Source organism: Mustela nivalis (genome assembly GCF_964662115.1).
Source record: "Mustela nivalis genome assembly, chromosome: 5".
Taxonomy (NCBI): Eukaryota; Metazoa; Chordata; class Mammalia; order Carnivora; family Mustelidae; genus Mustela; species Mustela nivalis.
Genome location: NC_139024.1, coordinates 72,451,742 through 72,582,437, shown reverse-complemented (window position 1 = coordinate 72,582,437; position 130,696 = coordinate 72,451,742). Strand labels below are relative to the sequence as shown.

Below are 130,696 nucleotides of genomic sequence, written 5' to 3'. Positions count from 1 at the left end.
CGAGACAGTTATCTCAAAGCTTCTTGATCTTGGGACTATATGTTATTTGGACACACAAGCCATATGCAATGGGAACTCATTTCCTTTAGTAAAACTCAGAAGTCAATATGATGAAACATGGGTTCTTTTTCCTTTCTCTACTGCAGCCATCATTTGTATTTTTTTTATTATTTTTTAAATATTTTATTTATTTTATTTGACAGACAGAGATTACAAGTAGGCAGAGAGGCAGGCAGAGAGATAGAGAGAGAGGAGGAAGCAGGCTCCCTGCTGAGCAGAGAGCCCGATGCGGGACTTGATCCGAGGACCCTGAGATCATGACCTGAGCCGAAGGCAGCGGCTTAACCCACTGAGCCACCCAGGCACCCCCATCCTTTGTATTTTAGAAGTGCTTCCTGTGAAATTTTTAAAAATTGAATTTCAGGAAAGAAAATATCATACCCAGAAAAAAAACCATACGTGTAGGGAAATGCGTCTGTGCCATCTGCCTTTAAATTAATCACCAACTCTTTTTGTCTAGATGAATGTAGCAACTTGTATTTTAAAAGGCAACAAGACACAAACAGAAAATGTAATTGACCCCTACTTTGAAAATTAATTAAGTGAAATATTATCTTTTATGACCTTTCAGAAGCCCGAAGTTTATGGTCTTTTGTTCATCAGCCTCCAAGATTTAACTCAAATTATGTGGTTGCTGAACTGGAGCTGTTCACCACTCTCATGCCACTGCCTTCTCTCCCTTCCTGTTGCCTGGTTTATAATGGCTTCTGATTCCTTGTTCTGTGATATATTTCTCAGCAAGACCACTCTCTTTTTTTACTCTACCCTGTACAATCTCTGCTCATCCTGTTCTCCTACACAGAAAAATCTCCCATCTTTTCACTGTCAGTTGAAATGCTACACTGTCTGACTAATGCCAAGTTGCACATTGAAATTTTACCTAAATATGTATACGGAAATTTACCACTCTACCTTGTGTATATCACATAACTTTACCTTTAGAATTCTATTCAGGCTGTTGATTTTGTTTACTTTTTGTCTTCATTGTTTTGAACTTATTTATTAATTGCTTTATCAAATTTCATAATATCTAACATATTATGGATAGAATAGGTTCTTAATAAATACTTCTTGCCAAGAAATAAATCATCGTAGTTCATTCTAAAATACATTTTGCAATGATGAAAGAGTTGAACCATTATCAATATAAAAACTTATAAATGGGATAATAAGGACAACAAAAACATACTTTTCTCTCTTGGCTATTGGAAGCCTTTAAGGATTTTTTTCAACAAAGACTAAATTAAAGAGAGTAATGTATACTCTTTGGGTTTAATTTTCCCAAGGACTATATTTATTGGTAGAAATATAGGTGGTGAAAGGAAAGCCCCTTGCTACCTATAGTATTTAATCCATGTGTGTAGGAGAAACACAACACAGCACACCTCCCCTGAGAAGCATGTTGACCATATTGGTATCTGCAAACTCATCAGAGACAGCCTCTGTCCCAGTCAACTTTCTATCCCCAGCGCTGAAGATGGCTTCTGTACAACAAAATATTTAACTTTGATTGAAGTAGAATGATTTTGCACTTGGTGATGAGGCAACAACTCTTTCTCCTACCTGGCATTTTAATTTTAGTTTTTTAAAAGACCTTATTTAAATTCCAATCAGTTAACATGCAGTGTAATATTAGCTTCAAGTGTACAATATGATGACTCAATACTTTGATACATTACCCAATGCTCATCACCAAAAATGCACTCCTTAATCCCCATCACCTATTTAAACCACTCCCTGCATTTTCCCTCTGGTAATCATCAGTTTGTTCTCTGTAGTTAAGAATCTGCTTCTTAGTTTGCCTCTCTCTCTTTTTTTCCCCTTTGCTCATTTGTTTCACTTCTTAAATTCCACATACAAGTAAAATCATATGGTATTTTTCTTTCTCTGACTTATTTCACTTAACATTTGCTCTCTAGGTCCATCCATTTTGTTGCAAATGGCAAGATTTCACTCTTTTTATGCTGAGTAATATTTGAATACTCCTGAGTGTGTGTGTGTGTTTGTGTGTGTGTGTGTTTGCGTGCACACACACGTGCGTATATATCACCTTCTTTATCCATTCCTCAATCAATGAACATTTGGGCTGCTTCTATAATTTGGCTATTGTAGATAATGCTGCTATAAACTATAAACATAGGAGTGCATATATCTTTTTCAAATTAGTGTTTCCATATTCTTTGGGTAAATACCCAGGAGTGGAAATACTGGATCATATGGTAATTACATTTTTAATTTTTTGAGGAACCTCCATACTGTTTTACACAAGGCTGCACCAGTTTGTATTTTCACCAACAGTTCACAAGGGACCCTTTCCCTCCACCTCCTCTTCAACACTTTTTCCTCTGTTTTTGATTTTAACCATTGTTATAGGTGTGAGGTGTTGTTTCATTGTAGTTTTGAATTGCATTACCCTGATGATGAGTGATGTTGCATATTTTTTCATGTGTCTCTTGGCTATCGAGATGTCTTCTCTGGAAAAATGTCTGTTCATGTCTTCTACCCAATTTTGGATTAGATTATTTGTTTTTGTTTTTGGTTTTTTTTTTTTTTTTTTTTTGGCATTGAGTTCTATGTTCTTGATGTATTTTGGGTATTAACCCTTTATTAGATAGGTCATTTGCAAATATCTTCTTCCATTCCATAGGTTGTCTGTTTGTTTTCTTGATTGTTTCCTTCTCTGTGCAGAAGGTTTTTATTTTGTTATAGTCCTGATAGTTTATTTTTTATTTTCTTTTCCTTTCCTCAGGAAACATTTCCAGAAATAAGTTGCTGATATGGCTGATGTCAAAGAAGTTACTGCTTGTGTTTTCTTCTAAGATTTTGATGGTTTCAGGTTTCACATTTAGATCTTTAATACAGTTTGAATTTATTTTTGTATATGGTGTGAGAAAGTCATCCAGTTTCATTCTTCTGCATGTCACTGTCCAGTTTTCCCAACACCACTTCTTTTTTTTTTTTTTTTAAGATTTTATTTATTTATTTGACAGAGAGAAATCACAAGTAGTCGGAGAGGCAGGCAGAGAGAGAGGGAAGCAGGCTCCCTGCCGAGCAGAGAGCCCGATGCGGGACTCGATCCCAGGACCCTGAGATCATGACCTGAGCCGAAGGCAGCGGCTTAACCCACTGAGCCACCCAGGCGCCCCCCCAACACCACTTCTTGAAGAGACTGTCTTTTTTCACATATGTGGAATTTAAGAAACTTTTAAATATAGAGAACACCAGATGGGAGAAGGGAGGAATGGAATGGGTGAAATAGGTGAAGGGGATGAAGGGTACACTTATTGTGATGAGCACTGAGTCATGTATAGAGTTGTTGAATCACTATATTATATACCTGAAACTAATATATCACTATATGCTAATATACTGGAATTAAACCCACAGACCTAAGCGTGTGTTTCTTTCTCTCCCCCCCCCCTTTGCTCATTTGTTTTGTTTCTTAAATTCCATATGTGAATGAAATCATATGGCATTTTTCTTTCTCTGAGTGACTTATTTCACTTAAGGATTTCAGAGGGTTGCAGGGGTGTCCTTGGGAAAGGCTTGTGTGGAGGGGAGGGACTCTTAGGTAGAGCAGAAGGTAACAGGTTTCTCAAGGGACTCTGTGTGGGGCTTGTCTGGGATGTGGGTTGTGGTCTGGCTATAGAAGAATATGATTTTTAGTTGTAGTCTCTTTTCTGAGAATGTGGGGCACTGTGACCTAGAAAAACAGAGTTAGGGCAAGTACAGATACTTGTGAGTTTGGTATATAAGCTTGGCTGGGGAGGGGACTTTGAACAGAACTCTTTTATAACCCTTATCCTTAGCTCAGATGTTTACATATGTTGTATCTTGGAAGGAAAGAGGAATTTATGCATAGGTAAGGCAGGATCTATTCACTCCACAGCTGTTTTAATACAGATCCAAATCACTCGCCAGTCAATAACCTTGCTCTTGCCTTTCAGCCAAACCCATGATGTGAGATTACTGATTCTAATGCTTTGCAAACTGTGTTTGCTACACTAGATGCCTTCCTTTTTTTTTTTACAGACAGAGATCACAAGTAGGCAGAGAAGCAGGCAGAGAGAGAGGAGGAAGCAGGCTCTTTGCTGAGCAGAGAGCCCAGAACCCTGGGATCATGACCTGAGCCGAAGGCAGAGGCTTTAACCCACTGAGCCACCTGTGCGCCCCACTAGATGCCTTCCAACAGAAAACTGTTTCTCCCCTGACAACAGAACCTCCCCTGAAGAGGTTCAGATGGAGAAGTTTCTCCCCTCTTTCTCACATGGAGGAAAGGACCAGAAGGAATAATTTGTTGGGTCAACTTTTTGTAGTTCCTTCCAAGTTACATTATTTGTTATTTTTTGTTAGTCTATATTTTCTTCATTTTTCATGTTTAAAACACAGCTCCTGAGGAAAGCTGTCATCTTATGCTCACAATATGGGTTCAGAATGAATTTAGCCTTATAAAACAAAGGAATTGACTTAGGTTTAAGGTTTAGTAGAAGAAAAGTGTTAAGACAGGATAAATGGAAACCCTATAATAAATAAAGAGAAAATAGTAGTTATGTGGTAGTAATACAAAATGAACTTAGCCAAAATTGCCAAATGTAATATGGTAAGGATGACAAGATGTCTATCTCATCAACTGCTTTACTCAGTAATATTGGCACAATCCACTTGTGCTAAAAGCCTGGGATTCATTAGTGTGCAAACTAATAATGTTCCATTTCTTCATAAAGCTTACAGTCTAGTGGGGCACCTGATAGTGAAACAATTAAGATATTTTTTGTGGTAGGTGCTGTGATGGAATAGTACACAAGGACTGGTTGAAGCCTTTCACTGAGAAACAGAGAATGCTAATTCTACCATGCAATCTCCAAGGAATGTGCTTTTCTTTCACTTCAAGTTATCTCAACTGTAACATCATTCACAGAATTCTTTTAGTTCAGAGCAGTAGGAACCAGTTGAGAGTAGCATAAGCAACCCAGGGAATATGTCAGAAGACAATGAACATATCTCAGAAAATCAAAGTAAAAATCAGAATACAAGAAAGGAGGGAAGGAGGCAGACCCCTTGATCCAGTAGTAGGAGACCATTAACATTTTTTGTCTAGATCTTCCCTGCCATTTTAAGCATTCAGCTGAACTAACTCCCAGGATCCTCTCCCCTTTTCTGATTGATCAGTTGTTCTGGGCCAGTCCCAGCCTAGCAATAACCAATATGTGGCTGGACCAGCCCTGTGTTTCTTATTACCGTTGCAAGATCCCCTTCAACAATGACTATCAGGAAAATTTGGAAGAACAAAATTTTACTACTGATAAATCCTGGGAGGGACATGACATACCTGGGCCACATAGTGATATTTTTGGGAGAGAGAGAAAGAGGGGTCGGGGAGGAGAGGGGATGCATGGGCTGGGTTCTGGTTTTACAACCAGCAAGAGTGGGAGACTAGGGTTTCACTGTCTCAGTCTTCACTGGTGAAAATAAAAGTTAAGGGTGGAGAATTTAAAGCATGAGAAAAGAAAAAAACAAGTGGCCTAGATGGATAGTTATTTTTTTTTTTTAAATTTTATTTATTTATTTGACAGAGAGAGATCACAAGTAGGCAGAGAGGCAGGCGGGGGGGGGGGGTGTAGCAGGCTCCTTGCTGAGCAGAGAGCCCCATGTGGGGCTCCATCACAGGACCCTGTGGTCAAGACCTGAGCCGAAGTCAAAGGGCCCAACCCACTGAGCCACCCAGGTGCCCCAGATGGAGTTATTGAAGTCAATCAAGATCTGTAAAATGAAGGAAGTTCATAGAGGGGCAGGGTGTGTGTGATTCATTTTCTAGTTGTGTAGCTGAAGACACATGTATTTGAGATAGCCATCTTTGAAATGGATGCTTCTTTGAAGGGAATGTTTCAGCAATCAAAGCTTAAATCAGGCACTTGTGTTAAAAAAAAAAGAAAGAAACCCCACAACTATCAGGGTTTATACTAGAGTTCACCCTGTGCTACCACAATATCAGAGTTTAGGATGAGGACACTAACTGCCTGAGTGGCTGATATACTAAAAGTCAGGGGCAGGGCTCTGTTGTAACCCAGACTTTGCACATCTAAAAAGGATCAGAGTAGCAAATCCTATAATAACTCTATAGACAATAGCCTGGAATTGAGTGCATAGTCACTGTCTCCCATCCAAGTACTAACCAGGCCCCACCCTGCTTAGCTTCCAAGATCAGACGAGATTGGGCACATTCAGGTGGTATGGCTGTAGACTCATTGTCCAAATTTAAAGGTCCAGACATAAAAAGGGATCAGTGATCTCAGAGGCCTTGGGAATCTGTTAAAGGATTTGTGTAATATTGTGAAATATTTCAACACCTTGAGCCAAAGGTGTAGTGTGCAGTAAGTTTGAACAGGTCCTGAGTTGGTAGGTTATTCATCTAAGGAACAACTAAGGGAGCCAACCTCTTAGTCCTGAGGTCAGTTCAGTTAAAGGGTTGTGTCTCATTTTAGGAGGTGACAATGCAGGTGACTTTCTTAAGTTATTAGGCCAATATTGTGCAAGGATTTGCACCAGACATTTAATAAGAGGCACCAGGTATTTAGTAAGAGTTTCTATGGAAACAAACAAACAAAAAACAGAGGTTAGTAATTGGAGCACATGATAATCCCAGTTTCTTACTTTGTAAAGGCAGCCTGTTAAGATTTCTAGATGTTGGGGCACCTGGGTGGCTCGTGGATTAAATCTTCTGCCTTCGGCTCAGATCATGGTCTCAGGGTCCTGGGATCAAGCCCCGCATCGGGCTCTCTGCTCAGTGGGGAGCTTGCTTCCTCCTCTCTCCCTGCCTGCCTCTCTGACTACTTGTGATCTCTATCAAATAAATAAATAAAATCTTAAAAAAAAAAAGATTTCTAGATTTTGGGCTCAAAGCACCTTCAGATGCGGTGAGGACTGATAGACTTTCTTGGCTTAGAGTTTGAATGTCTCTGGTGATCTTTCTGAGTGACCCACACAGCAACTGTGTGTGAAGCCTGTCCATATATGAGCTGTTTTGGTGATTTCTCTGAGGTTTATATAAAATTGTCCCACTGTAGCTTGCATGATTTCAGGAAAAGGAAAGTTGTAGTTCTCAATGATTCTAAGTCAGAAGGTGGGGGAAAGGAATGGAAATGTTAGTTTGGAGAGTTATAGTCGGATATTGGATGATATGAGAAGAATTCAACATTCAGTTTAGTTTATAAGTAAAAAGTAAAACCTCAAAGACAATTAAGAGAATTAGAATCTTTTTTTAAAAAGAGATTTTATTTAAAAAAAAGATTTTATTTATTTATTTGACAGAGAGAGACACAGCAAGAGAGGGAACACAAGCAGAGGAAGTGGGAGAGGGAGAAGCAGGCTCCTGCTGAGCAGGGAGCTTGATGTGCGGGGCTTGATCCCAGAACCCTGAGACCCTGACCTGAGATGAAGGCAGACTGGGATATGACTCAATGCGAAGGCAGATGCTTAATGACTGAGCCACCCAGGCGCCCCAAGAGGATTAGAATCTTATATTCACAACGTGTACTATAGTTTCCATTGAAACACACATATATATTTTTCTCTCTGTAGTCATCCCTACTTCTATCTATCAAAGAAACCACACCAAGGACTGGCCATCAGATTTCACCTGCAATACCTAAAGATTTGGGTAAATTCTCTCTTTTTGAGATCTTCAAAATATCCTGAGTTTCCTGGGCCATAAGGAAATGACCTGCCTTGCACATCTGGTAAGGCTGCCAGGAATCCTGTAAGTAAGGTGTCAGACTGGCTTTTCCAAGGGGATTTACTGGCTCCATGAAGTCAATCTTAGATCTTTAAAATTGTCTGGTCATATCTGAGTATATGCACATGTTTCAAACAAAAAATAATAAAAATTAAAATCACCCTTATTAGTTCATTCATTGTCATGTAATTAACTGGTGTTGATCTTGATCTTTTGTCAGTAGTTTTAGAAGTCATCAATTTCTCCATTTGTGTCCTACAAATTCATACCCAGTTTAGTGGTGTGATCTGAAAATTATATGAAACCTCTACTCATTAGAGTTCTTTTCATGAATCTCCCTGAAGACAAGCACTTTTCCCAAAGCATCAGAGTAAGACAATAACTGTGAATGGCAAATGTCTTAAACACGTCTATGGTTAAAGATCTTGTGCAATTCATTATAATGCAATTGACAAGGAAATTCAGGTATTTCGTTGACCCGCACATTTTAAAATAATAATGGAATTATGAGTGATAACATTACATAGCAGATTTTTAGAAATTTCATATAACTTCCAAAAGACTTTTATTAATAACATATCCATACAAGGATATCCATAAAGAAGGTTTCCCATTATTTTTAAAATAGATTTTATTTATTTATTTGAGAGGGAAAAAGGGAGCATGAGCGGTGGGGAGGGACAAAAGGAGAGGGAGAAGCAAACTCCCCGCTGAGCAGGGAGCCTACATGGGGCTCCATCCCAGGACCCTGAGATCATGACCTGAGCCAAAGGCAGACACTTAACTGACTGAGCCACCCAGGTGTCCCTTCATCAAGTTCTCCATTATTTTTAATGTAACAATGCTTCCTATGTAATTTAAGATATTAAGGAAGCCTAATTGCTTTGATATCTCTTTTTTAAATTAAAGATTTTATTTATTTATTTGACAGAGAGAGAGATCACAAGTAGGCAGAAAGGCAGGCAGAGGGAGAGGGGGGAAGCAGACTCCCTGCTGAGCAGAGACCAGATGTGGGGCTCCCTTACAGGACCCTGTGACCATGACCTGAGCCGAAGGCAGAGGCTTAACCCACTGAGCCACCCAGGTGCCCCTAATGTCTCTCTTTTTATAAGGAGAGAGAACAAATCTTTTGAGATGTTTTAGGAACTCTCTGCAAATTCCCAAAGGTAGTTCCAGTTAGGGTAGTTTAATTGATTTTATTTAGAATTTGAACTATTGATAAGTTTGTAAAAAAAAAAAAATCAAAAGGTTTTAAAACACTTGATTGAAAAGAATCACAGTTCACTGGAAAACAATACTTAGTAATCTGTTCAACCAAAGTGGTAATTTAAGACTTTGCAGGCAAACACAGAAAGTTACATAGTTTTTAAAATAACAAAAACCTTTTAGCTCTTAATAGAGAAGACTCAGTTTTCGCAAGTAACCCAGATAAAGACAGTGGTGCACAAACTTAACTGAGCAGAACTCAAAGGATGTAAATCACCAAAGAGGTTTGGTAAGTAGATGTATCATAAAACATAATTGTTGAAAATTTCACTTTGTAAGGGCCTATTCAGCCAGAGTGGCCCCACCTCAGTTGAACAGCCATTTTGTTGTTTATACAGTAAAACTTAAATTGACCCTGCCCCCCGCCCCCCTCAGGGGAACTTATTTAAAAGCAAGTCCAGGAAACCAGTCCCAGGTAAAAAAGCCCAAATACAAGGGTGGGTCAGGTCAGGTGGAAATAATAGCCTGAATGCAGGGATGAGTGAGGTCAGGTGGAGACATCTAATCAGTAGAGCACGCATACTGTCTCCCTAGCTACCAAGGAGTTTCGGCCCTGCCTTTTGGGTGCCCAATTCTCACCAAGGTGATAGGCTGGTTCAAAGTCTACTATAGGGTAAATTGTAATTCAATTGGTCACTTATGTGTGACCTAGCATGACTGTGCAGCTTTCTCTGTGTGTTACAATCTCATTCACCACCTGTGTGTGACACAACCTCATGGCCTTTGCTCTATAAAAGTTAGTCTGTGAGGCAGGGAGGGGTCGTGCTCTCTGTAAGAGGCGTGGCCCCAGCCAGTTGGTTTGATTCTCAATGCTTGGTGCAAAATAAAGCTTTACTTGACCTTCGCTTTGTATCAGTCTTGCTCCTTTAATCACGGACCCATTATTGGGAGACCCAACACTGGGGACCCAACAACTTGAAAACATTTATCACACTTACATTTATTTACTTGTTCCTAAGATCCTATCTAGATTACTTATAAAAATTTTTATGAGGCATTAACATAGCTAGCCAGAATTTTATAACAGGTATCAATGAGTTTATTTGACTAAAAAACCCAGATAGAATAAAAGTTCTGTCTACATTATATTTAATGATGATCTCTGAAGACATGCTTACTTTAATTAAACAAACAAACTTAAACTAGCTTTTATTTACCAAAGATTATCTCAGATCTCATGAACATGAAACACATTTAGGTTAGTTTCTATTATATTTATGAGAGTTTAGAAATATTTAATTTGATAAGTACTTATTTTTATTTAAGCCAGTTAAATAGAGCTTTTTCATAAATTAGTTTTGGCAATACCATCCAGAGGTAGAGAAGGGGTGGGGGAGGCACATATAGATAACACCTCTCCAGACATACATAAACACACAGACAGACACCGAGACTCTATACCTTTCCCTCCAAATTGTAGCCAGGAATCAGGTATAACGATATAAAACTCACCGGTTTATAAATAACGGTTGAATTGAAATTTTGTCTTTGGCAGATAGAACAAATTAAGGTTACCTGCTCCAATGGCTAGAGCTTTTAAGAAATATCTGTGGAGAAGACTCTAGTATCTGTCCTTGACAACTAATCTTAGGGAAAAAAAAAAGATTTTATTTATTTATCTGAGAAAGAGAGAGTGAGAGAGGGGGAGGACAGAGGGAGAGGGAGAAACAGGGGGGTAGGGCCTCTTGTTGGTTTCGTCAGTCCTCATAAAATGTAATGGTGCTGCCTTGTAATTAAGAGAAAGAGCTTGTGAAAATAATTTTCTAGACTCAGGGTCAGATGAAACCTCTTTGGAGTTGGAAATGAAGACTGTGTCCCTTGGATCACTGTGGTTGTGGGAATGTGCCATTGGACTGTGCCAGTTTTGTGCCACAAGAAGTGGGTCTCATCTTAATGTCTTCCATGCACTGTGAGCCTTAACAGTGACTATGATGGGGGGATGGGCACAGTGCCAGGCATTAAATATCCAAGAGAGGAAAGGGTGGGGGGCCCTGGTACAGAAATATTGCCCTAGGGTCCTTTGCCTTTCCATTTCCAGGAGATCATCAAAAACCCTGTCAGCTTTTCCTTTGGTGGCTGGGACACTTCTTGAGGCCTGTTGTTGAGCTCTACCCCTTTCAGAGAAAAGTGGAGGGGACTGCAGAGCTCTGGTATGTTGGAGGAAATGAGCATATAGCCTGGGTGGATCTTTGAGAAGGCTATGGATTTTAGGGTCTTTAGTGATACTGGCCAGTAGACACATTTTGGCAGCCATGTGCAACATTTCAGAGCCCATTCCCAACCAATCACATGAAACCCCACAAAGACCAATAAGCTCCTCACCTACTTCCTACTGCGTAACATCTTTAAGAAAAGTTTAAATTTCATAGATTCTGATCTTACTTTCTACTTCTTGATTCTCCCCTGTTGCCTTATTCCTACTTATGGTTATCAGGAAATTTTGACTGAGGCTACTTTGTAGACAGCCACTTTCTTTTCCAGGGTGTCCCAGTTAACCTCTAGAACTGGGGTCTGATCTGCAAGCAGGATATCCACATGGTCTTTGGGGAAAGCCCCGAGGCCTCCAGAGTACAATATTAGAGTTCTGACACATTGTCATGCCATGGCAATACCCAGGAACTCCCAGGAAGCTTCTATAGGGTTTTGCTTTATTAAGGAGGTAGTATACCTCTATGTCATTCTTTTTTTTCTTTTTTAAGAAGATTTTATTTATTCACTCGACAGACAGAGATCACAAGCAGCAGAGAGGCAGCCAGAGAGAGAGGGAGAAGCAGGCTCCCCGCATGGCAGAGAGCCCAATGTGGGGCTCCATCCCAAGACCCTGAGATCATGACCTGAGCCAAAGGCAGAGGCTTAACCCACTGAGCCACCCAGTCGCCCCCCTCCATGTCATTTTTAGGAGGCAGTAGCACCAGATGTTCAGAACATTTATATTTGTCCACTAAGTTTTTCTTAGCAACACTGTGCCAGAGATTAGACCCACAATTTTCCATTGGATCAGGGGACAAAGAGTGTGTTGAATGAAGTGGTGACCCAGGGACCATAAATGTGTGTTTTATTTTTCCTCTGGTGTGCCAGTGGTTTCCAGTTGCAAGATTATTTTCACTCTTCTGGGTTAGGACTCATATTCTCAGTACAACCCACTGACTCAGTAGTCACAGATGAAGGTCTCCCATCCTCTTTAAAGATTTTTATTTATTTATTTATTTATTTGACAGAGAGAGATAGCGATCACAAGTAGGCAGAGAGATGGGCAGAGGAAAAGGGGAAGCAAGCTCCCCACCAAGCAGAGAGCCCGATGTGGGGCTCGATCCCAGGACCCTGAGATCATTATGTGAGCCAAAGGCAGAGGCTTAACCCACTGAGCCACCCAGGTGCCCCTCTCCCATCCTCTTTAAAGGGGGGAATCCTTTTCTCTTGCCTTTAGCCCAGAGCCTTTTCTTGGGGGGTGACAATAGACTAGCAGTCCAACCTACCCTTCTTAACTGTCCTTGGCCTTGAGGCTTGGAAGACTCTCATGACATGAGTCATCAATTAAAGCTTTTATAATTAGTGGTCTACATTCTTATGAGACTGTGAGGCCTTGATCACACCACTCTGGGGGAAATTGTTGGGTTATTATGGGCATCAACCCTTTGGCAGACAAGACACAGTAGAGGCACCTTGCCAAAGTACATAGCAGCATGAAAAGCTCCCAGCAAGAAGAGATCCTTTCCCAGACGATAATAACCATTGAGTTAAGCAAGCTGCAGGTAAAGGACATTCCCCCTTTTTAATTGCAATGGTAGGAATACAGTCCTCCTGATGGTGCCAATTGTTTGGTTCCAGGCTCAGCCTAATAATGAACTCTGTTCTGGCTGGATCAGCCCTGTTCTCATCATAACTGCAAAACCCTTTCAGCAATAACCACCAGAAAACTTTGAAAAAGGGTTTAGGACTTGCGAGTCCTGCGAAGTGCATGAAACACCCCAAATTACACAGGGACAGAGAGGGAGAGAGGATGTATGGGATGGGCCTGGGATTCTGGTTTTACTGTTGTTGGGGTGAAGGCCTAGAGTTTCACAAGCTCACTCTTTATTTGGTGAATTTAAAACATAAGAGTGGGAATTTAAAGCATGGGAAGTGGAAAAAAAAACAAGTGGCCCTAATGGTTAGTTATTGAAATCAACAAAGATCTCTAAAATAAAGGAGGTTCAGGGTGGGTAGGTGGCCTGACTCATTGTCTAGATGTATGGTTAACAAAGTGTTTATTTGAGATAGCCATTTTTGTTGTGGATACATCTTTGACGTGGATGCCTCCGCTAACAAAGCTTAAACTAGGCAATTGCATTACAAGAAGAAAAGAAAAATATCCAACTGTCAAGATTTACACTACCCCAGTTTGGCTCTAGAATACATCCTTGGATCAAATAGATTTGGCTATGGTGACAATGATATTTCTACAGATACAGACATTATGAGTCCTGCCTTCCTAAGGTAGAAGCCAGAAAACTTGCACCCACAAATTTCTTTGCAACTACAATACGAGCATAAGAACTAAGATTGACCAGTTAGATTTATGCCTTATATGTATATATATATTAGTAGCAGAAACTTTAGAAACTTCTACAACACCAGTTATTCCTTGTTGAAAGAGATGTCAGATCTGACTGTGGTGTTAGATCTATACTGAATCATTTTTTAGGTCTCCAAAGGCTCTCCATTCCCTTCATTCCCTTCAGATTAATACAGTGTCATTACATGATCATAATCTAGGGGTTTCTAATCTGTATAGTGTGGCATTGCATCAGTTCTGTTACCTAATAGAAAGGAGTTATTAGCTTGCATATAATACATTTTATTTTATTTTAAAGATTTTATTTACTTATTTGAGAAAGAGAGAGCAAACATGAGCCAGGGGTGGGGCAGAGGGAGAGGGAGAGAAGCAGACTCCTTGTTGAACGCGCAGCCCAGTGTGGGGCTCTGTGCAGGGCTCCATCCCAGGACCCTGAGACCATGACCTGAGCTGAAGTCAGCTGCTTAACTGACTAAGCCATCCAGGTGCCCCCTGGAAGGCTCACATTTTAAGCAACATCTCAAGATACAACATTCAAAAGCAAGCAACATTTTCAACTTTTTTACCCTTGTTAAATTAAATATAAATAATTATCTTGGCTTGTTAGTATTCCCTATTCCATGGGTACAAGTCGGCTATGATTGGGAGAAAACTGTGAAGTGATCATGTTTCCATACATGCTTTATATCACATGTAGATATATTTTTTTAAGATTTTTATTTATTTATTTGAGAGAGAGAGTCAGTGAGAGAGAACATGAGCGAGGAGAAGGTCAGAGGGAGAAGCAGACTTCCCATGCAACTGGGAGCCCGATATGGGACTCGATCCTGGGACTCCAGGATCCTGACCTGAGCCGAAGGCAGTCGTCCAACCAACTGAGCCACCCAGGCGCCCCTCACGTGTAGATATTTTTGAATTTATAGATTTTTTTTTTTTTAGATTTTATTTATTAATTTGACAGAGAGAGATCACAAGTAGACGGAGAGGCAGCCAGAGAGAGAGAGAGAGGGAAGCAGGCTCCCTGCTGTGCAGAGAGCCCGATGCGGGACTCGATCCCAGGACCCTGAGATCATGACCTGAGCCGAAGGCAGCGGCTTAACCCACAGAGCCACCCAGGCGCCCCGAATTTATAGATTTTTATATTCTATGCCCATTCAATGGATGGTACAGTTTAAAGTTTACTGAACAGTGAGTTAGAGCTCCCCCTGTTGTTGAGAAAGTTATCAGAGCATTCCGGAATTAATGGTGACGTACCACTGTCCCAAGGTCTCGCTTCCTACCTTGAGGTGATTGATGAATTAGCAGAGCAGCAGGCCTGTCTTGTTCTCTGAATTGCAACAACAACAGTGGTTAACGAACAAAAGGAAACAGAAAGAACAGTGGTAACAGCAGGAAGAGTAGTAATAGTCTCTCTTCCTAGTGCTATCTCTCCATTCTGTTGGAATGTTCACGACTACTCTTTCCTGGAGAGCTGAGTGTATCTGCTTAGATAAACAACGTATGTTTCATATTCCGTCTTCTCCAGGTCAAAGGTAAATAGAGGACAAATTTGTACAAAGGACATACTGTACGGGAGGCTGGATGAATAGCTTGTGAAACACATTCTCACTTAATAAGGTAATTAAGTCTTAAGAAATTTGTTTTTTCCGAGCACTTGGCCAGAAACCAGAATAACAACAATTTTTCAGGAAAAGTCTCTGGTAATTTTCCCAGTTAGAGGGATTCTAACTGTCTCCCATCCTCCTTATTGTACAGCTACTCATCAGGACTGTGCAAGTCTGAGTATGAGGTTCAGTACCGTTTGTGAACTGGTACAGAGGCAGTTCTCAACAGAATGGTGACCTAATGTTCCCTAAGTCAACTTCTTGGCACCCTGCTCCAAAACTGTTTCTTGTGTGAAATACTTCGGAACTCAGTGAAATAACGGGTAAAGCCTAACAACAGTTATTATTCTACTGGAGGTTGAAATTAAAAGGGATAGAGAGATTTCTTTTAACAAAATCTAAGGCTACTAAGAAGAAAGGAGGAGTAGGTGGGGAACTAATCTTTATTGATGCCTTGTCTGTGGTGCACTGTCCTAGGAGCTTGGCAGTTTATTACATTAAATCTTCAAAAAGATATTGCCCATAAAAATTATTTTCATATTTCAAAGAGGATGAGACAGTTTCCTAGAAGGAAATACTGAAATAATCCCTCCCATTCCTAGAAAGGAGCAAACATAGAATTCAAAGCCAGAGACACCTGATTTTAAAAATCATGCTCTTTTTACCATGTGGTTTTCTTCAGTTTTGTAGGTTATTATTTTTTTTTAAGATTTATTTATTTGACAGAGAAAAATTACAAGTACACTGAGAGGCAGGCAGAGAGAGAGAGAGAAGGAAGCAGGTTCCCTGCTGAGCAGAGAGCCCGATGCGGAACTCGATCCCAGAACCCTGAGATCATGACCTGAGCCGAAGGCAGCGGCTTAACCCACTGAGCCACCCAGGCGCCCTTGTACGTTCTTTTTTATTTTATTTTATTTTATTATTTTTAAGTAAGCTCTAAACCCAATGTGGGGCTTGAACTCATAGCCCCCAAGATCAAGAGTCACATGCTTTACTGACTGAGCCATCTGGGAGCCCTGTTTTGGGTTTCTTTTATAAACTTAAAAGTTCACTTAAAATTAATTCTCAGGGTTTGTAAATTACCAACTAACTAGGAATTTCCCATATGAAGCAGAGGAAAATGAAAAAGCAATATTTCTAAGAGCTGCATTCTAATGTCTGACATCCCTGGCATTCATTCTTGAAAATGGAGAGAAAACTTGAACTTACCAGTCTTTAAGATGTTGGAGAAAGACATATACAATAGTATACAATTTACAACATATTTCTAACTTATTAGGAACAACATAGTCTTGTTGTATACAATATACAACATATTCCTAACTTATTTAATATTTCCATTATATACAAATGTCCTAGCGACACCTCTCTTTTTTTTTTATTTTTAAAGATTTTATTTATTTATTTGACAGACAGAGATCACAAGTAGGCAGAGAGGCAGGCAGATAGAGAGAGAGGGGAAGCAGGCTCCCTGCTGAGCAGAAAGCCTGATGCGGGGCTAGATCCTAGAACCCTGGGATCACCACCTGAGCTGAAGGCAGAGGCTTTAACGCACTGAGCCACTCAGGCGCCCCCCCTAGTGACCTCTCTTAGAATTTAATTCAACACATCAGACAGATTTTGATATTCTGTTCTTCGCTGGAACTAGTAAGATAAATTGCTTGAAATGCCTTTTATGAAAAGAGGACAGACACAAGTCAGAAATTGTCTTTGAATGAAAAATTACACTTTACAGGGCCAAGAAATCTCTGGACACTATACTGTGACTGAGTAAGGAGTACAAGGCACTAACTATAGTGTGGTGTGGAAAGTATCACACATTTTTACAATTCTGTAGCTATTTCCATGACCAAGAATGTGATGTCTTGGAGCCATCACGCCACCAGGAACCCCTCATCCATACACTAATTGGCAGGACAAATGTGTATTGCATCACAGTGACCACATGCCAGCAAATTTTAGGTGCAAACTTCCTAGCAGGAGGGAAAGGACAGTGCAACCCCTCTCACAGATGACTGGTTCATCACCCTGTCTCCCGAAGCTCATCATTACCTACAAAGGGTCCATCTCTGATAAAGCCTGGGATGTGTGTAATGCCAATCATATTCCCTGTCGATGTGCAACGTTCTGTCAGAGAGCTATTTTGCCCATGTGACATCAAACAGATAGGTGTTCATTCATTTTCCCATTCATTTATTACATAAAGTTTTCTTTTCTCATTTGGATGCTTGATATCCTTTAAATATGATCCAGAACTTAGTCAGAAATGAAAAATGCTCCTTTCTCATACAGCTCAAATTACCAGCATGATATTACCACCACCTGGCTCTACATAATGGGACTATCAGTCATCCTGCTGCTTCCCTCACACAAGGAAGATGACAAACTTCTACCCTTTTTCTCTGGAGGAAGGTCTAATCCACAATGTTCTTCTATTTTTACATCTACAAAAACCAAGTCTAGGAGACAGAGGAGCTATTTAGGATATTTTAGATCTGTTGGCCATGTTGGCTCGAGGACATCTGAGAGGCCTAGCCTCCAGCACGCAAGCCGGGCTCACTGCTTGTTTCTGACACAGCTGTCTGCTTAAGTCAGGTGGCCCACTAAGCGTGTGGCCTCTTTCAGCTCAACCAACACAAAATTCGCCTTGAGTCATTATGTCGCTATCAATCTCAGAGACTTTTACCCATAGTACAGACTAGTAATTTTTAGCCGGCAACTCACCAACTAACATATGTTGTCAGCAAAACCTGATATGACTGTCATTAATATTAGAATTACAGAGTTTTAGAGCTAGAAAGAAACTTCTGGATCATTGGCGTTCCTCTCCCTATTTTAGATAGGAGGAGAAAGAGACCCGACTACGTGTTGGTGGAGATACAAGGTTCTCCCATGAAATAAGATGAAGTTGTAAGATTTTATATGGAATAAGGCCATGAAATTCTTTGGTACATGACTCTGAGTGGTAGGCAAGGAATGATGAAAGACGGAGACAGGTTTTCCGCACTATAAAAATGTATGCGAAGAATTGTCATTGGTCAAAAAACAGCTTACAGTGAGTTGCTGAGCAAGAGGTGTGGCGTCTTTGTAAGGAAGGCCTTTCCTGCCAGGACCTGGCTGCCAGCTTCCCTTGGTAAACCAACACTCTCAGGCCTTCTTCCTGCAATTGATTTGAGTCACTCCTAAGTCCCGATCTAAAAACTCTTCTTCTAGACTCCAGGGAACTTCTATTCAAAACCAAGAACCACCCCCACTCCACACACACACATTGATATTCTGTAAATCTGAAATGGGCAAAGATTCCTAGCTCTTATTTCCTCAAATTCTTACCTCCTCCCCACTCCCCCAAAGTGGTTAGCTTTTAAATTTCATTCTACTGTTATTCAGTCATTCGTTTGTTTGTGTGTCTTCTTCCATTCATGCATCCCACACTTATTAAATACGTGCCTTATATAGTGCGCATTCCACATTCTGGATGAGATATAAAGATGTTTAAGTTATGTTTTCTGTTCTGAAGGATTTCACAGGCATGTAAAAAGATAAATTATGAAACCAGAATACCACAACAATGGCAGAATTGCTGTGGGAGCATAAAATAGGGTGTTACCTACTATTCGTGGGAACATCTGAGACAGAACTTGAAATAGGAGAGAAGTTGTCATTGGTCAGAGGGAAAGAAGGAAGATCCTTGAAAGTAATAGCATGAGCAAAAGCAAAGTTATACAAGGAACCTATGATGTTTGGGAATTGGTGAGCAGTTTCATGTGGGCAGAATAAAGAGTAAATGTGATGTGATATTACCAGAAGTTGTTGGACTGGATGGATGCTGGAAAAAAGAAGCACCAAGGTTTCTAGCTTAGGAAACAGGATAGATAGCGCATATAGTAGAATATCTTTGCCAAGTTCAAAATATGGCACAGATTTCAGTTTGAGACACTTGAGAATGTGTAAAGCCAAGTCATTTGTAAAACAATTATTATTCTGCCTGCTCAGTAGTTTTAAAAAACTGTTTTTCACCAATATAGATGGTCTTGTTTTGTTCTCAGTAATCAGGAGATAAAGGAATACATAAATATAGGGGCGATACTAACTTAAAAAGAGAAGACTTTATTTCCTGTTATTGATAATAATCCTGAAAAACTGGACCACCTTTTTACTGCACTTTATTTATTCATTTATTTTTAAAGATTTTATTTATTTATTTAAGAGAGAGCAAGCATGAGAGAGAGAGAGAGAGAGAGAGAACATGAGAGGAGAGAGGTCAGTGGGAGAAGCAGACTCTCTGCCGAGCAGGGAGCCGGATGAGGGACTCGATCCCTCGACTCCAGGATCATGACCCGAGCCAAAGGCAGTCGCTTAACCAACTGAGCCACCCAGGTGCCCCTGCACTTAATTCATTAACACTAGAGTTTTTGTTAGAAGTGTGGCCTACCTTTCTAGTATTGTCCATTTTTTAATTAATTGAAACAGTTACACACCTAACTTACAATACTAGTTTTTAAAATAATTGAAATTAGAATGGAAGCAGATGTATAAGACCTGAAGAAAGTAGGAAAATTGGGCGCCTGGGTGGCTCAGTGGGTTAAGCCACTGACTTCGGCTCAGGTCATGATCTCAGGGTCCTGGGATCGAGTCCTACATCGGGCTCTCTGCTCAGCGGGGAGCCTGCTTCCTCCTCTCTCTCTGCCTGCTTGTGATCTCTCTCTGTCAAATAAATAAATAAAATCTTAAAAAAAAAAAAAGAAAGTAGGAAAATACATATCACAAATAAATTAGATCACAAGGGCAGAAATACAGCCAATGTATTTTTTAAAAGGTAACTGATTTACATCACAAGTGATTTGGCCTTCTCCGTCGTCTTCTTCTTTTTCTCCTTCTCTTCCTTCTCCTTCTTCCTCTTCCTCTTCCTCTTCTTCTCCTTCTTCTTCTACTCTGAAAGTAAGTGAGGTGGTCTTCTGCTAATTTGGTTCAAATGTCTATTCTTCTATGACTGTATCTATAGATTATCTACATAATCTATAAAAAAAGTGTTGTGAATTATTGTAATAGAATAAGATAATATATTTCTTATATGTTTTCTTTTTTAACTTTTTATCTTAAAATATTTTCAGATTTGGGGTGCCTGGATGACTCAGTCATTTGTACATCTGACTCTTGATTTTAGCCTGGGTTGTGATCGCAGGTGGTGGGATTGAGCCCTGCATCAGGCTGCACGCTCAGCAAAGAGTCTGCTTCTCTCTTTCGCCTTCTCCTTTTGCCCCACACACTCTCTCTCTCTAAAACAAATGGATGGATCTTTAAAAAATAATAAAATGAAATAAAGTGTTTTCAAATTCATACAGAAGTTATAAGAGAAAAAAATTTAAATAATGTATGTCAACACAGTATAGTTAACAAATTCAGTAAATTTTGCTTTGATACAATAGTTTTTATCAAATCCACAATCTGTATTACAATTTTGACAATTTTCTCCTAAAGTTCAGAGTATTTTTTTTTCCTTTGGTAAAAGACTAGAGTAGGATCACACATTTCAGGAAGTTGTCTTCTCTCGGGAAGAGTTCTCCCGCTAATGACATTGATATTTTGAAGAATACAGGCAAGTTATTTCACAAAAAATTCCTGAATTTTTAATTGTCTGGTATTTCCTCATAGTTAAATTTAGGTAATGCCTTCCTGTCTAGAATGCTACAGAAGTGATGTGACTCTTTCAGGGTGTTGTATCTGGAGGCACATGATGCCTATCTACTACTCCTTACTGATGTTTTTTGACCGCTGGTCAGTGGGTTGTCTGGTTTCTCCACTGTCCAATTACTAATTTCCCACTTGAAACTCATAAACAATATGTGGAGAGACACTGTGAAACCATGCAAACACTGATGATGATGATCTTTATCAAATCATCCCCTCCCCCCACCTTCATATCTATCCATTGATTGTATACACTCAAACCAGTGTATACTACAATAGAGGCAAAATGATGATTTTTACAACTCCAGTATTCTTTTCAAGGTTACTAGTTCTTGTCTGACTCTAAGGAATAGTCCTTTAATCTCCTCTATCTATCCCCATCCAGACCATCAATTCCTGTTTTATTTGCTATTACTGTCCTTATTTACTTAGATAATTAAAACATCTCAGACTGCCAAGGTGGAAGTTTAATTTCTGGCATAGCAATGGCTTCCAGGCACACCTTGTACATTCCTTGCCCCAACCCTGGAATCAGTTATCTCCCTTTTATTAGTTTTATGGAGCCATTTAAGAGTTTATGTTTTAACATTTAATATAAACTCAAAGATTTATTCTGGCATTCTGGATATATTCCCTATTTTTGCTTGCTATTCTAATGGATAAAAATATAAAAATACTCTCTTTTTAACAAATGTGTGGCTCATTTTAAAAAATCTAATAACACTTCCATGGATTTCAAAAAAATCAACACAATGGGGTGCCTCAGTGGCTCAGTCAGTTGACTGTCTGCCTTCAGCTCAGGTCATGATCTCAGGGTCCTTGGATTGAGCCCCACATCAGGCTCTCTGCTCAGTGGGAAGCCTGCTTCTCCCTCTCCCCCTGCCACTAGTCCCCAACCACCCCCAACTTGTGCTTGCTCTCTCTCTCTCTCAAGTAAATAAAATCTTAAAAAAAAAGAAACACTAGGAAATTTGTAACAGAACTTGTAATCAGATAATACAATGCCAGGTGAGAATATTTTCTTTGGCCTGTAGGGCATGTTCATAAGGACAGAGGTGCTAATTAAACAATTAAGTATTGCTCAAATGAAGGGAATTACTGTAAAATCTGTACTTGTCCAATCAGTGTCTACTATCACTCAGGACACCTGTCACTTTTGGCTATAGCTCTTGGCACTCTGCTGCAACCTGTCAACAGTACAGATTTCCTTTCATCACATATATTTTTTAAATATTTTGTTTATTTATTTGACAGACAGAGATCACAAGTAGGCAGAGAAGCAGGCACAGAGAGGAGGAAGCAGGCTCCCTGATGAGCAGAGAGCCTGATGCTATGCAGGGCTCAATCCCAGGACCCTGGGATCATGATCCCAGCCGAAGGCAGAGGCTTTAACCCACCAAGCCACACAGGTGCCCCGACATGTTATTTTCTTAATATGACCTTTTTATCATATGATTCAACAATGACTTTTTGTTTCTCAAAATGAAATACTATAGGGGCACCTGGGTGGCTCAGTGGGTTAAAGCCTCTGCTTTTGGCTCGGGTTGTGATCCCAGGGTCCTGGGATCGAGCCCCGCATCGGGCTCTCTGCTCGGTGAGAGGCCTGCTTCTTCCTCTCTCTCTCTCTCTCTCTCTGCGCCTGCCTCTCTGCCTACTTGTGATCTCTGTTTTTCCAATAAATAAATAAATAAACAAATCTTTAAAAATAAAAAGTTAAAAAACATAAAAAATGAAATACTATATATTCACTGATCAAGAATATCTTGTTTATACATTAATAAAAGAAAGAACAAGAATCGTATGATACTCTTGATAGATGCTGAAAAAGCATTTGACAAAGTACAGCATCCTTTCTTGATCAAAACTCTTCACAGTGTAGGGATAGAGAATACATACCCCAACATCATAAAAGCCATCTATGAAAAACGCACAGTGACTATCATTCTCAATGGAGATATTCATTGGAGATATTCAAGGGAATATCATTCCCCTAAGGTTAGGAACATGGCAGGGATGTCCACTATCACCACTGCTATTCAACATAGTACTAGAAGTCCTAGCCTCAGCAATCAGACAACAAAAAGAAATAAAAAGCATTTGAATTGACAAAGAAGTCAAACTCTCACACTTTGCAGATGACATAATACTTTACATGGAAAACCCAAAAGACGCCACTCCAAAACTGCTAGAACTCATACGGGAATTCAGTAAAGTGTCAGGATATAAAATCAATGCACAGAAATCAGTTGCATTTCTACACACCAACAATAAGACAGAAAAAAGAGAAATTAAGGAGTTGATCCCATTTACAATTCTACCCAAAACCATAAGATACCTAGGAATAAATCTAACCAAAGAGGCAAAAAATTTGTACTCAGAAAACTATAGAATACTCATGAAAGAAATAGAGGAAGATGCAAAGAAATGGAAAAACATTCTGTGTTCATGGATTGGAAGAACAAATATTGTGAAAATGTCTATGCTACCTAAAGCAATCTATACATTTAATGCAATCCCTATCAAAATACCATCAGCTTTTTTCAAATAAATGGAAGAAATAATCCTAAAATTTGTATGGAACCAGAAAAGACACCAAATAGCCAGAGGAGTGTTGAAAAAGAAAACCAAAGTTGGTGGCATCATAATTCCAGACTTCAAGCTCTACAAAGCTGTAATCATCAAGACAGTATGGTATGGGCACAAAAACAGACACTTAGATCAATGGAACAAAATAGAGCACCCAGAAATGGTCAACTAATCTTCAACAAAGCAGGAAAGAATGTCCAATGGCAAAAGAGAGTCTCGTCAACAAAAGGTGAAGGGAAAATTGGACAGCCACATGCAGAAGAATGAAACTGGACCATTTCCTTTCACCACACACAAAAACAGATTCAAAATGGATGAAAGACCTCAATGTGAGAAAGGAATTGATCAAAATCCTTGAGGAAAACACAGGCAGCATCGTCCTTGGTCTCAGCCACAGCAACTTCTTCTTGGAAACATCACCAAAGTCAAGGGAATCAAGAGCAAAAATGAACTATTGGGACTTCATTAAGATAAAAAGATTCTGCACAGCAAAGGAAACAGTCAACAAAACCAAAAGACAACTGACAGAATGAGAAAAGATATTCACAAATGACCTATCAGATAAAGGACTAGTATCCAAAATCTATAAAGAGCTTACCAAACTCAACACCCAAAGAACAAATAATCCAATCAAGAAATGAGCAGAAGAAATGAACAGACATTTCTGCAAAGAAGACATCCAAATGGCCAACAGACACATGAAAATGTGCTCCACATCACTCGGCATCAGGGAAATACAAATCAAAACCACAATGAGATACCACCTCAAGCCGGTTAAGAATGGCTAAAATTAACAAATCAGGAAATGACAGATGTTGGTGAGGATGCAGAGAAAGGGGAACCCTCCTACACTGTTGGTGGGAAATGCAAGCTGGTATAGCCACTCTAGAAAACAGCATGGAGGTTCCTCAAAAAGTTGAAAATAGAACTATCCTATGACCCAGCAATTGTATTACTGGGTATTTACCCTAAAGATACAAATGTAGTGATCTGAAGGGTTATGTGCACTCCAATGTTTATAGGAGCAATGTCCACAATAGCCAAACTATGTAAAGAGCCTAGATATCCATCAACAGGTGAATGGATAAAGAAGATGTGGCATATATATATAGTGTACTCTCTCTCTCTCTCTCTCTCTCTCTATATATATATATATATATATATATATACACACACATCCACTATGGAATACTGGAATATTATGCAGCCATCAAAACCCCCAAATCTTGCCATTTACAGTAATGTGGATGGAACTAGAAGGTATTAAACTAAGAGAAATAAGTCAATCAGAGACAGAAAATCATCATATGATCCCGCTGATACAAGGAATTTGAGAAACAAGATGGAAAATCATAGAGGAAGGGAGGTAAAAATGAAATAAGGTGAAACCAGAGAGGGAGACAAACCGTAAGAAACTCTTAATATCAGGAAACAAATGGAGAGTTGCTGGAATGGTGGGGAGTGTGGGGGATAGGGTGACTGAGTGATGGGCATTGGGAGGGTATGTGCTATGGTGAGTGCTGTGAATTGCGTAAGACTGTTGAATCACAGACCTTTATCCCTGAAACAAACAATAAGTTATATGCTAATTAAAAAAAAAAGAGAAAACATTTTTGGCTATATTAAAAAAAAAAAAGGATATCTTGTTAAGTTACATTAGAACACAAAGATGCAGTAAGTTTAGGAATGGATTAATGTACCCAGATTCTGAGACAAGCTATTACACAATGAAATGAAATTGCAGTGTGACCAGTTTTCTTTCCTTAGTGCATTTGAAGGTTATAGAGGTCATATTGTAGTACTTTAAGTAGTGTAAATTATTTAGCTTAAGATGCACATCTGAGTAAAATCCTATGATAAACAAAGGAGCAATTTTGAAATGAATGTTGGGTTTTACCCTGAGTACTATTTTTCATTCTAGAAGACTTTTTGTCTTTCTGGACCTGTTTCAGAGAAAGCAAAAGCCAAGAATTATCTTATTTCCTTTGTAGTATTTTTTTTTTAAGATTTTATTTATTTATTTGACAGACAGAGATCACAAGTAGGCAGAGAGGCAGGCAGAGAGAGAGGGGGAAGCAGACTCCCTTCTAAGCGGAAAGCCCAACACGGGGCTCAATCCCAGGACCCTGGGATCATGACTGAGCTGAAGGCAGAGGCTTTAACCCACTGAGCCACCAGGTGCCCCTCCTTTGTAGTGTTTTAATCAGTATTTCTAGAGAAACAAATATGATGTGGTATGTTATGGTGTGATATGCTAAATATTGGATACCCTTCAAAGTCTTTTTCAATCTTTTGATGTCATCAACATCTCTGGGGATAGTTTAGAAGACCCAGGGCTTCTACATCACTAGTTGAGTTATAAATTGAGTGAGACCTCATTGATGGTATATACAGTGGTTTTCAGGGTTACCTTCCAGATTATCCCAACATGTGAGAACATGTTTTGTGGCAATAGAGCATGTCTCAGCATGCTCGTAGGCAGAGAACACAGGATTGGGAGACAATTGGGGCTCTATTTGAGTTTTGACCACTCCAAAGGTGTGTTAATTTAGGACATTTAAAATTCACAAATTTTACCCTCTTGGTGTATTAAGTGGGGGTGGATAATAACCACTTCATAGGATTATTTTGGGGTTTAACTAAGCTAAAATAATTAAAGAGCTTTGAATATTTTGAAGCATAACCTATGCTTCATCTTCTTACTACAATACAATATATTCATTCTGTAAATTAAAACAAATCAAACACACCAACCAACAACATAACCTACAACCAAACAGGTATAAGTTACTCTGAAAACAGAAGAATTGGATTACCTGAAATCTAAGATATTATGGTTTTTACTAAGAGAATAAATAACAAAAGGAGATTAATAGGTTAATTTAGAATTTGCTTACTAATATGTACTATGTTGACTTAAAAATAATTTAGAAGAGTCAAACATGGGGCACCTGGGTGGCTTAGTCGGTTAAGCATCTGACACTTGATTTAGGCTCAGGTCGTGATCTCATGGTTGTGAAATCAAGCCCCCACCTCAGACTCCAAACCTGCTTAAGATTCTCTCCCCCTCTCCCTCTGGCCCTCCCCCACCCTCCCGCCACCTCCATCATGCTTTCTCTCTCTCTAAAAAAAGAGGTGGGGGGTGAAACAAGGAAGAGAGACAACACACATGGTTAAGTTTGGATTTGCTCTACTTCTTTTTGTTCATTTTTCCCCTTAAGCTTAAAAATGTAAATTTACTGACTGACTTTTTCCATTGGATTTTGCTTCATGGCAAATCACACCAAAGGTTAGTGTTTCAAAGCAACAAACATTTATTTGGCTCATGAAATTTTGTTTGGATTTCACTGTTTGGAGTCTAGGCCTTACTCAGGTGTCTGCAGTTAACCCAGGTTAGCCTCAGTGGACATGGCTTGGCTTGTCTCTTGTCTATGGTCTATGTGATCTGTCATCTTTGACCTGACTAGCTATATGTGCTTGTTCTTCTGGGCAAGCTATAATACACAGGTGCTTGTCAAACTTCTGCTGCTCATGTCTCCTTTACTAATGCCAAAATCAAAGGTGAAAAATAGATTATACCCTTTGATGGGAGGATCTGTAAAGTCAAATTGCAGTAACATGGATTTATGGAGAGAAAAAAATTGTGGCCATTTTGAGAATCCATCACATTGATCTACATTTTAATATAAATAATACAAAATTATAAATAAATTGTTAGTTACAAATACTTGTTTTTTTTTTTTAAAAGATTTTATTTATTTGACAGAGAGAGAGAGACAGGGAGAGAGAGAGCAAGCATATGCAGGGGGAGTGGCAGAAGGAGAGGGAGAGGCAGGCTTCCTGCTAATCAGGGAGCCTGATGTGGGGCTCAAGCCTGGGATCATGACCTGAGCTGAAAGCAGATGCTTAACCAACTGAGCCACCCAACTGTCCCTCTAGTGTCTGTTAACGGCAGCTTGCTCTTCCTTTTGGAAACTGTCCCTTCCTCATCTGAAATTCAAAGGGGTAGAGGGTAAGCTATACATGGTTTTCAAACTGTACCAATTACCATCTCTTAAAAATCTAAATCTCAAGTGAAATCACACAAGTACAGAAAGCCCTAAAAAGACCTTCTGAGGGTTTCTCTGGATGACACCTGCCAGAAATAGCCCATTTCCTGTATTTCTTGGAACGTAATTTTTTCAGCATTTCCTTCAAATTTGTGAATTTATATCTTCAAAAATGTTTTGCTTTAAATATACACATATATCTAACATATATGTATAATTGGCTCGATTCTATGTAAATATATAAAATTATATGTAAAGTAGAACATTTATGAAGATAACATTTATATCTTAAGGAAATAAACATACTTATTTAAGTTTGCTAAAATTTTAGTTTTTTTTCACCCACTCTATGCTTAATAATAAATTAATATAATTCATTTCAAAAAGGGATATTACAAGCCCTGAATTGCAAAACCTCATGGAAGGCAGTACATTCTTTCATTCAACAAATATCTACTGAACATCAACCATGGCCAAGCCCTGTTTTATGGGATTAGATATTTCAGTGGACATAACAGACAGGAATCCTTGTCCTCCTAGAGCTAACATTCTGGAAGGAGATTATACCTTTGCAGTGGCTTTAAGAATTCAAGAAGATGTATGTCACTGAGCCCTAAAATGTTCAAGGAAGGCTTCATGGAGGAAGTAATGATAACTATGCCTTCAACTGAGTACGGTTTAGATAAAAAGAAAGAAGACATTAGACTACAGTAAATGTATCCCTGGAATTTGGTCTGCATTTTTATGAATTAAGATGCTAGTGTTCTAGTTGATTTTGGTAACAACAACAACAACAACAACAACAAAATCTGAAATCTGCATTTAAAAAATGCAAATAACCTCAATCTTGATTTAAGTCTTCCAAATGGCTTCCCATTGTTTACAGGATAGGATCCAACATTCTTTTTTTTTCTTCTTAATACTTTATTTACTTATTTGAGAGAGAGAGTGAGAGAGAGCATGAGAGGGTAAAGGTCAGAGGGAGAAGCAGACTCCCTGCAGAGCTGGGAGCATGATGTAGGACTCAATGCAGGGACTTGATCCAGGGATGGCTCCAGGGACTCTGGTATCATGACCTGAGCTGAAGGCAGTGGCTTAACCAACTGAGCCACCAAGCACCCAAGATCCAAATTCTTAGCAGGCTTCTTTAAGATCTGGTTCAAGCCTACCTATATTGCTCCTTCTTTACCCTCTCTTCTCTCTGGTCAATAAACTCTTGGTCAACAGACTCTGGTCTTTGGGTCAATAAACTCTAGACCCACAGACCTACATTTAATTAGTATAGCTGGTTAAGCTTCATCCCAAGCTTTATGATCACTTTGCCTAGAAAGCCCTTTTCTCATCAATTTTGCTTAACTAACACCTACTCATCCTCCATTTCTTAAACAAATGACTTTTTTCATGAAGCTTTTACTGATGCAACAGTTATGCAAGATTCCTTGTTATGTACTCTCAACATTCTATACTTTTCTTTCTGAGGAGTTAATAGACAAATGACACTAGACAGTCTCATGATTGGATTTTCTAAAAAAGGACTTTCCAGGAGAGAGTATAATCTTTTCAATCTCCTTAGAGGCATGGGGCAAGAGAGGATGCTTTCTTAGGGTACCAGTGAAAGCTCTCCTTTCCTTGGTCCCTTCTCATGGGATGACCAGCATGTACCTCACAGCTGAATGCTTGCTGAGTTGCAGGATCTGCTGTCCCATTCTGTGCCTCTAGGGTGTGCAGAAATATTTTTAGAGTAAGGTGGAATAGTGGATATATAGGGAGAAATCAAAAAGAAACTGATTTAAAGAAGTTAATCAAATCTATGGTGGTGAGTGAGATTCCCTGGGAAAAATAAATATGTATAAAAAGAAGAGAACTAAAAGCCCCATCTACACTTAAGGGAAGATTAGAGGAAGAGAAAAAGCATACTGAATGGGAGAAGCCAGAGGTCTAGAAGGAAAATAGGGAAGCTCTGTGTCAAGATGAAGGGCAAAGTCAGTGCTTTAAATGCTCCAAAAATTTGAGTATAATTTTAGAACTTTTCAAATTATTTCCGACAAGGAGATCATTGATGACCCTGGGAAAAGATAATTTTATGAAGTTAATGTGGCTTGGAAGCATGGGGCATTTTGAGCTGGGGATGTTTTAGAGAGAGTATATTTAAAGACTTGTGAGAAAGAGATTATAGAGATAAAAATATGTAAGATACATCAACAAGCAAAGGGAAAATTCTTAAGGGAGTAGGAGGAGAGCATCCAAGGCATAGGAGAAAGAGCCAGTCTTTGAGATAGGAGGAGTCAAGGCTGGCATGGACATGGGGGAAAGATGATCCAGTTCTTGCCAAATGATCTCTTTTTTTTGTTATTGTTGTTGTTGTTAAAAATGAGGTGAGGCAATTGTTGGGAAGAAAGAAGGCTTGGGAAAAGTGGAGTACTGAAATGCTCATAGCGCAATGGAAGAGAGACAAGAAGAAAATCGGAGCAATGCCAGGCACTGAGGTCCAAGTGGACTTAATGATTAACCTATGTGACAATATCCAAACCTGTATAGGCATAGGATTTCCTCTCGTTCGTTCAGCCATCCCAAGAGACCCAAGGAAAGAAACTATAGGATGACTATAAATCTTGATTTTTCCAAGTGAATGGCATGGCTAGGCACAACAACATGACCACTTCTTTCTGCTCCTATGTTTGTCATTTAAATCACAGAAGAAATTCCAAAATTTAGAAAACAGAAGAAAGAGGAAAGAACATACCACATAGCATAAACAAACACACCAGTGAGACTTCGCTATAATTGTCTTTATAATGCATGTTTTTATTTTCTATATATGAAAATGACTATATAATGAGGTGGTATTTTTTCAAATTTAAAATAATCTTTTTGGGGGCATCTGGGTGGCTCAATGGGTTAAGCATCTGACTCTTGGTTTCGGCTCAGGTCATGATCTCAGTGTTGGGAGATTGAGCTCTGGGCTGGGTATGCCAGGTGTGGAGTGGGCTTGAGATTCTCCCTCTTCTTCTCCTTCTACCCCTCCTGTACCCCTCCAACTTGCACAATTTCACTTTTTAAAATTACTAAATTAATTAATTAATAATTAACCTTTTACAATGATAAAAATTATGTATCAGGGGTGTGGAAATTTCAAGTTAGAGGTTCAAAGTACTGGAAATGATTGGCAAGGGGCTCTGAACTCTAATCTTTTTTTTTTTTTTTCATGATGTGCCAAGTGGCCTATATTATCAATTATATACCTCTCTTATGGTCACTTCAATAGTTATCAAATGTCTTTTGCCCAAACATGATCCTGTATGTTTTTAGCAGATTTCCAAATTACTCTGTTAGACCAGAATTTAAAAGCAAAATATTCCTCATATTCGAAACTACTAAGTGATCATGCAAATATCATCTCTTTTAGAAATGTTTAATTAGAAAAATTATTTTTACATTATAAGGTAAAAAAGATGAGTGAAAAAATCAGAAAGTTTGCCATTTTAGTTTTTCATTGTGATCTAGTGAGAAAAAGGCCTATGGGCATTTGTTGATGTTTTTGTTAAATTTTTTTAGAAAATATATTTATTTATTTATTTATTTGTATGTTTGTTTATTTATTTATTTATTTGACAGGGGGAGAGAGAGAGCACAGGTAGGTAGAACGGCAGGCAGAGGGAGAGGGAGAAGCAGGCTCCCCACCAAGGAACTTGATGCGGGGCTCCATCCCAGGATCATGACCCGAGCTGAAGGCAGTCACCTAACTAACTGAGCTACCCAGGCACCCCATTTTTGTTACATTTAACTCAAATTTAGACAAGGTTCTTAAGTCCTTCCTAATGTGATCTTTTTCCTCTCAGTTGTCTCTCTAGCTGCCTAGAGCTACATATTAAATTTAACAGCTCAGGAAGAGGAGTTCTGTACCCCATTCGTTAAAAGACAAATTGTATTATTCCTTTGTCTCCCACTTGTGCAAACAACATTCTCTTATACGCTTGGTCAGCCACTCAGTGCCAACAGGCTTTTTCTTTCTCTGTCTGACACGTCTTAGGCTACTGATTGACCTTCTGGCCTGACTTGGCCTTTTACAAATCCCTGCCTGTTACTCCTGGGTCTTGAATCTCATAATTCTGCTTTCACCATCCCGGTTACCTCTGTGCACTCACCATGAGCTTTTCTTTAAGTACCTCACTACCCACGATGTTAAGGACAATGGGAGGTCCTCCCACTTGTATCACTTTAGATGAAAATAAAATTGTGTCTTGGATACTATCTTGGCATTTAGACTCTCTCCCACAGGGTGGTATGTATATGTGTTCATGGGTTGGACGGGGGAAGGAAGACATTGAGAAAGACATTGCTTTCATTGCTCTTATTATGATTTTACCTTCTGCCCACTCAATTCTCATCTTGCTCTGCTCTGAGGCCGCGTGGAGAAGTGAACATTGACCTTTTTTCCTCCCTCCTTCCTAGTCTGCTAGGAAAAGAGCAGACTCCACACAGATAGCTTAAGCATGTCTCCCTAAAACTCTCCATTTCCAAAAAATTAAAAAAGAAAAGAAAAGAAACTCTCCATTTTTGGCAAGAAGGAAATTAACTTTACCTGTGATCAAACCCCAAGCTCTATTCTATGCCTACATGTCCTGAATGTTCCAAATCCCTAAGTTACTTTCATACTCTAAATAATCCAGATGAAAAGGAGAGAAATTTACTTTTTTTGAAGTTAGATTTACTGAATCGGCTATCTTTATTTGAATTAGCAAGATTATAATTCATATCAGTGCTATGCTTATGGATAGAGAGAACCTACCTGACGGGCTTATTGTCGCTTACAGTTACATTTCAATTTCAGGGTTATGTCTGGGAACTCTGAAGTCCTTGATTTCAGAAGATACTCACTGACTTATATAAAACCTGAAATACAGTTTTGTGGGAGGTGGCTTGGATCCTGTTCCTTTCCTCCTGTAACTTTAGAAAACAATTTTTTCCCAGTATTTCAAGGTTCTGTGAGGAGGGAAGTCCTTCTGGGTATAGTTTTCTGGGGGGTCTGAGATCATGCCATGTTCAGGTGCTACAGACTCCTGCTGCCCAAACAGAGCCAACGCTGGTTCAGAGTCCTCCTCACCACTCATTTACACAGTCTAAGGATCAGGCTCATGGTAATCCTGAAAGGGAAAAATGAGGGCACAGCCAGAAAAAGGTGGACTTTGGCTGACTTATGCCTCCCACCTCTCAGCCAGGTTCTTGACCTCCAGCACTTGCTTCTGACATTTTCTTATGTTTGTTCAAGAAAAAGACTGAAGGAGCAATGATGGAAGTTTCTATCATCTTCCGTGTCTCAGAAATAAAATGAAAAGGGGCGTTATCTCATATTAGCTTTAGATTGCTTAGTACCTGGTTTTATCTAAAATATATGAAAGTCAATGCGAGCTGTATATATTTTTTAAATTTCACTAATGTTTTATTTAATCTAATATGTTACCATATCAGTAAGTAATTAATGCCAAAATTATTAATGGGATATTTTATATTCTTTTTTTGGTAACAAAGCTTCAAATCTTGTGTATATTTTCTGTGCACACCCTTAGTGGTTTTGTCAAAATGAAGGCAAGAAAAGTAAGTGTAATGGAACTTACGATAATTTATTAATTGATGTTTGTCTGTATTTTAACATTCATCACAACAGAACACTAGACACATGTAACCGTAATTGAATTTTGCCAACTTCAGTTTTTTTCATGTTTCCAGTTGTTTACAAAACCATAGTTATAGGGGTGGCTGGGGTGCTCAGTCAGTTAAGCATCTGACTCTTGATTTTGTCTCAGGTCATGATCTTGGGGTTCTGAGACTGAGTATGTACACACACTAATGCTGTCTCTCTCTCTTAGGAAAAAAATTGTAGTTATATGTATATTTTGCAGTTTTATTGTTATGAAGGTATCTGACACGTAGACTATGGGCCTCCATTTGTGCTCTTGGCCCAAGCCCCATAAATATTAGGGGTAGGATTGATTACCTTCTCTCCACCATATGACCAGGTACAGTAAAAACAAGGAGGATGCTTCAGCAGTCATAGACTCCCTCTGTGCTAGCATTTACCACTGTGCTTCTTATTCCTAAATACCTTCCCATGTTTCCTCTATTATTTCCAACCTTTCCCTTTCAGTGGAACAAGTATTTATTGACTAATTAAGTTAGTGTGGTGTTTTGCAATCTGCAAGGTCTTTCACATACATTGTCTGCTTGGTGTATGAAATACTCTGTTAGTAGGTAAAGCAGGTAGCGAAACAGGTTGAGAAAGTTTGAGTGATGTCTCCAAAGTTTAGCAACCACTCACCCAGGGCTTCTCATTTAAGTTCTTGATCTTTCCACTTCATTTTGGATCTTTTGGGAACCAGGAGAAGAGGGAATTCTGGAAGCATTTTAGGCAGAGCCAACAGCATAAGCAAAGAAACAGACAACAGTTGCCCAGTTTGGCTAAAGCTCATTGTCCATGTTCAGGAAAAACAGAAAATATGGGAAAGAAGAGCACTGTGTAGATGAAGCTTTGGATGTCAGGTTTGGGATTTAGTTTTACTTTGATGAATGTGTGCTACAGATTTTTTTAAGTAAGCTCTATGCCCAACTAAGCTCTATGTTGGGCTTGAACTCATGACTCTGAGATCTAGAGTTGCTGAATATGTGCTCTATTTTTTAAAGAAAGTAATTGAAGTAAAGAAGTCTTACTTTTTTTTTTTTAATTAATAAAATACTGTTTGTTTGCTGTTGAGAGCAAGCTGAGTTTTGCTTAAGTAGGAGTGGGAGGAGACAAAAGTAGTGCAACTTGCTTCTGCCAATAACAAGTTCCTGAGGCCCACATCGTCCTTTCATCTCTAGTGTGGGAGGGAAGCACATAATCCTGACCAGCTGGCTCCTCAGTGTGTACAACCAGTCATGAAGGTACCAAAGTTAGAGAGGATGGATGGATCTGTTCCGATTTCACCACCATTTTGTAGCCACATACCTAAGTGAATATGAATCAGCCTCATCTTTGTACAAAGGACAAGACATTTTCCTTTTCAATTCATATGTAATCATTTTATGGACTCCTTATTTCCAATGCAAGGGAGGATTATATGTTTAGACTTTTAATTTTCAACACAGCAGTCAGAGCACTCCCTTTGAAACGTGAAAGATCCTATTATTCTTTTGTTTAAAACACTGTAATAGCTTTCTGTTCTACTTGGAATGAAAGCATAATTCTTTAAAACATTTTGGAGGGCTTTACACAGTCTGGTTCCCCATTACCCTCTTAGTCTATTTTTTCTTTCACTCCCTCTCTCTTCCTTATTCTTCTCCAGCTACTCTGGCCTTTCTGGTGTGCCTCCAACATACTAAACACACTGCTGTCTCAGGACATTTGCACTTGCTATTCTCTCTGCCTAAACAACTCTTCCTCCAGATGCCTACAAGTTCAACTCCTCACCTCCTTATGATCTTCGTTTGAATATCCTCTTCCCAATGGGGATTCCCGAGTCATCCTATTTAAATAGAGTCTGCTTTCTATTGCACTCTTTTCTCTTTCTCTTTCATTTTTCAACATACTTCTTATCACCACCTAGCATCCTATGTCTTTTATTTATAGTTTTGTTTCTTGTCTCTCTTCAGCCACTTCACTGTTAGCACCAAGGGAAGAAATTTGATCAGTTTTGCTATAACACCTATAACAGTGCCTGACACATACATGTCCTCAACAGATATTTGTTGAATGAAAAACTGAGCTCTTTTATTCTATGGTGATTGAGCATAGAATTTCTTTGGATCTTTTAGTTTGTTAAAAAAACTACTCTCTGTGTTCTTCTGATGAATTTCTATAAACCTAGATAAATTCCTTCTTCCTGCTAAGTATCTGAGGTTAGGGTGATAGAGGCTTCATCCTCTCCCCGCTCCACCACCGCCACCAGGACTGACAACGTCAGCAGGGTTTTAGTCTGACTGAACAAAATGACGTATGTTTTCGAGGTCATAGAATGGGCTTGTTAAACCTGAAACTTGGAAAAAAATCTTCTGCTGAGTAGGACGTGGGTACCATCTGTGGTCAGAAATATTATTCTCCAGTCTGTCTAGTTTGTTATTTTTCTCTGATTCTATTTAATATGTAATGTATTTAATTTGTGCTATTACAATATTGTTTTATGCTCACTGACTGCTAACTTTAGAAATGTTTCAAATCATGTATGTTTTTCTTTATAACCAAGTTTTAATACTTAGGGATGAAGGGCCAGGTTTCTATAATGTGTAAAATGGTGGTGTGCACAGAAGTTCAATAAATATAGGTTGACTTGGTATGGTAATGACAATCTTAATTATGAGAGGCAAATAATGCCCTAGAAGTTGTAATCATAATCCATGCATATCAGTTATACCAAGATTTTCAAGATCTGTATCACAAACAAATCGTGTATATTCTTAAAATATCATGATATGTGAAATCAGAGAATGGGAGAAAAGGAATAAATGAAAGGATAACTTTCTATTATATTGTTTCAGTGTTTCTGTTCAATTATTTAAACATTGAGAGCATCTTTAGAATGTTCACTAATTTTATTCATCCTGGTATGTCTCGCTTCCATATATTGTTATAAAATTAATTGGTATAGTATTCAGAAGAACAATTTAATGATTCCTTCAAACCCATAGATTCTGTCCCTGCTTCGTCAATAAGGAACTTTGTAAGAAGGGCAGAGTTCCACTGGAGAAATGGAAGATCACTGTTCAGCTCTGATCTGGAAGCAAAAGACAAAGAAACAATGTTGCCAAACCCTAGATCTGAATCTATTCTTAGGTCTTAAAACTTCATAGACTCCAAACCAGTGTCACTGGTAAGCCATTCACTTCCTCTCTGCCATGCCTCTTAGTTTCTAGGGCATCTCAAGGCTTTTGAGAAATAACACTGTGCCTCAGAAAATGTTCAAAGTCCTTGAAACAAAGGCTATTTATTAGAGATTATTTGACCTCAGTTTTTTATTAAAAAAATGATTCTTAGAATTTCTGGACATTGTAACAAAGAAACAGTTGACATAAATGATATCCTTTAGCTACTATCAAACAGAATGGAAGCATCTGTTAGTGGATTTTGACAGCCCAGTGTTATCTGTAGAGTTTATGCCGAGATTAGTGGTCTGAAAATTGATTCTGTCATATTGTGGTAGTCCTGAGTTCCTAGAGATAGTTAGGAATCAATTAACTAATCATTATTTGTTAGTAATTAATTAATTTAACTAATAATTTTCATTTGGTAGAACTTTAGACTTCTGTAACTTGTTGAAGGCTATTGTCATTTTCCTCAGAGAGATATAAAGTGACTCCCTTATTCTAAAATTTTCATTTTTATTTTACCCATTAATATACCTAATGAAGTATTCACACTTTAGACTTACCATTCCAACCTCATCTGAAGCCTCCCCACCAGGCAAGCTTGTTTACTCACTGTTCACTAAGCTTCAGTGGAGGCCTCTAGAATTCCTATTGCCAGACCTTTGCAACAAACTTGCTTTGCCCTTAACATGACCTATGTGCTTTGGTCCAGTCAAACCCAACGTCTATCATGGATGTTCTCCTGACTGGGCCATGCTCCAGATTTGATCTTGCAGACATTTAATTCCCTGGAATACTCAGAGTCATGAATTTGATGTTAGACCTTATCTTTTATAACAAGTGAAATAATGGGCATGAGCATGTCTCCCTAAATCCCAATTTCTTTTATCTCTTGAATGGTAATAACACCATAGTCACAGAGTCATTGTGAAGTTTAAGCTTTTTAAATGTTAAAAAGTTATGGAAATATTAGGGATATCATAATTTCTGCTCAGTATCATGTATTATTTTTAGTTATCATTTTATGTATAAATATCTTATTTCAGCGTTCCCATCCTAAATCCTCTAGACTGCTGTATAGTTTTTATACTTTGTCTCCTTAATATGCCTGGTCAGGTATCCTTTTTATTCTACATGAACAAAAATATCTGTCAATTGATTGCCTGTATTTGATACAGTGATGAAATGTTTCCATAGCATTTCACATTCGATACCTTATTTATTATATAGTGCTTAATTCATTTTTGTTGTTGTTAACTATAGTGTGTTTGGGATAATTTGAAATAATCACTGTGACAAAGAAGAGTTATATTGTATATATTTAAAAAAAATATGTATCCCTCCTTTTTGTCTCTACTAGAAAACCAATGTTGGATTTGGTGAAATGCCACCTGTATTCCCTGTTTTAATTCACATAAATTAACTTTCAAAGCTAAGATGCTGCCTTGAGTCTCTGTAGAATGACTTGTAAGTCAGGCTCTTGGGGACTGGCTGTGTATCAAAACATGGTGGCTTTAATAAGAGCCTTCACATAGCTAATAAAAGTGGAAAAGCTTGAGGTGGGGTAGAACAAAAAGAAAAGATGCTTTGTTTTAGGGACTTTGTTATTTTTTTTTTTCATCCAGTAATGACAGGATATCTGTGGCTGCTTCATAGATGCAGACAAATGAAGTAGCCAAGGTATAGTTTCATGGGTCTCTAGGGCAAATGTGACAATATGGAGCAGAGCCAGAAAAAAACATTACACAGCCAAATACATTACTTATATAGGCCACTATTTGGTTATTAATACAAAGTTGAACAATCTGTTCATATAACATTATCACAGGTGTTTGTTAAGGCTTTAACGTTGAAGGAAACCTTGAATTTACCAAGTATTCTATCCTCCTCTCTTATCTTTGATAACTGCTACAGGGTTGAATTTAGTTTTGTGTCTCACTGTACTTCCAAGGGGAGAAAGAGGGTTGGGCTTTCCCGAAAAGGAGGGGGGCAAAATAACAGAGATATTCTTTCCTGGACTCCCAGTGATTTTGAATGTTTTAGAGTATTTAATCAGGACAAGAAGAAGGAATTTTAAAGTCACCATAAAGGGGCACCTGGGTAGCTCAGTGGGTTAAGCCACTGCCTTCGGCTCAGGTCATGATCCCAGGGTCCTGGGATCAAGCCCCACATTGGGCTCTCTGCTCCGTGGGGAGCCTGCTTTCTCCTCTCCCTGCCTCTCTGCTTACTTGTGATCTCTGTCTGTCAAATAAATAAATAAAATCTTAAAAAAAAAAAAAAGTCACCAAAAAAAAAAAAAAAAAGTCATAGAACCCTACCATTGCTTGAAGAACAAGGGGAAGATAGAACTATTGGATAAAACATATTGTGCTATTTAGAAAAAGAACTTTTATCAATTCAGCAACATCACAACTTTCAAAATATTCATTCATATTTACTTAGAAATACTATTCCTGTTAATATTTCAAAAGGAAATATGAAAGAATAAAAGCTTTATTCACCAACATATTACCTAACATAAATTAACAGTAATATAACTATTAAAATACTACTATTAAGTGTGATATTTATAATAACATGCAATAATGTTAAGAGAATAAAGATAAAATTATGTTTATATCATATGATTAAAGCTTTAAAAAACAAAGTGGTATATTATGTCATTTATATAATATATTATAGCAAAATACACCAAAATGCTAATGAGGTTATATCTAGGTATAGACCATATCAAGTTAACTCTTCTATTTTCCTGTGTATTATATAAGGACAAAAACAATTTAAAAATCAGAGGCTTAATTATTCCTGTTGAAATTAAGGGAAGTGATTTCTCTCCCTTCCTTTTTCTGAAAGCATTTACTTTAAAATTCTTGCATTGCAAATACTTTCTCTTCTCTTCGAAATAGAATTCCTTCTGAAGTCTGGGTAAGACTTTTGTCAGGAAGTCTCTCTCCAGGATCTGAGAACCATCTCTTTAAAATGCAAATGCAAACATCAGACTTTTCCACTGTGTGAGGACACGGTGAGAATGAACATACCTGTCTATGGACCAGGAAGTGGCTTCTCACCAGACACACAATCTGCCAGGTTCCTTTATCTCGGACTCCCCAGTCTCTACTCTGGAACTGTGAGAAATAAATGTTTGTTGTTTAAACCACATCTCCCTTCCCACCCCAAAAGAAAACGTAAACATCAAAGAAGATAAGTGGGAGGGCAGGAACCTAGCTGTAATAGGCACCTTGTTCCAAGCTGGAAGACTACTTTCTATTCTAAAAACATAAGTTTGATTTTCCTGTGGATAAGTTCAGTTAGCTGGCCATTTCAATTACCAGGTGAATTTAGGGCTAATCATGTGTGACTAATGGTGCTGTCCAGTCCTCTTAGTAAGGACTAGTTATTGTCATCTTGAAAACATCTAAATAATGGGTTGAATCAGCTTAGATATATAAGGGGGCTGAGATTCCTTTCTGTGTCTGCAATCTCTTAGCAGATTATCTGTGATGTGCATTACATTCTGGTTCAAGGCTTATTCCATAATAAAAGTGCTTTCATTCTCCATTGTTGTTTTGGGCTGGGAAAACATTGTGTTTTAATTATATTTCTTCAACAATGCCAAATTTTCTATAATGAGCTTTATTACGCTTGTGGTGGAAAAATATTTTACTTTATAATTTGCTTTTATTTCCCCAAGTGATTACTTTTTTGATCTTTTTATTATTAGTTTATAATTACTTTGTCAGTTTACCCTACTCTAAGCTATAAGTTCCTCTGTGTTCCAAAATCTTTTGACTTGGACACTGTTCCATTTTTTTTCTGAGCTTCAAGTTGTAGAGTTTTAAGCCTGAAAAATACGTATCAGTATTGTCTTACTACAACTAGGAACTCTGTCAGTCTCCCATGGAGATCAACTTAAAACCTTCCTTGCTTTTCAAAGCATCCATTGTCTACTCTTGCCACTCCTTTTCACCATTGTACTGGATGATATCCAAGTCAATTAGCCAAGGAAAGGAAATAAAAGACATCTGGATTAAAAAAGAAGTATAACAATGACTATTTATAGACACAGGCCCCTTCCTCACACCAGGCACAAAAATTAACTAAAAATGAATAATAAACTTAAATGTAAGAGCTAAACAAACAGCATGTTTTGAAGAAATATAGAAGTAAGTCTTTATGACCTTGTATTATTAGGCAATGTTTTTTAGATATGACACCAACCATTAGTGTCCAAAGAAAAAAAAATCTCAATGGATGTCATCAAAATGAAGAACTTTTGTGATTCAAAGGACACCGTTAAAAAAAATACAAAGACAACACCCAGAATAAGAGAAAATATTTGTAAATCCTATATCTGATGAGGAAATTGTATCCAGAATAAAGAATTCTTAAAAGTCAACAATAAAAGATAGCATATTTAAAAATTGGGAGAAGATTTGGACAGTTCCCAATGAATACATACAAATAGCCAATAAGTACATGAAAAGATGCTCAATTTCATTAGTCATTAGGGACATGCAAGTCAAAACCTTAATGAGATATCACTTCACATCCAGGGATGTGAATTCAAAAAGCATTGCTAAATTTAAAAAACCTGACAATACCTAGTGTAGCCAAGCATGTGAAGAAATTTTAGTTCTTGTATATTGCTGGTGGGATGGTAAAATGGTGAAGTCACTTTGGAAAAACATTTGGCAGCTCCTCAAAATTTTAAACATAGACTTACCATATGACCAGAAAATTCCACTTCTAGGTATCTATTCAAGAGAAATGAAGCACATATTTTCATGAAATCTTATATCTGAATGTTCTTAGCAGAGCTATTTATAATAACCCCCAACTAGAAACAACCCAAAAGTAGATCAACTATTAAGTGGGAAAAAAGTATACACGTACAATGAAGTATTATTTAGCAATAAAAAGATGTACTGATACATGTTGCAATGTGAATGAACTTTAAAAGCATTATGCAAAGAAAAAAAAAAAGCAGCCAGTTAAAAAAGCCACATATCCTGTGACTCCATTTCTATGAAATCTCTAGAATAGCCCAGACTCTAAAGACAGAAAGTAAATTAGTAGTTGCCAGGTTGTGTGTGTTTGTGTGTGTTGGGGATGAGGTGGAGACTAACTGCTATCAGTGTAGGATTTTTTTGGGGGATGATGAAAATGTTGTAAAATTAGATAGCGGTCATTATGGTACAACTCTGTTAATAGACTAAAAACCGCTGAATTGTACATTTTTTTTTAAAGATTTTATTTATTTATTTGACAGAGAGAAATCACAAGTAGATGGAGAGGCAGGCAGAGAGAGAGAGAGAGAGGGAAGCAGGCTCCCTGCCGAGCAGAGAGCCCGATGCGGGACTCGATCCCAGGACCCTGAGATCATGACCTGAGCCGAAGGCAGTGGCTTAACCCACTGAGCCACCCAGGCGCCCCTGAATTGTACATTTTAAAGGATGAATTATATGGCATACGAATCACATCTCAATAAAGCTATTATAAAATACAAAAGAAATTGCCCGGGGAAGACTGGTGGTTCTGGCCAAGATGAAATAACCCAACCCTTTTCAGGTCCTTCTTCTTTAAAAACTCTGGACATATCACTATAAACAAATGCCAGAAGTCTCTGAAAGCTGAGATGAAGACAGAGACTTCATCCAGTTACCCTAGGATGTGAGGCACAATACAGGGTTGGAGTCCCTGGATTTTCCTTTTGCCTTCCATAAATTCTAGATGGGGCACTGGAGAAGCCTACAACCTGAGCCACAGATAGGTCCAAACCAAAAGAACTCCAAGTCTATTCACCCTGATCAAAGAACCAAGAAAAAGACAACCTAACAGAACAGAAAAGCTTTTTGACAATACCTACCACTACTTGAAACAAAATACCAATACAATATTCAATACTCTGTCCATCTCACCCATAGCACACATTCCATGGGTTTGGCAGAGATGAGGGAGGAGATAATTCTACCTCCTACTTGATGAATATCAGCCCCAGTGGACTGATATTCCTGCCAGGGCAGTGTTAGTGGGGTTTGGCAGGGAGCCAGTCTCCATTCCCAACCTGGCATTGATAAAATAAAAGAAGAGGAGCAAGCTGGGCTGGTCTTCACTCTGTATTCCCACCCACGCCATTGTCATCAGGACCCAGTGGAAGGGGGGCCTCTGCCCTTGCCTGGCATCAAGGTGGATCAAGGTGGAATGTGTTGGGCTGGGTGGCACTCTGGTTTCCTCCACTCTGGTGCAGCAGGGAAATGTAAATTAGAACCACAGTGAGATATCATTACATGTCTATCAGACTGTCTAAAACAAAAAGCATTAATTACAAACATTGGTGAGGATGGGAAGAAACTGGATTTCTTACACATGACTTTGGGAATATAAAATGGCACAGCCACTCTGGAAAACAGTCTTCCAGATTTTGCAAAACCAAATAAGCACTTCTCCAATGACTCAGCAATTATACTCTTTGGAGGCATTTACCCAGAGAAAGTTTATGTTCACACAAAAACCTGTGTAAGAATGTTCAGAGTGAATTTATATAGTAAAATACTGGAAACCACTCAACTGTCTTTAAGGGGCTGTATGGTTGAGCAAACTCTAGGACATGCAGACACTGGAATTCCACTCTGCAATAAAACTAATGAAATAATAATATATGCAAATAGGTGGGTGGATCTCAAAGACATTACGTTTAGTGAAAGAAAGTTAATTTCACAATGCTACATATTGTATGATTCCATTCACATAACATCCTCAAAATGATAAAACTACAGAGATGGACAGATGAGTGGTTTTCAGCGCTCAGGGACAGGGGGATTATGGGAGATGGAAACAAATACAAAGAGGTTGCACAAAGGAGTTCTTTGGTGATAATAGAAAATATCTGTATCTTGATTATAGTGGCAATTATATTAATTTTTACATGGCAAAATGCATAAAACTATACACACGCACACAAATGTGGGTTTTAAAACAGTCATGTACCAATGTCAATGACTTTATGCTACAGCTTCATAAGATGTCCTCATTGGGGGAACTAGGTAAAAGGTGCATGGAACTCATTCTATTCTCTCAGCCTCCCATGAGACTATTAATATTTCAAAATAAAAAGCATAAAAAAACTGTTTTCTACTGGCCCACAAAATGAAAATTTAAAAATCTGCTTTTTTTGTGTGTGACTATTTTGTTGATTTTGTGTAATCCCAGAAAGCACAAGATTTTCATCCACAATTGTTGATTGAAAAATTTGGTAACTCTATGCTGGGGGAACAAGTTACTGTCAATATTGCAGTTCCAAGAAATTAATCTGGATATGCTGCTAGAAGAATTAAGTGTGCTAAGGTTGTTCACTGCACTGACTGAGGGAGTGGAAAAGCTTAAAATTGAGAGCTCCTCATGCATCTTCAGGGACTTACACAGCCATTTTTTGGAGAAATTGTTTTGCTATTGTAGCAACCTGTGTGTGTGGTTTTTTTTTAGCTTTATGTATTTGTCAGAGAGGGAGAGAGCACAAGCAGAGGGAGCCGCAGACCGAGGGAGAAGAAGGCTCCCTGTTGAGAAGAGCCTGATATGGGACTTGGTGCCAGGACCCTGGGACCATGACCTGAGCCAAAGGCAGGTGCCCCTCTGACTGAGCCACCCAGGCGTCCCAATCTGCATTTGCTTTTTAAGATTTAGGTTATACCACCACACCACCCCAGCCAGGCAAGTCATTGATTCCAAAATAGAGCTTAAGGATTTCTAACAATTATTCTCATTACATATTTCGTTTACAAGTGCTTGATTTCTTCTAGTTCTACTTTCTGCCAATAGCAAGTAAGTATCCCCTAAGTCTGTACTTGTGTGTGTGATTTACCATTTTTTTCCACTGATACATTTAAAGTATAATAATTTTAAATAAATTTAGATTTCCAAAGGAAATATATTAAATGATTTAATACAGGGAGTTTGGATCACAAGCTGGGTATTGGGTAAAATAGGAAAGATAGTTGAAAATTTTAAGTACAACCAGAGTCAGCAGTCAGCCTTACCAGTGAAAATGATGGTAAAAAGGATGGTAATAGGTAGCTGCCATCTAAAAATAGTGGGATACATTTAGAGGCATATTTAAAATATAAGCTATAATATTGTAACACTGCCAGATGTCTAATACTTTAGATCTTCTAATGGATAAAACCCTGAGAGTAATTGCATAAACCATCATTGTTCTTTTGGGTGACATTAAAAATGAACTATTTAAATAACCAGAAAATTTCCAACAAAGGAAACAAAAATATCGGCTGGTATGAAAAGCACAATTAAAAAGACAAAATTAGGGGCACCTGGGTGGCTCAGTGGGTTAAAGCCTCTGCTTTTGGCTCAGGTCATGATCCCAGAGTCTTGGGATCGAGCCCACATCGGGCTCTCTGCTCAGCAGGGAGCCTGCTTCCCCCTCTCTCTCCACCTGCCTCTCTGCCTACTTGTGATCTCTCTATGTCAAATAAATAAATAAAATCTTAAAAAAAAAAAGACAAAATTACTTGATGGTCAATTTAAAGAAAAACAAACAAGCAAACAAACAAACAAAAACCATGGAAAACTCCATGCTAGGGTTATGGTCAAATCTTTTGGGATCTTAAAAAGAGATGAAGAAGTTACCCATACTGAGCGGCACTCAATAGCTCTAACACTTCAGAAGAATATCTTAGAATGTACTAGTTGAATGTACTAGTTGAGAGAGAATGTACTAGTTGAATGCTAACCTTGCTCTTTATCTTAAATTGGAAAGCATAGACACTATTGTGTGTATGTGTGTGCAATTTGATCAGTTATTGACTTTTCCCCACTAATTTTAAAAGAATGCTTTATAGTAAAATACCCAGTAAAAATCATTTTTAAAAATGTGAGTACTCTTTTTAAATTTTTTTAAAAAGATTTTATTTATTTATTTGAGAGAGAGAGAAAGAGAGCACACATGCTCATGCATGCACACCCTGAAGAGACAGAGGGGGAGAGAGAGAGGAACAAGCAGATTCTGGGCTGAGCAGAGAGACCCACGGTGAGAGGTGGGGGGTGAGAGGGCTCCATCTCAAGACCACTGAGATCATGATCTGAGCCAAAATCAAGAGAGGAATGAAGAGAGGGTCACCTAAACTGACTGAGCCACCTAGGTGCCTGGAGAATTCCTTCTAATGAGCGGAAAGACAGATATTGATGGAGACACGCATGGAAAAATCTATGATGCTGATGTTGGTGGGAAAAGTCACCCTTTTGTTGTAAATTTGCAGAAATAATTATTTAGATGCTTATCATTTTAGATAAATTTGTAAAGAAAATGGGAAATGAGTTTGAAAACTTGCTATTTGACATAGCTATGTGCTGATTTAGGCAGAGAAAAATGCGCATCAAACTTTCAATTTAGTGGAAAATTAAAATTTTAAATTTAATTTCTCTTTTTAGTGGAAAATTAAAAACATTATCACAATGGCTAAAACACGGCTTAAAATGATGAATTGTGGTTTTGCCTAATGACAAACAGTAATTCCCAACATTGGCTTATTCAGCAAAAACACTTGAAGGGTGAATTATTTGCAGAAGTGAAATTGTGAAAGCTTTCACTGGGTGTGACAGGACATAGCAGATTTAAAGTGTGAGAGTTGTCATGAGTTGACTTTCTTGACAATGAAATTTTGCAAACTTAATTCAATTATGTGTGATAAAATTTAGCCCATATAATGTAATTTTTTTTTTTCTTCGAAAAAGCCCTGCAGGATGTGAGGGCCATCTGGCTGTGATACCCGTCATCACATTGATCACCAGGGTTGATTCTGCTGATCCGGCGGGCTCACCCTTGTCCCCTTCTTCCCTCACCTCTCCCCACAGGTCCTTCCTGAAGCTGTGTGCTCAGTGGACCTGTCTTCAGTTAAGGGTACAGGAGTAGGTGCACTCTGAACCCCCCAACAAGCTCTCCAGGTCCACTTGTAGGAGAAGGCAGGGTAGTCAAGCTTCTAAGAGTCCACACTCATTCAAATGAGAGGCTATATGTGGCAATCTGCCTTTTCAAAAAAAAAAAAAAAAAAAAAGCCAAAAAGCCCTTCAACTATTTTCCCCTTAAGACAATAAAAAAAGACATCCTCACAATATTTTCTATGACACGAGTCATTTGACTTTTCACCAAAACGATACTTAAACTTTTCACCAGCAAGCATCTCTTACCTTATTATGCTTATAAGGTTTGCCCAACAATGAGAAAATCTATTTTGATTTGTATGCACGTTTTTAAATGGAGTCATGGTCTCAAAATGTGATGACACTATGACAAGAAGAGAAATTACTTTACATGTAAAATCAGATTGCCTCAATTCTATAAAAGAAGTACATTACCAGCTGTGATTTAGTTGGGAAGCAGAAAGGAAAACCTTTTGTTTTTCCTGTAGCAAACAATGAAAGCATTTAAGATTTGCCTTAATTTATTCAACAAATGTTTATTGAGCCTACTATTTGCTGACATCTTTCTAAGTGCTTGGCACAATCAGCGAATAAAGCAGAAAATACCCTTAAGAGCTGAAAAATGTTCATGTTACAACCCTCCAAAATTCAAGAATTGTAGATACCAGCCCAGACCTTGGGATACCTATTTCTTTTCTCTGCTATTAGAGAATTTTCTGACACATGTCAAAAGGACGCTGTTCTAGATGCTCTTTTGCTTCTGTAAGCACCTAGGTAGTTAATTTGAGATTCAGAAGGCTACTTGAGTGCAAGCGGGAAGAGTGAGCTGCTGGAATTGGGGGACCTTGAGGGTTCTGTGTGTGGTATAGATCCATCTGGGGGAATCACCTCTCCAAGGATAGACTAGAATAGGCCATGGCCAGGAACTTCATCTTTTCAGACCTTGGCCTCTTCCACTGGATGGCAGTGAAACAATACAAATATTCTGCTCTCAGGCTACCTTTTCTTGGGCTCCATGCAGCTCATCTCCTTTCCATTCAGACAGAGCTCAGAGTAGCTGATTACATTTTGCCTTTAGTTATAAACACACTGCATTTCTTTGAGACAAAATTCTATTCTCAGATGCAACTTGGAGATTCCCTATGCTCACCCACGTCATGCAGACAATTTTCTGTGATTTTCTAAGTTCTAAAAATGGGCTGACTCTTTGATTATGTGCCTGTTTTATATTAGTATTGGAGAAGAACATCACTTTCCATTTCTGGGATACCTCATTTTGCTCTCATGGTCTATTACATGAAGGTGTGGGTGGCTTATTTTATGAGCTCTCTGGATAAGGTTTTTAGATTCTGCTGATACAGTCACAAGAAAACATAAAACAAAGGGGGAGAGCAAAGGATATCTGTCCACATGTCATCCTCTTTACCTGTCTTTTTGAATTCCTCAAAGCAAGGACTTCTGATGGCCACCCATCAATTCTAGTTCCTCAAAATATTCTAGATGAGAGCCCAAGCAGTACTGACTCCCCATGTATTTCAGCTTTGTGGTGGTTACACTGCTAGCTGCCTGCTAGCAATTGGTGCCTCCTTCCCTTGCTGTCCAAGTCTCCTTAGCTCCCAACTTCAGTAAAGATTTTGTGTGCGGCTGAAGACCTCTCCCTCTGTTCCTAGTCCCAGTGGGAATGTCCCAGCCCACCTTGAGCTGCATCTCTTAACCTCCTTACATGCTGGTCCCCAGAACAAGGCTTCTTGATCTAGTATGTTGCTTTTGACAATTTCCTTCCCTGATCATTTCATTCCTACCCTGGCCCTGGCCTCAGTTTCAGGGTCTTAGCTGTCTTATGAAGAATCTCCTTGAAGATGACCCCTTACCTGAATCCTAAGCATGAGGCACCCTGGAGTCTGATGTCCTGGGAAAACCTAGTGGTTGCTTTTGCTGAACTAAGTCATGAATTCATCTAGCTTTGGCTCCCTGGGCTATGCCCCCACTCGCTTCTTTTTCTAACAAGGTGACATGCTTAGTCTTAGCTCCTCTCTCCTTGCCTGGGATCTCCCAGGAAGAACCTTTATTCCCCATAATTTACCTCCCAAATTTTAGCATATAGCAACTATTGTTCCCTTTTACTCCAACATGTAACTTCTTTTAAAAAATAATGTAAATGATTCTCTGGCATTCATTGTGCATTAACTATTTCACTCTAGAGATCATTAATTTAGAGAATCTGTTAACTGAGTTAATTGTAACACAAAATTTTGTGCAAAGCTTAAAATATATAATTGAGGTTAGACAGTTTAGCATTATTTTGAGGCTGAATGACGTTATATAGAAAGAAAACTCTGCAGATCCCAAACAGCTACATTGAATTTGTTTAATGATTTTTATAAAATTACATAAGTACATAATTTAATTGGAGAATAAAGCCTCAAAAGGAAATTGGCAGATACAATTTATTTTGGAGTAAGATTATAAATTAGAAATAACTGCAAGTTCCAAGGGAAATGTTCTCATTTATTCTTGAGTACATTTAAGCCATATAGTATGAAAATTTTCTGTGATTGTTTTGAAGGGTGAGGAGATCAGGATTCACTTGGTACTACAGATGAGGATTGCTTTGGCTACTTATCAGTTTACCTTCAAGATTTTGGCCCACATACAAAATTTACACAATTTCAGAGCATAGGCACCAAAAGAAAGAAACATATTTTGGTAAAGTGAGCCTTCTTCATGACTTTAATAATCTTTTTGAAACCATATAAAAATGAAGAACTTTGGTTAAGAAGACTGAAAGGCAAAATTAGGAGAAACTCTCAACGAAATCAAAATAAACAACTTGCCATGCATAAAATGTATGTGAAAAAGAACTTCACTCTTTGCTTCCTCTTCCTTTTTTTTGGAAAAGAGTCGGAATGAGGAGTCCATAGAACCACCTATTTATTTCTCAGTATTATCTTGAGAAATATTTATTATCTTGGTTATTTAATTTTTCCATCTGAAATTAGAAATCACAAAGGCTGCCTTGAAGTTTGTTGGAAGAAGTCAACAAGTCAAGGTATGTAAGTGTGCTTTGCAAACCATCAAGTCATAGGTGCACGCAGGCATACAGGGAGGCAAGACACTGGTGTTGGAGCCTACTGTGGTGACCATCCTTATAACCTTGGCCATCATACAGACCTCTGAGTTTCAGGATTGTTTCATATGACTTTTATGATCCTTGCCATTCTAGACTTTATTTCTAGACTTCATCATAGCTTCATATAAGCAGAACTTCTTTTCCAGAATTTGCCAATCATACATGTTGGACTCAAAAGATCATTGCAATATGTGTAAGATTTTTTGACTTTTTTCCCACTGGAATGAAAATTATTTTCTATGATAAGAAAAATTCCTACAGTAAAAAATGTTGACTAGACACTTGCCTGAAAGCTGCCTCCTCCAACTTTGTTTTTTGTTTGTTTTGTTTTAATTTTTAACTTTATGAAGCCCATTTTTTGAGAGAGCATATTCTGGGCTCTATCAAATAATAAGTCATAGTTGTATCTTCTAATAAAGATACTTGCTACTTAAGAAGAAACATGCAGAACTTGAAGCAAAATAACACTATAATAGAAATCTGAGTCTACCTAAAATAATTAAACTAACTTCACATGTAAAGGCAAATTTCAGAGGAGTACGCTTTTTTTCAAACAAAAATTAATCAGATTCAATAAACGGTTTAAATGGGCAGAGTGGCTATCAGGGTATGAGAAGCTATTTGGGGTTACGTGTGGCTAAGTGCAGGAATTCATGCAGGCTTTTAGATTTTATTATGTAGAGATATCTTAGGAGAAGCTAGGCTGAACTGTGGACATATTTGATTTTAGACTTCATAAAATTTTAGCTTTCCTGGAGACTGCTATAGGAAAGGAAGAAAATAAAAATATTCTCAATGTATAGACATGCCACAACATGTGTCTCCACACCTATTTAATTCAGTAACTTCCAATCACTGGAGGAGATTCTAATATCAAGTATCTGTTTGTCAGGAAATGTGCCTAAAAATAATTTTAAAAATCTCTGCAGGGAAACATATTCTCTTTCTTAGGTCCACATATTTTCTCAAGATGACATGGAGTCTGGTTACCTTCTCTCTGTAGAGGTAAATCATGCATGATATAGCTAATCATCTTCATTGTCTATGTAAAAACAAATGAAAGTTAAGGTTAATTTTCAATAATTGAATTATGCAAACATAACTTACATCTTTATATTTGGCTTTGGTGATAAGGCAACATAGAGAACTCGTGCAAGGGTTGTGTGCGAACACACACACACAAGCACACATGCACGCACACACACATGCACAAAAACTCAAGAACTTTATCTGCCTTGTTCTTATTCCTTTCTGAGATCAAATTGCTCACTTGGAATAACATAAGAGTTTCCCACCAAAAAGTCTGCTCAGCAAAGCTTCTATTAATACAAGTGTTTCTAATCAAATATTTCTGAAATGTTTACAAATGTCTTCAATCCAGCATAATGAAGGGTGTTTTTGGGAAGAAAATGCCCATCCAAAGTAGAAAAACTACCAGTTAAAATTCACAATAATAAAAAAATATTTTTGAAGGATAATTTCCATTTACCTGATAGGTTTTTCCATAAAAAATTATAAAATATTTTAAAAGAGAAAACAGAATATTTCAATAATCTTTGCTTTAGTTTCTTCATCTTAGCAATCAAGGAGTTGGACTAGATACTAAGTTTTTTTTTTCTAACTCTAATATTCTATGAGATTTTAGTCAACATAGGAAGATGTTAAAATGTTTCATTCAAATAGTAATAGAAAAGGTGACTTAAAATTGTATGCCTGATAATATAACCCTTTTATTTTACAGGTAATAAAATTAAGTCCCAGGGAGGTAACATGACTACCCAATGGTGCTCATCTGTTTGGGCATCCATCAAAGTCACTGCTTCCAAATCTCTTTAATCATCAAATGTTTGCTTTCTTTTTGTGGTTGTTGTTGTTATTGTTTTATTAATGACTCCAGATCCTCCTCTGAACCCCTGGAAATTCTGCTTTAGTAATTATGGGATGAGATTAGGAAATAGATCCTCAATATTTTGACTTGTAGTTAGAGGTAGGAACCATAGATCCACATCAGATTACCTGGGATACAGTGATGGAGGGAAGCAGGTATGTTGCCCAATTCTTGGGCAGTCTCTCCAATGTAACACAGCAGCAACTTCCTCATGGGTCCATCCTTGCACACCACCACTTCCCTTTCCACCCCACCCTTCTAGATGAAAAGCATATGATGTAAGTGACATCACTTGGTGTCTAGGTTACCTTTCTCTGATAGGGTTCCTATGGAAAAGGTTATTCCTGAAAGAAACAAGAATTAAAAGCATGGCTCTAAACGCCACAGAAATAGAAACAATTTTAAGAGAATATTATGAAAAACTATATTCCAATAAACTGGACAACCTAGAAGAAAGGGGTAAATTCCTAGAAACATATAAGCTACCAAAATTGAAACAGGAAGAACTAGAAAATTTGAACAAACCAATTACCAGCAAAGATATTAAATCAGTGACCAGAAAATTCCCAACAAACAGAAGTCTAGGACCAGATGGTTTCACAGGCAAATTCTACCAAACATTTAAAGAAGAGTTTATACCTATTCTCCTAAAACTATTCCAGAAAAGAGTGGGTCTCTAGCCCTTACTTATCATCTTCTCCAGCTTCATACTCTACTCATTTTATTCATCTCAACTCCTATAAACTCTCCTTTTTGGAAAACATGAATCTGTCTATCATCACACAACAAACAGTCTTGAGCCTTTTAAGGCAGTCTGGGATTTAGAAATCATTTACTTTACCTCAGATCATGATGTATAATGCAATGAATTTCTCTTAATTGTTAAAATATATCATAAGAAGAAGGTCTTTGAATACTCATGTCACTAGGCTTTCTCAACCTTTCTGGTAATAAAGAAAAGCTTAAATAGAATTCATATCTAATACCAAAGTTGGTTTTATAGAGAGACAATGGAAAGCAAAGTTGCTTCTAAGATCTTACATATAAAAATCCAAGCACTTCAACATTCATACTTCCTTCAGTTCTCAATATAGATCTTATGTGTTCACTGGATGCAAATTATGGCCAAAATACACATTTCTGTTCTTATGCTACTCATGGATGCCAAGGTTTAGTTTAAGGCTTTTTTTTTTTAAATGTAGAAACTGTAAGAAATATATTATAATTCAGCTTTCAGTCAAATACCATTCTTAATATTTCTTGTTAATTAAAAAAGCGAATTAGTTTTTGTCTACTAATTTTGTGGAAAAGTTAAAAAAAAAGAAAAAGGAAATGACTTACCTCTAAATATGCCTTCAAATAAAGGAGCTTAACTAAAAGCTATATAATTTAACAGAAAATTAGAATTCAACATAACTGAATTTCTTTTCATATCCTATTTAAGGATTATGTGTTACTGAAGTTGACAAAATAAGATCATTTTTAAGTCCTGTTATTTCTAAGGCTGTCTCATAATATGGCTCTGGGGATCAAGTACTCAGTTAAAGCCATAATAGACTACCGAATGATATACAAAAGATTTTGTGAACATTTTATGTTTGCTTTAGAAGCCTGAACTATTAAACCTGTGACAATTTTATTTATTTAAGAGAGTAACAAGGAAATCAATGGTATTAGTACATCCTTATGTCAGTTAAGAAACTATTTATGAGCTGTATTTAGAAATCTACCAAATGTTATTAATGTGTATAATTCTTATTTTTCAGTGTAGTTGGGGCCCAGAAAGTGGTCAGTTAATATAATTACCTCAAATGCCTTAAATGGATACCTATTAAAAGGTATACAAAATATAAATAGTACTGTATATTTTCAAAAATTTTAAATAAACAGAAAGATACATTGGTATACAGGTTATAATTTCAAAGTCAACACTAGCACATATGTTTTTCTTATCTAAATACATACTAGGATACTTCTCATTGTAACACATGCATCTACAAACACATGGCCATGCACATAACCTTGCTTTCTGCCACTTGCAAGAAAGTTAGAATATACAATATAGTACATTGTTTCAACTTAAAATCATATTGGCAAATTAATGAGGATGGCATTAAAAAATTCTGATCTAAGAAATCGAAATACAGGAAGATAATTATTCCATAGATTAAAAACACTGAAGACTGATGGGAAGTTAAGATTGAAATCATTTGTCCCAGTGATCTTGAAAGACAGAGAAGAGACAGGATTGGCTGTAAACACTCGGAATGCTCTATTTGGCAATTAAAACTTTTGTCATCTAGCAATCCAGGCCAGAGACTCAGACCATTGATGCTGTGGATCTCAAAGAAATGGTATAACTGGGGGCAGTCCTCCGCACGGCAGGGGGCGCTGATGGAGATCTCGAGGCCCATCTGGAAGGGAGACGGCGATTTGCTGGTCTAGCGGGTCGGGAAAATCCTTTTCCACGCGAAGATTTCACTGCCATGGATTCCTAAGAGACAAAGGAAGACCTCCATCTCACTATACAAGCACCAACAATTGATAATATATTAATATATTAATTGCTTAATATATATTATGGATCCCAACTTCAAGGGTGATGGACTAACCTATTTAGAAGGAAGTAACGGCACGGATATCTGAAGAAGGTGATTGTCTACTATTTGTGGTCTTGAATCAAAAGCATCTCACTTTTAATGAGGAATATGGTATTTGATAATCCTGTAGATCTTTTCACATTGCCACATTTTAATACAATTGATCTCTTTTTACGACTAATTATGAGTTCAGGATTCAAAAATTTGCGTTAGATAACTTTGAAGATGGAACTGTACGTGTTTATTAGTGGGACATTAGGATGGTTTAGTGTTCTTAAAAAACAAAAAGATAATATTTTATAAGAGAAACCGTGCTCATTTATGTCGTTATTGGCACTTTCAGAGGTCATAAGCAAAAGGCACACAGATCACCGAACGATTTATCTGATGCTTTTTTTTCCCCACCAAGAACCACTATTACTACTTCTCAAAAGTTTCAAAATTGTCACTAAAATATTTCAAAATATAACTTGTTAATACACAATCATTATCTATATTGGGCATTATTGGATGACTTAAAACCTTTTCTTTCCTGTCCCTTCCTTTTCTTTAATATCTTCTTTCTTTTCTTTCTACTTTAATGGAAGAAAAACATTCTTAGACCTTTGTAATTAAAAAAAAAAAAAAGTTTCCACTACACATTTTATACCAGTATTATTATCGACTTTCCCAACAAAGCCGGTGCTCTTTCATCTGAGATGGGTAGTGAGGATGGCCTCTATTTCTATGACAATAACCTAAAATTTCTTTTTCTGTCTTTGTAATCTTATTTTTTTTTAGATTTGCTCCCACAGGTGGGGGAGGGGATGAAAAACTACACTTAAGAATCTATGGTAGAGGACCCCCACAACCAATGCAAAAATGTAGCTGATGAGTATTTAGCCAGTATCCTATACGTGTTTCCATTTGTCATCTGAAGCTTACAGGCCTCCCAGGTATTTATGGACTCAAGTAAAAAATGGAGAAATACAAAACCAGGGTAATTACTTGTACCTTGTACAAACAGGCAAGGTTTCTGGTAAAATGGATAAAAACTGATATTTTTATGAGGTTGAAAGCCACATAAAAAAAATTTTTTTTACACCAGAAGAAGGCAACCTGCATAGCTTAAAACTATATTGCATACACACTGAATTTTGCAAAAGTATGATTTTTTGAAATATTAGCTAATTATAACAACCTGTCACCATGTAACTTTTTGTAAATTATGCATAAAAAGGGATTGTTGGATAGCTCTTTGTTATAAATATCAATCTCTTCAACTGTCTTCTTTTCCTCCTATAGCTAGGGAAAACTATATCCTTTTGCAAACAGACTGGAACAAAAAAAGAATAACAGTTTATTTAAATACTTTTTTGGGTGGGGACAATTTTCATGTTAGGAATTTACACCAATAAGAATGGCCTTAAAAAGGGCGCCTGGGTGGCTCAGTGGGTTAAGCCGCTGCCTTCGGCTCAGGTCATGATCTCGGGGTCCTGGGATCGAGTCCCGCATCGGGCTCTCTGCTCAGCAGGGAGCCTGCTTCCCTCTCTCACTCTCTGCCTGCCTCTCTGCCTACTTGTGATCTCTGTCAAATAAACAAATAAAATCTTTAAAAAAAAAAAAAAAAAAAAGAATGGCCTTAAAAAATTTTAAGCTATAATATTTTATTTCCATGTACTGCCTTCTGCTCCACACAAAAAAGAGAACTTTATAAAGCATTAGTTTACAATGTGTTAGACCCATAGTCACATCCATGTGACTAATCTCATGAAAAAAAACCTGAATCAAATGTTGGGAATGACTGAACCAATCATAGCCAACAACTGAAAAGTGCAAGAAACTATTTTAAAAACATTTGTAATACTCTTTTAAAAATATAAACACTAAAAGAATAAAATTCTATAAACCAATAAATGCACATTTGGAGTGTTTTTTCAAGAAAGAAACAACAAACATTGAATCTTCTTGAGGCTCTTGGTTCTACTTATTTTTTTTTAATTTTTTCAATTTATTTATTTTCAGCATAACAGTATTCATTATTTTTTCACCACACCCAGTGCTCTACTTATTTTATTTATGTTGTCCCATTTCAAAATTTTAAAGAAGTTATAAGGTACTATTCGCAGTCTTAAAAATCATATTTTAAGAGGTTCGTGTTAACAATTCTAAAATTTATACTTATTCACAAATAAAGGATCAAGAAATTAAGAAGTCATCAAACCATGTGCCTACATTCTATTTATATAAATGGACTATTGACTGAACTCTGAGTCACTGCTGCATGTAGACACAGTCCTCTCAATGCACATTAATTGCTTTCTCACCTCTGTTATCTTTCTCCAGTCTACTCCTTGCTTCACTTGGTGTGCTCCACACATAGTTGGCTTTTGCTGAAGCTCTTGTTCTAACTGAACTATTTCTAAATGCTGACTTAACGTGGGCCCACTGCTGACATCAGCATTACATCTGGTCCAGTTATCCTGGAAGCATTTAGAATTTTGCACTGCAGATCCTGTGGATGTCTCATAGGTTTTCAGCAGCTTTTCCACAACACCGTAATTTGACCTAGGATCAGCTGATCTTGGCCGACCAGACAAATTACTGGGTCTCCAGTCATGCTCTTGGAGCATATTGCGGTAGCTGCTGGGGCTCATGTGTTCCTGCATTTGTTTAACGAGGCCTGTTGTGGATATTGTGGTGGGATTGTCAGGCACATTTTCTCTGGGCGCAGGCACGTGGACACTGGTTTTCAGAATATCAGACACATTGTCATTTTCTGAGATGTTACCTGTATGAGTAATTAAGGTATCACAGGGCTTAAGATCTTCAGATGATTCTGAGTAGCTTTGATTTTGCTGTATTGCCCGACAATTTCTATCTGTTCTAAATACGATTCTGTTAAATTCATCAGTCTTAGCTGCCAGTTTTTCATTCCTAGTTGTCTTCTTAAAGCCACAGCTGAAACTTTTAAGTGGGCCACTGCTCTCTGTCACCAAGGAGCTATAGTCACTGCTTATATGCAGATCGGGATGAGCTTTAGTAGGGTGATCTGGAACCATCTTTTCACACTTTGGCTTACTGGGAGTCAAGCAGGTTTTCTGAAACCACAATGGAGACGGACTATATTTTGCACTGATCCCAGGGTCATACGACCACATGCTAAGTCCAACATTTTCATTACATGAAGGCTTGTTACATATTTTGGCTTTGGGGGCCAAAGAAGAAGACACGATACCATCTTTCAAAGTCTTGCCTTCATTTAGACACAGGATAGGCATCTCATTGTGCCTCAAAAGGAAACCAGAACTGCAGTTCCTTTCATCTTGACCCTCTTGAGCCACCTGGCTGCAGTGATCTAAACTTTCCTTCAAACTTTCATGAGCTTTTTCGGAATAGGAGCTGGGAAAATTTCGAGATGTGCTTCTTGGAGGAGGAAGTGGTGGAATTTCATTTCTTTGCAGATCAGTTCTTTCAAGTTCACATGTCTTCAGAGAATTGCTTTGGAGCACATTGGTACTTAGGTTCTTCCTATTTTTCTGCTTTTCTTTTTCTAAATTGAGGGGAAGAATGCCCTGGCCATCATTGACCATGTGGTCTCTGTGAGGCATATTAATTACATTTGGCATTTCCTGAAGAAACGAATCTGACTTCATCCTAAACAATTATAAAACACGATGTATTAGTGATAATTTTATTTAGGATGAGTTCTCAAAAGAAACCATGGCTTAAGCAATGAATTTCTGCAATAAGAAAAGGACTCCCAACATCCTCAAACAGCATTTTCATATAAATTCTCTAGTCAGAACCTCCAAGTCCTTTTTCTTGAAAGATAAAGCCCACCTCCCAATGTAGCATTCATGGTCTACATGCTCTGACCCAAACTATCTTCCCATTATATTCCCAAACTGTCTCTTACACTCAGACTAGACTGTGGAGTCTTTGGGGTGTCTGCCACTGGTCTTCCCATTTCTACAGGTTCCCTTCTACCATTTTCTCATCTCTGCTCTGCCTACTGAATGCCTAGTCATTATGTCATGTGAGTTCAACTTCCTTCTCTTGGATTTGAAATGACATTCTAAACTAAGCAGAGTGACAGAAATCTGAATACAAGCTCAGTGAAACATGAGTAATACCAAGTAGAAGGTGTCATTTGGGCTTGAAACAAAAGTAAGAAGGGGTGGGGGGTGGGAGGTTGAGGGAACAAGGCTGTGAGTATTAGGGAGGGCATGTATTGCATGGAGCACTGGGTGTGGTGCAAAAACAATGAATACTGTTAACTCTGAAAAGAAATAAACAACAACAACAACAACAAACAAAAAATCTCTGAACAGTCAATTCTGTTGGTTGGGGAAATAATGCCTCAGCAAAAAGTACACTGAAAGAATAGTTCTCGATGTCTAAATGGGACTTTTGGGGTGTGATCCTCAGTGCATGTCGTTCTTATGTGTATAGGAGAGTAAACAAAGTATTTGATGAAGATATGAGCAGAATGTGTTACTTATTACCACTACCCATTGAAATCCAGTTATCTCTTCCATTTGGGAACATGGGCAACTAAATTTCCAGGCTCCCAGTTATAGGGGTGAAACTACGAGACCAGAGAGCATGAATGATGTGGGTCATTTCCAAGCTAGATTATTAAATTGCTGGTGTAAGACCTTCCAGAGTTCTCCACCCCCATTTCTTCTGCTGACTTGATCATGGAAGCCCATGTTAGACTGAGATGTGCTTTCGAGCCTGAGTCTCAGTGAGTAGAACAGAGAAGATTTTCCCAATTTAATTCAAGACAAACATGTAGCTTCCATAAACATTAAACATTTTTGCTTTAAAATTAAAAAAAAAAATTTGGGGGGTGAATAAAAGGGCATATAGGCAAAGTGAGCTACAATAAAAAATAGGTGGTTCTTTAAGGACAAGAGAGTACTTTGGTATAGCAGGATCATAAAGCAGAGTGGGAAGGAGGAAAGAAATATTAGACTAAATTGTAATGTAAATGTAATGAATTAGTATTACATACTAATTCAAATACAATATTTGAACTATCCTTCTGAAGTGTATGGTGTCACAAGAACTTTATACCAGTTGTGGTTTGTAAAAGAAAATTGGCAAGTGAGTCTTTTCTAAGTTCAATCAAAACAAAAAACCTAAATAAAGCAACAAGATAAATCCACAAGTTAAATTGATCATACTGATAAATATAAATCATATTTATATATCTTCAGCTTGTAAAATGTTACAAGATAGAATACAGTAAAGTGCAGATAAATACTCAGTAATGGAGAATGGTAGGCAAAAACAAAATGGCCAGGTAGAGGGCAAAATTATGTATAAAATATGGTTGAATAAAAAAATCTATTGTAAGTCAATACAAAAATTCTTTCTGAGCTTCCTAAGAGCTAAAGAGAACTAAGGGTATTCCTAAGAGCTAAGAGAAACACTGCTGCTGTTTCTAAGAGGAACACACTCCTTCACTAGGAGATGACTGTTGATTCTAGAACAATCCATCTTTACTTACCTTGTAGAGAATTCCAATTTATTTTTTTAATTTGGTGAAAACTTACTTTAATAATTATATAGGTGTTTCTAAAATGAAATAGCACCATTTACTCTCATCGTATGTCTGTGTATGCATACTTACAATAGGTTGTTCTGAATTATGTATGCTTCCATTATATACATGTAAATGTAGAGAAATAAATGACTTAAGTATTAAATACTCCACTAGAACATCATTATATAATTAAAACTCCACATCGTTAATTCTTAAGATATTTTAAATTGGATTAGCGCCACTGTGTACTCGTCCCCCAGCCAACACTCAAAATGAGAAAGAGCTGCACGAGAAGATACTTGTTACAGTATTCGGGAGAGTGTCCCTTAACCAAACACCAAAAGAGTGCAGTATTCCTCACAATCCAATTATGGAGACAATGAGAAGATTTGGTTTAAGAATTAGTAAGCAGAGAAATATTCAATTAAAGTTTTTATCTCCTATCTAAGATAACCCTTTAATAACTCATGGTTAATTCACATGAACCAAGTATAAAGAGGAGGCAGTTTAGATTCATTCACTGAAAATAATATTTGTCTTGATTTTCTGATAGAAAATAATCATAGATATATCAGCCCACCTTCTGTGGTTGGACCGCTTTCGGATTTCCTCTTGAAAGCTGCATAACTCTTCACTAACTTTGGCAAGTTCTTCAAGAGCCTTTATACATACAAGCAACAGCACGTTAGCGCTTTGAAATGTAAATATTTCTTTAGGAACAGTTCTAGGCCAATCACAGTCTTACTTACCAAGTTCAGGGCCCCAGAACACCTCCTGCTCTCTTCCTTCCAAGTCCTCGGACCAGGGCAGGCCTCACAATCTTTTTGGTTCTCTGTGGCCAAAGGTTCCATAAACCCTACTTTGGATTTTTTTGTTGCTTTTTGTTCCTTACACATTTGATTTCCCTCGCAGAGTAAGCTCTGCTCTGTTTTATTTTCTTTTTCCAGACCATCCCTGTGATTTATCCCTGTAAATTCACATCGCCCTGAACTAGGGTCATTTGGAGATTCCAGCACTTGATCTCGAATTGCTTTCTCACCATCATGACTGATGATCTTAGCACGTTCATTCATGTTGATTTTCCTCCGAAGCTTTACTTCATGGCAAAGCTGCAAAGAAAACAAAGATAAAGCTTTTTTCTCCTCCTAATTTACTTGGTCGATATTTTTCATACCAAGCACACTATTTTGAGTTCTCTTTGCCATATTATGATATACTAACTAGTGTTAATGCTCATGCTTCTGAGGAGTGCTTCTAAAATCTGATCAGTCAGGGGTGCTTGGGTGGCTTAGTCATTAAGCATCTGCCTTCAGCTCATGTTTTGATCTGGGGATCTTGGGATTGAGTCCTGCTTCGGGCTCCCTGCTTGGCAGGAAGCCTGCTTCTCTCTGTCCCACTCACCCTGCTTCTGTTCCTTCTCTCACTGTGTCTCTCTCTCTCTCTGTCAAATAAATAAATAAAATCTGGTTTAACTGATACTAAAGTGATGTTTTAAAAATATATGATTCTATTTGCAGCTAACGGCGAAGTGTCTAAGCAGTTGACAGTATCATGTAGTGTTCCAGTTCATTCCACCCCCCAAGTGGACATTGTGCAGATGAAAGATGTTTCCATTAGAAGATATGTTGGTGTTACTAAGGTATTGCTAGGTACCACTGAGATTTTTTTTTTTTAAGAAGAGATTCCCCCCCCCCCCCCCACCAAAAAAAAGCTTTCTCAGGTACCTGGGTGGCTCTCATTCAGCGTCTGCCTTCAACTCAGGTCATGATCCCAGGGTCCTAGGATTAAGCCCCGCATCGGGCTCCCTGCTCTGCGGGAAGCCCGCTTCTCCCTCTCCCACTCCCCCTGCTTGTGTTCCCTCTCTTGCTGTGTCTTTCTGTTAAATAAATAAATAAAATCTTAAAAAAATAAAAAGATTTCTTATCCTGATTAAAACACACGTGACCGGTCCTTTATGATACGAGAACTCTAAGGCTTCCATCATTTATTAGTCTATGTTAAAGTGGACTCCAAATTATCTCTTAATGAGAGTTTAGTTTAACCTGTAGTCACTCACACAACTCACCCCTAAATATAGGAAGTAAGTAGCCTTCCTCTTTAGGCTTGAGCTGTGGGAAAGCTTGGCAAATTTCAAAGGAGTTTTTCGGATAACTATTTAAGCAAATGACTACATTTTATGGCCACAACCTATATCTATTCAAGGAAGACAATACTGCTGTTCAATATTTACTCACATCTCAGAGAGAAGCACTATGCTGAGTTGGTGGCTGAAGTCTATACAGTATATATATTTCCAGAGATTCACATCTATCATTGGATGATCTCAGGACAGCATCAAATTATAGCCATGGAGCAATCATTTTTGTCCTCATAAAATTACTTGCTCTGAGCTCTTGTGGGCATTATGATTTGAGCTGACCTTGAGAGACTGGATACAAAGCAACCCTCAAAACTTTATGTTAAATCTAAGGATGCTTATGGTGACACTGTCTGCTTTTTAAGGAGCTATGGGTAAAAACAAAATTGCCTTATTTTCAAAATCAGGGACAGAAGTATTATGCCTGGGAAACAGGTTTGCCTTTGTCTCCTGAATACTGAGAAACATGCAGCTTCTAATTTTTATGTTACTACAGAGATAGACTTGCTACATGTAATTCACGTAAGATCCTTTCTCCTGCCTTCAACTGATCTTTTTGTTCTGTTTTGTTCTGAAATACTGTAACTTCTGTAAAATTTTACATACCATCTTAAATTCTCTTAGGATTTAAGTGAGGTACGGATAAGCAACAATACATTATTGATAGAAAACAAATTTATTTTGTACAAGAAAATCTGTTTTACTCCATACTCAGCACTTGTTTATAGTTCTCTGATCATTTGAACAAAGGTGACAAGCAGAAAAGACTGCAATGTGATTAAAAAAAAGAAAGAAAGAAAGAAAAAATTCCAGAAACCAAGACCTCTATTTAGGGTTTCTTTCTTTCTTTCTTTTTTTTCTTTTTTAAAGATTTTATTTATTTATTTGACAGACAGAGATCACAAGTAGGCAGAGAGGTGGGCAGAAGGAGAGAGGAGAAAGCAGACTCCCCGAGGAGCAGAGAGCCCGATGCGGGGCTGGATCCTAGGACCCTGGGATCATGACCTGAGCTGAAGGCAGAGGCTTAACCCACTGAGCCACCCAGGCGCCCCTATTTAGGGTTTCTATCTGGATTACTCCAGGTTTCCGAATACATCTGGGTTTTGCAATAGCAGTACAATGATTGTGGATAGTGGCTGAGCAAAGAGCCATTAGCATCTATCTTAACACTCAACACTGGATCCTCCCACTGGAAGATAGCTCTTGGAACCAAATCGCATCTGCACATTTGGGAACCCACAATTCTCTAGTACATGGCTTAATAACTTGTGTCTGACTTAATATGCACAACTTAGTGATATATGTTAAACAAATACAGTCTATTATGCTCACAGAATGTTATAATTATTTTCAAATGTTGATGTTTAATTTTAGTTTAAAAAAATTCTGGATTCTCTGACATGCGAGGATACTTTCTTCCTGTTTTCCTCAAATTTTTCTACCCTCATTTGTAGCCTGTAAGACAGACATATTAAGGGTACATTCTTATGGGCTACAAAGCTGATAGTGGAAAAGAAATATGTATTAGTATGATAAAGGGAGTACAATGCTAGTATTCAGGTATGAAAGAACATTATCTATGGGTATTCTGGGGAAACACATTATGCAAACATACTCCCAGTAGTGGGGCTGTATATTTCTGGCAAGACACAAATAGCACCATGGCTACTATCCAAGATGAAGAAAAAATATTACAGCCTTCTATCTCCTTGATGCAGAAAGAACAGTATTTCTACAAACTATCATCCTATGTTTAAAACACGTTTAATGCCTGCTCATCAAAAAAGCTAATATTTACCATAGATAGAATCTTCAAAGTTGTGAGAATAATTATTTGACAATACAACAGTACAATGTCTCACCAGACAGCAGATTATTTTAGTTCTATTGCTTAAACAATTGGCTAGACTTATCCTGACTCCTTAATTTTTAATTTTTTTTTTTATTTTTTTGCTTAGATGCTTGAATTATCTGGTCTCCCAAACCTTTGGGAGGCAATGACCCATGACTTCAGGTTTCTGTTTGAAGTTTTGGATTCTGATTTGACTTAGACATCTCCTTGTTTTCATCCACACTTAGTCTTTGGATAAAGAGGAGTTAAGAGAATAAGCAAAACATCCTTTCCAAACTATAGAGGTATGAGCAGTGGATTCTCATTTCAATAGAATCACAGACTACATGTCTGCCTTCTCAGCTCTGTTACAGGAAGAGTTGAATAGTTACTTTTTAATTTTTCCTTGTAGTGTGCCGATTTATATTTTATTCACAAGCAATTACACGGCTGTTAATAAGAAAAATATTTATACTGAAAACACATAAAGCACCAGCTTTGATAGCCTGTGAATAAAGGCCAAGGAGTCTGTTAAAAGTATCACTTTGGCAACATGCACAAACCACATGACAACATGGATGGCATTAGAAGAAAGCAAGATAAGTAGAAATAATTTTCAGTTGAAACCAGCTCAAAAATACATCAATGTAAATACTTGAAGGAAATATTCCCGGGCCAACAGGGAGGGATGGTTAATGGGGATAAAATGACTATTTGTGTCAGAGTCATGACATGTTGTTTTTCATAACCCTTTTCTTAACAAATGTGCCAATAAATGTGGCACATTCTGCCAGAATAAATATCATGTCCACCGCCATTTTGATATACGACACTCCTTTTGATTATGCTGAATAATCTAATACGTAATTTCCTTTAGTAGACATGATTCATAAATCATTTCAAAGATCTGTATTTTAAAGCCCAATTGTAATTTTGCTAATATATGGTCCACCAATTGCATTTTTCTTACATTTTCCTCCTGGGCTTTGTGCTTAAAAATTCATGCAAAAACAAAAACAATAACAAAACTCATTTTTTTTAAACAACTCGTTTTTGATACCAAGTCACTTTAGTGAGAAAATAATAAATTGCTACATTTTAGAGTAACATTTAAGTTCTTAATTTTCATGCAGGGGTATATCTATCTATCTATCTATCTATCTCCACCTAGTCTCTTCAATACCACTGGATAAGGTTCTGCTATTTTTGGTCTAGTAAATGTCATTGAGACTCGATGTGCATCTCTTAGGTAGAATAAGGAAAACAAATAGTCTCCAGTACAACAGAATCTCAAACAGAATTTTCATTCTGAGCGTTCAGTTTCAACGTATTCAAAACAAACCAATTTGTACCTCTTCTATCTTCTTCTGCATGATTTTCCATTGACTCTCCCATTCCTTCCTTTCGTTGTCAAACTGGTCCAGTAATTCCATCTTCTCCTTGTGCCAGTTAGCCTCTGTGTTCTCCCACTGCTTATGCAGGTCCATGGCAACCGTGTGAGTGTTAGTGAAGGGGTATTTCTGCTTGTCTCTGCCTTCTCAACTGTTTCTTGGAAGCTTGGAGTTGTTTTATTCAAAGCAGTCTCACTTGCCTTTAAAATAAAGCCTAATATAAACATAAGGAGGAAGAGTTCCAAATCCATTTGCTTTTGGAAACATGTTATCACTTTGTTAAGAGCCGTCGACATAAACAAACTATAGGAAAACCGTACTTAAGACAGAAGATGATTAACAATCTGCTTAAGAAGAACTAACACAGTTGGGACACCTGGGTGGTTCAGTCGACTAAGTCACTGACTCAGGGTTGTGAGTTCAAGTCTGCACTGGGCTCCATGTTGGAGCCTACTTAATTAATTTAAAAAAGAAAGAAACAAAGAAAAAAAGAATTAACACAGTCAACAAGTAAGTATTGTCCAGGGTGCCTGGGTGGCTCAGTGGGTTAAGCCGCTGCCTTTGGCTCAGGTCATGATCTCAGGGTCTTGGGATCGAGTCCTGCATTGGGCTCTCTGCTCAGCAGGGAGCCTGCTTCCCTCTCTCTTTGCCTGCCTCTCCATCTACTTGTGATTTCTCTCTGTCAAATAAATAAATAAAGTCTTTAAAAAAAAAAAAAGCACTCACTTAAAAAAAAAAAAAAAAGTAAGTATTGTCCAAATGTTTTTTTCCCCCTTTCTCAAATGGGTTTTCCCCCCTTTCTGAAACAAGTCAGCAAAATTATATTTAAATGCATATGTAAGATGTAAGCATTCCTTTAACCAACCACCTAATCTAAAGATGGAATTTTTGTGTGACTATCAGAGTAGAAGTATGAAATTCCACTGGGTGGTCTGTCCTATCCATACAGCTGTGGTAGATTCTGCTGCAACAGAATTACTCCTGTTTTTGATGCAACCGGACTGTGTGTTTCTGTGAATTGAAGTCCTGAGTAGTACAGGATCACAGTCTCCGTTTATATTCAGAGTCGCAAGCCCACGACAAATGTGAGGACTGTAGTGATAAGACCCCTGAGTTGTTAGTCAATCTGGGTGGGACTGACATGGCAGCAAAAAATGAAACTGAATCATAAAAATATGTTCATTATTTTAGTTCATCAAGTAAAATGTAAAAGCAGCAAAGCCATCCTGGGAACCACATGCTCTGATTTTCTTCTAAAGAACCATATACCACAATCTGTTTAGCCTATTGAATACAGAGCACTGAAGAAAACACTGCTCTGTTTGCAAGGATATCCTTGATAACATTAAGCAGTGACTGAAATAATTAGATTTCTAGCATTTCCAGTATGTATATTTAGGCTTTGAAGATGCAATTTATTTAATTAACATTTATTTATTTATTTGGATGGCATGTGTGTGTGTGTGTGTTTGATTGGAAAGGGGTAGGGGGAGAGAATCTAAGCAGGCTCCATGCCCAGCATGGAGCCCAACACAGGGCTTCATCTCATGACCCTGAGATCTTGACCGGAGCTGAAATCACAGGTTGGGCGCTCAACTGACTGAGCCACTCAGGCACCCCTGAAGATGCAATTTAAAATACCAGATCAGTAATTCTGTTATATGTCATCTAAAATCTCTGAGATTTATTTAAAAATGGATGCTACTTAAAGGGTTGTTACAAAGATTATATGACACACGATAGGCAACATCGTTTGAGAAATCTACACATTTTCCCTAGTTCTTCCTTAAAAAAATCATGGTCTGATTTCCGTGAAAAGCAATTTCGATTAAGAAGGGCATATGGGAACCTGGCTGGCTTGTTTGGTGGAGTGTTTGACTCTTGGTCTCAGTGTTGTGAGTTCAAGCCCCACGTTGGGTATAAAGTCTACTTAAAAAAAAAAAAAGGAAAGAAAAAAAGGCAGACTGACACTTTTTAGTGGGTGGAAAAGAGTATTTAAAATGTCTGAATCACACTGAAGATAATGATGGCTATTGGAAGTCTAGCTCTTTGGTTATCTGGGTCATGACCGAAATGTGTTAATTTACCAGGTGGCTGCTAATGCTAATTACAAGCACAGTGACCCCAAAGTCAACAGCTGTTTGGGTATCAGAGCTGTGGCATGAAGCCGACATAACTACTTAGCAAGCCCCATTTTGTAGTGGCAGAAGATGACCGTGTATTTCGCGTCCCAAATGTAAGATAAACATTGAAGACTAATTTCATTTTTATCAGACTGTTCTGAACATGCATATCCAAGGGGTAAACTGCTCCAAAGATATTTTTTGAGCCGCAATCTATCAATAAATTATAATAGACTAATAAGGATAAAAAAGAAATGAGTGCCCTAGACAGGGCCCTACCTTCAAAAACAGCCCATAAATATTGCGATCTACATTGTCATTCTCATAAACAATTTGCTACAGAGCCTTTGTCATTTTTACCTACTTCTTTGACAGTCTTAATACTGTGACTAATTTAGTCAAGAAAAGAAGCTAATTTCAGATCTGAGATGCTCCCATGTCTCATTTTATCCACTCAGCCATGCTGTTTTTCTAGTCTCATGTTCCATCTCCTCTGTCGATCCTTTTGTCCTTTTGCTACCTTCCACACCTGTGAGCCAGTGACCAGTGACCACAGTACTCAAAGCAAGTTGCCTAAAATAAATACGTCAATGAAGATCTAACAAAACGAAGATAGTAAAGCATATACACAATCTTGTTTTCTGTTTGTTTTGGTAGATCGGTCATTAATCTTGATTACCTAGTAATCTTTTAATTTCATCTACTAACTATTCACAGGAAATGCACGGTGCCTATTTTTTTGACTGGCAGACTGCTTCGAAGCTATATGTAATTGATTGTGAGCTGAAACTCTCTTGCTTACAATAGGTTCTTAACACTGAGGTTTCTTAGGGAGAGTGGAATGGTTTAAGACCTCAAGAAGTAGCTGCAAAGGTATCCAAGAAAATTATAGAAAGGGAGCAGATTAATTTCAAGCTACCTGGAAAGAAGGTGTTATGACAGCCCATGTTTCGTCCTGTTTCTAAGCACAGGAAATATTCAGAAATCTTCACAAAGTTTCTCCTATAGTTACATAGCAAATGGCCCCAATTTTCTTTCCCTTTTCTAAACTTTTTTTTTTTTTTTTTTTAAGATTCTATTGTTTTGTGAGAGAGAGAGAAAGAGAGAGAACAGGAGCGGGGGTGGGGGGAGAAGCAGGCTCCCTGCTGAGAACCTAAGGCCCTGAGCTCATCATGACTTGAGCCCAAGGCCTATGCTTAACCAACTGAACCACCCAGGCGCCCCTCCAATTTTTCTTTCTATTGCTAACTCTTCTTCCTGAATCACTTCCAGACCAAGGCTAAAAGGTGTCAGGTTATTCTTTTTTTTTTTTTTTTTTGGAATCTACCTGAAGGTCATCCAGGAAAACTACTTCAGGCTTGCTTTTTGTAACAGCATTATACATGAACCCAGGTAATGTTGCCAAAGCAGACCGAATCCTGCACTTAACTGCAAACAGCCAAACTCATCACTTACTTTGGATGAGGGCCAATCTACAGAGCTTCCCCTTTCCATGGCCAGAGCAGTATCCAGTGCCAGGAAATGTAATGGTTATGGATCAAAAGCAAGCCTTTGAAAGAAAATTCCTATAGAGCAATATCTGTGCCAAATTTTGTGGGAGGATTTATGTTGTCTTCCTAGCATCTATGTCATGTCATAAATGTCAAACGTAATATGACTGAATTTATTGCTTTCCCCTCCAGAAATACAGTGGCGTCCATAGAGTAGTCGTGAGGATTACATGAACAAAAGAGGGAGAAGGCTTAATAAAAGTGCCTCACATGGTTTTGAATCCGAGTGGGTGTTCAGTAAATGCCTGTTTCTTGGTTTTTTCCTTCCGTCCTTCCCTTTTTCTTTTCTTCCCTCCCTCTCTCCTTCCTCGCCTTCATTTTTCCTTCTTTATGTTTTCTTTCTCTGGAATAAAACTTACAATTTTCACCTTTATTTAATTAGAAAATTAATAGGAACAAATCTAATTTTGCAGACTCTCATATTTTCAATGACGTTCTTTTGCCATCAGTATTTTTCAAATATGTTAAGAATACATGGCAAATTGAACATTTAGGCAATTTTTTTTATTGTAGATAAAAATTTGAATAGACAAATCTTATATTAAACTGCTTTTATTATAATTCTCCTTAAATATTAAAAAAAGTCCAAGTAATAGGGCAACTCTGTAGGAACATAATGTCCTCTCATGAGAAGTTACAGGGTGAAGTGGTTCAAAAGATTTTAAAACTCCGTTTCAGTGCTCTCTAGTGAGGCCAATATAAAAGTTCTCTTTGTTCCTAGTTGTCATACTTTTCGCCCATGGATATTGGCATCTACGTGGGAGAGGAGGAAGGATTTGAGCCATCTGCATCCCTCTCTGTGTCTCCAACTCTGTATCATTTCGGTTCATGCAGAATTTCATTCAGAATACAAATTTATTAGAGCAAGTATAAAAGGATCGAGTGAACTGCATTAGTCACGCATGTGTTCTTCCCTCGACAAGGCTAAGGTAGCATTATATAATCTATGTAACCTACTTCTGAGTCCCTGAGGCTAAGGCAGGAAGCCAGAATTGTTGGGTTGCGAGTGGGTAGCCCAAGCATGGTGATGGGTGAAAAATAGTTCTGCTTATCTTCTGTCCTATAAGCAAGCAGCATTTAAGAGAAACTTAGGAATCTCACAAAAAATTAATTTCCCAACTCAGTCTCAATTTGGTCATGGTAACACATCTTTTTCTAAGGAGAGCTCCAATCTTCCTACAGTTTGGTCATTACCATTTTAGCCACCATCCCCCTCTCCCCCCACTGGAAACTGGACATCAGCCAGACAAATGAAACAGTGTTATGGGTGCTGACCCTATGGCTACTTCTCTCTTCTGAGATTTTTGTTCTGAGTATTTGTTTCTTGCTCTCCTATTTCTTTTTTCTAAACATGCTACTTTTCATATAAAATCAAAGGTTTGGGGCGCCTGGGTGGCTCAGTGGGTTAAGCCTCTGCCTTCGGCTCAGGTCATGATCTCAGGGTCCTGGGATGGAGCCCCACATCGGGCTCTCTGCTCAGTGGGGAGCCTGCTTCCCTCTCTCTCTCTGCCTGCCTCTCTGCCTACTTGTGATCTCTCTGTCTGTTAAATAAATAAAATTTTAAAAAAAATCAAAGGTTTTTCATTTGTAGGAGGTTACAAAGGAATGTAGGAATGCCACACACAGTAGGTACAATCAATCTCACAATTCCTAGAAAAATCATTGGCCCTAGAAATGCTTTGCTTCTCTTTAAGCTTGAGGGATGAGGAATTCCTATGCCCACACCCATTGGCGTTAGGCACCATTAGCCTCTAAGACTCTCTAGCTCTTTCTCCAGGCTGTTACAAATCACTTGCATCATTTCAACAAATTAAGACCTTACTCCTCCCCTATTGTTGAAAGATGCATCTTTCAAAGACAACCACGATTTGATTTCATGCAGGGCAAAAGGGAGTATTTTCTCATTGCTGTTTCTTGTTATTTCACCATGTTCCTCATGTTTCAAAAAGGCCAAAGCAATAATGCTACATGCCATTCTGAAGAAATCCTTCTTGCCTTCTCATTTGATTACCTTCTCTTTCCTTGTTTTTCTTCAGTTATACACTCATGCTAGAAAACATCCAGGATTAAAAAAGAAAGGAAAAAAAAAAAAAAGAAAGAAAGCTTCCAAGATAGACATGCTGATTTTACTTTTCTTAACTTAGAAAACTTTCGAAAGGAACTTCTGTCATGGATAAATAAGTATCCAAAATTCATCAACTTAAACAACAGAAGATGTAGTGTAAGATTCCCAGCTAACCGCAGATTCACGGGTTATGAATGGCACGCACTTCCACTCAGATTACAAAAGCACTAGTCATGGAGGGAGCAAACCATCATCTTGAATGAACTACATTTACTTTTCGTTGTAATTTTCAAATACCAACAATCTCCAGGAGTGTGAACTTTACTCTGTAAATGTAAACAGTCTTCATCCTGATGAAAAACAGCATTCTCATAAATACATTTAATGAAATTCCACAGTAGGTGAAGTAGTGCTCGAAGTACTGAGAAGCAGTGCTTGAAAAAGACCGTTTCAGAGGGTGGATGTCGCTGTCAGCCCTGAGTTGGGAAATCCACCCACAGCAGCTGAACCTTGCTTCCCCGGGAGTCAGTAAAATCCGCTACTCCACCCCGCTCACTGTTTTTAAGCCCAGACACAGACACTGAAAGAGGCAGATGTTGAACTAACCCTCCCCTTAAACAGTGTTCAGAGTTTAAGTCATATCAGCAGCAGCCCCTCTATATTTTGCCACAATGAGTCATTTGATAGAAAGAAACATACCTTTTTGCTCTGGGGAGAAATCCTATGGATGTCCCACCACAACTAGCAGTGGAAGGATAGCTAGGTTTTGTTGTTGTTGTTGTTGTTTTAAAGACGAAAGTCTCAGCTCAGTGTATCTTGCTTCTTTGCAAGAAATGGGAGTGCAAAATCTATCCAACCATTCAACAGAGCAGTACTGACAAGTCCCTTAGAAACCTTCAGCCCTTTCACAAATCAAAAAGCTGCTCAGCTCGGTGTCACAGCAGCTGCTGAGACGACTGTGACGTCAGTTACTTGGAGGCGGCCTTCAAGCCAGTCTTCCAACCAGAGCTCTGTAACTTTAGAGCGGCTCATACTCTGGGTAAACAACTCCAGGTCCAGGACATTTTTAGCTTTTATAATGGAGCCCAGTATTTTCCAACTTGCCAAAAGAGCTGGTGTTAATATCACACAATGACAATGGCCAATTTTAGATTTCATTTGGGAAAGTCAACTCAGTTTTTATAGGCAAGGATTATCTCCTTGCATACCTCTCTCTTTCCCTTTTTCAGCTAGAGTCAGAAAGCCTTCTTCAGTGCCTTGACAAGTAGGTGTCTGTATGTGGCAGAACAACACCGAGAGCCATCTCCAGAGATGTGTGAAAACGTATCAAACGTCTGACTTTAAATAAAGGGGAAGCAGGACATAGGGAAAGACCAAAATCGTATGCTTCACGTTTCTATGACAGCTTGCTCTCTGTAATGTCTGTGATGTCTTCCCGCCAGAAGAAGTCAGATACCATGGGAAAGAATGATATTTATCATGGGAAGAAAACAACCACCACCACCACGAGATACCCATGTGCTTGCTTTCAGCTGAGGTGTACAGCAGCCCAAGTATATGGAGGGGCCCCCTAGACCATGGCCAAATCAATCTATCCTGGAAATACTGGGAGAGATGCCTTCTCGGCAACATTTCCAGGTTGTGCACGAACTTGTACACGCATGCCTCTGCTCATGTTCTGTTTAAATGAGTTATAAGAAAGTGTCTAAAACGGTTTTGTGTGTATTTCGGCAAATAAGCCTGTTAAAGGTTTAAATACTAAGGTCTTACTCTCAAGTCTGAAGAATTTCCTGCGTGGTCATTAAAACATTACACATTCACTTTCACACTTTTTTTTTTTTTTTTTTGCCTGGTTCCAGATTACTAGGAATATTTTGTGGGAGTATTTCGTGGGAGCTCAAAAGTTCAGTAATAATAACCTGCTCATGGTAGCACTTTAGTGCAATTGAAGGAAATCATGCTGTGTTTCAAAAGCCTGCCATCATTTCAAAAGCAATAACAACATAATTGTTATAGCAATAGTAACGATTACTCAGGGAGAGACAGCTCTCTGCAAAGCTCTGCACTAAGTACTTGGAATATATCTTTATCCTAGTTCACGGTCATAGCAAATGTATCTGTTGATATTATTCACCCAGTCTTACTGATAAAACCCTGAGATATAAAGTAATTTCCCAAAATTCATGGAAAGATGCCCATGTGGAGGAGTAGGGTTTGGAACTTGTTTCTTTAACTGGAGGCCGGGGAATTTTGTCATGGAGATCTTGGTTTCCATCCTACTGCCACCACTCATCCGTGTGAAATTCTGAGTGTGTTTCTTCTGTAAAGGGATACTTATATTTACTTTCTGAGGTTGTTGTCAGAGTGTGAGGGGAAACTTTTAGTGCCATGCACCTCAAAAAAGGTAGCATATTCCTGCCTCTATCCTTACCAGGACAGGAGGAAAATCCTGGAGTGGGGGAAAAGGATTGCCCCAAAGCACCTATACAGAATTATCTGGTAACATTTCTGCTCCTACAACTTTTTTCCACTCTGAATCTCTTCATTTCCATGTGTCCTTTGTAAATATAATTAAGACTGGTTTTTAAATCCTATCGGAACTTCAGATAATATGTGGCTAAGTTATGGTAGAAACGATGTTGGGCTATCCTCTGTACTGTCACTTAACAGGATCAATTCCAATGCTTTCTTCATGGAAGTCCTAGTAATTATTTATCATAGGTGCTTCATCTGCTTCTTGTCATGGTAAAGCTCACCTGAAATTATGCAGAACCAAACTAGGAATTTTGACAAGAATTTCGCTCCACGTCTATCATTTATTCTAGTGTTTCCCAACCCTTTTTGTTGAATAATTTTTATATGTATTAGCTTCAATTTCCATGCCATATACACACATATATATATAATGAAAGGACAGGAAGTCAATGAAAAATTCAGCACAGGTGCTTTTGAATCTTTCCACGAAAAACATTTTTAAAAATACTCTAAGAAAAGTTCCTACTGTTAGGTACATAAAAGACCAAGGCTGGTATACTCAGCCCCTCAGGGATATCTGGGTACCTTGAAGTGCCTGACATTTTCAAGCTGATGTCAAGAATGGCTGAAAACTTTATGGCAAAAGAGCAATTTGTGGTATAATTTAGATTGCTTTTAAACCAATTTACATATTTATGCCTTCAAATATGAAATTGACCCAAATCATTGCTCTGTCTCTTGGAGAAAATTTGGAAGAATCATGCAAATCTGGTCCCATACTAATCTTATCTCAATGTAGAACTAATATGTGAGGACATGAATAAAATAGCATTTCATGTCAAGTAAATGCAGCAACACCAGTTAGGTGTCGAGAGACAAAAAGGAAAATCCCCAAAAGGACTTAACAAGGTCTATATGCATAATAATTTTAGACCACAGATGATAACATTTTGGAAAGGGTGAAACAAGAACATTGAGTGCATAAATGTCATGGCAGGTGTTTCTAGATGTAGAGAATTTTAGAGCCAGAAAGGACCTCTGAAATCATCTAGCCAACCCTCTCATTTTACAGCTGAGGAAGAAGGCCCTGACGGTACGTCATCGGGTCAAGGTCAGAGAGCCACTTACTAGCAGTGCCGGGAATAGAATCCCAGTCTTCTCATTCTTGGTGGAGTGCCTTGAAGTTTAAAATGCCAAGGAGTTCAAGGGAAAAGGATTTGGGGCATGAGACATTGATTTCTGGCCTTGTCAACTTCTAAATTCTGTCTTCTTCAAAGTCCACATGAGGGAGAGGCTACTCCATTTTCCGAGTATAACATAGGAGTCAAATAGAGTATTTATCTTAATGACTGCCTACCTACAGAGGCCTGTGTCCTGAGATAATCTGCATCTTGGGTCCAAATGCAAAGATAAAGGATTTTAATTTGGTGGTTGAAGAAAATCTGGGAATAAATGTTCCAACTTTGCCTTTAGCAGGCCAGCACACATTTAATTTATAGTTTTCATCGAATGATGATCTTGAAGCCTTGCAAAGCAGTCATTTATTTAATTTCTTTATGCTACGGAACTCTGGCTGTGTATGAGGCTGGGTGGCTTCTGACTTCTGGTATGCATACTTTTTAAAGTCCCTTTTCTTTTACTCTTCAAACATATTTACCAGTTGAAAGGGTATCGTATTTCTATTTTCCTTGACAAGGAAATGGGAACAATTGGAAAGGGGATGAATTTGAAAAACTGAACTCATTCTTATGCATATTAAAATGTAGAGACTATTATAGGGCATACACTTAAAATAATCTTTCCTTCTGGAATAATGTCTTTTGCAATTTTCAAAATGTTTTATGATACATGATATTGGTTGTTTAGTAGAACTCTCTTGACCTTTAAATTCTCTTTCATTCTTTAGGGAGAAGTCTTGGGCACTCAAATTAATGTTCCGTTTAACAAATATTTGTGAGCACCAACTCTGTACGAGGTAAACTGTTGGATCCTAAGGCCCAGAAGAAGAATAAGACAAATCCTTGTTCACAATGAGCTTGGTCAATGTTGATGATTCCTGAAAGGTAACCTGTGGCATGACTGCTCACATCCTGAGTAGTCCACTACCCCAAAATAAACTTATAAACAAATGTGAAGAGACTCTCCTCCTAGTCCCTACAGCATTCCATCAAGGGGACCCATAATTTAGTGTTAATTCTCAGCCTTGCTGTACCCTGCAATCACTCAGAGAATAATTAAAAAAAAAAAAATCATGAAAGCTAGAACACTCCCCCAGACTTTGGAATCAGGTGATGAGGCCAGGATTTTTACAAAGTTCCATAGCTAGTTCTCTCAAATTGGTCCTGTGTTATTTCAGTCCAAGAATGACAGGGTTTGGATTCTGTCTTAGCAAAAGCAATATAATTTTGATACTTAGAGAATCTGTTTTGGGTTATAAGATTATGAGAATCACACACACAGTATTAGGTTGTCACATATTTAGACTGTTGTGTTTCAGCAAATGTGCTCTTTCCCCAGTTCTGGATGTTTTCCCCCTAGAATCATGGGATGCTGGCTTTCTCTTCTATTCTGAGGGTTGGTGGCATGTCAGCAGAGGTTTTAGCCAAGCATATCTGTCATGGGGCTTATGTACAGGCATTTCCAGATGACAAAAATATTCAAAAGAAACAGTTTTAAACTAACTGTTCTGTTTAAGTATTGGTCTGTGTTCTGAAGAAATAAAACAATAAAGCAATAAAACATTTTAGGATTATGGGCTATTTAAAATTAGAGATAGATCTGGCTTACTGTTCTCAAATTGGTTTTTAGCACCTCATTATATTATTTCCAGATTCTTGACTTGGGAGCTTTGGATAATGATGAGAACAAAATCTAAATAATAACCAATAACGGGACCTATTGTTCTAGAGTTACCGCTTATTTCAGAAAAGAATCTCAGGAATGCTGGTCTACCACAAGAGGGCCACCCTGAGTCATTTCTCCCTGGGAGGAGTTCCAGCTTTAAAGCAGGGTGGAGATGCCCCTTAGCCAAAGACAGAGCAAGAAGTCCCTACTCCCTTTCCTTTCCCCACCCGCCTTCCTTGGGAGATGCTGAGCCAGCCCACCTGTGTCTTCTACCAGAAATGTTAGCTTTATCACCAATAGGTGGTAGTATTGTATTTCCAGTTTGTAACTGTCTAATAACATTTCATTGACAGAAGAAGCAGTTACTGGCAGGTTCCACCTTGGCACATAAAAGAAGAGCCAGCACATAGAAAGGACTGGGAAGAATAAGTAAATATAGGTAAGCTTTGATTGAAGCTTGGGAAAAGAATCAGTTCCATGGGACATGAAATGGGGAGAAGGAGGGGTGATGAGAATGGGAGATTGTTTGGATGGTGCCAAATGGATGGGCTGGTGCCCAAGTGAGAAGAAATATGTCGTCATGAAGGGGGAAGACTATGGTAAAGGCTCTAAAGATGAAGGTACAAACAGCGAGGCCCAAAGCCACAGTTCCAGGCAGCCCTGTGAACATTGTGATCAGAGCACTCTGCAGAGCCAGCCAGACCCATGGCCCACACCAAGGTCTCTCAGGAAATCCACGAGAGACGCAAACACAGTACCCCCAATGGCTGTCCTTGGCCTTAACACCATATTCTTTTATTGATGCTGTTGCCATTGAAATATTTTGCACAGGAAGATTCCCACAACTTCATTCTTTCTTATCTATTCTGAGTTTACCTTGCTTTTTTGAATCCATCTACTTTTTATAAATAGCAGGACTTCAAACAGAGAGCTTATAACATCCAAGGCTGGGGGATCCTAACTTTCCATCAGTTACCTCCTTTGGGGGCTTCACGTGGATATTTTCATTATATGGAGCCTAAGCAGTTAGAATAAGGCTAAGACCTTCCATGCAGTGGCCCTGGTGCCTCAGCAGATATGCTCCCCCGCCCCCACCCAGGTAAAGTTGCTCAGATTCCTAAGAGTCATCTAAAATCCAGAATAAACTGATTTTGCTGACTTGTTAAGTAACATTCTCCCTCTGAAGTTCTAAAGAACTGATTTAGGCTGCCACATAGGTTGTTCTATTTAAAAAGTCAAGCTCTGTTTTGTGTGTCCAGGAATTCACGATTCAGAGGAAATGACATGTTTTGTGCAAAAGCTGCACAGATTCGTGAAAATACAGAAAGGAAATTATAAACTAGATGTTAAACACAATTTTCTGATTTTAAGAAATAACAGACTCTATATCTTTCAAAAAAAAAAAAAAAAAAGCTCTCGAATTCTCTTCCCTTATAAGCTATTTGAGGCCACTGGGCAAACAAATGCACTTCTCTCTGCCCCTCACACCCTCTTAATTTTCAAACGCATAGATAAGTCAAGATAGGTACTTTCAACATGAATTTGAAGAGCTGACTTGCTCGCTTTCACGGTACATTATGTTGGACAACCTCAGAAAGGAACAAATGTTATTTGTTAGCCTTTGATAAAATCACGTACAGAAGGGCATATGGGTGGCTCAGTGGGTTAAAGCCTCTGCCTTCGGCTCAGGTCATGATCCCAGGGTCCTGCAATGGAGCCCCACATCCGGCTCTCTGCTCAGCAGGGAGCCTGCTTCTCTCTCTCTCTCTCTCTCTCTCTCTGCCTCTCTGCCTGCTTGTGATCTCTGTCAAATAAATAAATAAAATCTTAAAAAAAAATCACGTCTTGTTTGTTGACATAGATACATAAGCAGCTCAGCTCAAACACTCAGCTGGGACCACAGAAAATCAACATTGAAGGACAGCTTTTCTCACTTTCCAATATGCTCTATCACTTCCTCTTCAATCCTTACCTTCAGTTAGAGCATCTGACCCAAAGCGTGACTACCAGATGAAAGTGGGCTGGAGTTCTATCCAAATATAGCTACAAAGAGTGTGTGAATATTTGGAATTAGGACTTCGCTACCAAATTGACATACCAAACTTCTCTGGCAGCTGATTAAATAACCGTGTCGCAACTCTGCCACACGGCTTGAAAGGAAGGTTGCAAAATGCAGGCCAATACACATTCCAAGCTCAGCACTGAATTTTCCCTTGTTTTATGAGTTTGAGTCAGTTATGCTTAAAAATAGCCAACTAAATTTTTTTTTTTCTTAAATCCAGGCCAACTTACCAAAGACACTCTTTCCTAAGCTCAAGAATGTGCATGCAATGGAATTGTCTACAATAAGGTTTGCTTGTTTGAATTTCTTGTCAGTGTCATGTTTAAATAGCACAGCTTCAAAGGTACAAATAGGAGAAAATTCCTCGTCTCAGTAGTTGGGGGACTTTGTTCTCTTGATGAACAAAAAAACCTGGGCCTTCCTCTTTTAGAACTAGCTTTGTACAACAAAGATAATGCAAGTAACAGGATCAAAGGGAAGGAGAAGAAGCTACAGGGGATGCTCTTTCTGAGGTCTCGGGTACCATCTCTGTTAACAGAATATAGATGTGGTTAACATCTATAGGGAGAGTAAGAGATGGTGATGTAGGGATGCTATACCACAGATTGTGGGCACTCACAGAACAGCCTTAAGTACCAGGGAGAAGGCAGCAAGGGATAAGTTTGCTTTGCACTTCCTGGCAGTTTGCTAAAACCACCTCCTACATACTTGCTCCCAGCAGTCCCAAGAGATAGAAGCAGGTCTGAATTCCCTGATGCTGAATGCATGTCTCACTATACACTACAGTGTGGGAGAGGTGTGTGCTTGCTTATATGTGGGCACAAACGGGAAAGTGGGGGTATGTATCAGGTAGTGGAGAGTTGGAAAACGTCTCCCTGGAACTCAACTATATTGTAAAGTTGCCTGCTTAACTTCAGAGAAGCTGTCAGAGTGACCCCAATTCTCTCAGAACGTGGGAGCAGTAACCAAGTCAGTCCTGTTTCCCCTCCTCAGTTTCTTACTGGGGCTCCATAGATGGAGTGCCTGAATTGAATTCTTCTCTAAAACCAATGCCTTAGAAGTTCATAGGTGAGATTAATATCCCTGTTGCCAGGATGACTTCAATTCCTAACAAGAGATCTAAGGATGCGGCTGGTGTTTTGATCAGCCTAGACCTCCTTTGGCTAGCCTCTCCTTTCTTATTCAGGCCACCAGATACTGTGGAGATATATGCAGCACACCTGTATGTAAGCATATAGGCATGTATGTATCTATGCACGCATGCATATATGTATTTATTGTTTCATTCCATGCAAAAATGTCTTGGGATTTTACTGTTTTCTTAGGGAAATCCAACATGCTTTCAGGTGTCCAATAAAAATAAGCTGCAACTATGAGCCTTTTTGTTTATTTGTTTTGACACTTCACTAAGAGTACCTGTTAGAGTTAGCTGTTCACATGTTTGTCCGGGTCAACGAACCAATTGAAAGTGCTAGGAGAGTAAAAACTGAATTTCATTTTGTCTGCACCTAACAGCCACCTCCTTACTTGGTTTGTTAAATACACAAGGGATGAGGGTGCCTGGGTGGCTCAGCCGGTTCAGTGTCTGCCTTCAGCTCGGGTTGTGATCCCAGAGTTCTGGGATCGAGGCCTGCATTGGGCTCCTTACTCAGTGGGGAGCCTGCTTCTCCCTCTGTTATTCTGCCTCCCTTTCTCTCTCTGTCTCTCATGAAGAAATACAGAAAATCTTTAAAAATAAATAAATAAATACATACATACATACATACATACATACATACATAGGGAACCATGTTCTATATTTCTGTTGCATTCTCACACCTCTCGTATATGCCTTCTCATCTTGGTTTGGACACCAGTCAGCTGGCACGTATCGTTCCCAGAGGACTTGTGGCACACCACATGGGAAGCTTTGTGGAGTAGATAACTGTGTGCAAATCCACCAACTGCTGGATTGTCCGTATGTGCGTGTGTGTGTACACATGTGTGTGGTCATCTCAACACTCTAATTGGGGGTGTGTATGTGCCTACACTTGCGGGTGTGCACATGACCCTGCACCCGCCCACTGTTCATCTTGGTCCTGCTTTCTGTCCTGTCCTCTTCCCATTTGTCTTCTCTGCTTTTGTTGGTTTCGAGAACCTGTGCTAATACAAGAGAGTTTTCTAACACGGCATCACTGTGGAATTAGAGCTGCCTTGTCATTAGAGGCAAAGGCCATATAGTAAAGATAGTAATGCTTTGGAGAGCATGTGGACATCCACTGAATGGCGGAAGCTTTAAGGTCTGCTGAAACCTAGACGGCTCAGGATTCTATACCGCTGGCCTCACACAGTTGGCTGCAGCCTTGCATCAGGCTGTGTATGCATATTTTAGACAATTCAAACATCTAAAGAAATGGCTCAAGGGAGTTTTAGAAAATACAAAAGCCTGGATTCAAAAATTCAGTGTCAGTTGGTGAGGTGGGGGGCTCAATTCTAGAAACATCCTAGGAATTCTGATATGCTTTTAGGACTAGAAACCACTGATCTAGATATTGAGTTCTTGATTCTTTTCATGAAAAAGAAAGTTACAATTCTGAAACCTGTTTCTTAAAGTCACACAGGGTAGTGACTATCCATGATACTTCTGAAGTGAACACATTCACTGCATACCATGCTTCATCAGAGGGACAATATTAACCATTTGGGTGGGACAATTATTTGAGATTTTGATTCCTTTCCTCTTACTGCCATTAGAGCTTCCCAGTTACTGTGACCACCTACAACACCTCCATAATCCACCAAATGTTCCAGGGGTAGCTGAGAATCATCACTTAGGTGTGTGTGGCTTCAAAGGCAATAAACATTTCAGATAAATTTCAGCCATCAAACACCGACTTTCAGTTCTGTTACTAAAATGGTCCCCCTGAGATGGCTGTCTGGAGGCTTAATCAAGGCTCTAACAGACAGACTTTGATTTTTAAAGTAGTTACCTTCCCTGAGATCATTTTTCTTTTTAAACAGTGGAATAATTGATTAAATACGGTGCTTAAATTATTTTATTTCTTTTTGCCATATAGTTCTACCTAGCCTTTTGAATCTCTAAGACGAAAAGCCAAGTAGATAGTGACAGATTCCAACTGTTGGCTAACTCCTCCTCCTCACTCTTGGTCTCTCTTCCCTCCAAAACAAAGCAAAAGCCAAAAAGAAAAATGTAAAGAACAACACGGAGACTAAGAGCAGTTTTTTTTAAACGGAATTCTCAACTATTGTGAAGTGTTTTTTTTTTCTTTTTTTTTTTTAAATGACTACTCAAAGGGAAATGGAGGTACTAGGGGATGAGGGTTCAAGAGATCATTACCAGAACCAACTTTCATAGTAGAGCAAAGGTTTTCCACATATTATTCTTGATGCTGAGGTGCAAGATACCTTACTTTATTTATTTATTTATTTATTTAAAGATACCTCACTTTAACCACAGATTTTCATATCCACCAGCCAAGCTGCAAAGCATTTCTGAGTGCTTGACTTCCATGAGTGCTGCTATTTCTGAATCTTGATGGCAGTGGTACATTCCAGTTTTCCACTAGGTACACTGTCAGCAAGATGGACAGAAGAGGACATTTTGGATACATGGAACCTATTCAGGCCGCTTTAGGGATGAAGAGAAAGGGAGATGTTCGGGTTCACCAAAGCAAGTTTATACCTAGAGAATAACTCCCACTGGAACGATGTTACTGGCCTTGGATTTCAACTTGATGAAATTCTAGAGAATGACTATTTTTTCCTTACTATACCATCTGCTCTGGAAGCAGTTCTATGCGATAACCTATTAGAGAGGCCAGAACTCCAGGCAACACATCTGATCAGCAACAAATGCCCAAGTGTAATAGGTAAATGCAGAAATGGCTGTTTTGCTTGGAGCTGGTCAAATGCAGTAGGAGGGCTATAATCACTTTCTCAATGAACTAATGCGTAATTCACTCTCATGCTTCCAAACACATCTTTCTAAACAGAATACCATCAGCAAGCATCACGACAAATTGCTTACTTTCCATGATGGTCACATTTCATTCATTCACCATAATTTTTGCTAACATTTATTGGATATCAAAACTATCTTGTTGGTCTAATGCAACCAAGCAAAGATACTTTATAAATCCATCTTTCTATGTTTTGAGATGTGACCATCTTGTGAATGTCCAGCTTTTCAATTACCCTAATAATCAACTACTGAGAAATAATTGAAAGATTTTGGCATTTTTTAAGTCATAATTAGTTAGCAAGAAGAGTACAGACTAAGATATAAAAGAAAGAAGCAAAAACTGAAATGATTTATATAAAAAGTCATAATTACTTCCTTACCTGAAATATTTTAATGCTTGGGCTTCTTTTTGAATTTGGTAGTGGTAAGATGGGTCTTTTTAAAGAAATAGGCAGTCTTCAGTGTTTTTATAGCATTGATTACTACAGAAATTATACTTCTTTTACTTCTTGTCTTGAAGGGTGGACAAAATAAATAAACTGAAAATACTACAATGAATGGTAAATGATGAAAGATTTACAGTACAAAAAACAGTGTAAAAAGAAAGACAAGTTTAAATATCGTTGTGTAAGAAAGTGATGAAAATAATACAAGAATGAGAATAAGTAAAATGATAGGCTGGAACATCTGGGAAGGTAAATGCAGAGACAAAGAGAAGAGTTAATTAATAATAATTTTTAAAACTTAAATTCATATTAACTAATCTAAGCATTCATTCAATTTAAGATGAAGAAGAACCCTCCCTTAAGCCTGCATTTACAAAATCTGAAACCTATTAATACACACAGTTCTTTCTCTCACTCTGATTTCTATTTTTTTCCCTGATGGTATAATTGAAAACCCACATGCTTCAAGTATTCAAAAATCTGCTACAAGGAACCTGAAAGCCAACCATTTGACATTTGAGAAACAATAAGCCTTAATATTTCAAAATTCAACAAGTTTTATCACAAAACTTTTTTTTTCATAACAAAGCAGAGCAACATGCAAGGTAAATAAGCAATAGGGTTGCGATTTTTCTAGTTGTGACTAACAGGCAGTTAATTTAATATCATGCTTCTGTGTATACAGTGATCTTTAAATTTAAATCTCTTGCGTGTCTTAAAAGCCATGCACGCTGTTGTACTTCCGTGTGTTCTCCAATGGATACAGGACAGGAGGCTTGCCAGAGAGGTAGCGCTGCCTGCTGTGTTTTTACAAATTCTCTCTTATGTGGTTAATTCTGACAAAATGCATGGGTCTTTGGCCACCATACCTGGCTAGAGCAGCTCAGTCCAATTCATCAGTTGTGCCTCTACAAATTAGGATGAAGGAAAAATGCTGGTTTTCCCTGTTCGGGAATAGTTATTACTATTTCTCTGAATCAGTGTTGGATTAAAGTTAAAGTATAACACTCCTTCCCCAGTTTTGACATAGAGAGATGGCAGTGATTTTTTTTCCCCCCTAGAAATAACGATCCTGTTACTTCCACTTGTAAAGGAGTGACTTCTATTTGTTCCTTTTGGTAGGGATCTAGACACAGTATCCTCTCTTCACTGTTGGCTTGTACACTTGCCAGTAGTTACACAATAATCCTGGATACTTAGTAATCAAACCACCTTTTTAAACTCAGTTTCAATCTTGGTTCAAAACCTGCAAATACATAATTAAAGATTCCCATTTGGGATCTTCTTACAGCCTGATCCATCAGAATCGGTCGAGTAATACTGAACATATCGACACATAATAATATATGTTTAAGATCCTTTAATCTTTACACAAAAACTGATGGTGGGGATGTGTGTAAATTTCCTTTTTAACCAAAACAGAGGGGAGGGAGTTACTAAGCGGGTTCCGAAAACCCGAGGCCTGAAGAAGGACAGTGTGAGAGAACACGTGTGCTGTGGGGCTACGAAGCCCAGTGAGGCTCTGCGCGGGGACCCTGAAGCGGGGCGTGGAGGTCGGTGCGCGGAGACGCCCCAGCGGGGAGCACGAATCCGCGGACCAGCCTGGCCATCGCCGTGGCTCGCAATAGGCAGAACTGTACCTGACTCACGGATATGGGCTCCTCGGCGCCGCGGTCGTCCGCAGACTTGGGCACCTCGAGGCGGTCGATGAAGGTCTGCAGCTCCTTGCGGAAGGCTTTCATCTGCGCGTTGATGCGGTAGAGCAGCTCGTGCTCCCGGATGCGGCTGCCGTCGTCCTCCTCATCCATCAGTCCGAACAGGTCCCCGTTGGCCACGTAGATGCGCGCCTCGGTGATGATGGTGCTAGTGTCGGCGATGAGCCGGTCGATGGTCTTGCCCAGGCGCTCGGCCTCCGAGCGGATGTCCTTCATCTGCTGCCGGTCGGAAAAGCTCTTGGGCCAGGGCCCGGGCGTGGGGTAGAAGGAGCGGGTGGGCGTCAGGCAGCGGATGTTCCGCACCTCCTCCGAGTCGCTCTCGCCGCCGATGGGCCCCTCGCGCTTGCGGTGAGGCGGCCGCGAGTCGTCGTCGCTCTCCTTCTTGCCCGCGTCGCTCTCGGCGTCGCTGTCGCGCGGGCTGCCGCGGATGCCCAGGTGCGAGGCCAGGTCGTAGCGCTGCATGTTGGACATAAGCACGCGGTTCTCGTACTGCAGCTGCATGACCTTGCCGCTGAGCTCGTTGATCTGCAGGCGCGCCGCCTTCAGCTCCTCTTGCAGGGCCTCGGTCTTGGCGCTGTCGTGGTGTCGCGCGCTCTCGTGGCCGCCCGACTTGTACTTGTACTTGTTGAGCTCCGCCGTGATGCGCTTGTTCTGCTCCTCCAGGTCCGCCACGTTCCGCCGCAGCAGTTCCGTCTCATCCTCCACCAGCTGCAGGTGCTGCCGCAGCTCCGACAGGGATTCGCTCTGCTCCCTCATGAGCGGGTTGGCCGAGCCGTTGAAGTCGTCCCCTCTCAGGTCGTCGAGTTCTGCCTTCAGGCCTCTGTTCTCCACCTCCAGTTCCACGATCTTCCTGCCCAGGATGTTGGCTTCTTCCTCCACGAGCCTCAGCCGCAGCTTGAGCTCAGCCTCCCTGGTGCTGGGAGGCCCCCCGGCTTCTCCTTTGGGCAAAGGACTGTCCAGATCCCCATAAAAGGATCTGTACTTCTGAAGCTCGTGTTCGAATCGGTCCTTCTCTTTGTCGATCTTGGCCATCTTCTTCCTCATCAGAGCAGCTTCTTCCTTCGCGAACTGCAGCTGGCATTTCAGATCCTCACTGTCCTCCTCGTTTGGGAAAAAGAGGGGCAGAGGAGAGGAGGTTACTTTTATGTAAGTCGAAAGCACACACACAAAGCACACCTGCAAAAGTAGTTGCCTTTTCCTTATAATTAAGATTTAATGAGACCCAGATAAGTAGACGCTGTATGTTTTCTACAAATCATTTAAATTATTTGGTGGATAAAAGACGAGGACAATATCACATCCTGGAAACAATAAAGAGAAAGAAATATAAAAAGAGAAACACTATGGTCATCACTATTCAGAGACTATCATCTCTTGTAACTGAGCACAACTGTGGGGTTGTCATTTCAACAACATTCCTTTTGCATGTTTTGTTTTTTACATGATTTGAATTCCCCTGACTATAATAAATGTGAAACCTATTCCCTGGATGGAACACATGCCATGTACTCACTGCCCCTTACCGAGCATGGACTCTCGGCCAATTTCTGGAAAGTTCTTTATCCATCTGACCTAATTTAATGTTTAGAGTGAACTTAGTAATAGATACTAAAATACCTGGTTTAAAGATACTCCATAACTTTTTCAAGGTTACAGAGCTAATATGTGGCAAAAAACAAAGGTGAAATTTGAATTCAGTTCTGTCTGACTCAAAGGCTCATGGTCACTCTGAAGGAGCAAAGAAAGTCTTCTCTCCTCCATCTTCATTCAAGGCAAAATTGATTACTTAAAGACCTTATTTAAAGTAAGGAAAATTTAACACTGTAATGGCTCCTCCGAGGAGAAACTGGCAAGTATTTCATAATCATTTTAAAAATAAGGGGGCATCTGGGTGGCTCTGTGGGTTAAGCCTCTGCCTTCAGCTCAGGTCATGATCTCAAGGTCCTGGGATTGAGCCCCAAATCGGGCTCTCTGCTCAGCAGGGAGCCTGCTCCCCCCCCCCCATCTGCCTCTCTGCCTATTTGTAATCTCTATCAAATAAGTAAATAAATAATCTTAAAAAATTAAAAAAAAGGATATATTCCTCATCAGTCTAAAACGAATAAAATTGGTTCTGCCCGGTAAATGGATGATGGAGTAGATCTTATGGAAGCTCTTCTCACAATTCTTAGGCAACTTGCAAACACTAATCACTGACTAAATTGAAAAGTACAAACAAACTAAAATTGGAAATCAACTTGCTGAGAGCTAACTAATATCAAAGTACATTATTATGCCTAAGGACACATTTCCTGAGGATAATTTCCCCACATCTGCTTTTAAGTATGTACTTTGGGTCAACTGCGTAACTTCTGTGATTTTGTTTTCCTCGTTTTTAAATACGTTTTTTATAAAAGATTTTATTTATTTATTTGAGAGAGGCAGAGAAAGAGAGCATGAGTGGAGGGTGGGAAGGGGCAGAGAGAGAGGAAGAGGCAGGCTCTCCGTTGAGCAGGGTGTCCTATGAGGATCCCAGCACCCTGAGATCATGACATGAGCCGAAGGCAAATGCTTAATGGACTGAGCCACCCAGGTGCCCCTTCTCATTTTTAAAATGGAAATAAAAACGCCTTCTTTGCCCAGCAACGAGTCAGTTGTGTTTGAAATGAATTGTGGTAAAGTAGCAGCAACCACTGGTAGTGAAGGTCGGAATAATGAGCTTCTGCCAGAGATGCTCATTAAATATGGCCCAGAGCCTTTGAGATGGAAGAGATGTAGAACAAGGAGAGCACAGGTCTCCTGTCCTCCTTTCTGCTAATGAGAATTAATATGGAAGGGTTGAGAGCTGATGAGTGCACAGAGCCTGACCATCACATTCTTTATATCATTATGCCCTGACATTAGCCCTATAAGGATCTAGTTCTACTTTATAGGCAGATGAGGTTCAGAAAGGTTGGTTAACCTGTAGAGCACAAGTTAATAAGTGACAGCACATCTGTAACCAGACTGATTCCAAAACTCTTACTTCTTTCCACTGTTCGTGTTGCCTCTAGAAAAGCAGCACAAGAGAAGGAAAGTAGGACAATGGGGTAAAAGAAAAGAAATCGGATGTGTTGGTTTGTATACTTCCCTCTAGAAGGGGTATAGAAGAAAGGACAGAAGCACAGGGAGAAGAGATGAGAGAATTCCCCGGAGCACAGTGATTGAGAAGGATGACAGTGTAAATCACAGAAAGATTTGACGTGAAACTATTTCACAAGGTAAGAGAGAAGCTGTTCTACAAGAGACTATAGGTTGGGTGAGTATGAAACCAGTTCGGTGAGTATGAAACCAAGGACACAGAACAATATTTACTATCGAATCAGCAGAAGACTCAAAGAAAACCCTGGTTACTGGATGGTGCTGCTAATGACAGGGAAAGAGAATGAACAAAGAGGAGGAGGTGTGAAGAAGATGGGTCTAAGCGTATTAAAATGCTGTCTTCGAGGTGTGTCAGTGGAGGGGTATCTAGCGGAAACATCTATTAAAGGCAAGTGAACTCTCGGGCCCAAGATTACAAAGATTACACCTCTGGCCCTGTAGAGAGTTCAGGTGCAAAGGGGAGGAACAGGAGAATGAGATGTATAGAGGTGATGGTTGAAGCTATGAGAGCAGTTCTGAAAGGAACCGAAGAGAAGAAAAGAAAAAGAGACACATAAGACATGGCTCAAGGTGTGGCGGGTGGGCAAGAGAGTCAAATATCATGAAGGAATTAGAAACAATGCTTGGGGATGCCTGGGTGGCTCAGTCGGTTAAGCGGCTGCCTTCGACTCAGGTCACGATCCCAGCGTCCTGGGATCGAGTCCCACATCGGGCTCCTTGCTCGGCGGGGAGCCTGCTCTCCCTCTGCCTCTGCTGCCACTCTGCCTGCCTGTGCTCACTCTCTCTCTCTTTCTTTCTCTCTCTGGCAAATAAATAAATAAAATCTTAAAAAAAAAAAAAAGAAAGAAAGAAACAATGCTTGAATAGAAAGGTGACCAGCAATAAGCTAGTCCAATATGCTTTTACATAAGCTATGCTTTGTTAGAAAGTAAGAGTAGGGGAGACTAGGAAGTTAGGTTGAGTATGGTAGTACTCCTTGATCGCAAGTCTAGGACTTTATTTGCTAGTTAAAAAAAAAAAAAAGTGTTAGTAAAATACTGCAGTTTGAATCCAACCAAAATAGCACTGGATGTGGTCTAAGTCACAGACTGGAGCAGAATCACACTTCACTAGGCTACATTAAGCAAACATAACGTTTAATGTTTTAGCAAGGGAAGGCTACCTGATTTGGGTATATGTAAACTCCCCTGCCTTAAAGGAATGAAAACATAAACCTTATTTTAAGACTTGGACATATACTACATGTAAGAGAGTCCCTAAGAGGGAAGGAGAAAATGATGGGCAACATAGTAATTATTTTGTATTCGCTTAAAAAGAAATCTTTTCAGGGTGCCTGGTGGCTCAGTCATTATGCGTCTGCCTTCAGCCCTGGTCATGATCCCAGGGTCCTAGGATCAAGCCCCACGTTGGGCTCCCTGATCAGCGGGAAGCCTCCTTCTCCCTCTCCTACTCCTCCTGCTTGTGTTCCCTCTCTCACTGTGTTTCTTTCTGTCAAATAAATAAATAAAATCTTAAAAATAAAATAAAATAAAATCTTTTCAGTATACAAAGTGTGATAGTTTCTACAATGCCACGAACTTAAGAACCTGTAAGCCAGTGTGCCCTGCATGCACAGCCTGTAAACTAAGTATTGTAGCTGCATTTACAGCTGAGCATGGAAATACTGTGTATAAATGCTGAAAACATTAAATCCGAGATGGTATGGGAAGTGCCTGGTTGACAGTGTCTGGGCAGTACCTGCTTGCTCCTATTGTCCACAGTTAATGCTAGGCAAGAAACATTACAGTGCTTTGACATGTGAAGCAAGTGGTCTCTTATTTTTGTGTAAAGACTCACTCTTAAGAAGATATGAATGACATGTGAAGAAGGGGAGCATTAGGACGATGAGGGGCCACCTGGGCTGAGTTGACCCCAGCTTTGACTGAGCCACTACTAGATGTTAAATAACATTCCTAATGAATTGCATGGTTTAAACTCATTTAACTCCTACCACTCTTTATTATGATCCCCTTTTACAGATGAAGAAACAAAGACATAGAAAGAATAAGTAAGTCATCTAAGGCCATACAGCTGGCATGTCACTGCCCTTAACTGTGTGTGATACCATTTCTCAGTACATAAAGTCACTGTGGTGCTGAAGGAACGAGTAAATCATACATCGAAGAAGGTGAAGCAAATAAAAATGAAGTATGAAGCCGTACAAATAATAGTAGGTTGAGCCATATGGAATTGTCATTTGCATAGGTCAAAATCACAGCATGCTGGCAATTTCTTGTGGCTCAATCTAGATAAAGGAGACATGAGACTATTCAAAAGCGCATACTGAACACGTTGTAGTATCAGACACTAGACACTGACAAGTCAAAGCTGCATAACATGACCCATGATGACAATCCACCCTGGCCAAGTATGGGAGATGAATATGCAAACAGTAGAATGGGAGGCTGGCAGTAATCTAAGAATCGATGGTCCTCAACCTTGACTGAGTAATAGAATCATCTGCGGACTACTTTATAATTGAGATCTCCCATCCAAGACAGTCCTGCTCAATCCACTGGGGTGGTTTTTGAAAAACTACAGGTAATAATCTCTGAAAATAAATGAACTGGAAACACTAGCAGGGACTTTAATGGCCACAACAGCACACTTAAAATTTCCCAGGTGTTTGCGCCACGAAATAAAAACGGGTAGACCGCAGTGTTTCTTGATTGTTGTAAGGTCCCAGGTCCCACTGGGAAACCCACGAAAGGTGTGGATGTCTTTTACAGAAAGGTGCCCACAGGCGCATTGAGGGAGCTACAAACAAACTCTTAGATGTTCCTGGATAAGAGTATTGTTGCAGAAATAAGTAAACTTTAACATAGGAAGTAAAAAAATAGGCCAAATGTGAGTTTTAGAAGAAATAAACTGCTGATTAAAGCTGACTTTAAATTTTAGAACAGGGAGAATACAGTCCCTTCTCCATCAGTGAGGTGGAGAAGAGAATTGACGGCAACAAGGGAGATGACCCGTAGCACAGTATGTAGAGAAGGTGGCTACAGTCAGGGCAAAGGCAGAGTGAGACAGCTACAGTGACAGAGCATCTTTGAACTTAGTAACACAACGAGAAAGATATAAAATGGAGTAAGGCCCTGGCTCTGAGACTCTTTGGGACTATGGAACTGCTGACCCTTCTTGATACTCTGTGCCAGGACCAGGAAAAAAGTTAACCAAGGACAGAGCAGAGAGAGAGAAGAAAAGGGAAGATAAACATTCAAGATGCTGTGTTTTATGAGATGCCTGGGTGGCTCAGTCGGTTGAGTCATCTGACTCTTGGTTTCAGCTCGGGGCATGATCTCCTGGGTTGTGGGATGGAACCCTGCACTCAGCTCCGTGTTCAGCTGGGAGGCTAGTTAAGATTCTCTCCCTCTGCCCCTCTCCCCACTTGTATGCTCTCTCTCTAAAATGAATAAATAAATAAATCTTTTAAAATAAATTTAATAAGTTGTGTTTTTAAAAAAATTGACATCAACTTTTCCAAATTTTGGATATTTCAATATCGCTTTAGTTAAAATTATTATCTAATGAGAATACAAATTGTAATAATATAAAAAAGTATGCTGTAATATGCAATTCCAACTGATGCATGCAAAAGTCAATAAGTAGCCAATTTTTATGGAGAGCCATGTCATTTCTGACCCCAAATACTTCCTCTAGAGTTTTAAAATCTCCTCCATTACATCTATCAGCACCTCCAGGCTTCTCTTAGTACATCCCTTAAGTTTTATTTTTATTCATTTCCTTTCTTTTGCTTCCCCAATCACTGGCATAGAGAATTCCTTCTTCTACGGCCTTCTCATCACAAGCTTCTCCCACCCCTTCCTACAACATTCCTTTCTCTACTTACTCCTGATGCTATAGGAACAGCCATTCTCTTGACCTTATTAATTATGAATGAAGATGATTAGCACTGTGCGTAGAGTTGTCAAACATAGCAACACCTAAGGTACTAATAACATTTTAAGCAATAATAGGTTTGTTAGTGTTAGCTTTATAAGCAAAGACACTGAGAGCTTTATACTGCCTCTATCTACAGCTACAGAATGGAGAAGCATAATTAAAAAAAATTTTTTTTTTGCATGAGTGTATCTGGCTACTATGTCCACTTATAGATGTAGCTTATTCTTATATACATTTAGAAGTGTTTGATACACGAGTTGAAATTTTATTTCCACATACCTCTGTGGGAGTCTGTTGAGTCTTTTTTTCAGATTTTGGCAGATCTTTGCTTCCTCTTCTTTTTAAGGATAGCTGAAACAAAGCACAAACATATTTAGTTTGGTAAACTATCATTTTAACTCCATTTTATGGTCTCAAAAGTGTCTACTGTCATATGACAAAACCAAACCAAATAAATTGTGTTAGTTCAATCATCATCCAGAAGAAAAAAAAATCCAAACCAGATGGAATTTCATGTATTTTTACCTAGGACTGGGATACACTTCTCAGTAGATGAGTAAGTGGCAACCATCTAAATAATTTAAGGAAACCCCCTGTGAAACTGCAGAAAACAACTTGGATAAAATTTAGACCGATGACCCAATATACCACCTATTCCAAACAAACGCAAACCCTTGTTAGCTTTCCTCTCACCAAAGAACAAAAAGGAATAGGGTATTTCCAGTTGAAGGCAGGTTTTTTCTTTTTTTAAATATTTTATTTATTTATTTGACAGAGATCACAAGTAGGTGGAGAGGCAGGCAGAGAGAGAGGAGGAAGCAGGCTCCCTGCTGAGCAGAAATCTGGATGTGGAGCTCGATCCCAGGACACTGGGATCATGACCTGAGCCGAAGGCAGAGGCTTTAACCCACTGAGCCACCCAGGTGCCCCTGAAGGCAGGTTTTCATAAGCTTGTAAAGACAAACTTTCAGGGGATTTATGGAGAATTTGAAGAATTTTGCTCTTTCCTCACCACACATCTCTGCAGACAATACAATGCCCCTACACATGCATATGATGTAATACAGTAGGGAATTGTTACGGTGAACTGGAGAGGACAGGCTCTGTCTAAGGAATGGGCTGTGAGGGAATTATCTGCAGCTTATTGGTGTCATACAGAAATGTGGGCTTTTTCTAGAGAAGCTAGAAATCTGTATTGTTATGTACTGGTTGGCCCTAATTGAAATTCAGACAAACAACACTTTTTTTTTAAAGATTTATTTTTATTTTATTTATTTATTTGAGAGAGAGAGAGCATGAGGAGAGAGAGCATGAGAAGGGAGAAGTCAGAGGGAGAAGCAGACATCCTCCTGAGCAGGGAGCCCGATGTGAGACTCGATCCCAGGACTCCAGGATTATGACCTAAGCCGAAGGCAGCTGCTTAACCAACTGAGCCACCCAGGTGCCCTGACAAACAATACTTTGTAAGCAAAATAATACAGAGCGTCTCTCTGTATGAATACTAATCCATATTTATGAATACCTACCACATACCTCATATTGAATGTAATATCCAAATATCAATTAAACTGTGCGGACATCATCAGGAAGCTCACAATATACCGTGGGAGACAGAGAAGCAAACAATTATCATACAAGCTGGGAAATGCCAGGCTTTAGGTTCTGTGAAGCAGTGCTTTGTCTTACTGTGGTATTACCACCATCAGAATAGTACTTGGCACAGGGCAGCTATTGGAAAAAAATATTTACTGAACTAACGAAACATATTCAATATGACTATATTCAGAAAATACGAGGTTCTGGGGTCAAAGAGGAAGATGGGGGTGTAGACTGAATGTAAAAGCAGGAATGGAGGCTTCATACATCTGCAAAGAACTCCACGCTGCATTTTCCCCATGTTAATTTCTTTTTTTTTTTTTTTTTTTTTAACTAAAAAAGGAATTTGTTTATTGAGGGCAAGAGGATGCAAACAATATAAAAATCAAAAGCTTATCTGACTTTTCTTTCTCTGCTTCTCAAATGGGGGTTGGATTTTATTTGTAAATTTTCTGAGGGTCCCCAACTGCCAATGGAATCCTTTATACAGAGGGAAGCTGTGTGACAGATTCCTTAAGAGACCCTTCGGAAGAACTCTCATTGGGTAGGAGTGGTGCTCAATATCGCCTATTTCTTTCCCTTCTGCTTCATGTGTACTACAAAATAGTCATTGCATGCAATGGTGAGCCCTGCGATTAGTGAGAAGAAGCTCTGGAAGCCCACTTTGCCATCTCGGCACTGGTCGAGGTCCTTCATTATTTTGTCCACGACCAGAGGGTCTTTCTGATTTTCCAAAAATCCAGGGAACTCCTTTTCCATGAGTACTCGCAGGTCCTCCTTTGTTAAGTAGCCTTTTTCACCAGCAAACTTGTGAAATGTGAACATCATGATTTCCATGGCATGTTCCATTTGAGATGGCATTTTGGTGAGGTCTGTTGAAACCTTGGCCCGAGGCACAGCAGGGACGATTGGCTGGGTGGGACGCGCGGCCAGTGAGCGGAACGCGGCGCTCTGGGAGCCTTAGTAAGGGGCGGAGGTTCCCCATGTTAATTTCTAACCCATATCCCATGTTAAATGCAGGCATATGGTCAGGTCCAGAAGGCAGGGAAATACATTGTTGCAACTGCTTTCATTCACTATGAAACTCAGACTAGAGCCAAATGAATGGCCTGTGGGCTTATTTATTTCTACTTCTCCACAGAAGTAAAGATGTTCTCTATGTTGCTTGTATAATCTTAGAAACAAAGGCTGTGAGGACTGCTTTGCCATAACCAAAAGTGGTTTGGGAACCAATCAACAAAAGCAGCCCCAAGGAAACCCCCCAAAATAGCAAGCTGAACTAGGGGATCCCGAAACAGTCTGTTTAGAAGCTGCCTACAAAGCACCCAAATTCATTTTATTAAATATTTACTGAATGCTTTTATTTTCAGTGTACTTATTATATGTTCATTTACTGCTAACTAATGTACTTTATATGGCACCTGTGATACAGTAATAATAAAACCAGCAGAGTCACTGCTCATTATGAGTTTCCTAATTTACTAGGCAAAGGGTCTATTCAGTCAGCAATTTAAAACTGTGATGAAAGCAATGATAATGTAAAAACAATAGTAACTGGCAATGATTGAACACTAATTCATCTCTAACACTTTACATATATTATCTCAATTAATTCTTAAAATATTTTATTTATTCATTTGAGAGAGAGAGACAGAGAGAGAGTGCATGAGCAGAGAGTAGAGGGAGAGGGAGAAGCAGACTCCCTGCTGAGCTGGAAGCCCAAAAGGAAGACATGTAGTCATCTGAGTCACACCCAGGCACCCTTAAAACACCACTTAGATTTAACAAGCTCTTCAGGTGATTCTGATGTATGATAAAGTTTGAGAAGGGCTGGTCTAAAATTACAGTTAAGTAAGTAGCAGGATCAGGTTTTGACCCAAGTATTTTTTATCTTTATATACTAGGTCATAAAGGAGAAAGGCTTAAGCCAGTCTGGAACTGGAGATGGTATGGGGAGCTAGGGAAAATTTCCAGAGAGAAGTAACATCTTATGTTGAATCTGGTGGATGAAGAGTCAGCCAGTTGAAGATAGAGAAGAGGGGAAAGGGAAAAACAAAGCCTTCCATGTAAAAAAAAAAAAAAAAACATTTCTGGGACACAATTTAGCAGGTCTGTAACAAAATTTGAGGAGAACAAATGATGCTGATGGCATGAATCAGATCTCGAAGGATACTGAATAAGATTGTGGCAAGCAAAAAATTTCCATAATCAGATTGTCATAGAAGAAATACATAGATGCAAAAGTAGAAGTCCAAATGGCCACAAGGTAAAGGGACATCATGCAAGGGAAATGAGGGAAAGTAGGCTCTAAGATTCTGAGAGCTTTTTTCAGTGGGCCTTTGTTTTTCATTCATTCCATAAATATTTGTTCAGTTCTGCCATAGATACTATACTCTCTGGTTATACAAATGTGACTTACTCTCCTCCCCACCAAAGATCTAACTGTTTACAGTGGGTAAGAGGATGTAGATAATTAGCTAAAACTAATTAACGAAGAGCAATGGATGAAGAACAAACAAAAGATTCAGAGGACGAAGAGGCAACTATGATTCCAGATCCTGAGAGATGAGAGGAAATCATCTGAGGTGGCTGATCTTTGAAGGCTGTACAAAATCTCGACAAAAGTAAAAACAAATAAAAGAAAAAGCAAGGACTCAGGGGAATAGGTGGGCCCTTACAGACTCACTGACTTCAGACAAGAAGTAATGGAGTCAATAAGATCGATAAACCATTGGCCACACTAATCCAAAAGAAAAGAGAGAAAGCCCAAATTAATAAAATTATGAATGAAAACAGAGAGATCACAACTAACACCAAGGAAGTAGAAACAATCATCAGAAGTTATTATCAACAGTTATATGCCAATAAGCTAAGCAACCTAGATGAAATGATTGCATTCCTAGAAAACCATAAACTCCCAAAATTGAACCAGGAAGATATTGACAACCCGAATAGACCGATATCTAGCAACGAGATTGAAGCAGTGATCAAAAACCTCCCAAAAAACAAGAGCCCAGGACCTGATGGATTCCCTGGGGAATTCTACCAAACTTTCAAAGAAGAAATAACACCTATTCTACTGAAGCTGTTTCAAAGAATTGAAGCAGAAGGAAAACTTCCAGACTCTTTTTATGAAGCCAGCATGACCCTGATCCCCAAACCAGGCAAAGACCCTACCAAAAAGGAGAATTTCAGACCAATATCACTGATGAATATGGATGCTAAGATTCTCAACAAGATCCTAGCAAACAGGATCCAACAACACATTTAAAAAGATTATCCACCATGATCAGGTGGGATTCATCCCTGGGTTACGAGGATGGTTCAACATTTGCAAAACAATCAATGTGATAGAACAAATCAATAAGAGAAGAGAGAAGAGCCACATGGTCCTCTCAACTGATGCAGAAAAAGCATTTGACAAAATCCAGCATCCGTTCCTGATTAAAACGCTTCAAAGTATAGGGATAAAGGGCACATTCCTGAACTTCATAAAATCTATCTATGAAAGACCCATAGCAAATATCATCCTCAATGGGAAAAAGCTTGCAGCCTTCCCATTGAGATCAGGAACACGAAAAGGATGCCCACTCTCACCACTCTTGTTCAACATAGTATTAGAAGTCCTAGCAAGAGCAACAGACAACAACATCAGTCAACAACAGAACACTCATGAAAGAAATTGAAAAAGACACAAAAAGATGGAAAAACCATTCCATCCTCTTGGATCAGAAGAATAAACATTGTTAAAATGTATAGAGCAATCTATACTTTTAATGCCATTCCGATCAAAATTCCACCCGTAGTTTTCAAAGAGCTGGAACAAATAATCCTAAAATTTGTATGGAATCAGAAGAGACCCCAAATTGCTAAGGAAATGTTGAAAAACAAAAATAAAACTGGTGGCATCACGTTACCTGATTTCAAGCTTTACTACAAAGCTGTGATCACCAAGACAGCATGGTACTGGCTTAAAAACAGACACATAGACCAGTGGAACAGAGTAGAGAGCCCAGATATGGACCCTCAACTCTATGGTCAAATAATCTTTGACAAAACAGTGGAAAAAAGACAGTCTCTTCAATAAATGGTGCTGGTAAAACTGGACAGCTATATGTAGAAGAATGAAACTCGACCACTCTCTTACACCATACACAAAGATAAACTCGAAATTGATAAAAGACCTCAATGTGAGACAGGAATCCATCAGAATCCTAGAGGAGAACATAGGCAATAACCTCTTGGATATCAGCCACAGCAACTTCTTTCAAGATATTTCTCCAAAAGCAAAGGAAACAAAAGCTAAAATGAACTTTTGGGACTTCACCAAGATCAAAAGCTTCTGCACAGCAAAGGAAACAGTCAACGAAACAAAGAGGCAACCCACGGAATGGGAGGAGATATTTGCAAATGACAGTACAGACAAAAGGTTGATATCCAGGATCTATAAAGAACTCCTCAAACTCAACACACATAAAACAGATAATCATATCAAAAAATGGGCAGAAGATATGAACAGATACTTCTCCAATGAAGACATACAAATGGCTATCAGACACATGAAAAAATGTTCATCATCACTAGCCATCAGGGAGATTCAAATTAAAACCACATTGAGATACCACCTTACATCAGTTAGAATGGCCAAAATTAGCAAGACAGGAAACAACATATGTTGGAGAGGATGTGGAGAAAGGGGAACCCTCTTACACTGTTGGTGGGAATGCAAGTTGGTGCAGCCACTTTGGAAAGCAGTGTGGAGATTCCTCAAGAAATTAAAAATAGAGCTTCCCTATGACCCTGCAATTGCACTCCTGGGTATTTACCCCAAAGATACAGTTGTAGTGAAAAGAAGGGCCATCTGTAGCCCAATGTTTATAGCAGCAATGGCCATGGTCGCCAAACTGTGGAAAGAACCAAGATGCCCTTCAACAGACGAATGGATAAGGAAGATGTGGTCCATATACACTATGGAGTATTATGCCTCCATCAGAAAGGATGAATACCCAACTTTTGTAGCAACATGGACAGGACTGGAAGAGATTATGCTGAGTGAAATAAGTCAAGCAGAGAGAGTCGATTATCATATGGTTTCACTTATTTGTGGAGCATAACAAATAACATGGAAGACAAGGGGAGATAGAGAGGAGAAGGGAATTGAGGGAAATTGGAAGGGGAGGTGAACCATGAGAGACTATGGACTCTGAAAAACAACCTGAGGGTTTTGAAGGGGCAAGGGATGGGAGGTTGGGGGAACCAGGTGGTGAGTATTAGAAAGGGCACAGATTGCATGGAGCACTGGGTGTGGTGCAAAAACAATGAATACTGTTACACTGCAAAGAAATAAAAAATTAAAAAAAAAAAAGTAATGGTGGTAGAGACACTACAGAGCTCAGGGAGAAGGAGACACTTATAAAGCACTGAGGTCAGCTTGTGGAGCTGAGAAATTTAGACTTTATCCTGTGGGCAATGTTAAAATGAGCCCTCTAAATTAATATCGGAGAAAGGCTGAAATCAGGCCATCCTTTCCTAAGAGGCATTTTCTATTTTACTTTTATTTGAATATCACTCAAGTGAGGTGTCAAACCCAAAGCTCTGAAAAAAGATTTCTCCTTGAAGAAAGGTAAATTGCCTGTAAGGCGCTTCTAACTCAAGTACCTTCAAGTATCACGTTTAAATGTTCGATAAATATTTAATCATCTTTTCATATTCCCGTAAGCTTTTATTAACTTTCTGACTCTAATAAAACAAAGACAAGACTCATTTGGGTAGAGAAAGTTGGAGAACTAATATAAGTCCACTCTCTCTCTCTCTCTTTTTTTTTTTTCAAGATTTTATTTGAGAGAAGGAAAGAGAGAGGGAAAAGTAGACTCTCCGCTGAGCGGAGAGACCAATGTGGGGCTCCATCCTGGGATCCCGGGATCATGACCTGAGGCCAAGGCAGATGCCTAAATGACAGAACAACTGAGGCGCCCCATAAGTCCAGTCTCTTTCTTGTGAGTGTAAATTCCCTTCAGCAACTCCCCACCCTATCATCCTGTTCCACCTCCACGCATGAAATCCAGGGAAGAATTCAGGCACGAGTTCAGGAAAGCTGTTTGGGATACCAGAACTAAATCTCACATTTTCATCTTCGTTTTCAAAGTAGGCTTTTCAGATGGCTCTCTAGATAAAAGTGTTGGAAGCATTGTCTTGTCCACATCTTAATTCTTTTCTTTCCCAGGCTCAACTAGTCCCAAGGAGGCTGCTAATCTTTTTCATCCATAGGAAGGCCAGGAATTAGAAGGTTTTTCCGAAAAAACACATGCTTGCACAGCAATGATAGAAAATGGATTGTTCATGTTCTAAAAATATTTTGAGACTGCCTTTCCCCCCCTCCTCAACTGAAATCTGGTCTATTTCTTAATATGTAGCATCTTTATGTTTTCAGCAATTAAACAGAGAAAAACCTGTCTAAAATGGTACTGAAAGACATGATATGTATGAAAGCTTCCTACATTTTTGCTAAAATTGAAGAGAACCATTTGTACAGTGATGAAATCAAGAAGGAAACTATAGCTGTATTCATATCTAGGATTTACTGAGCACTCACTGTGCGTCATGCACATTTCTAATCTTTTAACATGTAACTACTCATTTGATCTTACAACAGACTTAGGAGGTTGACACCAATTATCTGAAGCACTCCAAGGATAAATCATTCAGCTAATAAGTGTTAGAATCAGGGTCTAATTTTTCCAGCTTCAGCGTTCTTGTTCTGAATAATTACATTACAGTGTTACACCAAAGGAAGAAACATACAGGGCAGGATTATCCCTGCGCATGTTCTCTACGCTGTCACACCACTGCTGCCTGGGCTTGGGGCCCTAGTTTACATACATTACACACAAGCAATATGTTTTTTCTATTTTCAACATAGGGCTCACCAGCAGTGACATACACACCCACACTCATCCTCTAAATTTCCAGCAATGTTGGGAAAGAGGCATGGGGATTTCCAGTGGAAGACTGGAGGAAAACCAAGATGCAGGGACTCTGGCTCTGGCTCTGGGGCAGTCTGAATGTGTCTGTCCTACCCCACCCTCCGTATTCATAGGTTGAAATCCTCATGGTCAATGTGATGATGGTATTTGGAGGTAGGGTCTCTGGGACGTGCTTAGGTCATAAGGGTGGAACTCTCAGGATGGGATGAGTGCCCTTACCAAAAGAGACCTACCTAGAGCGCTCCCCAGCCTTTCTGCCTAGCGAGGATACAAGTCTGCAGCCTGAAAGAGGGTCCTCACCTGACCACAAGGGCACAAGTCTGATCTCAGACTTCTAGGCTCCAGGAACTGTGAGAAATAAATTTCTGTTATAAGAAATTTATAAGCTACCCAGTATGTGTTTTGTTATAGTGGCTCGAATGGATTAAGACAGGCTTCAACCCATTTTGAAGGGAAACAGGAGAGGCTCTAGAATCTTCCTCCTTCCCTCCTATGGTATCCTTGACACCTACCAGAGAGAGTCCCAGATCAGGGGCTGGCACCCAGAGATCCTCCTCATGACCATTCTCCACTCTCTCCCTTAAAAGAGGGAAGCAGGATCCCAAGTTTTATATAAAGACATGATCTTGGGGGGCCAAAGGGAATGAGGGTGAAGGAGGCAGGCTAGGATGATCAGGTCATGCCGTTCTGTGCAAAATCGTCCCACAGCTGGTTGTCTCATTCAGAATCAGAGCCACACTTTACGAAGGCCTAGGAGACCTTGATCACACACTGCATTTATCCTGGTAATGTCTTCTAAAGATTGCATCAGGCTTCAACCCAGACCAATTAAAACAGATTCTGGGGTTAGGCCCAGGCATTTGTTTCAGAATTTGTAGGGTGAGCACAATGCAGGATTATATACATTACACACAATGCCTCTGAGAACCACTGCTCTCCTGCCTGACTAGTCTGCCACCCCCCATCTCCAACAAGCTTTTGTGCCTCATCTGTCACCACATGCACCCCGTTTTCCTTGTGCTCGTGTCACAGACATCCCTGTGGTTCCTCAAACATGCCAAGCGTGCTCCAAATAGGGGCCTTTGCTCTACCCTCAATATTCTTCCTTCCTTTTTTTAGTGATTAAGTCTTTCCACAGTGAGATTCTTCACAAAACTGGTTGTATTTTCCCCCTCCCAATAGGTAGGCCATTTGCAATATGCCCCATTAAGAGGCAGAGTCTATTTCTGTGCCTCTTTAAAAAGGGCTGGCCCTTTGACTTGCTTTCAACAATAAAATGTGGTAGGAGTAAAGTGTGGTAGCAGAGGTGACATGCTAGTTCTGACACTACCCTCAAGGATCTGGCACACTTGTGCTCACTCTCTCTTGGACACAGGCTGCCTCATATGACAAGTCTAGGATAGCCTGCTAGGTAGAAAGAGTCACATGGCCTAGTTACTCCCATTGTCCTAGACAATAGCCAGCAAACTTCCAGATACAGAGACTTGATTGTCAGCTGTTACTGACCAAAAATAAATGCAGGGACCCAATTAAGACCAAAATAATCCATATAGAGGAACAAAGAATTAAGTAAATAGATAATTATTGTTTTAAGCCATTAAATTGTGGGATGCTTTGTTACACAGCTAAAGCTGATACATTTACCAAATATTTATCATCATTGGAATTGAAAAAGCTCCAGGTGATATTTATGGGGAAAAAAAATCTCCTATTCAAAATTCCAGAAAAGCGAAAGACTCATGTAAAAGATCAAGAAAAAGAGTTAAAGGAGGTTCTCAAACATAAGAAAAAAATAAAGTTCAATGTATTTTCCTTGTTCCTATTTTTCTCCTGCCTTTGTCAATATTTTGATTCCATAAAATATTTTTTAATAAAACTGAGCTTTAAATAAATTATTATAAAGGCTCACCTTCCAGTTCCAGATTGCAGATGTTTCTTTTAATAAAAGTAGGTGTTCAGTTAGCACCAAAGGTGTGATATGAGTTAACAGCTAATAAAGTTCATCCTAACAGTCAGGCTTATTACAGGGTCTGGCTCAGCACATTTTTGAAGTTAACACACCTGAACTTAGCTTTTATTCTTCCTTTTCAGGAAGAAGTGATGTATACACATTTACAGTGTTTCCCTAGATATAGGTTTCTTATTTATATGTCAGTTCCACCTTTAGTTTATCAAATTTCAATTGTCCTTTTGTTTCTGTGAATTTCCCAGGCAGAGGAATAAAAATAACTTTAATTTTATGACTTTCTACTTATGTTTCCGAAGTGAAACATAAAGAATTTAAAGGAAGCTGTACTCAGAAAATCCTCAACTGTAACGTAGGATTAGATTTTTCAAATTTCTACTGATCATTAGTTAAAAAGACCCAACTTTGGAAAAGGACAGCATGGAGAACAGCTTGCTAATAGTGCATAAGTGTTTTTATGCTGGAACTCACTTTCCATGATTAGTACAGTGAAATTCAGGTAAGCCAAAAACTTGAACAGCAAAATATTCAACTTCACCCCAGAAAATTTAAGAGATCTTAAAGACCATGGGATATCAGAGAGAGAAAAAAAAAAGAGAAAAAAAAATGGAGGCTCTTCTTATTAATGGGTTGTTGTTATACTATAGGACCAGAGGAAGTGACATAGTGAGGAAGCTGGAGTTGAAGTTGTAATAGTTGGGTCTTATAAATTATCTGTGAAGAATATCTCTTTAAAGTTAGGACCCAGGGGCGCCTGGGTGGCTCAGTGGGTTAAGCCGATGCCTTCGGCTCGGGTCATGATCTCAGGGTCCTGGGATCAAGTCCCGCATCAGGCTCTCTGCTCAGCCGGGAGCCTGCTTCCTCCTCTCTCTCTGCATGCCTCTCTGCCTATTTGTGATCTCTCTCTGTCAAATAAATAAATAAAATCTTTAAAAAAAAAAAAAAGTTAGGACCCAAATGGAGCACCTGACTGGCTTAGTTGGGAGAGCACTCAACTATTAATCTCAGGGTCATGAGTTCAGGCCCCAAGTTGGGCATGAAATGAGTAACTGCCTGCTTTCTATTGTGTGATTCATACCATATGATCAAAACAAGATCCTCAGGGAGAATTAGTCTCGGTATTCTCCAAACTACTCCAGGACCCTCAAGGGGCTCAAGGTTACTGGCAAGAGAGTTTCTAATACAAGAAATTCTCATGTCATTGTAGAATCCTCTTTTGGAGTAGTGTATAGGTTTTTAGTAGGTTTTCCAAACTACTGATAATAAATGGATCCCAAAGTAAGACCATCTTGCTTTAAAAAAGCAAAGACAACATAGTAAGTGCTTCTCTGTTATTTGTGTCATGCAAATAACATGCAAATGTCTCAGAAAGTTTCACCCAAACAAGGGGAAGCTCTCTCAGTTAGACTTACTTCTTTAAGTCTGAAAACCTGGTTAATGAATTTTGAAGTAATTGTTAAAAATTATTTTATGGGGGCACCTGGGTGGCTCAGTGGGTTAAAGCCTCTGCCTTCGGCTCAGGTCATGATCCCAGGGTCCTGGGATATAGCTCCACATCCAGCAGGGTGTGAGCAGGGAGCCTGCTTCTGCTCTCTCTCTCTGCCTGCCTCTCTGCCTACTGATGATCTCGGTCTGTCAAATAAATAAATAAAATCTTTAAAAAAAATTATTTTATGCCTTAGACCCTTTATCCGCAATAAATATATCCTCACTATGCTATGAATTTCATGAGCAAATACAGAGCTTTCTATTCCCTTCTAATTTGCTCTAGTTAATGAACTGAATTCTAGGTGCCATTGCATTTAGCAACTAAAATGCATTTAGAAAATTATGGCTGAACAGCGATAGCAGTGCCTTATGGCCTTTTTCTACGCCGAACCAAAGTAGGAAAAAATATACTGCAGCCAGCATTTATAAACTGAAATGATGATTTGTCCGGTCTTTTTTATATTGTGTCTCAACAAGCTTCTACCTTATTAATACAGAAGTTTTTGTACTAAGTTCAGAATCTTGGAAGAAATACGCTTTAAATACCATTGGCGTGCCAGGATCCTGAGGGGTGAGTATTTAGGTACTTTAAAATGATTCTTTATACAATTATACATACATTTAAGATATTCTGTGATAAAATTTTAAAGGTCAGAGTACTCAGTCATTTCTGAAATGTACTGAAAAGGAGTAGTTGTTAGTTCCTGGAATAATTCCTAGACTAGGTTAAAAAGTTATAGCCCATAGTTGTGTTTTAACATTTTTGGAATTGTTGCCAATTTTTAAAATGTGGACAATTTACATTCTAAAAATCAAGATTTCCAGCTTCACTTGAAAAATGGGAAGACCTGGTAACGTTAGGTCCTGATTATGGCATGACATCCTTGGGTTGGAACTAAATATTGAGACATACAATATTGAATTTGCCCCATCAGTCTTACACAAAGAAGTTCCTTCATTTATATAATCGGTTGGCCCCTAGTGACAGTAAAATGTTCAAACTCTGCCCTGGACTGCTAAGGTCACGTATGTGGAAGGTGCTAAGAAAACCAATCTTCCATTCAGCACCCTACAGGAATCCTTTGTATACTACCTAGTCTCTGCCGGTGCTTTTCCAGAAGCTTGTTCCCACATGAGGCAGGCAAGCCAATCCCTTTACACATGGCTCTAATGGATAAAATGTCTGTATTTCGATCCTGAATCCACTTAAAGTTAAAAATGACTCACAGTGGGGCACTTGAGTGGTTCAGACAGTTGGGTGTCCAACTCTTGATCTCAGATAGGGTCTTGATCTCAGAGTCGTGAGTTTAAGCCCTGTGTTGGGCCCCATGCTGGGCATGGAGACTACTTTAAAAAAAAATTAAAGTGATTCAAATAATAAATCTATCTTATCTTCTGGGTGCCTGGGTGGCTCAGTTGTTAAGCTTCTGCCTTCAGCTCAGGTCATGATCCCAGCATCCTGGGATGGAGTCCCATATCAGGCTCCCCACTGAGCAGGGAGCCTGCTTTTCCCACTCCTACTCCCCCAGCTTGTGTTCCCTCTCTCTCTGTCAAACAAATAAAATCTTTTTTTAAAAAAAGTCTATCTTTTCTTCTATATTAAATCCCTCCAAACATTGGAAGAGAGCAATCACATGTCAAGTATTTTCTTCTTCAGCCCATATATACATATATATATACACATATGGCAATTTCTTCTTCTTCAGGATATATGTATACATCCACACTCCCCAGTTTTATAAGCATTTATTATATGACATGGTCTCATATCTAGCTTTGGGTCAACTAAACTCCCTAAGCCTCTTTTTGTGTAAATAGCTATGAATATATTTCTGTATATATTCTGTATAAACACAAAATGTATTTGTGTACATTTTAAAAAATCACATCATAGGACATCACATTTATTCATATTAAATTTCATCTTATTAGTGTGGGGTTTTTAGCACTCTCTTATGTTGGCATCATTTTGATTTTTTGTTCTGTCTTTGCCTGTATCTTTCTTGATTGCTACTGAGGAGGTTTCTGCTCAATTTTTGCTTTGTTTTGTTTTTTTGTTTTTGCTTAGACATTCTTTAGTGTACAATAGGTGTCTACTAGAGACATAATTGAAATTACTTGAAACAAATGACATAAGAAGGAAGACTGAGTTAACTTGCTGTAACAAATTTATGAAAACATTGATGAATAAACCAGGACATTCACAATCTTGCAGTCTCTATCATATACCAAGTAAGTAAAAATCATGAATAAAGAATGATTATAGAATATTTTCTCTGCAAATCTTAAATGGATTGGAAAAAAATCTGTTTCCATGGTTAATTTCAGTAATAACTATTCCTGAGGAACTGGCTCTTTTCCGTTTTTAAAAATAGAGAAAGTTGGGGAAGAAGTAATTGGTTTTTTTTCCTTCAAATTGATATCATTTAATTAATTAATTAATTTAAATTTAAATTTTTATTTAATTTATTTAATTTAATTTTTTTCAGTGTTCCAAAATTCACGCTTATGCACCACACCCAGTGCTCCACACAATATGTGCCCTCCATAGTAATTGGTTTAATTAAAAAAATTACATAGTATATTTAAAATGGCAAAGAACTGAACCCAAGCTTTTAAAATGAAATAACACATCCATGGAGTATGTTTTATTTGTACATGTACGTTCCCATTCACTGAACAAATGAGTATGAGTCTGTGCACATGTCTGGGTGTATATGTGAATATTTGTATATATGTCTTGGAGCATGCATGTGTATATACGTATGTGTGCTTGGTCCTGGAAGGCATTTCAGCATATTGTAAACAGTGCTCAGTGAATTCTAAAACACAAGGCCAAACAGAATCTCTGTAACTTCTGTCTATAGATCAAACACATAACCTAAAATCTATTACAGATATCATTAGAGAACACGTTTATTGAACCCTTACAATGATTTTACTTCATATTAAGAGGTATTGTAATGTCCTTTGGAAGTGTATTGTATTTGACCAAATGAGTCAGTCCATTTCTAAGTAATTTTGGAATAAATGGACAATCACTAAATTTCTGAAATTCTAATTTGAACAAAAAGAAGTACCATTTTCTAGGGTAAATGAATTTGCTTAGTCCTTTGCTATAATGCTCAAGAATATACACATGTATACACGCATCTTTTTTAGACACGAGAGCAACTTAACAGCTATGCATATAGTAATGCCTTTATAAATAATAAATAATTACCTGATGGAAATACACACATGAATATAAGAGCTTGAGATACAAGTGGTATAAAAATAAAATATTCCATATATTAAGGAAGTTATGGAAAGTAGTCACAGATGAATCAGGTTCATTTCCTAAGGTATTATATTTTAAAGAAAAATTGCCATTTACATTGTTAGTCAAATAGAATATGGGGCTAATAAAATATGGAGCTATCACTTTCTCCCTATTTAAATACGCTTGAAGGCAAAGATACAAATATAGATGCAGTAACACTGGAAACCAAAGTTAACAGTCAAGCATTTTCCAGAATCAAGAAAAATTTCCCTTAATAGCAGTATCAATGGAATTCAATGAAGAAACATAATGTATCTTATACATAATCTTTACTGTCTGAAACAGCAGAAATGGAAACACAGACCAAACAAAACCAAACACCCCTAATTCTTAAAATGTTAAACACAAATTTACCATATGACTCAGCAATTCCACTTTTAGGTAAATACCCAAGAGGAATGAAAACCTACATTCACATAAGGTTGTACACAAGAATATTCTAGAAGCATTATTAGATATAAAATAGAATACATATAGAAGAATATAATAGAAGCATTATTCCTAATAGCTCAAAACTGGGAACAACCCAAATGTGCATCTACTGGTGAATGGATAAATATGGATAAATAAAATATGGTATCCATACAATACTATACTATTGAGCAATTTTAAAAAGAAGAAATGAACTACTGATATATGACATGACATGGATGAGCCTCAAAAACACTATATTAGGTGAAAGAAGCTAGACATAATAGACACATACTGTATGATTCCACTTACATGAAATGTCCAGAAAAGGCAAATCAATAGGTAGAAGAAGTAGATTAGTGGGCCTGGAGTAGCAAGAAGGAGGGAAGAAATGGGGATTAACAGTAAGTAGGCATGAGGGATCTTATAAGGTAATGAAAATGTTCTAAAATTAATTTATTGTAGTAATTGCCTGCCATGGAAAATTTGCTCAGAGATCACTGAAGTGTATAGGTGGAAAGGGTTAAGTATATGACATGCAAAATGTGCCTCAATAAAGTTATCAAAAAGCAAACCACTTGGGCAGCCAACACTTCTATGTCCCAGCCCTACTTTCTCTCTCTAATACATGCATAAATATTGCACAGATACTGTTTTATCATGTATCTGGAGAAAGGGCCTGGCTGATTTGCAATTAGCAGCTCTCAGGTTATCAGAACTACAATTCTCCAATACAAGTAGGAGCCAAGCAGGGAAGGAGCTAGATGATTAATTGTGCAATGAATCATGAGATAGGCTCTTTTACAATCCAGGGCTTCCTGGGTAGAACCACAGGCAGAAAAGCCTTGGGAACACCCAAATTGGGGTTTGTTGGTTTTCACACACTACTGATAAAGAAAAGAATATTTTTCTAAGATTCAACTTTTCCCCATAGTCAGCATGCCTGAGTGCTGCCATAGTAGACTTTCTCATATTCCTTCCGAATAGCCCAGAACTAGATAAATGTCTACCGGCCATCAAATGTTGGATTGGACCTGTGTGTATCAAGTTGTGAGATAGCTTTGGATCTGAAAGCAAGCAGTTAGAGGGACTACGAACTAGTTACACAGTGAGTGTGTCTTGAGACAACACTGAATTTAAAAGGAAAGTTTGACATTCAATGGTATTTTTTTTTTTAAGAAAAAAAGTACAAAAAGAAATAGAAGTACAATGGATAAAGGCATTTCAGTGGGGAAAGGATAGTCTTTTCCAAGAAATGGTGCTGGGACCATAGGAGATCTATGTGCAAAAAGATAAATTTAGATGCCTAACTTACAACATACACAAAAGTTAACTCAAAATAGATTATAGGCCTGAATGTAATCGCTAAAACTTGTAAAACTCTTAGAAAAACAGTGGAGTGATTTTCCTGTAGGTTAAGCAGAGATTTCTTAGAAGTGACACCAAAAGCATATGTGATAAAAGAAAAACATTCATAAATTGGACTTCATCAAAATAAAAATCTTTTGCATTACAGAGGACATCATAAAGAAAGTGAAAGGCAAGCAACACAGAAAACATTACAAATCATACATCTAATAAAAAAAGTATATCCAGAATATATATAGTTTAGAGTTTTTTAAAAGAGTTTAAGCACAATGTAGGGCTTGAACTCACCACCCTGAACTCACCAAGAGTTGGACGCTTAACGGACTAAGCAACCCAGGAACCCCCGGAGTAAATAGAGTTTAAATTAGAACCCAGAAATAAGTAGACAAATAATCCAATTTAAGTGAAAAATAAATTGAATAGATATTTACACAAAAGAAGAAAGTGAATGAAAAAAGCACAGGAAAAGATGCTCAACATTATTAGGGAAACACAAATTTAAGCCACAATGACATACTGCTTAATGCTCAATAGGACAACTATACCAAAAAAGATAAGCAATAAGGGTTGGCAAAGATGTTGTTAAATTGAACCCTCCTTTGCTGGTAGAATGTAAAATGGAGCAGGGGCTCCCAGGGCCCCTCTGTCAGTTAAGTGTCTGACTCTTGATCTAAGATAAGATCTCGATCTCAGGGTTCTGATTTTAAGCCCAGTGTTAGGCATCATACTGGGGATGGAGCCTACTGAAGAAGAAGGAGGAGGAGGAGGAGGAGAAGGAAAGAAGATGACGGCGACAATCAAGTGGTATCTTACCAATTAAAAAAAAAAATGGTACCACCACTTTGGAAAAACAATTTGGCAATTTCTTTAAAAAGTTAAATATAAATTCATCATATACCCATAGATTTCTTCTAGATACCTACCCAAGAGAAATCAAAACATAGGTCCACACAAAAACTTATATGTGAACGTTCATAGAGGCATTATTCATAAAAATGGGAAAAAGTCATACCCATCAACTGAAGAATGGATAAATTAAAATGTGATATATAAATATAGCTACATATATGTGTGTGTGTATACTTTTTTACATATATATACAAACATAATCAAATTTTATTTGCAAATAAAAAAGGAATGAAGTACTGATATAAAACATTAGTCTCAGTGAAAGAAGCCAGATGCAAAAGGCCAAAAATCATACAATTATAATTGTATGACATAGTCAGAAAGTATAAAGTTATAGATTTAGAAAACAGATTAGTGCTTGACTAAGGTTAAGAGTGAGAATAGGAGGTGACTACAAGGAAGCATGATAAATAAAGTTTATAAAATTGTATTGTGGGGAAGGTTGCACAACTCTGTACACTTACTAAAAGTCATTAAACTGAATACTTAAATTCATGGTATGTAAATCATACCCCAATAAATCTGTATACAATAAAATGTATCGGGTAAACTAAGAAAAGTGTATTCAGCTAAAGGGAAAGGGAAAAAACAAAAATTTATGTTTGAAAAGTACTCTGGAAAGCAGAAGGCAGCTTTAAAAATATTGTTTTCTTTTTTTGGGACGCCTGGGTGGCTCAGTTGGTTAAGCAGCTGCCTTTGGCTCAGGTCATGATCCCAGGGTCCTGGGATCGAGTCCCACATCGGGCTCCTTGCTCGGCAGAGAGCCTGCTTCTCCCTCTGCCTCTGCCTGCCTCTCTGAGTGCCTGTGCTCACTCGCTCTCTCTCCCTCTGTCTCTGATAAATAAATAAAAAAAAATCTAAAAAAAAAAATTGTTTTCTTTTTTTAAAAAGATTTTATTTATTTGACAGAGACACAGCCAGAGAGGGAACACAAGCAGAGGGAATGGGAGAGGGAGCAGGGGCTCGATACAGGACTTGATCTCAGGACCCTGGGATCATGACCTGAGCGGAAGGCAGACGCTGAATGACTGAGCCACCCAGGTGCCCCAAAATACAGTGTTCTTAATGAGATAATGAACATGGCCTCTATGAACTAAAAACAGAAGGTCATAGACAAGATTAAGATCTGAAGACTAGGAACCTGTTGGAAATAAGAAAACTCAGAGGACACTAAACTTCAGTGCAAGAATAAGGGAGTCCCTGGGTAGCTTTGTTGGTTAAGCATCTGCCTTGGGATTAAGCCATGATTCCAGCATCCTGGGGTCAAGTCCCATATCTGGTTCCCAGACTCCCTGTTCAGTGGAAAGCCTGCTTCTCCCTCTCCCTCTCCCTGACACTGCTCTGCAACCACCCCACCCCCATGCTCTATCTCAAATAAATAAATAAAATATTTTTCAAAAGAATACATGTATGTATTTGCACATGTAACCTTGAATTTAATATAAGAATTAAATTTTGCACTGGAGTCTTCAAAGACCACAACTGACACAGCAGAAAATTAACTCAATGATACTGAGAAAAAACTTGAGAATTTGTCCAAGGACAGAGGTGAAAAGGACCACAAAAAAAAAAAAAAAAAAAAAAGGGTGAAAGGATGAGAAGTAGTAGGGGCGCGAAGTGAAGAAAATAAAGCGTGTGTGGTTGTCAAGCCTATACCCAAGAAAGCCTCTTTGAGATAATTAACAAATAAGTATTCATTTTCAGATCTACATTTTTGTACGTATAAACAAAGACCACCGCCTAGATATGTCCTGATGATATTTTTGAACTGGTTATTCTCCTTAGTTATGCAGACTCATTCTTGCCCCTTCTCTGTACTCTGTGTTTCAGGAGGCTTACCTCTGCATACTTTTTTTACCTTTGCTACCTTTCCTGCCAGGTGCCTTCTAGTTGGGTTTGGCCAATGGAAGTCACTGGCAGAAACACTGAGGGACGAGAGGAGAGTCTAAGGCACTTCTCCTCACTCCCTCACTTCTTTTTTCTTTTCTTTTAACTGTTCTTTTTTTTTTTAATTTCTTTTTTGAATTAACATATAATGTATTACTGGTTTCAGAGGTACAGGTCTGTGATCCACCAGTCTTATACAATACCCAGTGCTCATTGTATCGCGTGCCCTCCTTAATGCCCATCACCCAGTTACCCCATCCTCCACCCCTCCCCCCTCCAGCAACGCTCAGTACTCCCTCACTTTTTCAACACCGTATCTGAGCAGTAGCTAAGATACATTAAGATGACAGTTCCCCCTCGGTGGACCGTCCTCCACGGTCCCAGGAACACCGTTTCCTCAGCAGCATCTTTATATCTAGGGGTAGGGAGGGTTGCCAGTCTTCTCTGAATGCCTGACCAGCCCAAACTAAGAGTATGTTTTCTGAATCCTGCCCAACCACTGTGAGTAATCTTAAATATAAGATCTATCTAGGTGACTTTCCTTTGCTACCAGAGGACCACGATTGATACAAAGGGTAAAGAAAAATATCCATAACTATGTAGAGAGAATATAATCTGACCTACAAAGGAATCAAAATCAGGCCAATCTCATATTTCTCCACTGAAAAACAAATGCCAGAAGATAATGGAACAGAATATATAATGTGAAAAGAAAAAAATTTCACTTGCTAATGCCATTCTGCCATTTCTATGTGAAGTCAGCCACATGCTATTTTCAAAAATACAAAGGTCAAGAAATAGAACATCTACAAATTTTTCCTGTAAAAAAGAAAGTCAAGATCATTATCTAATCAAATTAAAGATTATTTAAAACTGAGGTTTCAAAAATGTAGTTGTGGTTCAAAATCACTGATAGTGTAAGCATTGAAACTGGAAGTATATTGTTTGAATTACATATGAAGCAAAAGATATTCTTTAAATTGAAACTAATACTATAACAGTAAGTAATAGTAAAAATCTTTGTTTATAATCCTATGTTAAATTAACAAAGACCAAACAGTAATCCAAGAAAGAATTCTTAATTCCTTGTTTTATTCTTGAATTTGATGATTAGAAAAATTGAGAATCATAAATGTATTACTGAAAAAACCCTTAAAGTCAATACTAGTAGAATTAAAAATAGAGTAATTACCTTCCAAATTGCAGAACATATTTATTCTATTTTAAATGTAGCCATACCTCTAAAAGAAGTGAATCTGATAGCTGTATTTTATCCTCAAAAAACAATACTTCCCATAAAACAGACCCTCCTAAATACAAACAGATGGTTATCATTTGATCAAGTTCTATGAAAATCTTTTCTTCCATATGCAAGGAGGCAGTAGATACAATTACATACCAACATATAAGTCACTCATTATGCCCTTGAATACAATAATCAATTGGGCTGTCTAATTATTTCTGCTATTATTCAAGGTTCCTGGCCAACATAATGGTAAGAACATTTATTTTGTGAAGGAAAGAAAAAATAATGTAGTTAATTTTATTAACCACTTACCACCATGATTAATTGGCTAGACAAATTGGAAATAACTGAACTAGCCAGCAGATGAGTATAGAATACTTTGAATTTTTAATTTTAAGCACCTCTGAGTTGAATCACACTGAATATAAATGGCTCCATTAAGTGAAATATACAAGTATAAAATGGAAAATGTCAGGAGAGAAGTTAAATGACATCTTTAAATGTCATCTTCAAATGTCATTTACCATCTGGATAAAGATCAGTTTAACTGACCCTGAAATGTAAAAATGGAATTAGAATGGAGACATCAAATAAGTGATTGTATTTCCATTAAAATGCAATGAAGTCTAAAATCTTGAAGATATAACTGAATTTTCAATTTAGAAAAGTCTTCTTAATATACAGTGAAATTGCTCATTATATTTACTCAGATGTAACACAAGTATTGGAAAACAAAGGAATCGGGTAAATTCTAATTTAAGAGCTAAAGATGAGCTCCTCTGATAGCAATCACATCTTCCTAAACACCTCTTCTCTTGCCCAAGCATTTAAAAGCATTTACAGTTTTTGTATATATAACAGTCTTTCTGTGAATTAAATGGAAATATGGTTCCTAAATTCGGAGAGCACAGATCTTTGGAGTCATTAAAAGGCACAAAACAATCTAAACTGTTTTGTATTTGAATACAATAGCCCTTCTCTCTCTGCTGAGATGTTTCTCTTTAAGAAAAATATTTATAGAGCAGCAGAGGTAGGAGAGACATTCACCCAGACAAATCAGCGGTCAGCCCTGTTGGGGAGTGCGGGGACAATCTAGCTGCAGTGCCTGCATGTCCCTTCAAATCTCTGCCAAGGTCAAGTGCTGGATGGTGAAGTGGTCGGGTCTAATAACATGCCTCATGGAAGAGGGAACGGGACAAGTGGATGAAGTTAGAATGGCTTTATAGTGAAGGGACCTATAAAGAAGAACTTCACGGTCATAGACACTCATAGGGAAAGAGAAAGCAGAAGTGTTTCTACACAAGCCTGTGTAGAAGAGTTGGAGTCCCGGCTACATCTAAAATTTCACTCTCATGGACTCAAACATTTTTTCTAAGAGTTAAGTCTTAATAAGCGAATCTAAAACTATGTGATAATGACAAGAGCATCTGATGTCTACACCACCTTAGGGCTTATAAGGCATGCCACATATGTTCTCTTCTGTTGTCCTTGAGAATAGATTGAAGAGGGAAAATAGCTATTTTCCTTTAAGAGGCAATTAAGTCTATTAGTGATTTATCTGAAATAACACAGGTATGAAATCTGTAAAAAGAAGAGATGGTATCAACAGACTTGAAAACATGTTGTTTAGCCCTCTGTCCCCAGTTTCTTTCTTTCTTTCCTTCCTTCTTTCCTTTCCTTTCTTTCTTCAGTTCAAAGTGTTAATGTTCAGTTAAAGTTAATGTTCAGTTAAAAGTGCACAGTCTGTTACAGGTTGACACATTGATTGACCTGATTTATGCAGGATTAATAAGCTATTCAGATAGTGTAGCTTTAGTATGCTGCACATGATACTGGAGTTCATAGATGGACTTGGGACCCAGCAGTTTTGAAACATGTATGTGGAGTTTGAGAAATTTATTCTCCAGGTGCAACTCCCTGGAAAAGAAGGGAGTTCCTTCTTTCTTTCCTTCTTTCCTTTCCTTTCTTTCTTCCTTTTCCCTTCCTCCCTCAAAGAAAGAGGGAGTCTTTTCTTTTCTTTTTTTTTTTTTTTTCTTTTTTCCTGTAAGGGTTTCCCTTCTGTGAGAGAAAACATAATTTTCCTTTGGACACCTTGGAAGTATTCCCTCAATATTTCTTAGTGCATTTTCTAAATGTGTGCTAGAGGTGCCGAACTTAGGAGATTCTAAGAGAATTAAGGTCCCTAAAGATGGCAGGTCACTTGTGGGTCTGGAAGAAGATAGAGGTGCTTGTGGAAGGGGCACTCTGTGACCCAACAGTGTGGCTGGGTAGCACTGGCCAGTGGAGACTATGGGCTTGGAGGGAGGGGGACCAGTGTGGACCCTGCCGGCTTACAAGTGATATTAACTTTGCTAAGCCTTGAGTGTTTACCTCTAAAATGAAACTACTTTTAAAAAAAGATTTATTTATCTGAGAGAGAGAATGGGGAAAGGAGTGGAGGCAGAAAATCTCCAGCAGACTCCCCGCTGAGCACGGAATCAGAGGCAGAGCTTGATCCCACGACCCCTGAAATCATGACCTGAGCTGAAACCAAGAGTTGGATGCTCAACTGATTTGAGCCACCCAGGCGCCCCCTAAAACGAAACTATTAACAACATCATTATACATGAAGTATCTGGCACAGAGATTGGTTTATAATTAGCACTCAGTGCGTGTAGCCACTGAGCAGCGGCAGCCCTGGGGTAATTTCCCTTGTCTGACCAGGCAAATTAACTGCTGAGCTGACTCTCTCAAACATCAGAGATTTAAAGCAAATAGCTGGATAGTCTTTGGGAGTGACAAAATCTGCAGTCTGCAGTCTTCTCTCGTTCTCTAAACCTGCATTCCGCATTGTCTCACCAAAGGATATAGAAGTCAAACACAGAACTGACATGTAGGGTGTCAGGGTTTTCCTCTGGTTTTTGAGCTCTTGTTCTCATTTCCCATCCCAAGACTATGAGACCTTATTCCAGGAAAGACTTGTTTCTGGGGAATAACGGGTTTGAAAGAAACAAGGTAGAGGACTAGAAGTTTCTAGGAGATAGCAAAGTCTCAAGAGATCTCTAATTCTGGAAGCAGGGTGAGCCTGGATTTCCTCCTATCTTGTTTGTATTATACTAGGCCCCATGGAAAGAGTCCTGTTTCTGAATCCTATTTCTTGTTCTTTCTACAAAATAGGGCCTGAAATACCTCTCCTACTTTCCACATATTCTCTCACTCAAAATTATTTATTCTTTGTAGGCTTTGTGTCAACAATTTCTGATTGTTGTGGGCATAATGCTGAGTAAGACACAATTAGGTTCTTACTCCCAGAGGGTTTATGGTCTAGTGTGGAAAAAAGATATATACAAATCAAGTATGGAATAATGGTTGCTATTATATTACAGAAGAATATGGTATATTTGATTAAATGCCAGGCACTGACCTGGATGTTAAGTGTACTACAGTGATCAAAACCGGTGTCAGCCTCATCCTTGTAAATTTTCCATTCTGAGATAATGAACATCAAAGCATTTAGTATAGTAACACACATGTGTAAATATTGTCAAAGTGCAACTTCTACAAGGTTGTCTTTTCTTTTTTTTTCCTAAAGATTTTATTTATTTATTTGACAGAGATCACAAGTAGTCAGAGAGGTAGGCAGAGAGAGAGAGGAGGAAGCAGGCTCCCCACTGAGCAGAGAGCCCGATGTGGGGCTTGATCCCAGGACCCTGGGATCATGACCTGAGCCGAAGGCAGAGGCTTTAACCCACTGAGCCACCCAGATGCCCCACAAGGCTGTCTTTTCTATTAGAAAGTAATTAACTTGAAGTCAGGGACTACCCTCATGGTAACACTAACTGTTACATTCTTATATACACTATATATAAAATATATAAAAATATATATGTATATTTATATATATTATAAATAAATAAATAAATATAAAAAATATATATATATATTTGCAGTCACTGAGCAGCGGCAGCCCTGGGGTAATTTCCCTTGTCTGACCAGGCAAATTAACTGCTGAGCTGACTCAGTTATTTATATATATATATATATATATATATATATATATAAAATATATATATTTTATATATATATATATATATATATATATATATACTCAATAAAATGTTTGCTAAATCAAACAAACTTTGCTAAATCAGATCAAACTTTTTGGTTTTTAGCTCTGATGAAGATGTTGAGGCAGAGAGATGCTATTTCCTGCACCAATAAAAGCGGGCCCTTCTCAGGAAGTCAAGGGTAGAGGGGAGTGGGAGAGAATAATGTTACAAATTATCGTCCCAAAACCTAAAGGCACCACATGGACTAGCTGGGTCACAGTTACACCCAACAGAGTCCCTTAAGGAAAAGACTGGTTGTTTAACGGGGGTCAGTTCTATGTGAGGTTTTTCTCTGTCACACACACACAAAAGCCTAGTGACCTCAAAGAGATTTTTATTATACTCTTGGAAACATAAAGACTTGAACCAACTTCAGAAAATCTCAGAAGTCATATCATTTCAATAATAACAAAATTAAAATGTTTGGATGTTTAGCTGATGACTTCACTCATTTAGGACAAACTCTGAGTTTAACACAAGACCCTGACATCTGTGTCTTTGTATGCTCTGAGGGTGGGGTGTCTATATGCCCATATTACAGTAGGCAATAAATAGTATTCAATAAATATCTGTTGATTGAATAAGGGAAAATATAATTACAATAATAAAAATGATAGTAGTGAAACAGACTGGCATGCTTGACTATAAATAAAACTTTCATGGAGAATAGAGATGAATAATAAAGTAGAAAATGACATTTTTATGGAAACTTGGAGAGTATTTAGTTTAACTTCTACATTTATGAATAAAGATGATACATTTCAAGTTATTTGCTCAATGTCAGTTTCTAGATGCCATGACATGTGAACTTTCTAATAAACCTCACTCAAATTTACAGCTAATGACAAAATGTCTAGATGTTCTTTTCTCCAAAAGGGTCATTCTTAATTTATAGACTGGGTAGATAAGAACTGACAGTGGTTATGAAGGTTTAGCCATCCACCGGTTGTCATGTGAGCCATCTACCGGTTGTCTGTTTATAAATTGTGAACATTTTCCTGTACTAGGATTAATTTTCTTCATGGTTGCTCCGAAGGCCTCCTCTAAAGCTTGACATTGCCTCCATATGCAGCCACAGTTAGGAAGCAACTTCTCTGAATTTTTCTCTCCCTGCCTCAACTGCTACTGAACTCAGAGCTGTTTCACACACATCCCTTGGGTTAAGTTTTCTTTCCTCTTCCCAGAATTCTTACTTGACCAAAATTTTAAACCCTTAGTTCAAGGGTTATGATTTATTGAGAACTGTTTCAAATTCCTTTTTAAGGTAGGTTAGAGAAAGAAGATGGAGAAGTAAACAACTCTTTAATACCTGTGTCGGCAAAGAACTTCCATGGAGATATTTAAACATATATAAACTGCTCACCTCTCACACTCAGATCCCTCAAAGTTCAGCCTAGAGCCTAGAGCCCCAGGACCTGGTAGAGTACATGGTTGGAGACTTAGCTGTCATCGATACGGTTCACCAGCAAATGCAACAAACCTTTCAACATGCAATTTTTTTTTTTTTAAAGTAGGGGCTTGAACTCAGGATTCTGAGATGAAGACCTGAACTGAGATCAAGAGCCAGATGCTCAACCAATTGAGCCACCTAGGAGCCCCTCAACATACATTTATTGAACAGAATCTATGAAGCCATGCCATTGCAAACATCATAATTAATAGATATTTGAAATGGGAATAAACATATAATCAAAAGGAAATGCTTAATTAGGTAAAATTCATATTTATACAGTGCCTTGGTGCTTTAAGAACATAAAGTTCAAAATCCCAGCCAAGACACAAACTGGTTGTAGGAAGAATCCTTACTTTCAAAAGCATTGAAACCCTTGTGCTTTTCATTTAAATAAACAGAAACTTGAGGTTTACAATAAAAGTTCAATATGTTTCACAAAATATTCCACCAATGGGAATTGTCTCACAACAGGGATTTGCTTTTGCTGGGGGTTTGGCATCTGGATAAAAGAAAAGACCCACTAATATAGGACTGAGTCTAGGGAATAACTTTAGAGTACATACAACTGCATATGTAATTTCATGAAAAAAAATCCAATTGAGTTCACAATTTCCAAATAAATACATCTTTGAAAACACATACCCAATATATAGCAACCTGGAAAACAAGGTTTCTTCTGCTTACCAGGTACATTGTTTTTTTAAGATTCTAATTTAGTCCATATTATTCCTACCTAAGTTATTCAACAAACCACTGCTTCTGAGAAGATGTGACTAAAGTAATAGTGTTTAATTGATGCATTTAAAAATATTTATGGAAATTTCATTTAAAAATGTCAATATCTGCTCTTCTCTTTTTCAAATTACAACTACCAGAACCAGGGGAAACTATTTGAATGCCAAAGAAATTCCCCCTTAAAACCATCTCTGGGACTGCTTCTTTATGGATTTATTACTCAGCATTTCATTTTTGTACTTTATAACTTAGATTAACATACCCTATCAAAACCAATTAAAGTTACACTTAACATTTATTTTATATCAAAAAACAAATAGGCAATACTAAACATGCAGGACAAGAATTTATTTATTAGCGATCTGTCTGTAAAGAAAGTCTAAGTAAACAGATACATTCTTTATATACTTAAAAAGAAGACACTACTGTTGAAATTTATGGTACTAATTATTTTTGTGTTCTAGAATGAGAGTTCACGGTAATAGATAGAATATATTAAGCAAGTGGACAGAAAACAAAAGTCTCAAGATAGATAGTGCTATCGCAGTAGGCAAATTAAGGGCCCTCTACGGCAAAGACCAGGAAAAGTTAAGAAAATTATTTTAAGACTCTTGTATGAGGTTAAGGGATGAAACAACACAAAGAAGATAGATTCTGAAGTAAAAAGGATCAAATTATCATTTATCATCACCATCATCATTATCATCATCATTATTCTTTCTTCCTTTCCAACCTCAAAGGTCCATTTCTTTCCTCAAATGTCTATTACCAATGCTTCTCCAAGTGTCAGATCTTAAAGGTGATACGAGAAGACCCCTCCCTTCTGAAGAGCACAAGGGTTTCAGAACTCTCAAAGTAAAGTTTCTTCCTATAGAAGAAGGACTTCATGAAGGGTGGTGACCTTCAATTAGCTATAGCAGACACTTGGCCCTCACAGAGCCTCCTCCATATCTTTATGCTATTTGTGCATTAACCTGTTTTGGCATTCAAACCATGAGTTGTAGTTTCCATGAAATAACTTTTGTAAAAACCTGTCTCTGATTGCTTGTGATGCTGAAAACCGTCATTTTCTCTGGGTGACATAAAAGTAGAGGCATTTTTCTACTGCAAGAAAGCATAGTGGTAGTAGCAATCAACGTTTTGTAATCAGATAGAATACCATTAAGATTCTAAGGCTGCATCCTAAGAGGTCCCTCTTGTTTGCAGTTGGCAGAACACCAACAGTTTCAGTACAAGCAATGAGTTGCAGTAGACTCATCTAATTACCTCTATCCTGCCTCTACTCAACTCTTCTTACCCCAGCGCCTACTCTGTACTCTCAGAGGAAGAAGATAAGCAGATGGATGTGAGCAGGTGCAGAGGACCTTGTGTAGCCACTAGCCTTGAGAGCAATTGGTCAACACCCTTGAAGCCAATTAAACTCTTAGTTAATGGCTTCCAAACTCCAGCAGATGGCCTATTGGTCCCAGTTGTGCAGTTCAACATCTATATGACTCCATATAAGAAACTAAAAACTGGGAGTTAGAGCGTTGCTTTTCTCTAGTATACTCTACTTAACATTTTATGATTTTACTCCATAACTACTGTCTTTTCTTCATAATGGAAAGTTTGGCCTCCTTCTGTTTTCTCCACTGATTAGAATGCCACAAAGGATGACAGTTGTGTGATTAACACTCACCAAGGACTTGAATAGGTTTTCATTTTACAACCAAGGAAACAGATGACTATCTGAAACTGTCACAGTCACACGAGGCCAACTCATGCTTCAAACTCACAGCTCCTACCCCACACAGTGAGACACTTATGTTGCAACTCAGTTTTAATACTGATCTTCTTGGAAGATCAGTTATTACAAGAATCTCATTTTAATGAAACATTTCTGATTTCCAAATATAGTTTTACACTACCTTTTCTATTCCTGACTCTTTTCTGAGCATTATGAAGGTTAACCTCAAATGAATGATTTCAGAACTTTCCTGTGAGAATATTTTTCATTTTTCCTTTATTGCATTTAGAATCCCCCAGATCTTTATCTTCTACTCTCTTGTTCTTCCTCTCTATTTCTATTTCCTTTCTCCACTGCCACCCACCTTCTCAAACTGGGAATGCTATTGTAGAGCCCATCTTTTTAATCAAAGGTTACTTTAAAAGCTAATATCCTGAATACATGTTCCTAAATTCCCTCCACTTTTTGTTATTGTTGTTGTAGTCTCTAATCAGGGACTGGAGTTTGGCTTTTAGAACTCCAAGGAGTTGGCATGAACATATACCCACATTGTTTGATACTATAAGAATGTTTTCCCAAATCAGAGTCAGAGCCCTGAAGGAAGAAATAGTTAAGGAAAGAGTTTAGGTAACAGAATCAACAAAACACATCTCTACAGTGATTCTCCTGAGGGCATTCTCAGGTTCTAGCCCTCCTTCCTGGTAGCCAGACTATTCTGGCTTTTATTTTACAATGACAGATGTCCCATCAATCTGGCTAATGGACAGTCTACAGGCATTTTCCCCTTTTCTGGACACACAATGAAATCAGGAAGCTCTTATGCCATTTTTAAATCCAACTTTCAGATATTTACTTAAAAAACATTCACATGATACCACATCACAAAGTATTTCTCTTTCATTCCGGGTCATCAAATGAAGTTTGTTTTGACTTGAGTGTTCTTAATTGTATAAACAAGGAATATGGGAGAAGGCAAGTGAGGTATGAACATGGAATGGAGCCTAATAACTGACAATGAACTTTCCCTTTACTTGCCTATAAGAAGGTGTTTAATTGCTATGGTTATAGAATGAATTGGGTCCCCTCAATTCACATGCTGAGTTCATAACACAGAGTACTGCAGAATGTGACCTTTTTTGGAGATAGGGTCTTTACAGAGGCAGTCAATCTACAATGTACGACCTATAGTTAGGTAGGTCCTAATCTACAATAACTGATGTCTATAAAAGGGGAAATTTGGACATAGGTATTTATAGGGAGAATGCAGTGTAAACATGAAGACAACCGTCCATAAGCCAAGGAGAGAGGCCTGGAACAGATCCTGCCCTCCTAGAGAGTAAACCCTGACTATACCTTGACTTTGGACTCCCAGCTTCCAGAACTGTGAGAAAATAAATGTCTATTATTTACACTACCCAGTTGGCAGTACTTCGATACAACTGCCCTAGCAAACGAATAAAGCTGCCTATTTCATTGTTTTTCCTGGAAATTTTTTTTTCATTTTTTAATTTCAACTGTACATTATTGTTTAAGAAGCATATACTTCACATAATTTCATAGTTAATCTCTTAACTTTAGGAAAAAAAAATCTATGCTACTCTTTAAAGATAATGTCCTGGACTTCATGATAAAAGTCATGATAGCTGCAGGAGATGCTGAGAATCATTAAGACAACATTTTACAACTGAATAAACTGAGGCAAGTTTGAAGCTTTTTAAGTCACACAGTTAGTTACATGGCAAAGATGGTCACATGGCTCCCAGTTTCCATGTTTTCCTCCTATAGCGCACAGCCATCCTTAGGTATTAGCTAGGAATTACATACAGATCATGAAAATGGTTTTGCCATGGGGCGCCTGGGTGGCTCAGTGGGTTAAAGCCTCTGCCTTTGGCTCAGGTCATGATCCCAGGGTCCTGGGATAGAGCCCCACATCAGGCTCCCTGCTCAGCAGGGAGCCTGCTTCCTCCTCTCTCTCTGCCTGCCTCTCTCCCTACTTGTGATCTCTGTCAAATAAATAAATAAAATCTTTTAAAAAAATGGTTTTCCCCTTTTTTTTTCATGTTAGAAAATGTTTAAAATCAGGATAATATAATAATAAATAGAAACTTAGATCACAAAATAGTTTACCCCACTTTGTATTACATACAAATTCCTGACACATATTCCTAATCAGACTTGATACTTTTTTCACTGTTACATGGTAAATATATTTTTATACCATTTTGAGATAAGCAAAACAATGCAAGGTGCAATAATTCAGTTAGTCCATGGAAAGGTTAGGATTTTCATTTAAATTCTGCATATTTAAGCAGAGGACAATGTCCAGAGGACCATATGTGCATTTGCTAATTCTCAATAATAATTTTCGTAAGTTGCACATATACTCTCAGGCAGTTTTCAAAGATGATTATTTTAATTCAATTGTTACTTATCACAAAGCTAATTACTTCTTTATTTATTTATTTTTACTAATTATTTTTATTAACATATAGTGTATTACATGCCCCAGGGATACAGGTCTGTGAATCATCAGGTTTACACACTTCACAGCACTCACAATAGCACATACCTTCCTGATGTTCATAACCCAACAACTCTCTCCATAACAAAGCTAATCACTTCTTGATAACTTTCTGTTATCTTTTCTCCTTTATCTTATCTATAAACTTTCTGTTTCTTTTCTCCTCCAATTATTTTCTGATATTAATTTTTTTCTTTGAGAAAATTTAGGGGAAATAGAAACTTCAAATACCTGATGTGGAAGAGGACTCTGGACTCTTCCTTCTACCCTAAAGGGCAAGAACTAAGATGAATTGGTCAATTTCAATTACAATGAAATAGATTTCAACTCAAAACAAAGAAAACCTTTAAACAGAGCTAGGTTGTGACAGAATTGGCTAATGCAAATGAACTTAAAGGTCAGTCACTGGTAATGTTCTAAGCATCTGATCATTTGGGGGTTTTGTCATAAGGAGGATTCAAGCAATGATTCAATTTGATTCAATTAAATGATTTTTATGGCATTTTCATTCTAAAAGTCTGCAGTTCTATGAACTCAGTAGTAATCACAGGACTATTCTTCTCAACACAAGACTTAGTCCTTCGTAATCTTGGACATCCTTTGTGTTTGTATAGTTGTGTAATTTCTTTAGCATAAATTTATTTATTTATTTTTTTAAAAGATTTATTTACTTATTTGGGGGTGGGTAGGGAGAGAGGGAGAGGGAGAAACCCAGGCAGAGTCCGAGCTGAGTGCAGAGCCTCATACAGGACTCAATCCCACAACCCTCAGATCATGACCAGAGCCTAAACCAAGAGTCAGGAGCTCAACCGACTGTACCACCCAGATGCCCCTCTTTAACATGAACTTAGAGGACAGAATGGAACCTCGGTCAGAGCTCATATATATCAAGTTAGAGGTAGGGCTGAGGTCAATTTTTCTTTACTACTTATTAATTTAGTATGAAGTCATGTATCTGTTAGTATATTGGGTGAGAACAACAAACTGATCTATAATAATTAAAAGATGGAAGTATTTTAACAGTCATATTTGTCCTGGGGATTCTTTTCGAAAGAACTAAATGTATATGTAGCAGAACATGAGATAATCAAATACTAACCTCCTTCATTTTTTCCAGTTCATTCTGTAAAGCTTGCTTTGCGATCTCAACTTCTATAAGCTGTTGCCTCAGTTTTTCATTTTCGTCTTCTGTTGTTGTTCGTTTTTCTTCCACATTTTCCAATTCGTGGTGAAGTCTGACAGATACATCCTTTGCAACCTAAGTTAAAGTGTTTTAACAGTAATATATAATTAAAGATAATAAAATAGTGAACTAAAGTTACATTCACATTAAAACTACTAAGAGCCATAAATAAATAAATAAATAAAACTATTAAGAGTTGATATGCAAATTGTTTCCGCCATATACCAGTATGCTTTATATATAAGTCATTCACATAGATAAATGATTTAACCATCACAACAAACCCATAATATAGGGACTATTACTATTTCTACTTTACAAATGAGAAAATGGAGTCTCAGAGATGTGAAGTAATATGCTCAAGGTCACACAGCTAACAAGTGGTCAGGTAGTCTGGCTCTCCGCTCTGTTCCCTAAACCTCTACACTACACCACGTAACAGATGTTCAACTGTGATTCATCATGCCTAAAGAAATGTCACGTATCTCTTCTGATTCTACAACAACATTATATATTTCTGTTATTACTCATTTTCAAGACTAGAAAACGAAGTTTTCACAGGTGAAGTGTGAGGATTGAATTCTGATCCTATGAAATATGAAATCCTAGGAAATATATCAGTCCTTGAGATTAAGTTTTGTTTTGCTTTAACTACAGTGTACATTTTTACCTTTGCTTTGGTGTGGTATTATATAGTGGCTCAGGACGTAGACTGCGGTTTTCTACTGGGTGGAGAGACAGCCTGGCCACCTATTAGCCAATTCCCAGGGCTGGGGACTGGGCACTTTAACTATGTGAAAATGTTCAGTTTCCATACAAGATGATGTTAGTAATAATTCCAAACTCATAGGCCCCCTCCCCCCCTTTTTTTTGTCTTCTGCTAACATTTAGAGAGATAACTCACTATTAATATATAAGAATGCTTGCCACAGTGCCTGGTGCATAGTGAGCACTCAACAAATGTTAGGAAAAGAAAAAAATAATAATACAATGACTTCCATTAAGTGTTTTCTCACAGCTTTCTTTAAAACAAATATAGGATAATGACACTTGATTTTCATATCTTGAGGAAGTTAAAAATAATAAAAATTATGTTTGGTTGTCCAAGGTTATGAAGATAACATTGGTTTGCATTGTCAGTGAATCTGCCTACAGTCAAACTGAACCGAACAGGCCACACCTACTTAAAAAACGTATTTCAAGGTTAAAATTCCCACACTGGGGGAAATTCTAAAGGAAGAGCTTCACATTAAGAATGAGGTTCTTTCATTTACTGCACTCGCTCTTACTTCTCCACAAGGGACGGCAATTTGAGCAGATCTTCTTTCATGGAGTTAGCAAAGTACAGAAAGGAAGGAGTCCTGGAAAGAAGGTTAGGGTGACTCGCAGCAAGAAACCCTAACTCTAATATCTTTCCAACGCTGTTCTGGTCTTCAATTCCTCTCCCTTCAGGAGTCTTCATCGCGCTGCTCTTGACTGGCTGATTTCACCTGGCCTTTGCTCGGAAGACAGCCTCTGGAGGCCAGATCTACCAACGCCAGAGTCTGCGCTTTGCCACGCCCGCGTTTCTGCCGGGTGAGGCGCCCTCCTCCCACCATCTCTGGAGGAGTCACCATTACTCCCAGGAAAGCCCACTAACCTCGCTTTCCTCAAGGCCTTCCACGCACACTAGACCCTTCAGACCCGCTGGTCTGTTCTTCCCTTTCTCCTGCCCCGAAGCCTGGTATTTTGTGGTTAGCGCTGCGAAACTCCGTGTCTTTGCTAATGACCAGTAAAGGCCTTTCCTCGCAAAGAGGTCTCACCTGCCGTCCCTGCCCCGTGCCTCCCGCCCCCCGCCCCCCGCCCCCCAACCCAAGCCCGGGTGCTGCAGACCTTGAGATCCTGCTCCAGGCTGCGCAACAGCTCCCCGTCGATTTCCCCAGTCTGTGCGTAGCGGAGCCTTTTGCGCTCGGCTTTGCGGAGGCGGTACTGCAGGATCCGGCAGTTTTTGTTGGCTCTCTCCAACTCGTGGCGCATTTCCTGCAGTTGACAGGCATCCTCCTCGAAGAAAGTGTCCCTCATCTCGTCCATCTCGGTCCTCAGCTCATCAATCTCGTTCTGAGGCGGTGACAGGCCGTGGGTCAAAATTAACCTTGCCCCCTGCCACCCCGACATGCACCGTACGTACCCCATGCCAACTCCAAATTCTCAGTTTTATTGGCCCCTCTCCATGAGACAGGAGTGACAGAGCTGAATGAAGAGGAAACTAGAAAAATGGGCCTTCTTTGGGCCTTCTCGCAGTCTCCTACTCTACCTCTCTGCATGAAAAAGTGGGACAAACCATGATAATTAGAGAACGAAGGCCCAAATTTGGATTTAAATTAAAACCTGAGGCTACTAATCTTAGGCCGTTTTAAACCTGGAAAAGGCCAAGGAGCCGCCCCCCCCCCTCTTGTTTCTTCTTCCCTTCCCTTTTTAAGGCTCCCTAACAGGTTAACAGACTCTCACCCTCGCGGGACACGCCCTAATCCTCCGAGACCCACACCTCCCCTCCCCCACGGGACTACCCCCCACCCTTCTCACCTTGAGAGTCTCGTTTTCCTCTCGCAGTTTCTCCATCTCCTCCTGCATTTCTTCCTGCTCCTGGAGCTGCTGCGGGTGCGGCTGCGACGAAGGAGGCGCCGCCGCCTGCATGCCCCCTCCACTCGCGCTGCCCTCAGCGCTCTGCTGGGGGCCCTCCGCTGCCGCCGCCATTGGGGAGACTGAAGGGATTGCGAGAGGCTCGCAGATGGCAGGGGCGCCAGCGACCGGGGAGCTGCGGCTGCTGCTGCCGCCGTTCTTAGTGTGCATCTGAGCCGCGGCCGCCGCCGCTGCCGCCCGCTCTTTCTTGAGGTGGAACTGGATGAGCTCAGACTGCAGACATCCTTCCTTCCAGTAGCTCCCTCCACCACCGCTCCCGCTCCCCACAACACCGCTTCCGGAGTTTCTGCTGCCGGGGCCTGGGGTTTTGCCCGCAGAGGATGGTGAAGGGGAGGCCCCCTCCCCGCCGCTGCTGCCCCTCTGCTGAGCGCGTACGCCTTTCCCTCGCCAGCCCCTGGGCGGCGGCGGCGGCTGCGGAGCGCCCCCCTCCCTTTCCCCGGAGCCACCGCCGGCTCCTCCTCCTTCCCCACCCCCTCCTCCTCCTTCCCCGAGCGGAGGGGGTTCCCCGAGTTTAGCGGACACCGGCTCTAGCTCCCGGGATGGCTCCTCCGACGGGCCAGGCCTCCTGCCGCCCACGGGGGCCAGGGTCGCCGCAGGGGCCGCTTCAGCACCAGCCGCGAGATGGACAGCTCCCGGCGCGGCCCCTTTGGGCGCCAGGGGCGCAGCCTTCTCCGCCCCGCCTCCGCCTCCTCGGGCGCTGATCGGAGGCACCGAGCGGCTCCCGGTCTTGTTGCCCTGCTGCTGCTGCAGCTGCTGCTGTCGAACAGAATTGAGTTTAGTGCCGGCCCCCACGGGGGACCGGGTGGTCGCGGTTGTCTGTCGGACCGAATTGTCCCTTAGTCTGGCAGGTGATTGAGCACGCTGCTGTTTTCTGCTGCTGCCCTCTGGGTGCAGTCGAGCCTCAGTGGCAGAAGTGGCTGCAGAAGCTGTGGCTGTGGCGGGGGCAGCGCCCCCCATCGGTGGCTGACTCATAGCGGTCTGGAAAGAATCTACCAGATGAGATTAGAATGGTTCATCACCAGATCATTCTTTTCCCTTCTCAAATCCGCCAACCTTCCTTTCTAATCTGAGATAGAAACAAAAGAAGGGAAGCACACAACACGTCTGCATTGTTACGGAGCAAAGGGTGATTTCCCCATAAAAGAGAAGCCCTAGAAAATCATGAAATTTGTAAAGCACTTAACAGAAGCCTTGAATTTAGGAAGAGGATGCAGAAGAGTCTATTTTCATTTTGTTGAGGGAGGCACCATCTCCAACTCACTCCATCTCAGTAAAACGATGATGATGGGAAAGCAGCTGAACCTAAAATTCTCACGGTAGCAGGTTCTGGCAATGGTGAGATATGGATCAGAAAGGAATTGATGGGAAGGGAGAATTAAAAAAAAGAAAAAAGAAAAAGATGAGGGGATAAAGTCAGGAAGAAGCTTCAGAAGGAAAAGAAGTCCACATGGTAGAGTTGAATACCCTGCTTTTTCAACTTTGATTTTCCTCCTTATTGAATCCACATTTTAAAACCTAGTTGAGTAGAGAACATTTTATTTAATTACTATTCTCAAAGAAAGGAAAGCGGTTATGATGTAGGTTCCTACAGGAATTTTGCTGTGGATACATTTCGCAGATAGGTCTGACTCTTATTGTTGTTCTTGGTTAGAGAAATTCACCCATTTTCTTTTAGACTGGAACTAAGACAAAAAGGAATGAGTGATTTTTAAATCAACTTCATTTTAAGAAAGTAATGGCATTCAGGATCATCTAGATGGTTTAGTTATTAGTAACCCTAAAAGTATTCTTCTTTAAGCTTTGGTAAACAATTTTTAAAATACTTTTGGAAAAGTTCATTACTTGCCCTGCACAATGTCTTAAGTTACACGTGATGACTTCTACATTTATCAGAATTTTATAGTTCTTGTGAATCATTTTAGTTTTAAGTGTAATTGCCAGATAGAAGATATTTTCATTCTTAAACATCTTATTACATGCTATATATTACAGGTAAAGTTTATATCATAGGTAAAGTTGTACTTTTAAAGTGCCGGATTCCTTCTATGGAGCCAAATTCTGAGACAGAATGACCCTCCAGCCAAGAAACATGGTGCATCTTTACTCATGGTGGCGAGATAAAACTCTATTGTGTATTTTTTCCAAGATAAATCCATCACTAGCTTTTAAAATCTGGAAAATAGCAAGCCATTGCCTCCTGGGTTCTTTTGCCTAGTGATCCAGCTACCTGGTCGACTGTCAGTTTGGTGCTTTTTCCTTAGAGCTACCATCTCTCTTTAAAGCACCGAAAGGGGTATGACTAGGCAGAAAGTTCTGCTAAAAAAAAAAGAAAAAAAGAAAAAAATCCTCCTACTAGGAGAAGAGATGCTTGCCAGTTATTTTACTAGCATGATTCCTGTTATTGTCCATTTTAAGTATCATAACTTAGTGAACATGCAGCAATTCCTCATTTTATGAAGAAATATTATTGGAAGTTTCCTTCTGCCCCTGACTTTCTCCTTTGGGATCTCCCCCAACAGTTTAAAAAATAATGACCAACAAAGAAGTCACTAAGGGGAAAAAAGTTACCACCAACTTATTTTCTACACGTTCTTCAGAGCCACATCCTCCTAGAATGTCTGGCCTAGTTCAACGGCATGGGTCATACTAATGCGGACCACCTAACCAAGCTATATTGCCAATGCAACCTTATTTTTGTTTTTTGAATTAGGCATAATCACTTAGGAGCTGAGAGTCCCCTGACAACGTTTAAATTCGGCTCCCAGACAGCTCTAACCCAGGAGAAAGCTCAGGAACTCGGCTCCCACATCAAAGGTACCATGCTGTCACGTGATTCTCACAAAGTGACAAGATGCTGTGCCTCTTCAAGGCTTCCCCCGTGGAAATCGCCAACCAAGCAACCCCGGATGGGCATAAACCAACAATTTTAATCTCAAATTTTATCTGCCCACTGACCCACCCCATCTCTCATCCCCATCCCTTTAGAAATCCAGAACTGCTCACTTCTCTGCAGACGCGATGTTTCGAAGTTGCATCAACAGCGTTTTCCTTCTGATCCTCCGGCGACCTCAGGGTTTATTTTTACGTCTTTTAAAGACAAGGAAAGTTTAACTTCGTAGAATTATGTGCCACTTTTTGGCTGAGCACGACTTTGGGCCCTCTCGCCTTAGTTCCACACCCACTCGATTTCTCCAGACAATGGCGTTAACGTGCAGGCTCGGCGGCCCCCAGAGCCGGTTACTTCCCGGGGTCCGCGACTCGGCTGAGCTGCGTCTCCAAGCCGGCGAACACGCGAGGTACCAAGCGGTGCCAGACGCTCCTCAGGAAGTGCACTGATATTCATGAGCTGACCTCACCGGACTGGGCAGGGGAGAGGGCGGGACTGCAAGGGAGGATAGGGTAGAAGTAACCAAAGAGAGGCTACTTTCATAGGGAAGAGAAGAAGGCGGGGACGGGCCGGGGTGGGGGTAGGAGCGGGTGACAGGGGAGGTGGCTAGAAGACAAAAAGGCCGGAGCCACACCCGAGATGGAAGATCTGTAGCTGCGCTCCAAGTCCTTGCTTCGCTCCCATATCCTGTACTTGGCAGAGGATTCCAAAACCGCTCGAAATCGGATGCGCTGGTTTTCTGCAAGCTTTGTCCTGGGCGGATCAATCTCCATCAATTATTCACTTGAGCTATTTTCTCTGGGAGGCGTATTCGAACAGACTTCCCGGGCGTGACTGACGTCTCCTGATGCAGCTGCGAGGAGCTGGCTGGCGGCTGCTGGGAGTTCTCTTTGTTCGCTCACTTTAATTCTCGTACAGCCCTCCACGCGGCACCCTCCCCACCCCCAGCCCGGGCGGAGTCACAGACGTTGCTTCCCGGAGTAGATAATGGTTGCCAGACCCACCGTCCCACAGACAAAAGGCTCTTGAGCTGCCACCACCAATTTAGTGCAAACCTAATAAATATCGGTTTACAGAGATCGTTTACAGCGGGGTTGCCCTTGGTTTACACTCTTCTCTCCTTTATTAAATCC

The 130,696-nt window shown here is 39.0% G+C and overlaps 2 protein-coding genes and 1 pseudogene across 8 annotated transcripts; all 3 read right to left on the bottom strand.

The window, feature by feature from the left end:
• Positions 1-48,659: 48,659 nt before the first annotated feature.
• KIAA0408 lies at positions 48,660-71,468 on the bottom strand. Of its 2 annotated transcripts, none has more exons than XM_082729872.1 (6): positions 71,253-71,468; positions 64,777-65,029; positions 60,206-60,565; positions 60,037-60,116; positions 56,230-57,559; positions 48,660-53,817 (listed from the first exon to the last, which is right to left on the bottom strand). In XM_082729872.1, the coding sequence occupies exons 2-6, from the start codon at positions 64,909-64,911 to the stop codon at positions 53,644-53,646; spliced, it is 2,079 nt and encodes a 692-aa protein (XP_082585998.1). In that variant the 5' UTR covers positions 64,912-65,029; positions 71,253-71,468; the 3' UTR covers positions 48,660-53,643. The 2 variants fall into 2 exon arrangements, with proteins under 2 accessions (XP_082585998.1, XP_082585999.1); XM_082729873.1 differs by having other exon boundaries at positions 64,777-65,015.
• A 10,808-nt stretch (positions 71,469-82,276) lies between these two features.
• Positions 82,277-130,478, bottom strand: MTCL3 (MTCL family member 3). Of its 5 annotated transcripts, none has more exons than XM_082729871.1 (7): positions 129,680-130,477; positions 126,560-127,742; positions 125,870-126,094; positions 123,914-124,072; positions 91,395-91,466; positions 83,991-85,157; positions 82,277-82,582 (listed from the first exon to the last, which is right to left on the bottom strand). In XM_082729871.1, the coding sequence occupies exons 2-7, from the start codon at positions 127,646-127,648 to the stop codon at positions 82,472-82,474; spliced, it is 2,823 nt and encodes a 940-aa protein (XP_082585997.1). In that variant the 5' UTR covers positions 127,649-127,742; positions 129,680-130,477; the 3' UTR covers positions 82,277-82,471. The 5 variants fall into 5 exon arrangements, with proteins under 5 accessions (XP_082585997.1, XP_082585996.1, XP_082585995.1 ...); XM_082729870.1 differs by having other exon boundaries at positions 83,982-85,157; positions 129,680-130,476; XM_082729869.1 differs by lacking the exon at positions 82,277-82,582 and having other exon boundaries at positions 83,720-85,154; positions 129,680-130,478.
• LOC309864439 (protein S100-A10 pseudogene) lies at positions 93,018-93,685 on the bottom strand (annotated as a pseudogene). Its single transcript has one exon. The product of its transcript is annotated as a protein S100-A10 pseudogene (transcript).
• Positions 130,479-130,696: the final 218 nt, after the last annotated feature.

Excerpts from the sequence above, each read along its gene's own strand:
- KIAA0408 (XM_082729872.1), bottom strand. The coding sequence starts at position 64,911 with ATGGACCTGCATAAGCAGTGGGAGAACACAGAGGCTAACTGGCACAAG. Across the intron at positions 60,566-64,776 it reads TGCAGAAGAAGATAGAAGAG|CTTTGCCATGAAGTAAAGCT; the intron begins GTACAAATTGGT and ends TTTTCTTTGCAG. Across the intron at positions 53,818-56,229 it reads ACTGGAGAAAGATAACAGAG|GAATCCATGGCAGTGAAATC; the intron begins GTGAGAAAGCAA and ends TTTGTCTCTTAG.
- MTCL3 (XM_082729867.1), bottom strand. The coding sequence starts at position 127,648 with ATGAGTCAGCCACCGATGGGGGGCGCTGCCCCCGCCACAGCCACAGCT. Across the intron at positions 126,095-126,559 it reads AGGAAAACGAGACTCTCAAG|AACGAGATTGATGAGCTGAG; the intron begins GTGAGAAGGGTG and ends TCACCGCCTCAG. Across the intron at positions 124,073-125,869 it reads GCCTGGAGCAGGATCTCAAG|GTTGCAAAGGATGTATCTGT; the intron begins GTCTGCAGCACC and ends ACTTTAACTTAG.